This window comes from Thamnophis sirtalis, unplaced genomic scaffold (genome assembly GCF_051295495.1).
Source record: "Thamnophis sirtalis isolate CommonGarterSnake01/CBP01778 unplaced genomic scaffold, rThaSir2_p1.2 scaffold_9, whole genome shotgun sequence".
In the NCBI taxonomy this organism is placed as follows: Eukaryota; Metazoa; Chordata; class Lepidosauria; order Squamata; family Natricidae; genus Thamnophis; species Thamnophis sirtalis.
The window spans coordinates 48370237-48514415 of record NW_028261389.1 but is presented as its reverse complement, the minus strand read 5'-3'; the positions used below and the strand labels follow the sequence as shown (position 1 = coordinate 48514415).

The following is a 144179-nucleotide window of genomic DNA, read 5'->3' as shown; positions in this document are numbered from 1 at the left end:
TGGGATGATGCACAGATAATGAAAATAGTCCTCTCCTTGTTTTGGCAATAACTTCTCAGGGCCAAATATATTAGAACTACTTGATCTTAGACATATACTATTTCGGTTCCTTCTGGTACTGCTGCTGTTGCAATGGGATTGAAAAAAAAGGTTCTTTGAGGCACTTTTGTATTCTCTTCATAATTCCAGAAGATATCTGAGAGATAAGGGAGGGAGGCAGTGCCTGATCAGAGCCTCAGAACAGCATCTGTCTTTTTTCATTGCCTGTCTCTAAGATGCTCCAGAACCATTTTGGGATGAAGAGAAGAAAAGTAGTTCAATCAATCAATAGTGGGCCAGGCTCTTGTTCTTTGGCTTCCATGGCTCTTAATATTTAACAGGTAGAATTGACTGAGTAACTTGAGGGATTGTTAAATACATATAATGGAATAATATTATGTACATCCTTTTGAAAGAGACAATAATATGTTCTCTCCAAAGGCTGAAATTTTAAATAAATACTGAGTTAATAGCCACTCTCTGGCTAGGTCTTCCAAAGAAGGCAGGGATAACAGATAAAGTGTCATTTGGGTATATCTTCACCTATCAGCTTTTTAAAAAAATGCATATGTGTCAAAAAAGGTAGAAAATAAATGTGGTTGATTAATTGCTAGATTTAAATCCATGTTCATAGCAATTGACACTTAGGCTTATCTACCATCCTATTGTGCTTTACAGCATTCTCTGGGTAGTTTACAATGTCAGCAAATTGCCCCACCAATCTGAGTTTTCATTTTACTGGCCTCAGAAGGATGGAAGTCTGAGTCATCCTTGAGCCTGTCAGGATCGAACTCCAGGCTATGGGCACAGTAACCTGCAATACTGCATTTCTAACCAGTGGTGGGTTTCCATTTTTTTTTACTCGGTTTGCTCGGGCACGGTTTGCGCAGAAGCATCAGGGCGGGTGGGTGGAGCCTCCTGCCACTGCTACTACTGGTTTGCCTGATCCGGGCTGAACTAGGAACAGCCCACCTCTGATTCTAACCACTGCGCCACCAGGATTCATATACTAGAATGGTCCAATGTCTTGTTCCATGCTTCTTTATATTCTTAAAATGTTTTAGCTTATTCTAACAATCCAGGTTATTTATCTACCTTGTCACTAGAAACAATTATGAAGTCTTGCTATGAAGTTTCATTGTTTCTCTCTTTGTATATTAAATGTAGTGACTGTTGTCTAGAGATTTGGTGTATGATGCTAGCCATATTGTCATAATGTTCATGTTTCTTTGTGCTTTCTGAATTAGAAGATATGCAAGGGTCATACATATGCCTGGAAGTGATTGTGGGAAGGTGGATCTCCATTCTTTAATTAATAAAAAAATGTTTGGAATATAAATTTTGGAATACAATTTATAGATTTCCTTGCTATCCCCAAAAGCAGAAGAAACTATTAGCTTGAATTATTGGTGAAAATATTGCAGATTTCAATCACTATACTCTAATAAAATGACAAATGTATTACTGCAAAGAATACTGTGTTTTGAATATTTATGCACAGTAAAGAAAATGTAAGTATTACTCTGGTTACCTGTAAGTCCCAAAATTGTACTATATACACAATACTGAGTAACTATGGTCTTAATATTTCCTTGTACTTTCCCTAGATAATCTGTCTGAATAGCCCTTTAAGAACTAGAGGCAGGACTGTCTCCCTAGGAAGTCCTGCCAGCCTCACACTGGAAGGTTGTAAGCAAACCTTTGGTATTTGAAAGAGAACCTAGCCTTGAGAATTTGTTGCATGGAGTTTATAGCTACAATATAATGCATGCTCTTAGTTTATATTTGGGTGTTTCATTACTTTTATTTTATTTATGTGTCAAATGTCTAAGGCTGCTCAACTCCATAATGACTTTAGGTGATACACAATATTCAAAACAGTTGAAAACTTTATAGCAAAGGAACAATAGAAGTAATAACTGTTTAGGTGGTGTAGCTACATAATTTTTTTTAATGTGTTGTATACTACTTTATGTTTGCTTGGAAGGAAGGATGGTATTACTCTCTACAAGGATTTTAAGGATGTTATCTTGTAATAATGTGATGAAAACAAAACACATGTTAATAAGTGCATTGACTTTGGGAGGAGACAATCACCTTTCTGCAGGATTGCCTGTAGATGAAAACTTGTGTCTTCCTCTACTTATCCAGAAGAATGACCTATTGACAGCTGATTTACTGATTCAAGGGAAGTTGAGCTTGGCTCCATGTAAACTTTTTAAATGTCTTAAGAATAGCTTGGCACTTGCCCATTTAATTGTTAATGTTTTATGAAAAGGTCTAATAGGTTATGTTACAGCAGAGTTTATAGAACTAACACTTCCTGATAATGCTCCATTTTACATTGCATTTTGTTTCCTTTACCATTCAGGCTACAATGTTAACAAATAGAAAATAGAAACCTACTGCTACAATTAACCATGTAAATCTCCATCCAGTATGTAATTTTGTGGGAAGTTATCATCCAGCCCTCTCCCAGAAAAATGAAATATCCTAGGAAATATTGAAAAGGCGGAATATTTCTCTGGATGTGAAAAGATACATGTTTTAAAAGACAGAATAGTTGCCTCTAGCTTTCTGCCCATCCCCAGTTAATGGGCCATTGAGATGGCCAGGCTAGCCCACTTTACATAATAAAGACTTCACCAGAAGCTACAGAAAGGCATGATAATATACTCAACTGACCACAAGGCATCTGAGAACTCATCACAGCCTAGAGAGTAGCTCCCTGCATGGCACCATGGAAGTCTGACAACCAGTCAGAATACATTTCTTACACAGGAACAGGAAACAGAGAGGTGGGACTAAACAGGGTATAAAAAGCCTAGCAAGCCCCTTCCTCAGCCCTTCTCTCTTCTTCTCCACCTACATTGAAACATGTGATCACCTTTTCTGGTCAGGGCTCAAGCCATGTGGCCCTGTCCAACAATAAACCATCTTTCCAAGCAGCCTCCATGTCTCCAGTGTCTTCTTCCCCACTTGGAGCTGAACCCAGAAGGACATTTCTTTCAACAATTTAAAACTGCAAACCTATCTCAACTTTCCTAGGAATGCTTCTGAGTAACAATATACAGGATAACATTGTCTTTAATTGTAAAGTTGAGATTATAATAATAACCACAGGGCAGAAAAAAACCCTGTTGTTATCGCAACATGCTTGGAGTAGTATATTGGGTGGGAAAAAACAAAACTCAAAGGGCTGGAGCCATCATTTTCCTTCTTGCACTCTGTTCTTCTCTCTTCCTGCTCACTCACCTTCTCTCCTGCCTTCTTCCTTCCTGCTCGGAGGCCTGTCAAGAGAGAAAGAAATCTCTCCTTTAAAAACATTGATTCAACCACATATACAAGCACTCTCAAAAAATAGAATGAGAGTCCCACAATATTTATTTATTTACTTACTTACTTACTTTCATTATTAAATTATTATATTTCCCATATTCCCTGCAAAGTGACTCTGGACCAGCTCATGGTAAGTGTCCATTCCCTCATGGAGATTGAAGCATAAGATATGAATATTTATCTGCAATGTTTAAAAATATAAATAGCTGTTTATAGTGCTGTAAAGAAAAGCATTAGTTTCCGGCAAGACGTGTTTGGACAATAATCACTGACAAGCAATAGGTATTTATTTTAACACAGCTTGGTTTTAAATCCTGAACATTAAACTTATTTTAATACTTATGTTTAGGCCAGTGGTGGGTTTCAATTTTTTTAGAACCTATTCTGTAGGTGTGGTCTGTTTTGTGGGAGTGGCTTGGCAGTCATGTGACCGGGTGGGCATGACCAACTTGGAAAATGTGTGGTGAAACTCACTTAACAACGCTCTTGCTTAGCAACCAAAATTTTGGGCTCAATTCTTTCTTTTTTCTTTTTTTTCCTTCCTTCCTTTTGTCTCTCTCTCCCTCCCTCTTTCTTTCTTTCTTTCTTTCTTTCTTTCTCTTTCTTGCTTCCTCTTTCTCTTTCTCTTTCTATCTTTGTCTTTCTCTTTTCTCTCACTCTCCCTCCATTCCTTCCTTCCTTGTATGTATCTCTCCTCCTTCCTTCCTTTCCTTCCTTCCTTTCTCTCTCTCTCTCTCTCTCTCTCTCTCTCTCTCTTTCTTTTTTTCTTTCTCTCTCTCTCCCCCCTCCTTCACACACACACACATCCCTTCCAATTATTTTCGTAGATATATTCTATGAACTAAAACTGGTGCCCAATAAATCCTATGATCACGGCATTCTGTGTCCTACAAGCCAATTCACAGAGCTCCCAATTCAGCCTCTTTCTGCTCTGGGGGTTAACCAAATATGGTTAGTTGTCCTGTTATCTCTTGGCCTTGGTTCCTGCCTTTTTAGCAGAGCAGCAGAGAGGGCTAATTTCAAACGGCTTTTTTTCCTTTTGCCGAAGCCAGATTTCTCTACTGCTCGGTGGGTGACCTGGTGGGTGTCTGAAGGTGTTGGGCATGCCACAGAAGACATGCATGTCACAGGCACACACACACACACACACACACACAGAGAGAAAGACACAGCACTTGCCACAATGCAAAGTGCATGTGTATGGGGGACTGGATCAGCTGGGAGGCCGGCAAAAAAGAAGCCTCTGTTTCTCTGCTGCTGTGGCTCGCAGAAAAAGGAGGCAGGGATGATGGTCACTGCCATCACTGTGGCCCACCAGCTGCAGCCCTGCCTGCCTTGCTTGGCTGGCTGGCTGGCTGGAAAAGCAGCAAGGGGGCAAGTGCCAGCCATCATCCCTGCTTCCTTCCTCTGTGAGCCGTGGCAGTGGAGAAACAGAGGCTTATTTTTTGCCAGCCTCCCAGCAGATCCAGTCCCCCTTACATATGTGGTGTGTGTGTGTGTGTGTGTGTGTGTGTGTGTGTGTGTGTGAGACAGCTGCCTCATTTCTAATGGGGGGAATCCATGCAGAGGGAGGAAAATTGGAAACGAGGTGGCTGTCAAAGAGAAGAGAGCACTGCATGCCACGTGGGCTTGTCCAACAGCCGAATCCTTGCCTCCTGTTCCTTCTTCGGCTGTTGGACAAGCCCATGTGGCATGCAGTGCTCCCTTCTCTTTGACAGCCACCTCATTTCCAATGGGAAGGGGGAATCCATGCAGAGGGAGGAAAAATGCATGGATTTCTTTCCCACCCCCACTGGAGACCAGGCAGCTGTCAAAGAGAAGAGAGGGTGCAGCACGTGGGCTTCTCCCAATCCTCCACTCTGACAAAGGAAGTGTGTGGTCGTGGCAAGCCTGGTGCGAACAGGCGGGGCGAGCGAGCGTCAACTGGGTGGGTGGGCAGGGGGAGCGAGTGGGGGGGCAGGCCCGAAGAGGGAGCATTCTGGTACGGGGCCTCTGGAAGATCAGGTACGGGAAGGCACACTAAATTTCACTAACCAGTATGCCCATACCGGTGCGTACCGGTTGAAACCCACCACTGGTTTAGGCTATGGCTGTTGCCCATTGTTTGCTCCATCATTTAATTCTAAAATACTGTGATGCCACAGAATGTCTCACTGACTACAGCCCTGGTCAACCTACCCTTTTCACTGAAACCCAAGGAAATTATAAAGCAGGAAAATAGAAACAAGATGAATAGAATAGAATAGAATAGAATAGAATAGAATAGAAGTAATCCCCGGGTTAGAAACATTCCCTTAGCGAATATTTGACGTTATGGGAGAAATGCCCCCTAGAGTTTGCGAACTTAAATGAGGAATATTGCAGCACCACAGCAGTTGTTCATCATTACGAACAACTGCAGAGGCTCTGCAATATTCATCCTGAATGTTGGAGAGCTTCTGAGAGGTAGATCTGCCCTTCTGACGGTTCATCCAGGCCTCCAGAGGCCTCTACTGGCACGTTGCAGGCTGAAATGGAGCTTCTGAGGGGCAGATTCCCCCCACAAACCTCCATTTGGGCCTCATGCTCCCCACAATCCCCCCAACCTGTCGCACTGGGTCATTTCCCGACCGGGGGAAGCCCCGAACTTGGATTTTCGGTGGGCTGTTGTGCCGGAGAGGGGGTGGCTGATCTCGGGTGGCACTGAGGGGACCTGGCGGTTGGCTTTGCTTGCCTTGCCTGCCGCCGCTGTGTTCCACCCGGAGCCCCTCCCCCATCGCCTTATCAGCTGGCGACGATTTGGATACCTCCTGGCCTTTTCCTGGCCTTTTCCAAGCATTTGGTTTTGCTTTCCACAACCGAGAGGAGCCCGAAGGAGCCCCTGGATTTCTTACCAGCTTGTCTGTGCCCGGCAGTGTTAACGAGGCCGGTGTCTTATAACTTTATCCCTTGGGTGAGAGACCAAATAGCCCCTTTATGGATTGAACTGAACTGGGAACTGAATTGGGAATTGTCGTGTCAGGGAGGGGGTAGCTGCCTTGGATGCCATCAGAGGGGATCGTTTGGCAGGCCTTGGTGTCGCTGTTACCCCCCCCCCCAGGCGCCCACCCCTCCCTTATACTACTCTAACGACTATGGAGATTATTTCCCTTTTTTTTGCCATCTTTACCATCTGTCTCTCCCCTGGTGCTCCTTCGCCTGATACCTGGCACCCCCCTATTGTGGTACTTTATCATCTGGCCTCCTTCAACCGCGGCCTTTGGACTTTTTGGCCTGCTGACACAGCCCCACCTGACATTGACTGCTACTACCATCACTATCCGTCATTGCCTTTGGGGCTTTATTTGGGACAGCACTTATGAAAGAAGGCCCCCGGCTGCTTCCAACTGTCCCGGACTTCTCAGGCCTGCAAGAGGAGGATACGATTCACTCCCCTGTACACCCCGCCCGGACCATAGCTGGACTTCAGTCACCCTGAATGTTAAGAACCATTTGGCCTTGCCTGATTTCGCACTTTAATATCTGCGCAATTTTTCTTTCTATTCTTTTTTCTCTTCTTGTCTTCTTTCTTCCTTTTGTATGGGATATGTATGGGATACGTGTGTGATTGTGTGAATGTGCCCACTTTTATTGCCCTATTTTGCTGTATTTTTATGTGTTTTTAACTATCACGTGGGGATTGTCTGAGTGAACGAATGAGTGTGTTTGATTCGGAGGGCCTGCCGGGGAATGCGGGAGCTATAGGTGTGGTTGGGGGGACCACGGACACGGGAGTGGGCCGGAGCATTACGGTCGTAATGGGGAGGGGCAGATATGGCGGGGACTTTAGGGCTGGCCATTACCGGGGAAGGAGGGCTCGCTACGTCACAGAGATCCCTCCTTCCGGCCCTATGAGTCCCACTCCGAGGCCAGATGGCGCGAGTAATCAGGACCCTGGTCTCCGGCTGTTGTCGCTAAATGCCAGGTCTATAGTTCACAAGGCTCCCCTCGTCCGGGACTTAATTTTAGACGAGGGGGCAGACCTGGCATGTATTACTGAAACCTGGCTGGGCCCGGAGGGAGGAGTCCCCCTCGTAGGGATGTGCCCAGAAGGATTTCAGGTGCTTCATCAGCCGAGAGCTCAGCGAAGGGGTGGGGGTGTGGCTATTGTTATCCGGGAGTCTTTAGCACCTCGTAGGATCCCTGCTCCGGAGCTTGTCGGGTGTGAGTCCCTGCTGGTGAAGTTGGACCTCAAGGGTCAAGTGGGTTTGCTGTTAACGTACCTGCCTCCCAACAGCGTTGCAGCAGCCCTCCCCTCGCTCCTCGAGTCGGTAGCCGAGCTAGCAATTGAGTTCCCCAGGCTTATGGTCCTGGGGGATTTCAATTTGCCTTCCCTCGGTGAACACTCTGATGGAGCGCAGGAGTTCATGGCTTCCATGACAGCCATGGGCTTGACCCAGGTAATTCGGGGCCCAACCCACTCTACGGGTCACATGCTCGACCTCGTATTCCTCTCGGAGCAGTGGACTTGTGATCTTGGTCTGAGGGGTAACGAGATCATACCCCTGTCGTGGTCAGACCACTGCCTACTGAGGCTTGACTTCCGGAGATAGGGAGGAGGAACCGACCAGGTGGTTCCGCCCCAGGCGACTTATGGACCCCTTGAGGTTCCAGACGGAGCTTGGGGTTATTCCTGATACTCTCGCCCACAGTCCGGTGGAGACTCTGGTTGCTGCCTGGCACTTGACAGCATCGGAGTCCCTTGACCGGATTGCGCCACTACGGCCACTCCAAGGTGGCAGATCCCGGAGGCCTCCTTGGTTCACCGAGGAGCTCCGGGAGAGGAAGTGCCAGAGGAGACGCCTAGAGCACCTATGGAGGTCCGATAAATCCGAATCGAACCGAGCACTCTTAACAACTTGCACCAAGGAGTACATCAGGGCACTTAGGACAGCAAAAAGATCGTATATTGCCACCTTGGTTGCGTCCGCTGAGTCTCGCCCAGCCGCCCTGTTTAGGATAACCCGTTCCCTCCTAAATAGGAGGGATACGGGGGACCCCTTGCAGGGTAGGGCTGAAGACTATGTCCAGTTCTTAGCAGACAAAGTTGCTCGGTTTCGGTCGGATTTGGACTCCACCTTTGCAGATCCAGCCGAGGCACAGGCGGATAATTTGGCAGACCATCGCTGGGTTGAGTTTCAGGATGTTGCCCCCGGGGACGTGGACAAGGCCATGAGAGCTGTGAGTGCCTCCACTTGTGTACTGGACCCGTGTCCCTCCTGGCTGGTTGCCAACAGCGGAGAGGTGACACGGGGCTGGATCCAGGCGGTTATTACCGCCTCCCTTCGGGAGGGGCACTTCCCCGCCGCACTTAAAGCGGCGGTGGTGAGACCCCTCCTGAAGAAACCATCTTTGGATCCAGCCGTCCTTAACAATTACCGTCCAGTCTCCAACCTCCCCTTTGTTGGGAAGGTTGTTGAGAAGGTGGTGGCCTCCCAGCTTCAGCGGTCCTTGGAGGAAGCCAGTTACCTTGACCCATTCCAGTCCGGCTTCAGGCCTGGTTACAGCACAGAAACCGCTTTGGTCGCATTGACCGATGATCTCTGGAGAGCCAGGGATGGAGGCCATGCCTCCATCTTGGTTCTCCTTGACCTCTCGGCGGCTTTCGATACCATCGACCATGGTATCCTTCTGCGACGACTGCGGGAGGTGGGAGTGGGAGGCACTGTTCTGCAGTGGTTCTCCTCCTACCTCTCGGACAGGTCGCAGTCGGTGTTGGTTGGGGGGCAGAGATCGACCCCTAGGCCCCTAACATATGGGGTGCCGCAGGGGTCGGTCCTGTCCCCCCTACTATTTAACATCTACATGAAACCGCTGGGCGAGATCATTCGGAGGCATGGGATAAGATACCACCAATACAGGACTTTTCCGGGGGAGGAGTCTGCCGTCGCCGGTGGCTCAAAGGAGCTGCCCTCAGAGTTCTGGTCTGTATATCTAAAAAATCTATAGATATCTCCCCTTTCAGGCAAGAAAGGGGCAGGGAGGAGGAACTCAGTCGTTAGAATCTCTTTGTAGTTCACAGCCTTTTGTTTTTCGCTGTGAACGGAAAAGAGGTTCAACAAAAGCTGGGTTGTTTTTTTTACTCCAGCCAGATCTTCTCAGCTGTTTTTTCAGCTCTAGGCAGGTTTTCCTCCCCCCTCAGGACAAATCTAAGCTATTTAAAATCAATTCGAGCAGCGACCATTCCTGAGAACCTTTTTTTTATTATTACTCAAAATACCAGCTTCAATTTTATAAAAAACTCCGTTGTCTAATTGCTTTTCAAAATGGCGATTTTACAGCATTTGATATATGATATATTTAACTAGCCCCATTTTCCTGAAGACTTCTTTTTACTAATTGCCAAAAGTTTATTGAAAGTATTTTATCTTAAATCAAGGTGAACAGAGACTTTGTTTGTTTTCTTTTTTTTTCTTTTACAATGGCGCCTAAATTAAAGCAACCCAAACGTCTTTTCAATAATACATCCCAAGCAATCGCCATAAAGCCGCAGCCTTTGCCTTCTACGCCCTCTACTGGAGATTTGTTAACGAAAGAATTTCGTTTTGAAACTCTAAAAGAATTTAGAGCAGAAATGAAGCAACTTGTTTCGGAATTATGTGATAAGCTTGATGCCAAGATTGCTCAAACAAAGGAGAATACGATCGAGGTTATAACTGTAATGACAGATTATATTGCAGGAATGGAAAATAAACTGGAACTTTTGGAAAAAGCTAATTCTAATCTGACATCTAAAATTGAAATGTTACAACAGGAAGTTGATAATGCAGAAAGACAACTTGTTATGACAAATTATAAAAAGACTGCGTTTGCAATAAGAGTTAGGGGATTGCGTGAAAATGAACAGGAGAATTTGAAACAGACCTTTTTTGAGGCTTTCAGTCGTTTGGTGGGAAGTCCGGGACTCAACTTTGATTGGCAGATCCAAAAAATTTACCGCCATAATTCATGGACAGCAAAAAAGAGACAGCTTCCGAGAGATATAGTTATATATTTTGCTACAAAAGAATCCAGAAACGTGATACTACAAGAGTTTTACAATAACAGGCTGCGAATTGATGGACAGGATCTGATCGTCTTCAAAGAAATACCACCCCAAATGTTAAGATCCAGGAGAGACTATGCTTTTCTAACTAAAGAACTCAGAAATAATCAAATAGAGTACAGATGGGAGGTGCCATTTGGTATTACGGTTACATTTGATGACCAGAAACATCGCCTTAACTCTGTTTGGGAAGCCCGAGATTTTTACTACAAGATCCTGAAGGCGGGACGTCCTGAATCAGCCGGACACGGAGAGAGACAAGGAGAAGTAGAAGAGAAACAACCAAACACACAACTACAAGGCGGGAGGTATCGTTTTCCCCCTCCGGAAGGGCAGAAGAGCAGAGAACAAGGATTTAGTTATGCTTCCAAAACATTTGCTTAATTTTAAGTTGAATAATACTTTGTGACTTCTGTCTTATATAAAATGGTATAGTGGTATACCGATGAAGAGACATTAAGGCTGAAAGAAATCCTGTTGATTTTCTCGGAAAATATACTGTATGGGACTTTAAAAAAAAAGAGACTTGAAGGATAACTTTGAATTTTTATATAAATTGTTTATGATTTATTCTCTAGGGTGAGGAGGGCGGAGATTGTGATGTTTCTGGATTGTGGCTTAGGTTGAATGGAGTTGGGAAGTGTGGTGCAGACGGGAGGGTAGTGAAGGTTCAATTAGAGCTTATTTTGAGCCAGAAAGTAAGTTGATTTTTATAGAAATTGCCATTGCTATTTGAATATAATGTTTGGAAGGATATATTCAGGGAGTTCGAAGGAAGGCGGAGCAAACATGAGAGGAGTACGGATGATAATAAAATATATATATGGACACGGGTAGAGGCAGGATGAGAGGAGTTAGAAAGGAAACCGTGAGAAATATTTGAGGTGTTTAAATTGCTTTATAGAAAAGGAGGTAAAAGAGAAAAATTAAAGTTTTGGAAATGGACACATATTTAGATAAAGAGATAAGGCCCCTAGCTACAGTAGAAGTTTATTTGATTAACTCATCTGGTTTCAACATAGTTTGAAATCCTGCAAGTAATAAATTAACTGAGATTAGGAATGATGCACATTGCTTAAGTTTTAATAATGATGGGAAGCTGAGCTTAATGTAGAGAGTTTATTGATTTTTCCCTTTTTTTTCTTTTTTTCTTTTTTTTTCTTTATTATTTCTTTCCTTGTTTCTTTATTTTTTATCTTTTAATTCTTAATCTATTTGGTTTTAATATACTCCAGACTGTGCTTGATAAAGAGTTATGCCGGGAATGGGATCTGGGAAGTCGGAAGGGGGCTAGGGAGGGGGGTTTATGGGGGGGAGGGTGGGAGGGTGGAGATATAGTTTCAATTTTCAAAACAATAAGAATGCACTTGTATACTGTTGCTCTTTTTTCTTCTTTTTTTTCTTTTTCTTTTATTTTCCCTTTTTTTTTCTTTTCTTATAATTTTAGTGTAAGATACCACCAATACGCGGACGATACGCAGTTGTATCTGTCCGCCCCGTGCCAACTCAATGAAGCGGTGGACGTGATGAACCGGGGTCTCGAAGCCGTTAGGGACTGGATGAGGGCTAACAAGCTTGTACTCAACCCGGAAAAGACCGAGTGGCTGTTGTGTTTTCCTCCCAATAATTTGGCCAGTGTTCCATCACTCAGGCTGGGGGGCCAAATATTATACCCCTCAGACAGGGTTCGCAACTTGGGAGTCCTTCTGGACCCACAGCTGACCTTTGATTACCATCTGTCAGCTGTGACCAGGGGGGCATTTGCCCAGGTTCGCCTGGTGCGCCAGTTGCAACCCTACCTGAACCGGGAGTTCCCCATTTATTTCCTCATCCAGATCATTGATGAAGATGTTGAAGAGTACTGGGCCTAAAACAGAGCCTTGGGGTACCCCACTGCATATTTCCCTCTATGTAGATGCAGTTCCATTGAAGATTACACGTTGAGTGCGGTTGGTCAGCCAGTTATGAATCCATCTGGTAGTGATGCTGTCTAACCCACATTTTTCTACTTTATCTAGTAGTAGGTTATGATCTACTTTATTAAATGCCTTGCTGAAGTCCAAGTAAATTATATTAACCGCATTCCTCTGATCCACTAATTTTGTCACTTTGTCGAAGAATGCAATAAGATTAGTCTGGTATGATCTGTTTTTGACAAACCCATATTGACTTTTGGTTATTAATTTGTTTACTTCTAGGTGTTCGCTAATTCATTGCTTGATTATCTTTTCCAGAATCTTCCCTGGTATTGAGGTCAGGCTGATAGGTCTGTAGTTTCCTGGATCTATTTTTTTTTTCCTTTTTTGAAGATGGGAACCACATCAGCTCTTTTCCTGTCCTCTGGCAGTTCCCGGCCCTGAAAGTTATAGTTCAGTGGTTCTGAGATCTCATCTGCCAGTTCCTTAAGAACCCTGGGGTGTAATCCACCGGTCCTGGTGATTTGAACTCGTCTAGGGTAGATAGGTGCTCACTTACCATTTTCTTCCCTATTTTAACTTGTGTTCCTAATCTATTTTTTGTGGTGCTGTTTTTGATAGGTTGGACTGTTTTTTCCCCTTTGTGTAAAGACAGATGCAAAAAATGAGTTAAATAGTTCTGCTTTCTCCCTGTTGCTTGTCACCTTCTTGCCACTTTCTCCTAGCAATGTACCAATTGTTTTCTTAACCTTTTTCTTGTTTTTAACATGTTGGAAGAGGGTTATATAAATGTAACCCTCCAAAAAACAAAACAAGATTTGATAGATGAATATGGTAAACATTTATTGTTGCATAGAAGTTCTGCAAACAATGTTTGCTTCCTCCTGCACATTTCTGGATTTACTATTTTCCAAATCCCACAAGAGGAAAATGTGTTTTTGGCAATAGCTGTTTAGTACGTTTTGGCAGTAGGTTTGTTGTATCTACTTCCAGCAATTATTTCTATCCCTGACATTCATGCCTTGTCTGCCTTCCTTCATTCTGACTGTTTGGCCTCATTAAATTTAAAAGTGCTGAGCTGGCCAGGGCAGAATCTTTTCATAATAATTGAATCCTTATATAGAAGTTCCATTTGAAGAAAAAAAGGGAAACAAACACCTCTGTCCTTTTGAGCTATTTCAAAATGTATGTGTCTGCTGTGTATACAGACATATCATTTGCTGAAGATGTAAAACATTAATGGAAGAAATGTTTCCTTGAAAAGTACATAAATATATGCCAAAAAGACAGATGCTGTAAGGTTTAAGATAAAAATTGCATGTATCACAGCAGGCACTAAAATGCACAACATTACAAAAATTGCTTTGTAATTTATATAATATCTGTATTAATATGTTAATAATTACTTTGTGACTGATATCTTGCAACCCAGGTTATAATAATCAGGGTTAGAGCAATCTTTTTGGTTAGTGGAAGCATCTGGATTTTTGAGAACATACAGTATTGTCAAATTTTCCCAAAATATAACTATGTGGCCTAGTTTTGAAAATGTTTAACAAGACAACTGTTCTCCGTTGCCTCATCTGCCAGTCCACACATAATTTCTCCATCATCTCACCTCAATTTTTTCTTTTATGGAGTGGTCATCCATTATTTCACTACTTTTTTTCTGTAGGATCTTTAAGATGAAATCAGAGATCCTTGGCATTGCACCATGCCCACTTCCTATTTATTTTTCTTAAAATTATCAGATAAATAAAATCAGGAGGAAAAGCTAATCTAACAATTTAACTTGGTAAACTGCCCAGAGTGGACTTGTGGCAAGATGGGTAGCAAATAAAATTATTAATAACAATTTAAAAAACAAATAGGAAAAGAACTATCTGAAAACATACTGGTATCCTGGGGCTTCATATTTTCTATGCCTGTGAACTATTAAAAGCTCATGAAGAAAGCAACTGTTGAACTGTCTTTAGGACTAATGTCATCCTGTAATTACACTGAACCAGCAACATCTGCAAAATTAGAAGTGTCTGTCCAAGTATTAAAATATATCTGTAAATGCTCTGTTCCTCCATTGGAACTGTACATTTCATGGAGCAAGGCATTAGCCATAAATATTTGCATTAGCCCTATTAAATGCCAAATTAAGATTTTTCATTCTCAAAAAGTTATTTTAAGTGTTTTATTGAATGCAGACTTCTTTGACAGTTAATACAATTGTCTCTAGTAAAGTAGGACGTAAAGTGAGATTTGGACATTAAGTGTGAAACCTACTGGGTCAGGCTGGACAGCCTCTTGGGGCCCCTTTACTTCTATATTAAAAAGCCACATAGGCAGAGTTGCAGCTTGCAAAAGAACAGGAAGCAAGTGCCTAACCGCAGAGTTCAATAGTCTCACAAGATCACAAGGGTCAGCTAAAGTTCGCTTAGAGACACGTACTCAGTACCTATGACAAAAGGAGAAGTAAGACCCCATCTCCTTATAAGGCTTTCTCCTCAAGGTAACCACTAAGAAATGAGTTAAGTATTTCCATGTTACGCTGCCTTTGAGAATGTATAAGAACGCCTGCTTCGATAATGAAGATTGTTCAGAACTTGCAATGCTAAGCCATGGGTAGCTTTCTGAACCTGGCTGCCAAATAAACTTTTCCTGTATCCTGAGAAGTCTAAAGCCTGTCATTTTCTGCAACACTAGTAAGAATGGTTACACTGAATTGTGGCTCTTTCTATTTAAGATGGTTTTGTTGAATTATTTTTAATAGCATATTTCAAGATCAATTAATATAATATTAGTTAGAAATTCTGTAATAAATAATTTTTGACATTATTTGTTGGGTAACAAAAGACAACCTTTGACCGAATAAACAAAATTTAGTTATAGAAGAAGCGGTGTTTCCTAGTTTTTAGGGTTTTAGGTGAATGCAAAAAGCTAATGATTAGTCAATGATGATTCTACTAGATAACGATCAGAAGGTTTTTTTTGCATGATATTTATTTATTAATTAAATAAATTTATATTGCTGTCCACTCAAACATAGTGCAAGTTATCTTTGTTAGAGTGAAAATTCAAAAAACCTTTTAACAGTTCTCCACTTCTGTTCTACTTGCTGTGACTGAAGTCCAGTATACCTGGGTGGTTTCAGTAGACTCTTTATTCTTTTTGTTTCAATATCTATTCTCCTTTATTCTTTTCATCATTTTAATATTCATCTTGGTAGAAATACAAAATATTACAAATATAGGAAAGAAATATATTTTGATCAGGAAGTTGTTAAACATGCTGGGAAGACTGTCTTCCAAATTGGCAAGGCATAACTACAGTATATTAAAATTGCTTTGGTGGTTTTACAAAACCCTGAGAGTAGGAATGTACGTACGATTGAGATTTCTGTCTTGTGCCAATGTACAAATCTTGTGTCTGTTCATTAATATTAAGTTCTTAATAAGGATTAAGTGCAAATACATGAGAGCAGATGTGAGGAAGGGCATTAGGTATGGAAAAATAACTGAGGACTGAATTTTCTACATCATGTAAAAGTTGCCAGTCTGATTTTATGATAGGCACCCTCTTCAAGTTACATTTTCATGACAGATGCTGAGAATCATATTGCATTTGCAGCACATTGAAAGCTTGAAATTCTTCTAGAACTTATAAACCGGCTAAGTTTCCACAGTTGGAAGCTATATTTAAAGTCTCTCTGTTTCATTATTGCAAATCTTCCTCTATACTATCAGCAAGTAATGGAAAGAATAAAAAGTGGTATTCAAAGTTCTACAAAAAACGCCATTTGTTTAGACCAGTGTTTTTCAACCTTTTTTGTGCAAAGGCACACTTTTTTCATGAAAAAAATCACGAGGCACACCACCATTAGAAAATGTTAAAAAAAATTAACTCTGTGCCTATATTGACTATATATAAAGTAATTCTAGGCCCTAGAAGACAGAAAGGAGGACCCAAGCAGTGGGGGGGGAGGGGAAGGTCCCCTGCCCGGTCAGCTTGGAAGGATCTTTCCCTGCCCAGTGAAGGTTGAAGGGGCTGCAGGAAGGGCCAAAGTGACATCCATGAAGCTGATCACTCCAATCAGGGAAGGGGAGCGGCACCTTTGTCCCATCCTGAGAAAGCCCCTGGCAGCCCGGGCTGCCTCTGGGTTCCCCTCCTCCAGGGAAGGGAGCATTGGTGACGGGCAGGCGGCTGCCCGGGGCAGTCTTGGAGAGCGAAGGTGAGGACCTCCTTTGTCCAAATGGGGATCTCTCTTCCGCTACCCACACCGCCAGTGGTCAGCCTCTACCCCCCCCAGCCCGCTTCCCTCCCTTTCTTCGGGTCGGGCCGTTGGAAGGGGCGGGTTGGGCTGAGCCGGGTGGCGGATGAGACTCCTTTCTCAGCCGCGCAGGGCTCCTGGCGGACCCTGGCCCTGCGGGACTGCAGCCCCCTTGGACGTTTGAGGACGAGAGGGGCGCTTTGGCCCTGGTAGTGGTCCTTCGTTTATTCCCTGGAGCCGTCGGCCGGGCTGGGCATCTTTGGCTTGAAGCCAGCGAGAGGGTCCCTGTGCCCCAGCGGAGGGCGGGCGGGCTGTGGGCTCCCGGTCCCCACATCAGTTTGCCTCAGTTGGCGCGGCTCCAGGGTCGCTGCCCGTCAAGCGGGACATCAGGTCGCGCGCCGCCCCTTTTGCTCCAATTCGGGGCATCCTGTTCTGTCGAGGCTCGCAGCGAGGCGGCGCTCGAAACCTGCCACCGGCCCCGAACGGAATGCGCTGCGCGAAATGTCTCCCCCGCAGCTCTGGCTGTCCAGGAGGGCGGCCGGTCGGACCCAGCGCGGGCTCACGTACGGCGCGGCAGCGGGAGCGAGCAGGCGGGCGGCGACGCCGGGTGGGGGGGTCTCCAGCCCCAGAGGCGCTCGCGGGGCAGAGCGGCATCCCAGGCACGCCGCACGCCCCGCCCGAGCCACACGGTAGTTGGCCGGCGTGGAGGAGAGAGCCAGCGGGGCGAGGAGACAGGAATCTTTCTGCTCGGCCTCCTCCTGCGACTCCGCGGGCGAGGAAGAGGTCGGTGGCTGCTCCCTGGGGAGGCGCTTTCGGGGCCAGCCAGTCAGACCCACCGCTATGGGCACACGCATGGGACGTCAGTGATGTCCCTGCGTGCGCTACCTCCCGGCGGTCCCCGCGTTTTTAAAGTAAACGCGGGGCCGCAGGGACTTAATAGAGGCATCCCTGTGTCCCGAAAGCAACTTTCGGGATACAGAGATGTCCCGAGGCAAAAACACCCGGCGGGTGTTTTTCCCACGGCACACCTTACACTATGTCACGGCACACTAGTGTGCCGCGGCACAGTGGTTGAAAAACACTGGTTTAGACAAATGCATTATATGAAATAAAAAAATATGGAAGCAATTTTCAGCTCAAGATTGTTGCCCTTGCAGCTGCTAGTACTGAAATTAATATGCAAGTTAATTACTTTAGTATATATCAGGGAATATGAATATTTTCTTCATCATAGTATCATTATAATTTTACTATTTTCATATTTTACTAACTTTAATTGGGATACCTGGGTGAATAAGGGCATTATAGAAAGGAAATGAAACAGAAGGATCAGAGATAAATAAATGGAGGAGTTGCTATCTTTTACAGCAGTGGTGGGTTTCAATTTTTTTTAAGAACCTATTCTGTAGGTGTGGCCTGTTTTATGGGAGTGGCTTGGCAGTCATGTGACTAGGTGGGAGTGGCCAACTTGATATCACTCACCAGGAGATGTCATGGATTGGGTAAAATGTGGTGAAGCCCACTTAACAATGCTCTTGCTTAGCAACCAAATTTTGGGGCTCAATTGTAGTCATAAGTCAAGAACTATCTCTGCCTTCCCCTGCATGGCAGCCTTGTCCTAGTAAACTCCTTCTCCTTCAATTTTCCTCTCTGTTAGAGGCACCAAAATAATCCATACAATATAAGGCTTCCTGCTGCAGCAGGGGATTGAACTAGATGACCTCCCAGTCCTAAATTGCTGTGCTGTTTTTTTTTCTGCCCATATTGTACAAACCCCAAAACTTCAAAAACATAAAATCATACAACATATAACCATATAACCAATGTGTTGTTCCCTGCACTTTTTCAATTTAAAGTTATAAGCATTAAGACTTGTGGACTTCAACTCACAGAATTGCACTGCCAGGCATGCTCAGTTCTGATTTAAAGTGACCATAGATGTCACTTTCTTTTTCTTTTTCTTCTCTCTTCCCCTCCTTCCTCCCTCTCTCCTTCTCTTCCCCCTCTCTCTCACACACAAACAGAAGTTGGATTGGATTATCTCCCCTATCCCTTTCTCACTCTCTCTCAAATACACACACATGCAAAAGCTGGATTTCAAGCCAATGGCTTGAAAGTAGCTCCTGTGCCATTCCCCCCTTTTCCTGCTGCCTTCCCCAAACACCTCCCCCATTGCAAATGCAGGTGGGAAATGACTGGAACTCAATAAAGCCCACCCATTCACCTCCTGCTGGTAGGCTGGGGTGAGAGATGAGGCAGAGAAACCGGAGGGGAGCTGATCCGAGCCTTCTGAAAGAATGGGGCTGGGGTAAAGTGTGTGTGCTACAGCATGGCCCTTTGCCTGGCTTCCTGCCTCCTTCTGTGGTCTCCTCAGTGCTTACTCGTGCTCTCCCTCCCCAAGCGTAGTTTGTTTGCAGGTGGAGCCACATTTCCTTTTCAAACCTGTAATCAGTGAAGCTGGGCTGAATTTTTACATAGCTTTATCCAGCTGTGTGTGTGTGAGAGAGAGAGAAATGGATGGGGGCCTGGGGAGGAAGTCATTCTCCCCTCCCCTGACAGCTGGCTAAAGCTATGTAAAAATCCAGCCCAGCTTCACTGATTACAGATTTGAAAAGGCAACGTGGCTCCGCTTGCAATCAAACAACACTTGCGGAGGGAGAGCATGAGCGAGCCAGGGTCCTTCCCTCCAACCTTTGCCCAAAGCCCTGCACCACACTAGGAGGATGAAGTTTGAATTACTCCCCCCAACCCACGTGTACCTTTTCCAGATGCTTCAGAGAGGGCTTCAATGCTGCTCTTGCCTTGAGTCCTCTGAAGAAGCTCGTCCTTGCTTCCTTCTCTTTGAGAAGCACCTTGCAAACAGGGGCAGGGCAGGGCAGCGTACTGGTATGGGGTCGTGGCCACACCGCTGTGGAATGGGTAAGCAAAAGTACAGCAAATTTCTGTCACCAGTACGTCCGTAGAGGTCCGTACCAGCCGGAACCCACCTCTGCTCTATAGATAGCAAATAGGGCTTTTCAGTGCTATGTTTTTATCTCTGTGCACATCAAAACGTATTTTCTGGAACTGAATCTGAAGTGCTGTATAGGCTTCATATTTACCTCTTCACATCTTCTATTTTGTTTTTCTCTATTTTCTCTTTTCTATTTTCCACTATTTAATTCCTAGCCTATAGGTGGTATATATGCATGCGTGTATCTCTTCTTTTCCAAGGTAAGAGTGCATTTTAGGAACTAGTCTTGCAGATTGCTATAGTATATTTGCTTTTCTAAAATGCCATTGGATTATTTACTATTTTTTTTGTTAGCAGACTAAGACTGCTGGAAGCAATTCTGGAAACAGAGGATTGTCACAAATGCCGGAATGCTCCCAGGTTGAACAAAGGCATTGCCTTTCAGCAAGGATAAGTGACAGATGGAGCAGAGTCAGCAGGTGCTGTAATATAGTCACATGGCCAAAGGAAGATGATGTTTATCTGAGACAGCCAGCTGCTCTAACTAGGAGTTAAGACACTGTAAGCATAACTTAAGAATGGATTTCCTTTCATGTCCCATATTTATTTTATTTTATTATCAAATTTCTATACTGCCCATAGTCACCTAAGTGACTCCAGCCAGTTTATAATAAAATGATAAAAAACATAATTAAAAAGAATATTAAAACAAAATTTTAAAAAGTTAATATCAGGTAATGAAGATTTAATAGCTGTTAGCTGATGAAAGCTTGTAAGCTGTAATCAGTTAGCTGATGCAATGTGGCTGATTCATTACATCTATGGTATAACCCTTTTAAACCTCTGATGGGAGGTCAAGTCAATGTATATAGGTGGTCATTAGAGGGCATTTATCTCTCTCGTCATGTATTTCATTCTCTCCTTGTGTCCAAGCTGTATGGTAAGGGATTTTTATCTACTGTAGGAAGTTAGCACCCACCCCTCTCCTAGAAAAGTGAAATATCCTAGGAAATATTGAAGAGGCAGATTATTATATTTCCCTGGATGTGAAAAGGGAGAAACATGTTTTTAAAGACAGAGTAGTTTCCTGCAGTTTTCTGCCCACTCACCCCCCTTTGTCAATGAGTCATTGGGGCCTGAGCTAGTGTACTTTAAATAATAAAGGGAGGATTGCTTTCCAGAGAAACTCACCACATGGCATCTGGAAACTCAAACTTGGCCCCACATGAGTCTGACAACCAATCAGAATACATTTCTTACGCAGGAGCAGGAAACAGAGAGGTGGGGCCAAACAGAGAGTATAAAGCCAGGAACTTTCAGCCCTTCCTTCACTCTTCTCTTCTTCTTCACCCAACATTGAAGCATGTGATCACCTTTTCTGTTCCAGGCTCAAGCCATGTGGTCCTGTCCACCATTAAAGCATCTTTCCAAGCAGCCTCCATGTCTCCAGTGTCTTTTTCCCCACTTGGAGCTGAACCCAGATGGACATTTCTTCTAACACTACTATGTATATGTCTGTATATATTTGTATACTAACTGTACCCAGCAATGTGTTGCTGTGGCCCAGTCTGGGCGTAGTGGGGTGGCAGCTGGGTGCTGCCGTTGGTCAGGACTTGGGGCTGCTGGGCCGGGTGAGGCTGGTTGGGGGAGACAGCACCGGGGCCGTTGGCCTCATGGAAGTTGTTGAGCATCTCCTTGGAGGCGCTGCGCACGGGTTCCCCCAAGTCGGTGGCCCGGAAGAGTGAGACATCCAGGATCTTGGAGGAGAAGTCCTCGGTGTGCCACCTCACGGGGCACCCAGGGGCCGCCCCAGCCCTGCTGAACCTCAGGCTGACACCACCGTCGCCGCCCCATCGAAGCCGCCTTGGCGAGGCCGTAGCTGGCTCACTGTGAAGGGTATGTGGAGAGCACGCGTTGGCGGCCAGGCTGAAGAGACGCTCCGCCTCCACCTCCTCTGGAGCTCTGCTGGGCTGGCTGGGGGTAGGCCGGCTTAAGGGCGGGGTGAGGCAGCCGAGGGATGGCGCAGGTGGCGCCCCTCTGCAGACAGCAAAGGCCCGGTGGATGGGGAGGGGAGAGAGGGGAGGGGGAGGCCGAAGGGCTTCGGCTCCCCTTGGCAGAAATGGCCAAAGCTCGTCAGAGGAGGGGCGGAAAGAGGAAAGGGTGTGGCCGCAGCCCAGCCACACATATAAAGGGTCCGTCAGGACGAAGCTGCTGAGAGGCTGAACTGTTCCGAATATACTATACTCACTAAATGAACGCTATGGTAAATGACATAGCTCAATTCCAACACAATGTCACATTAAATAATTAAATCAAAATCAAAATAAATCGAAATCTATGAAAATTCAATATACTGTATATACTCAAGTATAAGCCTAGTTTTTCAGCCCACTTTTTGAGCTGAAAAAAGCCGCCTCGGCTTATACTCGAGTCAGTGAAAAATTTGCCCGAAATGGAGGAGAAAAAGGGGCGGGGCCATGCCGCTGGGTGACGCTCGTGAATGGCCCAGCGCCCCTGAGTTTCCCCTCCCTCTGTGTCAGTTTGCCGCGCAGCGTGCACCGCACCATCCCCCCTCCTCACGTTCTAATGTAATGCAGGGCTATCTTACGATTCCCCTTCCTCCCCCTCCTGCTGCTCTGCAACGATGTCCCACCTCCTCCTTATTATGGCAAGCAGCCACATAGCGATGTCCCACCTCCTCTGGTACAGTGATCCAATGATAGGAATCACTGTGCCGTGTGTCATAGGAGGCGGGACATCATCATCACAGCGGGACATCAGCATCATGAGGTGAGTGAAGTATTTCATTGAATACACCGGTATTGTGTGATAATAATTTGTTATGCAGAGCAAATTTTTACAATGGCTACTGTATATTTAATGGGCACAGGCAGGCTGTATATGTTATTCAATGGGCAATGGCATTATTGGTATCTATTTTTATTTTTGAAATTTATCAGTAGCTGCTGCATTTCCCACCCTAGGCTTATACTCGAGTCAATAACGTTTCCAGTTTTTTGTGGTAAAATTAGGTGCCTCAGCTTATATTCGGGTCAGCCTATACTCGAGTATATACGGTAACAATGCAATCGGAAACATTGAAATGGAATCATGAAATATTTAGTATAGCGTGTGTTGCTTTTACGTCCACCAGATGGTGCTGGTTTTCAAAAAAGCATGTTTTTACAAAAAATCATGTTTTTACCTGTCACAGGTGTGACATCTATATAATATACGTATATAAAAACATTCGCGTATTCGAATGCAACGTTGTGTCAAAATTTCAAAGCAATCGGTGAAGAACTTTCGGAGATTAGCGATTTTGAACAAACAACCATTACATTTTTATTTATATAGAATAAACCACTGTTAATTGTCTTAAGGCTCTGTGTGCTGTGCTATTGCTCCTGGGGTTTATCTCATAATACTAGTCACGCTGCCAAAACTCTGACAGTTAAGTATTACAAAAGTTACCCCTAGGATTGCATACCACTCTTATACCTCCATGTTAGATGCAAAACCATGTGTTTACACTCTTCCCAAAAGAGTGGGGAGGGTTACCTCACCACTGGAGGCGAGATGTTCTACAGGGCAAGAAAAAGAGCAGAGAAGGCTGTCTTCCTAGACCCTACCAGTGGAAATTCTGTAACTGATGGGGTTTGTACCAACAATTCCCTGCTTGATTAGATGGGACAGGTTGATGATAGTTCCTCATATGTTTATCTTTCAGATATTAGGCATTTGGGTTTTATAAGCAATTAAAAATGGTGCGAGATCGAATTTGAGTCACTGGTACTGGAGATTTACTCTTCTGAGCTTTTGGACTCGTCAGGACTGCTTAGAGCCCATCCAAGGAATTTCTCTCTACTGGAATACATGGTTTGGGTTGTTCAAGGAAAAATACTCTATAATTACATATCTTCATTTGGTCACTTTCTACATAGAAACATTAGCATTTATTATCTATGGAGAGAGGCAACTGGACTTTCTGGTTTTTCTTTGAAGATGTTTCGTTTCTCATCCATGAAGCTTCTTCAGCTCTGGCTGGATGATGGGGAATGAAAGTTAACATTGAAGTTTACAGAAAACCGACACAAAGATCAGTATTTACATTTTGATTCTCACCACCTACTGGAGCACAAAATGGGAGCCATCAGAACCCTATACCACCGAGCTGAAGACCTGCCTACCAGCAAAGATGGAAAAGAAAAAGAACTAAAACACATCGCACACAGGAAGCTCTCAGAACGTGTGACTATCCCAAGTGGGCCTTCACCAAATCTCAAAAAAATATCTTACAGGAGCTCCTCCATAACAGACAACGAAGAGAACAATAAATGAAGCAACATTATCATTCCATATGTTGCAGGAATATTGGAAAAGGCCACTGTTTTGAAGACAGCAGAGTCTACATTTTGGACAGAGAGGACTGCTGGCTTGAAAGAGGGGTCAAAATTGAATAGTCCTCTCTCAACAGAGGAGGAAGAATATGACATCATCTAGCTCCAGTCCTTCCAACAGTTCCAAGAAGGCTCCACATCCATTTGCACTACTCGAGTGGCCCTGGCAACACAGATAAACCTCCAGTTGGCCTCAACATCTTTCTGAAAGAATGCAATTGACCAGCTGTCTGCAAGGAGTATAAATCCTTCCATTCCCCACCATCCAGCCAGAGCTGAATGCTGCCTAAATATGAAATATTTTCCCAAAAATGTTTCTCTGTTCTTTCATCCTTTAGATGGACTTTTAATAATGTGTCATTCTGGCAGGTGTTTTAATGAAAATATATTATTTATTTCTAATTTATTTACTACAGTATGTAACACCATTTACACAAGCGACTAGGTGACTCAACCATTAAAAAAATACCTAATTCAATAATCAAGTATGCAATAATCCATTTGAACAGTGAAGGTGAATTATTGCATGAGTATACTGTAGCAAGTGTAGCAAACCTATCACATAAGAGTCAACATTATACTAGTGTAGAAAGTCAGCAACCCTCCCCCAGAACAATGAAATATTTTGGGAAATATTAAAAGGCAGAATATTATATTTCCCTAAAGGAGAAATATGCTCTTGGAGACAGAAAGCAGCCCCAAAGTCTTTCTTAATAGCCCCCAGCAGATATTTTGTGCCCATTAAGAAAGATTGGGACAGCCTATTTAGAAACCAGCCCGTTTTCCTGCCCCAAGCAGAAACTAGGATTTTCATTTTATCTTCTGCATATAGAGCCAGCTATGACCTCTACATAACCCCTACATGGCCCCATTAGAATCTGACAACAGCCAATAGAATATTAAAAGAACATGTTCTTGTCCAGGAATAGAAAGCTCAAATACAAAGCCCAAAACACCTAATCTCAACTCTATTTTGTCAGCTGTCCAAAACCACAAACCTATGTGGTTCTGCTTCATCATTAAACCATCTTTCCAAACAGCCTCCATCTTTCCAGTGTCTTTCTCCCAGCTTGGAAATGAACCAGATGGATATTTCTTCCCACACTAGATAATACACTGAAGCACCTTTAATGAACTCCTGGAAGACTTTATCCTCAGAGTGATGTTGGAATAAATGTCCTTCTGGGTTCAGTTCCAAGTGGGGAAAAAGGCACTGGAGACATGGAGGCTGCTTGGAAAGATGGTTTAATGGTGGACAGAACCACATGGCTTGAGAAAGGGGGGCGGGGCGGTCACATGCTTCCAGATGTGAAGAAGAGAAGAGAAAGAAGAGCTGAAAGTTCCTAGCTTTATACTCTCTGTTTCCTGTTCCTGTCTAAGAAATATATTCTGATTGGTTGTCAGACTCCCATGGGGCCATGCAGGGGCAACTCATTAGGTTGTGCTTTAAGTCAAGTTTGGTTGAGCATTGCTTTTTCCTAGGTGCCCTGAGGTGAGATGGGTAAAGGGCTATCATGCCTTAATCCCATTACCCTGGAGCCGAAGGGGAAACTCTTTGTTATGTAGAATAGACTGGCTCAGGCATTTTAATGGCCCATTAAGGAAAGTGGGGGCTATTAAGAGGGAGTCTGTTTCCTGCCTAAAAACATGTTTCTCCAATTCTGATCCAGAGAAATATAATATTCTGCCTTTTCAATATTTCTTAGGATATTTCATTTTTCTAGGAGAGGGGTGGATTTTAACTTCCTACAGTGAAAATGAAATTCAGGAATCAAAAAGATTAGAGCCAACATAGAAATTCTCCTCCACTTCCTTAAAATACAGAGCACCTAGCATTAAATTCTAATATATGGAAGAGGAGACACCATCAAGCTTCTAAAAAATGCAGATGGGTTCACAGATCTTAGACAAAATATTTACCTAACCATTTTCAGTTTACAACATACCAGATCTGTAATGATGTCATTATGTTAGCTTTGAACCTTGCTCTGTGTTGTGAAATCATCACTAGGTTTCTGTTGTACTGACCCATGGATTGAGTTTAACATTTGGATTCTTACTATTTTGCTTCTGCTTGATCTTTTGCCTTCCATTGAAATTTATGGACATTTAGAATTTAGAATTTCTGTGTCTTTCCACATTCTGTGTTAGCTATCAGTTGTATTATCTATGGCTGGAAATTGCTTCACATTATAGCAAAAATGCCTTGTGCTTGGGTGCTCTAAGAGCTATAATCACACAAATAATTGGAATCAAGAACATGCATCTGCTGAAATTTGATGAGAGAAATAGATTGCTGTTAAAAAGAGCCACTGAATTCAGGCAATTAACTCTGCAAACTGTTACAATAAGCACAGGAACAATAAAGCACTAACACAAATCATAAGCAAAGGAATAATTATTTAAGGTAATATTATCTACTTTGCAGAACTGCAAACTGTGCCAGAATTTGTAAACTACCAGAGAATGTGTAGGTAAATGGCAATTAAAGTCAATAGGGATATGGGAAAATGACCCCCGAAGTGTCTGCCTCCATTCTGAGCTAAGATACAATTGCCCTGAAGGGCTTGGCACCTTTGGATAAACTGGTACCAAGAAAAAATCTTTTGTGCATAGGAAAGAGGAAAATGGTTGTTTTTTCAGGCACGGTAGGAGAAAAAGAATATATCATATGTCCTTGGAAGCTGGAACCTCTTATTATCTGATTGTGAAACTATCATTATAATTCAACTCCTATTGTTGGAGTGCCATTACACAAGTTATACAAAAAATATAGCATGAAGTTTTGGCATGCTGCTCCTGCATGGGCATCATATCTGTCCCCTGTGATCACAAGCCATCATTCTCTTGGAGATTGGACAGCAGAGATAGTTTATTTCAGGGGGGACAGGGAGAAGTCAGCTGTGGCACAACTGAAAGCGCAGACCGTCGTTTCTGATACGGTAGTGGAGCTCCATGAGGTTTGTGGTTGTTTCATTTTTCCATTTATTCTTTTGAACCTTTGCCTTTTCCTGCCCTTTGTTATCTGTCCTTGGAGCTTTCCCCAAGGCAGCATATCTATGATTGATATCTTACAGTTGGAAAAGGCCATTTGGCCATCACATTAAACCCCTATTTATTGCTGGCCAACCCTTTGCTCTTAATCCTAGTCAGTTTCACAATCCCTATGAACAGTCAAAATTGATTTATTCTGAAGAAACAGTCTTCAGGCACAATTCTCTTTCCTAGCCCCCTTCTCAACCCAGATACTTTATGCTGGAACTTACAACCATGGTCTGGCTGCATAACTACCGTGTGATGTTGTAATCATGGATTACAGTAGTATTCAAAATATGGGAAGAATTAAGCTTGATTTTTTGGGGGAACAAAATGCACAGGGATACTGAAAACATATGGAATGATTATAGCTTGCAGGGCACCATAAATGATTTTTACATTTGTTTGTAAGTTGGCTAGAAAGAAAACATTGAGGAACTCATGATACTTCCTGTCTTTTGTCTGTGTTCCACTGTGAGGAGTGATAAAGACAATGGCCAATCAGACTTGGAAATGAAAAATCTGAAAAATAAATGATAGGAAAATGCCTGGATGATTCATACTAATGGAATTAATTAAGAGATTTAAGAGACTCTGCTTAATAATAAAAAGGGACTGTATAAATCATTCTGTACTGATAAGCAGGTTATTTTCTCATTATTCCCAATCGCAATAACATAGAGGGGAAAGATAGCTTTAGAGCATAAAAGAGATAAACCAGGGATCTTAAAACCTCTCTAAACTCAATGCTAATAGTCTTAATGGCTAGGCTTATAAAGGCTGAAGTCCAAAATATCTTGAGATGCAGATTACAAAAAGCTGAATTAGGGAACAGCTGCTAAACTGAAGGTGGACGCTTCAAAGTTCATCTCATTAATTGCTGTTGTAAACTCATCACTTGAAATTTAAAGGCTACAAATAAATGTTTCCATGAGGACACATAGAGGAAACTGTAGACATCAAACTGGTTTGCCACTTGCATTGTTTCATATTTATCTTGAATAAACTAATAACATTTTATTACAAACTAAAATATAATCTACAGAAGAGTCCAGTGAAACATAACCAATTTCGTATGGTCTCTAAGATTGTGAACTTTTAGACACTTTATTAGATTATAATCATAATGACTGTCACTATACTAAACATCCTAAAATAAACTAAATAACCTAAAATAATCTAAAATAAACTAAATAAATTTAAGCACACATCTTAAAATATACAATCTAAATATCCAATATTAGCAATAGCAGTTAGACTTGCTTGTATATACTATTTCACAGTGCTCTATAGCCCTCTCTAAGCGGTTTACAGAGTCAGCATATTGCCCCCAACAATCTGGGCCCTCATTTTACAGGAAGGATAAAAGGCTGAATCAATCTTGAGCTGGGATCAAACTGCTGGCAGTTGGCAGAATTAGCTTCCAATACTGTATTCTAACCACTGTACCACTACGGCTTTTAATATATAAAAAAAATACAGAATATTTCTATATTGAATAACTATTATTTTCCTTTTTAAATAGAAAATGATAAGTGGAGGATTTTATTTAGACATTTTTTCATATTTTCAAGCAAGCCCTAAGCTTTTTTTTTTCTATAGTAATTGTTCATTCTCCCCCTCTCTGAACCCACATGATCTACCTTTAGTTGAAAAATTAGCTCATCGTTTAGTAACTAAAATATAGGACTATTTTGCCCTTTTTGGGGAATATGACAAACAACAAATGAGTGTTTTGCAGAGGAAGTTGTAATATTGCTCCTACAGATTTCAGGAAACATAACTTTTCTGATTCAGTGTATGCGTCATACTAACCAGTGGTATAAACTGCTGTAGATAAGTTTATGGATGATGATGATATATTGAGTACAGTTATCTATTAAGACTGTCAATTTGTTGGTCCTTGAAAAGCACTACAATATTTTGCATTTTTGTCTAGCCTCATAACAACAGATGTTGTGATCAGTCATTTTTACTAGACAGAATTACCTTTCTGCTTCCTCCCATCCAACATTCATTATATCAAGCAATACCTTTACAATATTTACAGTTTAGAATACTTGACCTGAACTAAATTCAGTTTGTTAAAATTGGTATGGTGATGTTTTAAATTGTCTCCTTTACTAAAAGGGGTGTCATTTGATGCAAAAACACAAGTGTGAGCAAACCCCAGGAGATAGTGGAGCAGAGGTGGGTTTCAGCCAGTCCTGTCCAGTATGCGCGTACTGGTTGAAAGAATTTAGTGTGCCTTCCTGTACCGGGGCTTCCATGGAGTTCCATGCAGGGCTTTTCAAACAGCTGAACTCCTCTCCTGTTCCTTCTTTTGCTGTTTGTACATGCCACGCAGGTCGCGCTGCCTTGTCTTTCACAGCTGCCTCGTTTCCAATTGGGGCGGGGATCCATGGAGAGGGACGGAAAAGATGGATTTCCACGGTTGGTTGCGGATGGGCTCCAGAGTTGCTCCATGCCGTGGAAAACATAGGTGCGCATGCACACACTGCACAATTACAGCCCTGGAGACTCTCAGAGGGAAGCCAGAGGCAGTGGGGCAGCCGGGTCCCTCGCCCTCAGAGGGAGGAAGGGCCAGTTGAGAGAGGGGCTTTGGTCCTGCTGCCTCTGGCGGATGGAGCTTTGCTGTCCCGTGGCGAAGATTCCATCTCTCATCCCGGAGCCTTCGTAATGGCGGGAACTTGTTTTCATTCACCAGGGCTTGTGCAGAGACTTCCCTCTCCGGGACTGTAATTGTGCGGGGCATGTGCGCACCTATCTTTTCCATGGCGTGGGGTCGTGGCCGGAAGACGAGGAATGCGAGGGGGCCAGTGGGGCCTCGTCCTTCTGAAGAGGATCTATCCTTGAAGAGGGCAGATGTGGTGGCATCAGTCTTGGGATGTTCTGCAGAACCCCCCAGGGAAAAACGCCAGGTTCTTTTAACTATATATTTTTGTCCTATGACAGCAGAATGCTGCAAAAAACCATAAATACAGGCCAGTTGTTGAGTGTTTCAAATGTGATTGGAATACTCAACAAGGTAACCACAGTATATGTGTGTGTGTGTATGAATGAGAAAGACAGAGACAGACAGACAGACATACACACACCCACACAGAGAGTGAGAGACAGACAGACACACACACACAAACAGAGGGAGGGAGGAGATACAGAGAGTTTGAGTTTGAGTTTGAGTTTAATAAAATTTGTATGCTGCCCACTCCCATTGGGACTCTGGGCGGCTCACAACAAAATAAAAGCATTTAAAAAATTTAAAAATACAATATTTAAAATTAATACATCATTCATTCAGTCAAGTGGGGCTGGATATTAATCAACAGCCCCAGGCCTGCCAGAACAGCCAGGTCTTAATCGCTTTGCGGAAGGCCGGGAGAGTGGTAAGGGTCTGGATCTCTGCGGGTAGATCATTCCACAGGGCCGGTGCAGCTACAGAGAAGGCCCTCCCTCAGGGAGCCACCAGCTGGCATTGTCCGGTTGACGGCACCCGGAGGAGGCCCAACCTGTGCGATCTTATTGGTCATTGGGAGGTGAATGGCAGGAGGCGGTCTCTCAGGTAGCCAGGTCCAATACCATGTAGGGCTTTAAAAGTAACGACTAGCACCTTGAAGCGGGTCTGGAGACCAATGGGGAGCCAGTGCAGTTCATGGAGGATAGGTGTAACATGGGTGTATCTAGGTACACCCATTATCACTCGCGCGGCTGCATTCTGGACCAACTATAGTCTTCGAACACTCTTCAGGGGCAGCCCCATGTAGAGCGTGTTACAGTAATCCAGTCTTGAGGTGACGAGGGCATGAGTGACCATTCGAAGAGCCTCACGGTCCAGGTAGGGCCGCAACTGGTGCACCAGGCGAACCTGGGCAAAGGCCCCCCTGGTCATAGCTGACAGATGGTGTTCTAAAGTCAGCTGTGGGTCCAGGAGGACACCCAAATTGTGGGTCCTCTCCGAGGGGTGTATAACTTCACCCCCCAGGCTAAGAGGTGGAATGTCTGGATCATTCTTGGGAGGCAGCATCAATAGCCACTCGGTCTTGTCTGGATTGAGTGCAAGCTTGTTTGCTCCCATCCAGACCCTGACAGCCTCCAGGCACTGGCACATCACTTCAACTGCTTCACTGAGTTGGCACGGGGCGGACAGATACAATTGAGTATCATCCGCATATTGATGATATTTAATCCCGTGCCGGCGTATGATCTCACCCAGCGGCTTCATGTAGATATTAAATAGGAGGGGGGACAGGACCGAACCCTGCGGCACCCCATATTTGAGGGTCCTAGGGGTCGATCTCTGTCCCCCAATCAACACCGACTGCGACCTGTCCGAGAGGTAGGAGGAGAACCACCTTAAGACGTTGCCTCTCACTCCCACCTCCCGTAACCGTCGCAGAAGGATACCATGGTCGATGGTATTGAAGGCCGCTGAGAGGTCAAGAAGCACTAGGATAGAGGAATGTCCTCTATCCCTGGCTCGCCAGAGATCATCGATCAGCGCGACCAAAGCAGTTTCGGTGCCGTAACCAGGCCTGAAACCTGACTGAAAGGGATCCCGTATTGTCACTAGATAAGTCCTAATGAAGGCTCTTAATTGTGTTCGGTCGGATTCAGAGTTACTAGCCCTCCAGCGTCACTCTAGGCATCTTTTTTGGCGCTTCATCTCCCGGAGTTCCTCGGTGAACCAAGGAACCCTCCTGGATCCACTGCCGCGGAGAGGCCGTAAAGGCGCAATCTGGTTTAGAGCCTCCGCCGCCGCTGTATTCCAAGCAGCGACCAAGGACTCGGCTGGACTGTGGGCCAGAGAGTCAGGTATCTCACCAAGTGGCGTCTGAAATCCCATAGGGTCCATCAGGCGCCTGGGGTGGAACCACCTAATCAGCTCCACCTCCCTACAGTGGGGGATTGGTTTCCGAAAGTCGAGCCTCAGTAGGAAGTGATCTGACCATGACAAGGGCAAGATCTTAATGTCCTTCAAATCTAGATCACGTCTCCACTGCTCCGAGAGAAACACGAGGTCGAGTGTGTGACCTGCTGCATGAGTCGGATCCTGAATTACCTGGGTCAAGTCCATGGCTGTCATGGAAGCCATGAACTCCTGTGCTCCATCAGAGCATTCGCCGAGCGACAGCAGGTTGAAATCCCCCAGTACTATAAGTCTGGGGAACTCAACCGCCAGCTCGGCTACTGACTCGAGGAGCACAGGCAGGGCTGTTGTAACGCAGTTGGGAGGTAGGTATGTTAGAAACAAACCCACTTGACCCTCAAGGTCCAACTTCACCAGAAGGGACTCACACCCAACAATCTCCGGAGCAGGGATCCTACGAGGAACTAGTGACTCTCGGATGATGACTGCCACTCCCCCACCCCTTTACTGGTGTCGCGACTGGTGGAGCACCCGAAACCCTTCTGGGCACATTTCAGTGAGGGGGACTCCTCCCTCATGGCCCAACCAATATTAGGTCCCGGACGAGGGGAGCTTTGTGAATCACAGACCTAGCATTTAGCAGCAGCAGCCTGAGACCAGGGCCCTGATAACTCTCGCCATCTGGTCCTGGAGTGGAGCTAATAGGGCCGGAAGGGGGGATTGCTGTAACGTACCGAACCCTCCTTCCTCGGTAATGGCTAGCCCTAAAACTCCCGTCAAACCTGCCTCTCCCAACTATGACCGGGATGCACCGGCCCATCCCCGTACCCATAGGCCCCACTTCCCCTCCCATGGCCTCCGTTCTCCCTGGCAGGCCATTCATACCACACATTCTGGGACGAGAGGCGGATCCGGGCCTCCATCCACTTCTGCTTCTGCACTCAGTGGAGGGGGCACCAGGCCGCACTCTCAATCCCCTCATACATGCTGGCCAGGCATTCTCCACATGCATACCCCACTAATATTAAAAATATACAGAGATACAATAAAATAGATTACGATAAATTAATCACATACATTCCACATACAAAGTTTGCGCAGTGGCTGGTATTGCGCAGCGTCTATAAACGGGTTCGTAAAGAGTTCGTAAGGAGTTCAGGTAGATGGAATTTTAACGGTGATATAGAGAGGGGTAGTTCGACTACTCTCCTTCCTGTAGAGTAGGATGGTATGGCAGGGGGGTAGAAAATCCAAAGTGGCCTCCTAAGCATCGACGGGCGGCAGTGGTCGCACCAATTTGGCAGGTCGTAAGTCCAAAGTCCAGGTCGTAAATCTAAGTGAATCCAAAGTCCAGCAACCGTGAGCAGGAGGAGCCCGCTGATAAGAAGGAAATAACCCCGTAATCTTGAGGACAGACATGAGAGAGGTCGCACCGCAGGGAAGGCCAAATCCAATGGAACGGGGGGGGGGCGCCCAAAAGGCCATGGCAGCGATAACGTAGCCAGCTGCCTGCTCTTATCCAGCGCCATGTCCGGCTGACCACCCCCTCTCTGGAACAGTCTGATAAAGTCCGAGGGTCACAGAAACAAGAGCAGAAGATGTCCACAAGAATGTTAAAGAAGATGTTGAAGATGCCGGGGACGTTGCATGTTACAAACCGACGGAAACAGAGGGGGGGCGCCCAGGGAGGACGCGGCAGCGGCAAACAGACCAGCTGCCCAACCTCATCCAGCGCCGCTCTACACCATCCACCCCCACTCTGTCAGCAGTAACGCTCCAGCAGTCCAATATGTTCCAGGGCCCCTCCCGGTCAGAAGGAGAAACAGGGCCTGGACTGCAAAAGGCCGCCGGAGATGGCGCCGCCAGCGCAGTGTTGCCACTCTCGCTCCTCTCACCGCCGAACGCCACGGAAGTTATTATGGGCGTCCGCGTGGACTGGGAGCCACCCGATAGCAGCGACCCCCCAGAAAGGCACCTGCCTGGGTCCACCAAACCTCGCTCCACCGGTAAGACCCTTTTCCGCATAATCTCCGAACTAATTTACCCGTTTTTTTATGTATTTTTCGCTCTCCCGGCCGGCGTAGACAAAGTTGCCGGCCATTACGCTTCGCACATGCACATGAATATGAGAGAGACAGACAGACAGATAGACACAGAGAATGACAGAGAGAGAGAGACAGAGGGAGGGAGAGACAAAAAGCCAGAGAGAGAGGGAGAGACAGACAGACACACACAGAGAGACAAAGAGAAAGGAAAAAAGAAAAAAGAAAGAAAAAGAAAGTGGGAGGGAGAGATGAAAGAAAGAAAGAAAGAAAGAAAGAAATAGGGAACTTATGACCACAATTGAGCCCAAAATTTTGGTTGATAAGCAAGAGCGTTATTAAGTGAGCTTCACCACATTTTCCAAGTTGGCCACACCCACCTGGTCACATGACTGCTGAGCCACTCCCACAAAACAGGTCACACCTACAGAATAGGTTCTAAAGATTTTTGAAACCCACCACTGTAGTGGAGGACAGGGGCTCTAGCATGCTGAAGTCCATGGGGGTCGCGAAGAGTAGGACACAATTTAGTGACTGAACAACTTAGTGACTGAACAACAAAAAAATGTCTTCTGATAATTATTGACTTGCACAAAGAAATAAAACAGAGCTTTGTAGCAGCCAAAAATCCTGCCCATTATGGATTCCCCCCCTCCCAAGGTTTGAATCCTAGGCCTCTTCTTCTCATCTTTTTAAGTTGGTGACTATTTGGCTGTTCCATGTCCCTGCCTTGAAGATTTATGTCATCTATGCCTTTTGTCTGCAAAATGGCATGAGTCACAGATTGCCACCTCACATTTCTATCAGTTGCAATAAACTTTTTTAGAAGTAGCAGTTGGCTGACTTGTGTAGTTTCAGAAAGAAAGTTTGCTAAGAAATAGCAAACCACTTAATTTCTGAAGGCAGACAAGTCTGCCAACTATTACTGTCTGTTGGACAGCAAATCATGGCTGACCAAAAAAATAAGTAAGTCAGATGTAGTTAATGCTTGGAAGGGAGACTAAGAAAAATCAGAGATATACACTCCTGGAAAGTTGTAAAAAAGGTCTTGGAAGATGGCAGTGTCAAACCATTTCTTTATTGTTCTAAAAAAAGAAAACTCACACAGGTGTGCCTGAGGTCACTGAGAATAAAACCCAAATTGAATGACATTTTATTGCCTTCTGTTATGGTTGCCATGCCATGTAAAAGGTACTATTTCTTAAAATATTATCTGTGCCTCACATACATATACAGATAGTCCTCGATTACAATCATTTGTTTAGTGACTATTCAAAGTTATAATGATGCTGAAAAAAGTGATTTATGGCCATTTTTCACACTTACAAACATTGCAAGCATCCCCATACTCATGTGAACCGAATTCAACGCTTGGCAACTGGTATGTATTTATGATATGTGATCATCTTTTACAAACTTCTGACAAGCAAAGTTGATGGCGAAGCAGATTTACCTAACAACTATGTTTAGGGTGACCAGACGTCCCGCATTTGGCGGGACAGCCACGCTTTTTCATGAATTTTCCCGCGTCCCGCACGGTTCCTTAAAAAACACGCTTTTTTTGGCGCTCGCAGCTCCCTCGCTCCCCTGCCCATCAGCTGCTAGCTCGCTGGGCTGGCTCATCGTTCCGTTCTATCCTACAAATTTAAGCCAGCCCAGCCTGCCGCTCACTGATTGGATTGGCCTGGACTCCAGCCAATCAGTGAGCTGGCTGGGATGGGAAATTTTCAGCACGCCACCTGCTGAAAATTTTCCATCCCAACCAGCTCACTGATTGGCTGGACTCTGTTAGCTGAGCACGCCTGCGCGAGTCTCCATTTCATTTCATCTTTTGGGGTTGCAGCTGCGCTTAATCACTGGTGAGTAATCATGTTATGAATTGGTACGGGTGGGAATCGGGAGGTGCTGGGGGGAGGAGACAGCCCTCCTCTCCTCCTTCTCCCCCTTTGCGGAGTTCATTTCACCTCCTCGCGTCACAGCCAGCTCCTGTGCTGCTCTCCTGCCGCGGCTTCTGTTTCAGTCTGTGCCGCCCGGGAAGAGAGGGAAAAAGAGGAGGTGTGGGACAGATCGTGGGATCGCTGTTTTCTGAGCTTGATGGGCAAGGATTCTCCACCCCACCACCTCTTAGGGAAAGAGGAGGTGTGGGACAGATCGTGGGATCGCTTGTTTCTGAGCTTGATGGGCAAGGATTCCCCACCCCACCACCTCTTAGGGAAAGAGGAGGTTTGGCAAGGATTCCCCACCCCACCATCTCTTAGGGAAAGAGGAGGTGTGGGACAGATCGTGGGATCGCTGTTTTCTGAGCTTCATGGGCAAAGATCCCCCACCCCACCACCTCTTAGGGAAAGAGGAGGTGTGGGACAGATCGTGGGATCACTGGTTTCTGAGCTTGGTTGGAAAGGATTCCCCACCCCACCACCTCTTAGGGAAAGAGGAGGTGTGGGACAGATCGTGGGATCTCTGTTTTCTGAGCTTGGTTGGCAAGGATCCCCCACCCCACCACCTCTTAGGGAAAGAGGAGGTGTCAGGCAGATCGTGGGATCACTGTTTTCTGAGCTTGATGGGCAAGGATTCTCCACCCCACCACCTCTTAGGGAAAGAGGAGGTGTGGGACAGATCGTGGGATCGCTGTTTTCTGAGCTTGATGGGCAAAGATACCCCACCCCACCACCTCTTAGGGAAAGAGGAGGTTTGGCAAGGATTCCCCACCCCACCACCTCTTAGGGAAAGAGGAGGTGTGGGACAGATCGTGGGATCACTGGTTTCTGAGCTTGGTTGGCAAGGATTCCCCACCCCACCACCTCTTAGGGAAAGAGGAGGTGTGGGACAGATCGTGGGATCGCTGTTTTCTGAGCTTGATGGGCAAGGATTCTCCACCCCACCACCTCTTAGGGAAAGAGGAGGTGTGGGACAGATCGTGGGATCGCTGTTTTCTGAGCTTGATGGGCAAAGATACCCCACCCCACCACCTCTTAGGGAAAGAGGAGGTTTGGCAAGGATTCCCCACCCCACCACCTCTTAGGGAAAGAGGAGGTGTGGGACAGATCGTGGGATCACTGGTTTCTGAGCTTGGTTGGCAAGGATCCCCCACCCCACCACCTCTTAGGGAAAGAGGAGGTGTGGGACAGATCGTGGGATCGCTGTTTTCTGAGCTTGATGGGCAAGGATTCTCCACCCCACCACCTCTTAGGGAAAGAGGAGGTGTGGGACAGATCGTGGGATCGCTGTTTTCTGAGCTTGATGGGCAAAGATCCCCCACCCCACCACCTCTTAGGGAAAGAGGAGGTTTGGCAAGGATTCCCCACCCCACCACCTCTTAGGGAAAGAGGAGGTGTGGGACAGATCGTGGGATCACTGTTTTCTGAGCTTGGTTGGCAAGGATCCCCCACCCCACCACCTCTTAGGGAAAGAGGAGGTGTGGGACAGATCGTGGGATTGCTGTTTTCTGAGCTTGATGGGCAAGGATTCTCCACCCCACCACCTCTTAGGGAAAGAGGAGGTGTGGGACAGATCGTGGGATCGCTGGTTTCTGAGCTTGATGGGCAAAGATCCCCCACCCCACCACCTCTTAGGGAAAGAGGAGGTGTGGGACAGATCGTGGGATCGCTGTTTTCTGAGCTTGATGGGCAAAGATCCCCCACCCCACCACCTCTTAGGGAAAGAGGAGGTGTGGGACAGATCGTGGGATCGCTGTTTTCTGAGCTTGATGGGCAAAGATCCCCCACCCCACCACCTCTTAGGGAAAGAGGAGGTGTGGGACAGATCGTGGGATCGCTGTTTTCTGAGCTTGGCTGTCAAGGATCCCCCACCCCACCACCTCTTAGGGAAAGAGGAGGTGTCAGGCAGATCGTGGGATCGCTGTTTTCTGAGCTTGGTGAGCAAGGATCCCACTATCTTACTATTTTATTTTTCTTTATGTACACTGAGAGCATATTCACCAAAGACAAATTCCTTGTGTGTCCAATCACACTTGGCTAATAAACTATTCTATTCTATTTTACTCTACTCTATTCGTTTCTATTTCAATTCTAACAAGGAGTTTAGCTTCTCTCTCTTGAAAATGTAAGCCAGCATAAGGCATTATAATGCAAGCTAGCCTTAACTTTCAAACAGTTCATTTAGTGACCAAAGTTACAATGGCATTGAAAAAAGTGTCTGATTACCATTTTCACACTTAGCGACCATTTTCACACTTAGCGACCGTTGCAGCATCCTCATGGTCACGTGATCAAAATTTTGATGTTTGCCAAGTTACAATTTATATTTGTAAATTGTAATGTTGAAATAAAAAAATATTACAATACTATTTTTGCGTTGTATGAAAATTTTTGTTGCTCCGTATAAATTTTTTAATCAAGCCCCCCCCCCCCCCCCCGGTCAAGGGTGTCCCTCTTTACCAATTTGAAAATCTGGTCACCTTAACTATGTTACTAATTTAACAACTGCAGTGATTCACTTAATAACTGTGGCAAGAAAGATTGTAAAATGGGCAAAACTCATTTAACAACTGTCTTGCTTAGAATGGAAATTTTGGGTTCAATTGTGGTCATACATTGACGACTACCTGTAATATTATCTTGCAGTCCATCTTCTTCAATTGAGTCTATAGATAGAAAACACATTGCTAAATCTGTAATGGCAGGAAAAAAGATGTAAACCAGCTTGACTATTTTTAACCTCAATGTAATGAACTTCAGCACTATTTAGAAGACATCAGATCACATATTCTCCAGTTTAATATTTGATAGTAAGTTACCACAACAGATTGTTTCCATAGGATCTCTCCTCCCCTGCTGATCAAATAGTACTTTAGTACTACTATGTATACAAGTGGAAATCCTATAATAAAATAAGGTAAATGTTTCCAGACATCTCAGTATGCTCTTAGTTATTACAAACCAGATACCAGTGTTCACATACTGATTTTATTCCTCTGGCTCAGAGTAATTAAATATCTAAAGCTTTTGCACATTGATTATGGAGAACATACTTCTTCCTTGAGTTTTGTTCTATCTGAAATTAAAGTCTAAATCTATTAAAACCCCTTAAGCTGCTTGGAATACAATTCCTTAGTATTATATAAAAATGTAAGTCTTAAAAAAAAAACTGGATTTCATACATTAGACTTTATTTACTGAAGGCTACGGGAAATAGAATGTAAATAGCTGGCTGAGGTGTGTTTCAGAATAAATATCTTGAATGGATAATTAGGTTGCTTTTCGGTAAGTTCAACTATTTAGTAGTACTTTGAGTTGAAATTCGTGGTTGGGGTTTCTGTTTGCAGATCTTTGCAGAGACAAGAATATTTATAAAATCTTATAAAAAAATGAGTTCTTTTTAAAGTCAAAAGCTGAGTTGTATTACCTAATAATGTTATCTCCTTTTCTCAAGGAGCTGGGATGATCTGACATTAGGAAATAAAACTGGAGAATGCATCCGTCATCTGCCTCAAGGGTTTTGCATTGCATTCAAACGTATCACCCCAAATGAGGCTTCCAGTAAGTCTCTGACAAACTCCGCTAAGTAGCCTTAAGCTAAAGTGGTTTTCAAGGGGCATGAAATAGCTGCATGGAAACGAAATCCCGCTTAGGTCACCTGCTGGGGGGGGGGGCAGGGGAAGACCGCCCGTCGGTCCAGTTCAACAGGGGAAGAGGAAGCGAGCGAGGAGGCGCGCCAGCCGCGCACACAGGTGGCCGAGAGCAGCTCCGGGACCGCCTCCCCTCGCCCGCTCGGGGAGGGCTAAACGGTGCCGCCTCCGACAGGGCGGGCCCACTCGCACTCGTAGGCTGGAGGGCGAAGTGGCCGCAGGGCGTCGCGGGAGGAACCGCCGCCTCCGAGCCTCGCACCGGCGGATCCCCATGTGGCGGCGGGGACGCCTTGGGGGCCCTGCAGAGACGGCGACGGGGGGGCGCCCATGACTTGGACGAGCAGCATGAGTAGCGGCTACAGCAGCTGGGAAGAATCGGAGTCCGAGGAGTTTTTCTTCACGGCTCGCACCTCTTTCTTCAGGAAGCCCTTCGGCCAAGCCAAGCCCAGCCTGCAAGTAAGCGACCGTCGGGCTCCCTCGAGGGAGCTTCCGGAGTGCCAGCGGGGCGGGAATCTCCGGGCCGAGGTCCAGACCGAGCGCCCTTCCCTGGTCTGACCCATTGCAGGCCGCGCCTTCTTCGGCAGCCCCACGTGCTCTTTCCAGCTCCGGGGCTAGCGCTTCTCCGGAGCTCCCTCTGGGATCCTCGCACGGTTCCCTTCCTCCCTTTATAAATTCTACAAGTTCCCCTGTGAATTCCACGGGAGTCTCGGGGGGAACGTAATGGGTTTTTTTTTGCTTTTGCTCAATAGCTGCAGTCTCGCTCCCTCTGGAGCTCAGCCCTTGAAACGGCTCAAAAATCGAGATTGATCTGGCTCTCCAGGCGTGCCAAAAATAGATCTCAGCGGATCCACTTCCTTGTGAGGCTTCTCGGAACGAGCCCTGGATAAGCCTTCTCCCCGAGGGGTGTCAAAAGGGGGTCCTATGGAACCTCCTGGTCTTGTAGCCGTGACCCTCGTGTACGGTAGTTTCAGCGGGGTTTCTTTAAGTGGGTAGTGTATGCCCCCCAGAATCCCTGGGTTGCTATGCAGACATGGTAAATACAAGTGTATAAAGGCGTGTAACAGAAGTAACTTGAGTCGCTTATGTTTACGTGTCCGCCATGTATTTCTTTTCGATATGAGTTCCGTATCGTCGTTTTAAGAAAGGAATCGAAAAAACATGGTTGTGCCGTTTATGCAAATCTCTGCTATTTGGAATATTGTGTATACAATTGTGGCTACCATGTTTTGGAATAAGATGTCATAGAGTAGGGAAAGTGCGTAAGAGGCAACTAAAATTATTAGAGTGAAGGCTCTGATTTACTTTTCAAAGTAGAACATTTGCGACTTAAAAAGGCCTGGGAAAGGATCTCTATTGAAGTGGAAACAATGCTGTTATAATATGGAAAAAGTGGACGTGGAGATGTTTTCCTGTTTCAGAACAGAAATTATCCAGTGATGCTGATATGAAGCAGATTTAAAACACACAAAAAAGTACAGCCGATAATTAACCAGTAGAATTCATTATCCTAAGACACGATAATACAGGTTTTCTTTTTATTAAAGTTATAATAAAAATAATGACAAAACACAGTTTTTATAAGTATTGTAATTTTCATTAAAGTTTTCAATATTAAATTTGTACGTGCGTGTGAGTGGCATGTATCCCTTGAAATCAGTGTTGGTGCCTGGCAGTTTTCTTGGTAAGATTTTTGGAAGAGGCTTGCTATTGTCTGTATCTTAGGGCTGAAAGAGTTTTACTCGCTGAAAGTCATCCAGCTACTCTTCTACTCATCAGTTTAAGGGGGCTTCCTCATGATCAGCTGTTTCAGGCTGTAGGGATAGCTGCAGCCTTTGCTGCAAGGAGGTAAATTGCTGGGAGGCAGAGGCCAAAGGGTGGGGCCCTGTGGGTGGGCGGGGCTACATTCAGTGTATAAGAAGCACCCAAATTTTCACCCTCTTTTAGGGGAGAAACGGGTGTGTTTATACTCCGAAAAATATGGTAATTTTTGGATGTAGTACAAGCTCATATATATATATATATATATATATATATATATATATATATATATATATATATATATATATATATATATATATATATATATATATATATATATATATATATATATATATATATATATATATATATATATATATATATATATATATATATATATATATATATATATATATATATATATATATATATGTGTGTGTTTTTATTTGTGCTGATAAATAAATAAAGGAAGACTAGTATAGATCTATTTCAAGCTATTTAGCTCTCATCAGCTAGCCATATCCTTACTGGGATTCGAACCTGTGCTCTATTGCCTCCCAGGCAGGGAGTTAACCATTTGAGCTACAGAGAACGACTCCTTTTATCAGCCAGCCAGGGTGGGAGGTATATACTTAAAGTCACAACCCCTGGTATGCCCAAGTGTGGGAGGAAGGTCACACTTCCACTCTCTGTCATTAGGCTCGTCACAAGAGTCCATCCAGACAGAAACCCAATATTTTTACTGTTGCCTTTGTTATATTTGTGTTTTTATTTGTGCTGATAAATAAATAAAGGAAGACTAGTATAGATCTATTTCAAGCTATTTAGCTCTCATCAGCTAGCCATATCCTTACTGGGATTCGAACCTGTGCTCTATTGCCTCCCAGGCAGGGAGTTAACCATTTGAGCTACAGAGAACGACTCCTTTTATCAGCCAGCCAGGGTGGGAGGTATATACTTAAAGTCACAACCCCTGGTATGCCCAAGTGTGGGAGGAAGGTCACACTTCCACTCTCTGTCATTAGGCTCGTCACAAGAGTCCATCCAGTATATATATAATTTTAATGAATGACTTTCAAAGGTTATTGGATACATTCATAAAAAACCAATCTATCAAGAGTAATACATCTCGAAGATTCAATGTAGGTGGTATGTTAAGTGACCATTCAAAATTACAACGACATTGAAAAAAGTTACTTAGGACCGTTTTTTCCACACTTAGGACCATTGCAGCAGCCCCATGGTCATGTGATTTACATTCAGATGCTTGGCAATTGATTCCTATTTATGACAATTGCAGTGTCCCAAGGCCATGTGGCCTTTTGCAACCTTGACAAGCAAAATCAATGGGGAAGCAAGATTCACTTAGCAAACATTGGACTAACTCAACAACTGTTGTGATTCATTTAACAACTGTGACAAGAAATTGGATAAAACTCATTTAACAAATGTCTTATTTAGCAACAGAAATTTTGAGCTCAATTGTGGTCTTAAGTCAAGGATTACATGTATAGTTTCCAGTTGATGTAGCATAACCACCACATATTTGTTGCACTTGTGAACTATGGAAAGAAAAATGTGTCATATCCTGATGGGTGGTCTCTAGAGGTATCTTGTGAATTGTGATGAACTTTGATTGTTTCAAGAGGTTTCTATTTTCTAAAGAAAACAATGTATTGTTTTTGTGTTTTACCAACTTATCTTTTAAGAATATTAAACTTAAATTAACCTATAATAAATGATCAAGCTACATCAGTTGCAAAAGAGCTCGTTTGGCATAATGGTTAAAGGCATCAGTTAGAAACGTTGAGATTATAAGTTCTGTTCCATTCTTGTGCACAAATTTAGCTCTAGGAAGCAGGCAATGGCAAACCACTTCCAAAATCTTTCCAAGAAAACTGCAGGGATTCTCTCCAGGAGTGAAAAGTGACCTGAAGGTGATACCGGTAGAAAGAAAAAGGAAGGGGAGGGATAGGGAGGGGAGGGAAGGCAGGAAGGAACAGTGTAAGTTATGAATTAAAAGAAAGAAAAGTAAACAACTTGTATTATATATATTCTAAACAACCCAACTTGAAGATCCTGGAAAAGATAATTGAAAAAAAAAACAGATCTGCGAACAACTAGAACCAAATAAAGTTATAGCTACCGCGTTTTCCCAAAAATAAGACCCGGACTTATTTTCTTTTGACCTCCAAAATAAGCTCTGGCCTTATTTTCGAGGAAGTCTTATTCCCCCCTCCCCATGTATCAGTATGAGGCGGCGGGGTTGGAGCGAGTAGTTCCTCACATTTCAACGCCAGCTTCCCCAAGGGCCATCCTACCATCCACGAAACAGCTGCTTCATGGGTGCCACTCAGGCTGCTGCCTCCAGCAAGTCTTGTGGCTTTTTGCCGCTAATTGTGGCTGCAAAGGCAGCAGGAGGCCAAGCAACGTGCTCTCCCCCCCCAACTGCAGATTACTTTCTGAAAGAGACCTCCACAGGTAATTTCAGAAATGTTAATTTTTAGCACTGTGCTCACAGGAAACCCAACCCAACCCTCCATCACAGTTTGATTAAGCTTGAGATGCTGGAGAGGGAGAGAGAGAGGAAACGGGCATGGTGAGGAAAACTCTTTCAGAAAGTAGGGGGTTTGGGCAGGGAAGACAGGGTTTTGGGGTACAAAGGAGGAAAGGTGATCTCTCCCTCCCTCCTCTGTCCCCCTGCAGGGCTTCCACAGAGCTTGCACAGGATAGTGTGATAACTGGCGAAGGGGGCCCTGGCCAAATTGCCCCATGTCAGGCAGGATCAGCCCAGCGGGGCTGCTGAGAGTAGTGCGGCCAGGAGGGCGATGAGGCTCCGTGAGGCCAGCAACAACAGGCTCAGCAGCCAGAGAAAGGGGAGGAGCTGATTCCGACTTGCCACATAGTTTTCTGCCTTATTGTAGCAGCAATGTGAGCAAGACCCAAGCTCTAGGCCTGACAGTGCCTGACTGTGGTCGCCCCCTGCTCCAGACCCACAAGGTGAGCTGCAGAAAAGAGGGGCTCTCATCTGCAAGGTTGCCTGGCGCTGTGGGCAGGGCTGGGACTGGCAAGAGTTTGCTGGAAACATCTCCAGCTGCCCGGAGAGACAGAACGAGAGGCAGGCACAAAAAAGAGGGCGTCAAATTATTCTCCAAAACACCAGAGGGCAGGACAAGAAACAATAGTTGGAAACTAATCAAAAAGAGAAGCAACCTGGAATTAAGGATAAACTTCCTAACAGTGAGGGCAATTAACCAGTGGAACAGCTTGCTTGCAGAAATTGTGGGTGCTCCATCACTGGATGTTTTTAAGAAGAGTCTAGAGCCAGAATGGTGAACCTATGGCGCGTGGGCCACAGGTGGCACGTGGAGCCATTTGTCAGGGCATGCGAGGCCTTGCCCTGTCAGCTGAGTTCAGCCTTTTTTAAAGCCATTTGTCGCCCTCCCCAGGCTCCAGAGCCTTTATAGGAGCCTGGGGAGGACAAAAAGAGCCTCTCTCACCCCCGGAGGCCCTCCAGAGGCTTCAGAAGCTTCCCTGAAGCCTCCAGAGCACAAAAAAACAGCCCTATGGGCAAACCGGAAGTTCAGGAACGGACTTCCGATTTGCTCTTAGGGTCGGTTTAAGCCCCTCAGAGGCTTCAGGGACCTTCAGGAGGGTTCCCTGAAGCCTCCAGAGAGCTTAAACTGACCCTACGAGCAAACTGAAATGGGTACCCGAAACCTCCGGAGGGCTTAAACCGACCCTACGAGCAAACCGGAAGTGACTTCTTGTTTGCTCGTAGTGTTGTTTTATGCCATCCGGAGGCTTCAGGGAAGCCTCCTGAAGGTCCCTGAAGCCTCTGGAGGGTCTCTGGAGGGCGGGGGAGGCTGTTTTCACCCTTCCCAGGCTCCTATAAAGCCTCTGGAGCAGGGGGAGGGCGAAAAAAGCATGCAAAAAATGGGGGGGGGGAGTCACGCCTCTCATGCACGCATGTGCACTGGGAGGGTTGCGTGTTGCATTATGGGTGCAGCACGTCCACGCACGACCTCCCTGTGCTCCCCCTCTTATGGCACGTGAGCCAAAAAAGGTTCGCCATCGCTGGTCTAGAGTGTAATTTATCTAAAATGGTGTAGGTTCTCCTGCTTGAGCAGGGGGCTGAACTAGAAGACCTCCAAGATCCCTTCTAGTTCATTCTATTCTATGTGCTGTAAGAAAGTGTTAGGCATGAAATAAGTTCATTTAGCAAGGGAGAATCCTGCAGAATTTGAATGTCTTGTGGGATTATTCGCAGGTTTAATTGACTTTGATTTGTCTGCACAAATCCATTGTACTTTGTTGTATTGGCTGCGTTAACAGAATTTTGCAAGTCTGCAAGTACATATGTTCGTATTGCCTTTATAGCCTAAGAAACGATGGAAGGTGCCTTCTGACGTTTGCCTGGTCCACATTCTTTATGCAGGCTAAGTGTCCATTCCCCTGGCTGAAACTCTTTTTCCTGTCTCCCAAGGTTATTTCCATATACCCGTGATGGTGAACCTATGGCACAGGTGCCGGAAGTGGCACAACAGAGCCGTCGCCCGTTGCTCTTTTGGGTTTTGGCACACCAGCCTGCTGGTCTTCACAGGCGCGGGAGTGCCGGAAATCAGAAGAGCAGGTGGCTGGTGCACATGTGTGCACCGGAAACGGGAAGATCATCTTCCCTGTGCGTGCTCTTGTTTCAGCATTGATGCCGAAAAGGTTTGCCAACACTGGCATATACTATTACAGTATGCTGGTTTGGATAAACTTGAATTCACAACCTGATGCTTGTAGACAGTAATGTGTCACTTGACCCTTACTTTGGTAATTGTTAAGTTACATATTTATGTAATTAATTTTAGATTTTTAAAATGTAAGTTGGGGCAGCTCAGAATTCTGCTTAGTTTCTGGTAGGTTTGTGTAAAACACACTAATGTGAATTAAAGATTCTGAAGAACTCTAACCCAATTCATGCTTGTGGACTATCTGAACTTACTTAGATCAACGGCTCTCAATCTTTTGCACACCAGGGACTAGTTCTGTTGAGAGAGGTTTTTCTGTGGACTGGAGGAAAGTGGTTTCGCATGCTGCCAGCATCCCACGGACTCAGCTTCGCTTGTTTGAGCGCCCTGATTTCTGGCATGCTAGAGTCTAGTGCTCATCCGTGGACCAGGGGTTGGGGACCCTGGTCTAGATCATATGATTCCAAAGATAGTTCACCGATTTTCTGGAAGTAAATCTTATGAACTGGAAATAGTTATAGATATCCTAAGGTAATATGCCCCAGAATGGTCCTGCTTTATTTGGTATATCATGTTCTAAACATCTAAAACTGCTTTAATACCGGAAGAGCATCATCTGTAGCTCAAGAATAAACAGACCATTATTGAATTCTCTGTAATGTTTTATCCTCAAAGAAGATTTTTGCATGCATTTGTATGTATTTATAATAGCTGTTAGGTCAACATTCCAAAATTGTCTACCAACCAAAATATTTGGAGGTCCCTGTGTTAGTCTGAACTGGACTGATCTGGAATGAATTATGCACTTGCATGATCTGAAAATGTGTAATAGCATCTTTTTTTCCAGATTAGCCACATTGTGGCTTACAATGACATAAGAACTTGCTCTGTGTCTACTCAGGACAAGAGTTTTGGGTACCATAAATAGTAGTTTGGGAAAAGCAGATGTCAGATATGGAGGCGTATCACAGAGATATATCAGAGACAGACAAGGCATAGCATTAAGGAGCATCAACATTTAAGTCTTAAATGATTTAAGAACAAAAAGTTTATGGAACTATTATTAATGCACAAAATTCTGGCAAAATTATATAGCTGAACCACATGTTCCTCCATAGTGAGGGGGAGGAGTATCCAGGATGGGTTGACTTTATCCTCTCGTTGCACTGAGTCATCAGAACTCTTGGTATAAGCCTCTGGTCCACCAGGCTCCACCCAGTTTTTAGACTCAGTCCACTCAAATGGACGGTTGACCATCCTGGATCTCCGACAGGTCGAAGATATTCAAGAAAGGGAAGGAAGGAAAATTCCAGTGTCTCCCTCCTACAGCATCCGAGGCGAGTTGGCAACTCCCTGGACTGTAAGGATCGGCCAAAAGCCCCCCAGGGGGCGGCCCGCCGCCCAGGCTTCTGAGTGAGACAAGCAACACTCAGAAAGGGATTTGCCGGGCGAGCAGGAGACGGAGGGCAGAAGCCTCTGGCAGGCACGCCCTGCTGCAAGGACGCCAGCGGCAATTCTGGATCTGAAGCGGCGGGACCGCTTCAATCGTTACAGGAGGTTCAAAATGTGTTCCCTCCACTCCATCTTGGAGGGAATCAGACAGGGAGACTTCCTCACTTTTATAGACCTCACAGAGGCCTATTTACACATTCCTATCATTAGGGATCACAGGAGGTTTCTCAGGTTCTGCTACCTGGGGCAGCACTTCCACAACCAGGCCTTGCCCTTTGGCCGGTATTCCTCCCTGCGAGAATTCACCAAGGTAATGGCTGCTTTAGCAGCGAGCCAGAGGCAGATTCCAGTTAGGATTCTAGGCCACCTAGATGACATGCTCATACAGTCAGCCTTCTTTGAAGGGGTATTAGGGGATCTAGATATCACCTTGCCATTCCTGAGGGAGCACGGGTTCTCGGGGAATCTGGTTAAAAGCCAACTCTACCCTTCCACTAGGCTCATTCACCTAGGGGCTCTGATAGACTCAGTGGCAGGTAAGGTATTCCTGTCACCCGAAAGACAGTGCTCGCTAAGACGACTAGTCATCCAGGTAATCAAGGGAAACATGGTGCCTTTAGCTACGTGGTCTAGATGGTTAGGCACCATGGTCTCAGCCATTGGCATTATTCCTTGGGCCCGTCTCTCATCAGAGACCTACAATGGTTCCCTTGCCGTTCCAGTGAAGGCACGGGAGCTGCTCCCAGGCCAGGGTTCCCCTCCCGGCAGAAGTACCACGCTCACTGATCTGGTGGACGTCCCCGGCGATAACCAAGGGCGAATTCCTCAGAACACCAGACCGGGTGACGGTAGCCACGGGTGCCAGCTTGTTCGGGGGGGGGGGGGGCGCCCACCTACAAGACCAGATAGCGCAGGGACAGTGGAGCCAGACAGAACTGACTCACAATATCAACTGGTTGGAACGCAGGGCAGTTCGCTTGACCCTAGAAAAACTTCACCACTCTGTCAAGGACAGACACATTCCAGCCACCCCCAGACAATATTGCATTCAATGCCCACTTAAACAGACAGGGGGGGACCAAGTCAAAGGCCCTCATGCGGGAGGCCAAAAGGCCGGGTCAGTGGGCCGAAAGGAATGTTCTCTCCTTAAGGGCGGAACATATAGTGGGGGTGGACAACATCAGAACCAGTTGGCTCAGCCGGGCAGAAGTGGACAACCCGGAGTGGAGATTGCACCCAGCGATCTTCAGAGAGGTGATGGACCACTTCGGCCACCTGGAAGTCGAGCTATTTGCCACCCCCCACAACACCCAGCTCCCAAGGTTTACGCCAGGTACCAAAGCCAGGGGTCAGAAGGGGTGGTTGCCCTCCTAGGCCCCTGGCCTTGGGGACTGCTCTACGCTTACTCACCCTCACCCCTGATTCCCAGGGTCATCCAAAAATTCTTTGGGAGGGGGCGGAGGTGGTACTGGTTGCCCCCTATTGGCCCAGGAGGCCATGGTTGGCAGACCTTCAGTCGCTATTGGGGGACAGAGCGCGGAGGATTCCTCAGGATAGGATCTCCCTCAGGCAGGGGTCACTGGAACACTCGGAACCCCAATGGCTCCAATTGACCACTTGGCGGTTGAGCGGAGCATCCTGAAGGAGGAAAGACTTTCCATCAAGGGGATAGAGCCCTTAGTACTCAGATTTCTTCAGGCAGGCCTGGACAAGGGGTTAGACCCTAACACGTTTAGGAGACAAGTCTCGGCCATTTCCTCAGTGCTTCTATGCGGTAGAGCCCAGGCACTCAGTCAACAACCTTTGGCAAGGCAATTTCTGAAGGGGGCGTCCAACCTCACACCACCCATGATACACAGGTGCCCTTTCTGGGTCTTGCATAAAGTGCTGGAAGCATTAAGGGGGCTCCATTTGAACCATTGTGAACAATGTCTCTAAAGTTTTTAACCCTTAAGGTGGTGTTCCTAGTGGCCATCAAATCTGCCAGGCGGACATCACAGCTGCAGGCTCTGTCCGTGGAGGACGACCTCTGCATCTTTCACCAGGACAGCTGGACCCTTCCTTCATACTTAAGGTGGGTTCATGTTTCCACAAATTACAGGACCTGGGTCTGCCCAATTTCTGTCCGGACCCTGCTCACCCCCTAGAGAGGAAGTGGCACACCCTAGACAGAACCTGACCAAAGAGAAAGTCCGAGGTCCTGTTGGTCTCCTACCAACCGGGGTCTCTGGGTAAAAAGGTCTTCCACCACAATAGGCAGGTGGTGAGGATCTGCATTGCTACAGCTACTATCCCAGGGCATGCAGGCACCAAGCCCCATCACAGCTGGATAGTAGTTGGTTTTTGGTTCAATAATAAATGGCTAAGTAATTCTTTTATGTTCTTTTAGAATTGGCATGAAATTCAGAATAAAATAATTATGTATTAAGTTTAATTAAAATATGTCAATTTTAATCAAAACATTTAGATATGTCAATGAATATCTGAAAAGTGGAAGTTTTCAGTTTTGTACACTTTTAATTAAGTTCTGAAATACCTTCATTCTAATTTGTTTTTAATGGAATACTGTTCAAGTTATAATCATCTTTCTGACCTATAAGCATTTGGCCTGGAAAAAAATTAAAGCTCATTGCAGAAGCTAAAATGGCCATAGGAAGTTGTAGGACAAAATGATTGATTCTATTGACATTTTAAACTGTTTTTAAACTTTGTAACTCTTAAATTTTTAACTCTGTTTTTAATACATTTTTTTCACGGTTTTCATAAACCATCCAGTGAAACTTAGATGAGATGAGTAGTGTTATAGGGAGTGTTATATGTATACAGGTTGGTTTAAATATTCAGAATCAATCTTATATTATCCTTGGCATTAATACGGATGGTCTCTTTGTTCAGGATACGAACCTGAGAGATTGTTGCATTGTTCCATAGAAAGGGGTTAACTGTGACTTTTAATTTGAAAATTGTTCTTATAAATATTTTCTTTATTTAAAGAAATAATTTTGCTGACAGGTTAACAGCTGCTCGTGAATGCTATTTGTTTCCTCCATTACTACAGATAGTGTTTGACTTTTGACAGGTTGCTTAGTGACCATTTAAATTATGATGGACCCTTCCTGGTTTTAAAGTTCTGATGGTCGTGCATCCTTATAAGTCACATGAATGCATTTTGGGAACTCAGCAACTGACCTGCATTTATGGCTATTCTATCAATCTATCCTAAACATTTCTTTCAAATTGACATTATAATTCAGTTTGTGGATTGTTGTTGTAGTGCCTTCTATTGAAAAGCAAATTATTTCTATGTTTTTAAGGTACCTGGTAAACTCAGGGTTTGGCATAGACTAGTGTATTTTATTCATGTTAACCATTATGTCTGCTTGCATATTCCCTTTTAAGAGGAAAGGGGCATTTTAATGCTTGATTTCAGAGGAAGCAGCAAATATAAATCAGTTGGTAGCAGTCTTCCAGTATATCTTTACCTGTGTGGACATAACACCACAATGGTTGGAGTTGGGTTTTTGGTTTTTTTTTGCTTATTTCATAGGGCTGTGAAAAACTCATCAGAGAAAAAAGCAACATTCCATCCTTCCACTGGACCATCTAGTTGGGAGTGACGGAGTGTTCTTTGGCAATTTCCAGACATAAATCCTCTAGGCCACAACAGGATGGCCCAGAGGAGATACAGAACGTTCTGTTTCATAGTTGAAACATATATAACTTGTTTGGGCACATCCAGAACTTTGAAAGCTGAAACATGTATGGTAATTCATTAAGAAAGCATGATATTGCTAGTTATTTTTCGGATATGATAGAAAAAAATAATCTTAGTTTAAGTAGGCAATAATGACTGTGTTCATGTATATTCTATTTCCTGTCATTAAGTGTGTAGTGTGTTAACTGTGTAAGTAGCATCATAGAATTATGTGGATCATGATCAGAAATGACGGTATGATAAACAAAGTTTTTGTTAAATTAAAATTGTACTTATTTTTGTGTGATAATTCTGGTTAGAATGTAATGTTATATTGTGATCTCTTCCATTTTTGGCTGATACATCAGCTCAAAAACTTGCAAGGTAGATTAATACTATCTGCAGGCTTAAGAAAATGAAAGAAAGAGTAGGGAGTAGTAGAAAAGCAAATGTCTGTATCAGTTCTTAAACCTGCATAATTATTTGCTTAGTTATTCTTGCAGTTATTTTTTTTTTTGGAATAGTAAGCAATTCAAGGAAAGGATGAACACAGTACTGTAGAGATAGTCTTTAAGCAGGTTCGATTTGGTTGTGATTTAGGAACTTAAATATGTCATATTTTATTGGAGAATTAATATTAACTAAATTATATATTCTTTGATTAATGGCAGATGTTGACAAATTCTGCAGGGAGGGGATATTTCATATAAGACTGTATGTACACACAATCACATTTTCAGGATTTAAGAAACTCATGAAAAATATGGATTATGTGAGTTCTTATAACAACTACATTATTTTATTAGAAACAATAAAAATCATACTACAGAAGAAAAACAAGCTTTTGAGTTTTTCATTGTGCTTGTAGGAACACCTTATGTGCATTTAAATATACTATCTTCATTTCTAAATTGCATCATAAATACTTGATTATTTTTGCAATTTTTCACTAATTACTGATAATGAAATGTCAGCCAGAGAATTCTCATATAAATGTACTTCATGTCAAACTAAATTAATAAACAGGTGTCTCTGAAGTTGTTTGAATAATAGATTCAGGCTATAATCCTGTGCATACCAAAAAGTGTGATTTTATAACACCTTTCTAAATTGCACTATAAATAATTGGTTATTTTTATAATTTTTCACTAATTACAGATTGTGATTAACAATTTTTTTAAAAAACAACCTGGAAATTACTTTCCTGATACCCTATTTTTCCTAACATGCTACTGATTTCTTACAATAGTAAAAAAAATTGCAAACTTAAAAGAAAAAAAGACATACAGTATATGGAGAGAAAATGTACAATGCTTGGGAATGATTTGCAATCATTATATGATTTTTGAAACTAGATTTCAGAGATATTTACTATTTTTGTAATACAATTGTTCAATAAGATGGAAATAGAGTAAAACAACATATAGCCAAATGAACATTTGTCTTCTCCAAATAAAATGAGAATATTAAATGACAAAATTCCCCTTAGCCATGGGTTGTAGGACTGGAAAGTAAATGAAGCCATATGTTAAGAATCTGAGCATTATAATCCTGTAAAAGTAAGAAAATATTATCGCTGGAACACATAACTTTCTTTTGTGTTTTAATTGTTTATATGTAACTATTCAATTCAGTTTAATTCAAAATAATGTTTGTTATTGCAATAATAGTAGAAAAAACTGAAAAAAGTACACATTTATTATTAAGCTTCTGTTAGGAAGCCTGTTACCATTCTCAATTATTGAACATAATACTTAAAAATAATCTTCTAAAGTTTCTTACTTGGTAAGTAGCTGTGTTATAGAAACAGCATTTTTTTCAGTCAAAAATCATGACAGGTTGTGTGTTTTGACACAATAGTGAAGTTTGTAACGAGCAACCATTCCTATTTTTTTCTTGACGGAAGGGTGGAGCAACAGCATTTCCTTGTGATGTATTTCCTCAGCATGCAAATAAGGAAATTGGAGTTTAAAGAAGATGAAAGCCTTTTAACCTGGAATTGGGGGAAAAAACCCAGCAATTATTATTCCACATACTCTTAAGAACAAGTTCTGCCTGCTGTGTTTCCTGATAGCCTTTTTCTGGAGTTAGTAAAATAATTTGCTCACTTACCGTTTACATACAAAGGAAGCCTCTTGTGTGTGTGAGAGAGAGAGGGAGGGGGGAAGAAAGATATTAAAATGAATAATCTCTAGTTCAATATATATTTTAAGAGAGATTCTGATGTTAATTCTTATCAGATATTTTATATAGATAGAAAACCTGTTGAAGAAAATGAAGAAAATTTTTATGGCAAGGAAAGGATCTTTTCATAATCTTGGAATAATAATTTATTTGGAGAGTTTGTGTTTGTGAAACCTGTCTAAAGTGGTGGCAGGACCTAAGCTATAATAAATGTTTCAGACATAAACATGGAATAAACAAGAGGATTTGTTTTCCTAGTCTTGAAACATGGTAGACATATGTAAACATTAATAGGTTGGGGGTTAAATTTGAATCTAAAATTGCCTTAGAAGGTGACCTTGTATTAACCTCAGTTTGAAAATGGGAGTAAAATATCTTACTGGAAAGATATTATTACTGGGCCAGGCAAGAGATTAATATATTGAATCTGCTACTTCCTAACAGCTATTTTAAAACTTTCGAGAAACTATGCTTTGGATATATTTTAATTGAATCAGTTGCTTCACAGTAAATGCAATTAAATCATACTGATAAAACAATATGCCTTGATGAATTTCAGAAGTACACAACATACTTAAAAGTTTATGCAGTGTTATTTTTAAGTAATATCAACAACCCAATTCTATGGAGAACTTTTTAAAACTTGAAGATTAATGTAGGTAAGTTACAGGGAATCAGACACTGAAGATTAATGGATCCAGGTATTACACAGTATGATCTAGAAATGAAGTTATTCATCAGAAAATCTTTTCCTATGTTTATTGAACTCCTCAAATGATGTTTTCAAAAAGTTGGAAATCTGTAAAAAAATTGATAGAATCAATGCCTTTATCCAAATCCACTCTGTAGCCATTCTTGAAATAATACTCTCAGATGTGATCAGTGACTTTGAAAGGTATACAGAAAAGGAAACAAAAGTAATTGCTGAAAGATTTTAACTTTATCTTAAGAGGAACATTTAAAAGATTTAGAATTTTTCAGGTTTTAAAATAATAGAGAAATATAAATTTTTGCATATGGTGAAAATTATATATACATAATGAATAAATAATGAAGAACATGTATGAAATGAAATCTCAACAGGTAACTTTAATGAAATAGACTTTTGATACAATGGATGAAATTTCTATTTTTATTTTTCATAATGACATCATAAAACTACACAATTTATACTATTTATATAATGTGGCCCCAGATTTAGTGGATAAACGGTATCTCCTATTTCCCCAGTTGCTCCATTAAATTGAGGTTTCATTCTACAGTCTCGTCCAGTAGAGTTGAGGGAGGGGTTACGCGAGCGTTTTGTCACAGCCTGATTAGTCCATTAGAGTCAAGTGGTCCCCAACCTTTTTATCGCCGCGGACCAGTCAGCCTTTGATAATTTTACCATGGCCCGCTGAGCGCGTCGATGACCAGCACTAGTAGCGTAGCCTTGCGCAGGTGCAGTTCAGTATGGCTAGCATAGATAGTGTAGCACAAACTGCGCCTACGCAAGGCTACGCTACTAGCGCTGTCTACGCTAGCCCTACGTAGCTGCGCAGGCGCTCTTAGGTTTTTTTCAGGAATCGGCCGGCCGCTGCAGCGATCATGGCCCCCGGCCACTGCAGCGATCATGGCCCCCGGCCGCTGCGCGGCCCGGTGCCAGGTACTCCACAGCCCGGCACCGGTCCGCAGACCGGGGGTTGGGGATCACTGCATTAGACTGAGAGAAATTCTTTATCCTTCTTCCTTTCCCATTGGCCCCCAGTTTCCTCTCAGTCTTTTGGTCCAAGCACTGTATTTTTGGCTCTTAGGTAGGAAATATTTTAAAAAATTCAACTTTGATTGTGAAATTTGATCAATTGGATATTATAAATTCTAAATTATATAGGCTGCGGCCCAAAAGGACAGCCCCCTGTCTTGCGCGGTTTGGGAGAGCCCCGTGGGGCATTTTTCCTCCCCCTCTGCGGGCCAGGAGCCCTGCTCATATCCTCAGGCCAGCGGGGGTGACAGGCTCCGAGACGCAGCCCTGGGAGCTTGCCGAGCCCAAGTAAACATGCCTGTGAGGAAGGCAGAAGCGCGCAAAGACCATTTTCAGATACTGAGGAAGATGGGGTAGTGGAGGAACAACTCATAGAGCTTCAAAATGACATTGAGCTGAAGCCAAAGTTTAAAAAATCGTACCAAGAGTTTTGGTTACAGAAATAAATTTCTGATCGCTATCCTTCACTATAGATAGTGGTTAAGAAGCTCCTTGTTGCATTTCCAACATCATATTTGGTGGAACGTTGCTTCAGTGTGGTCATCCAACTTCTCTCCAAGCAAAGAAATCGACTCCAGATTACTGAATGTGGTGATTTAAGACTCCTGCTAAATGACTTAAAACCAGACATTGGGAAACTGGTATTCCTTCATCAAGCCCATCCATCACATTAAGAATTTACTGAACAGTGAAGTAGTTTACTGAGTTTGCTAAGTTACTAGTTACTATGGTTCTTGATAAATGACTATCAGACTTTGAAAACCTGGTACCACTGGATCATGTTCAATAATTTTGTTGAATTAACATTAACTAAAAAGGTTTTTAAATTGGATTTTGAATAAATGTGCAATTAATTGTTACAGTTTTGAATTTTACTGTTACTATCTTCCTTCCATCCTGCAAACCACCCAGTCACATGACCCCCCCAGCTACACCCACCAAGCCACACCCACAGAACCAGTAATAAAAAAAAATTGAATTCCACCACTGGGTGGGGAGCACTGAGGATCAGTTTGTAGCACCAAGTGGGGGGGGTGGACTGAAAAAGTTTTGGAACCACTGTGCTAGATGATTAAATAAGGCTTTCTCCAACTTCCCTATGTGCCTTCTTGTCAAAAGAAAAGCTACAAAACTAGACTTTCAGGCTCCTTGGCCATTGGTCAAAGCAAAAAATTGTAACCTTCAATGCAAAATATACAGGACAACAGTCAGAAAGGTGTGTGACAAAACTTAGATATTAAATTTTATTCTATTTTGATCATATTAAAATCTGTTAGAATCAGATAAAAAAGTTGCACTACAGAAAAATTGTATTCTTATTTTATTGAGCAGGATAGGTAACCTAGTGTTCCTCATGTTGTAAATCTTCTTAGGTAGGTTGCATTCTTGCAATTTAGCCTTCAAAGTTTAAACAACCAACTCTATTTAGAAATGAGTTACATGCCAACAGTTAAAGCACTGCCATATAGGGTATGGCAAAACCAGTGGTTTTGGAATGAGATCATGATAAAACTTGTTCAGCTTTACTATCACAAGTACATATTAAGTTTTCTCTCATTCACTTATATTCAAACACAAACACAATTATTTTGTATTTTTGATTTTCTTTTACATTTTAGTTTTCTGAAGCAGAAACCTCCATTATAGTTTGCAAAAGAAAGAACAGTCACAGTCTATTGTAGAACTAGTTTACCCAAAAACAAAGGTGATTGCTGGTAAGGGTTATGTGTGCTTTGATATGAATATTATATATGTTTGTGTGGTTTTCAAAATTTTAAGTTCATTCCTCTTCAAGGCCAGTAGATTTCAAAATTATTTTACTAAACCCAGATACAGTTACTAAATCAATTGATATCTATAGCCTTGTGATAAGGAACGTGGTGGCTCAATGGCTAAGACACGAGCTTGTCGATCAGAAGGTCGACAGTTCAGCAGTTTGAATCCTTATTGCCGCATAACGGAGTGAGCTCTTGTTACTTGTTCCAGCTTCTGTCAACCTAGCAGTTCGAAAGCATGTAAAAATGCAAGTAGAACAAATAGGGACCACTTTGGTAGGAAGGTAACAGCACTCCGTGCGCCTTTGGTGTTTAGTTATGCTGACCACGTGACCAAGGAGATGTCTTCGGACAGCGCTGGCTCTTCGGCTTTGAAACGGAGATGAGCACTGCCCCCTAGAGCTGGAAACAACTAGCATGTATGTGCGGGGGAAGCTTTACCTTTACTTTTAACCTTGTGAATGTACTTCCCTCTTGTTCACTAATTTTAACTTATGGCTAGAGGTTTGGTATCCTAGAAATTCTATGTACCAATCACTTAATACCCTGAATCTTGCTAATGAATCAGTATGTTCTATAACAGTTCTGAATTTTCAATGCTATTAGTTATATCATTGATTCCTAAATTTTAAATGATTCTAAGAGAGACATAAATGCATGTTCAGACCTTAAGTAGCTTTGATGAGATATTTGATAAAAATATTTATTGGGTTAATTTTGCATACATATCAGCAAAATGTCTTGAATGTATTCTTTTTATGAGTTGGATTCCTGTAATATTAGAATGTATTGATTGGGAATATTTGAGCCAAACAAGTTTTGAAACCATGAGTAGAACTTTTCTGCCTTGTCTTCATACCCAGATATTCATTTTTTCCCATCCAAAGTCACATTTTTGTGTGTTTTAGACAGCATATATATGTAACTTCCTTTTCTTTTTTGTCAAAAGCCATTAAAAAAAGAGAGGCTAATTTCATAATAAATGTTTGCAGGATGTAATGCTATCATTTTATTATGCAGTTTTCAATCAATCTTATTTTTTAAAAATGTTGTTGTGCTCTACCCGATCCCCTGTATAGATCCCAAGTTCATAGTTTTACTTTTTAATTGTAGTAGAATTAATATTTTACTATCTTTTTGTTCTAGGATGTTCAGAAGGAGAGAGAAATTCATAATTACCTCACCAAGGAAGCAATCAAGGAAAAAGTCCAAATATACAATTCAGATGTTACTGACAAGCTAAAGATGACATTGGTAAGCTTTTTATGTATGGTATTTATTATGATTAGGTAGCATGTCTGCTTGGGACAGAAGTGTTAATCTTGTGTCCCTAAAGTCAGCACTTGATGTGATTAAAAATGTGATAAATGATGGCATGTGTACTCTCCTGTGTGCTGCTTGGAGAACCCAAGCATGGGTTAAACTTCAGTTTGTCTGCCCGGTGACTGAGTTAATTTAGAGTCTTTGGCCACGCCTCCCAGGCTTGACTACCTTAGTTTTATCCTCAGTCAAGCCCATTAGATGTGACTTTGATTCTCTCCTCGATTACTGAGCAGAGTAAACTGAATTTGAATTTCTCTGCTTGATTCTGGAGCAGCAAACAGCTAGAGAAGATTTTTAGTTAATTTTTCCTTTCAGCTGTCAAATTGCTCAACACGCGGACTACTGCAGCTGCTTCATGGCTGTCATAGCAGCTGTCAAAGCACTCTGTGCCCGCCGAGCATTTTGCTGAAGAAATGACTGTTTCAGGTATCTGGCGGGGCGAGCGGCCATTGGCCAAACTGATTGCGGGGTGAGTTTCGGCTCCTAAGGATTTTTTCCCTGTTTGGCCAACGCCACGGTATTGGTTTTTGTGCTGGCTGCCATCTTGGGAGACTGCCATGGCGCATTTCCTTGCTTTCGTGCTGGCAGTTCTCGAACCAATTTAAAACATTTCACAACCAATTTAAAAGACTTTACGGCTAGGGGCAAGAGCCAGGAGGACGTTGCAGGGCCAGTGCAGGATGCGCCACTGCCCTCCGTCCTCTCGCAAGGAAACAGACACATGAATAGGGCAGCGCCCACTTTGGTGCGATCCAGGCAGCTGCCATTTTTTTTGATCTTGGCAAGCCAGATTTACGAGTTTTCCTGTTGGCTGCCTTTCATTGTCTCCAAAGCAAAGAACAATGCGATGACTGCCAAGTCACCCTGAACAGCCAAGCCACCTTCCTTACCAGGCTGCCCTCATTGCTGGCCTATGCCAGTGCCCTTGAACGAGGCTGCCTGGGTGCAGATACTACCCAGCCCCTGGGGCCTCCCTGTCCGAGTACTCGGTCACATCCTGGCATGGCTGAGGTCCGTCACCATCTTTGCAGCTCCTGGCAGCGCACTGAAGAGGTGCAGTTCCTGACATCGTACTAAGGAAGTAATAAGAGGGGCGGTCTGGTATCAGCATGTCTGACCGCAGTACAGAGCTGGAGGAACCTCGCCCAGGCCCTTCCTCCTTAGCTCAATCTCCACCAAGAGCAAACGGGACCAAGTCAACCTCTAAAGGGCCTTCCAAATCCGGGAAGTCCAAAGCTTCGTCCCACAATTCCTCTTCTGCCTCTTATAGAGATGCCATCAGATGCCTTAAGGCATTAGAGAAACAATTTGCCAAGGTGCAGAAGGCACTACAGGACGCACAGCCTCCTTTGAGGAGTCCGTTGACAATATTCCTATGGGGACAGAGGCGCAGGATTGGCCACCTGACAATATTTCCGAGTCACAGGCCTTTTAGGCAGCTTGCTTGAGGAGGCTTTTTCTCCCTTTCAAGGCCTTCAAATACCAGGAGAGCATCTGCCAGTAAGCATAAGGGTGGCTGAACTTTCGACTATGGCTACTTCTGCAGAGGTAGGCCTTCACCCACCCGAGGTCCCAGGCCTAACCCAGGAACTTCAGGTTTACATATCTGAAGCGATTCTATAGGGGGTAGAGCTAGCTTTCCACGGGTAGCCAGACCCAAAGACAGGAGAACCCCTTCCAAACTCAGGCTCCTTCCTCGCCCAAACCATCAGTGCGCAGTGAGGACTCACTGACGCTGGGAGGAAGCCACAGAGAAGGTTCTATTGGATGATGAGGACCTGACCCGGACAAGCCAGCCTTTACAGGGCTCTTTAAGCCTGCACTATTTAAATCTTTACTTCACAAGGCCAGATCAGTAACTAGTCAGACTTGAATTGCCCAAGGCACTGTTGGCTCAGAAAACCGGCTTGTTCTCGGAACCTTCCTCTGAACACGAGGTGGTACCTGCACCCCAGCTATTTGTGGACATCATCCAATGCCAATGGGTCCAGCCTGCCACCATTCCAGCCCCCAGTAGGTGCAACAAGAGACTATTTTCTGTAGGTCCTGAGTTAAAAACTTAGGTTTAGGTTTAGGTTTAGGTTTATTGGGATTTATATGCCGCCCTTTTCCCTGAGGGGACTCAGGGCGGCTTACAACCACAGGGGAGGGGAAGTGCAAGGTCAAAACAAAACACTTTGTGAACAAAAGAAAAATAATAAAACACAACTTTCATTCAGCAATCAAACACTCGGGCGGGTAATTGGAAGCCTATCCCCAGGCCTGCTGGGAGAGCCAGGTCTTGAGGGCTGCGCGGAAGGTCTGGATCGTGGTGAGGGTGCGGATCTCCATGGGGAGCTCGTTCCATAGGGTCGGGGCAGCAACAGAAAAGGCTCTCCTCCGTGTGGTCGCCAGTCGACATTGACTGGCAGATGGAATTCGGAGGAGGCCCAGTCTGTGCGATCTGATTGGTCGATTTAGGGAGGTAATCGGCAGAAGGCGGTCTCTCAAGTACCCAGATCCACTACCATGGAGTGATTTAAAGATGGTCATCAATATCCTGAAGCGCACCCGGAGACCAACAGGCAGCCAGTGCAGCTCGCGGAGGACAGGTGTAACGTGGGCGAACCGAGGTGCGCCCATTATCACTCGCGCGGCTGCATTTTGGACTAGCTGTAGTCGCCGGATGCACTTCAGGGGCAACCCCATGTAGAGCCCATTGCAGTATTCCAGTCTAGAGATCACAAGGGCTCGAGTGACTGTTGTGAGAGCCCCCCGATCTAGGTAGGGCCGCAACTGGCGGACCAGGCGAACCTGGGCAAATGCCCCCCTGGTCACAGCTGACAACTGGTGGTCAAAAGTCAGCTGTGGATCCAGGAGGACTCCTAAGTTGCGGACCCTATCTGAGGGGTATAAAATTTGACCCCCCAGCCTAAGCGTTGGTGTATTAGCCAAATTATTGGGGGGGAAACACAACAGCCACTCGGTCTTATCCGGGTTGAGCACCAGTTTGTTTGCACTCATCCAGTTCTTAACGGCCTCCAGACCCTGGTTCATCACGTCCACCGCTTCATTGAGTTGGCACGGGGCGGACAGATACAATTGCGTATCGTCCGCATATTGATGGTATTTTATCCCGTGCCTCCGAATGATCTCGCCCAGCGGTTTCATGTATATGTTAAATAGTAGGGGGGATAAGACCGAACCCTGAGGTACTCCACATGTTAGGGGCCTCAGGGACGATCTCTGCCCCCCGACTAACACCGACTGCGACCTGTCCGAGAGGTAGGAGGAGAACCACCGCAGAACAGTGCCTCCCACTCCCACCTCCCGCAGTCGTCGCAGAAGGATACCATGGTCGATGGTATCGAAAGCCGCTGAGAGGTCAAGGAGAACCAGGATGGACGCATAGCCTCCATCTCTGGCCCTCCAGAGATCATCGGTCAATGCGACCAAAGCGGTTTCTGTGCTGTAACCAGGTCTGAAGCCGGACTGGAAGGGGTCAAGATAGCTAGCTTCCTCCAAGGCCCGTCGAAGCTGAAAGGCCACCACCTTCTCAACAACCTTCCCGATAAAGGGAAGGTTGGAGACAGGACGAAAGTTGTTTAAGATGGCTGGATCTAACGATGGTTTCTTTAGGAGGGGTCTCACCACCGCCGTTTTGAGTACGGCGGGGAAGTGCCCCTCCCGAAGGGAGGCGGTGACAACCGCCTGGATCCAGCCATGTGTCACCTCCCTGCTGTTGGCCACCAGCCAGGAGGGACACGGGTCCAGAATACAAGTGGAGGCACTTACAGCTCGGATGGCCTTGTCCACATCCCCAGAGGCAACTTCCTGGAACTCAACCCAGAGCTGATGTGGCAAATGATCCTCCTGTGTCTCAGCTGGATCTACTGCGGTGGAGTCCAAGTCCGATCGAAACCGAGCTACTTTGTCCGCCAAGAATTGAGCATAATCCTCAGCCCTACCCTGCAAGGGGTCTCCCGCATCCCTCCTATTAAGGAGGGAGCGGGTTATCCTGAACAGGGCGGCTGGGCGTGACTCGGCGGACGCAACCAAGGAAGAAATATATGATCTTTTTGCGGTTCTTAATGCTCGGACATAGTCCTTGGTGCAGGTAGTTAAGAGTGCTCGGTTTGCCTCGGACCTATCGGACCTCCACTGGTGCTCTAGGCATCTCCTCCGGCGTTTCTTCTCCCGGAGTTCCTCGGTAAACCAGGGAACTCTCCGGGATCCACTGACCCGGAGGGGCCGTAGTGGCGCAATCCGGTCGAGAGACTCCGATGCCGCCGAGTACCAGGCGGCAGCCAGAGTCTCCGCCGAACTGTGGGCGAGGGTATCAGGAATAACCCCAAGCTCCGTCTGGAACCTCAAAGGGTCCATAAGTCGCCTGGGGCGGAACCACCTGGTCGGTTCCTCCTCCCTACGGTGGGGGTTTGGCCTCCGGAAGTCAAGCCTCAGTAGGCAATGGTCTGACCACGACAGGGGTATGATCTCATTACCCCTCAGACCAAGATCACACATCCACTGCTCCGAGAGAAATACGAGGTCGAGCATGTGACCCGCTGCATGGGTTGGGCCCCGAATTACTTGGGTCAAGCCCATGGCTGTCATGGAAGCCATGAACTCCTGCGCCCCATCAGAGCGTTCACCGAGCGATGGCAAGTTGAAATCCCCCAGGACTATAAGCCTGGGGAACTCAACTGCCAGCTCGGCTACTGACTCGAGGAGCGAGGGGAGGGATGCTGCAACGCAGTTGGGAGGCAGGTACGTTAGCAGCAAACCCACTTGACCCTTGAGGTCCAACTTTATCAGCAGAGACTCACACCCGACAAGCTCCGGAGCAGGGACCCCACGAGGTAACAGAGACTCCCGGATTACAATAGCCACACCGCCACCCCTTCCCTGGGCTCTCGGCTGATGAAGCACCTGAAATCCCTCTGGGCACATCTCTACAAGGGGGACTCCTCCTTCTGTGCCCAGCCAGGTTTCAGTAATACATGCCAGGTCTGCCCTCTCGTCAACAATTAAGTCCCGGACGAGGGGAGCTTTGTGAACAACAGACCTGGCATTTAGCGACAACAGCCTGAGACCAGGGTCCTGACTACTCGCGCCATCTGGTCTTGGAGTGGGACTCCTAGGGCCGGAAGGAGGGATCTCTGTAATGTAGCGAACCCTCCTTCCCCGGTAATGGCCAGCCCTAAGGTCCCCGCCGTATCTGCCTCTCCCTGTCACGACCGCTATGCTCCGACCCACTCCCATGTCCATGGTCCCCCCAACCACCCCGGTTCCTCCCGCCTTCCCCAGCAGGTCCTCCGAGTCAAGCATTCTCATTTATGCACTCTAACAAATCCCACGTGAAAATTTAAAACATATAAAATACAAAGGTAACAATTACTAAAAGTGGGCCATTCATTCAATTCCAAGCAACTCCCATACACTCAACATTCTATTTAAAATTGCGCAGTTATAATATACAATAGTACGGAAACAGTGGAGGAAGCGGTGGTCTGCTCCTCTCCCTTCTTGTGTCCTGGGGAGATGTCCTTTGCCACCAAGTCAAAAGTACGTAGTATATAAGGTGGCTGTAGACAAACAAGATTGAGTATAAAGCTCCAGCGTTCGTAAACGACTCCCATATAGTCTTGCCCCACTGGTGGAGGTTAGCGGGCTGTATATTCGAAAGCCTCTTTCTCGAAGATATATAAGGGCCCCAATATAGGAGGCCAGAGTTCGAGGCTAACTTGCACCGCTCTTGCAAATGGAAGGAAAATTGCTGGTATTTTCGGGGTTCAGTCCTTGTCCCTGCTGTCGCCATCCTCTATTGCTCCTTGCCAGTTGGCCACAGTCCTACTCCTCTTAATAGTTAAGTGAGCAGGGAGCAAGGTCCGGAGGGGGCTACAACGATGATAAATAGCAAAACAGCAGATGATAAATAATAAAATAGGTAACAGGTAGTAAAGTGAGCAGAGATAGATCCGAGGGGGGGGGGGCGTCTAGGGTAGTAGCAAGCACGACCATTCAATCTGTAGATTCAGTGCAGCCTCCAACAGCTTCCGACAGCCCCCCTTCTTTAAAGTAAACTAAGTTAAAAAGTTCGCCCCTCTTAGCTCACTAGTCACTAAGACTCACAGACACAGTCACCACCACTCAGCTCCAGCGTAGTCAGCAAGCTGGCCGGAGAGGAGGATGTAAGAGTGTAATGTTGTGAGTCAGCTGTTTAGCGCCGCCATTTCCTCCATGCTTTCCTCCACGCTTTTCTTCTAAGCTCAGCAGCCGCTGTTCCGCTGCTCTGGGATGACTGATAGGACCAGGGGCCAGCAGGTAATCGGCCAGGGGGGCTCACCAGCAGCACTAGGGGCTTCCGAAAAAGACCAGAGGTGGTAAGGTGGTAGGGGAGGCTCCGAACGCCCGCGCGCCGCTCTCACCGCCGCGCGCCGCCGTCGCCGCCGTCCTCGCACAGCTGGGTAGCCCGGGCTGCCGCTATAGTAAAAATGCGAGCCTCCGGATTTCAGCAGGTCCTATAGATTCCGGGGCTCTTGAGCTCTCCCAGGAACTGCTTCCAGCTGTTTTTGCGGTCCGTTTGGAGGCTTCTCGGTGCTTTTTCGCCAGGATTAATGTCGAGCGAAAAAGCCCGGTCGCCATTCCAAACGCCGCGCATGCGCATCCCCGCCAATGGCCTAAAGTAGACCCCCTGGTAGCCTTTCTCATGTCTTCGACACTCATTCCTTCCAACCCCATGGAAGGGCTGAAAGCAGGATAAGAAAGTGGAAACCTCGTTCCTCAAGGTATACCAGGTCTCAGCCTGGGCCATTCGGTCAACCACCTCAGCCTCATTCTTCAATAGGGCCACCTTAATGTGGTTGTGCCAACTTTTGGATTAGATTCCCCAGAAGGATGCCAGGCTCCACCAGGATCTAAACAAACTGACAACGGCCACAGAATATTTGGTGGATACCACGCTTAACGTGGCAAAATTTGCATCCAGAGCCTTAGTCGCCAATGTCACCTCTAGAAGAATGGCGCGGCTCCACCACTGGCTGGCAGACATGCTCTCAAAATGTCGTCCAGCCTTGGCCCCCTTTAAAGGGGATAAGCTCTTTGACGAAAGAGCTCTTGATCCAGTATTAGTGGAGACTAAAGATAAAAAGAAGGCCCTACTAATAGCTCATAAACGAGCTGATAACAGACCTTCCCCATACTACTGCAGGCAGACCTTTCGCCAGGCTGAATCTGGATCACCTGCCAAGAGCCAAGGTGGCGCAGTGGTTAAATGCAGCACTGCAGGCTACTGCTAGATCAGCAGGTCAGCGGTTCAAATCTCACCGGCTCAGGGTTGACTCAGCCTTCCATCCTTCCGAGGTGGGTAAAATGAGGACCCAGATTGTTGGGGGCAATATGCTGACTCTCTGTAAACCGCTTAGAGAGGCCTGAAAGGCCTATGAAGCGGTATATAAGTCTACTGCTATTGCTGCTATTGCTCCTCAGTTTCAGTGACCATACTCTCAGGGAGCCAATAGGTAGCAGGACAGACAGTCCTTTAGGGACAGGGGCAGGCAATAGCCCTAGGGCAGACTACCCTTCTGTGGGGCTAATATCAAGCCCTTCAGAGGGCAAAGTGACTCCCATCTCACTCTGCCGATTGGAGGTGTCTCCAGGCCTTCCTACTCAGTGGCAGGAGACGACCACAGATTCCTGGGTATTACAGACGGTGAGGCTGGGTCTTACCATAGAATTCCTCCCCCCCGTCACTTCCTCAGCTGCCCCGCCTCCAGGAATCCCTCCAAGAGGGCTCTCATGGACACCAAGATTCATCACCTTCTAGACATCAGGGCAATCGAACTGGTTCCACTGAGCCAGGAGGGTCTAGGATTCTATTTGATACTAATCCTAGTCCCCAAGAGCTCGTGTGTGTGCAGAGCCATCCTAGATCTAAAATGGCTCAACTCCCACATAATGTACAAATGCTTCAAAATGCAGTCCCTAAACTCCATCCTGGGCAGCATTCGGGAGGGGGATATGCTGACATCATTCAATCTCAGTACCCATCTACCCATCCCATCGAAGGTTCCTTAGGTTCCATTATGTAGGGCACCACTTCCAATATTGGGCCCTGTCATTCAGCCTGTTATCGACCCCCAGAACCTTCACAAAACTATTAGCCGCAATAGCAGTGCACCTACGCTCTTGATTGATGCGTGTGCAGTGTTACCTGGACAACATTCTCATCTAGTCATCGTCCGTCTGGCAGTCGCAGTGGGATCTGCGCACCACGATGCTTGTCCTACAGAACCATGGGATTTTTCGTGAACATGGAAAAAGTCATCTCAATCCAACCACCAGACTCATGACTTGGGGGCTGTGATCGACACTATATCCTGCAGAGTCACGCTGTCCCCAGAACGGCAATCCAGCCTATGATCGATGATCACATCTATCCGATTGCAACAACAGATGCCACTGATAATACTTTCCCACTTACTCGGGAAAATGATCTCTTGCTTTTCGGTCATTCCCTGGGCAAGACTGCACACTTGTCTATTATAGTGGCTTCTACTGCTGCACCAACGAGCCAAGAGAAGCAACTCCAGCATCAAGGTGTGGATTCCTCCTTCAGTTCGCAACTCGCTTCTTTGGTGGACTTCCCCAGCTGTCAGGAAAGAATGCCTCTTCAAGGAGCCCTTCAAGTGACTGTAACATCAGATGCCACTCTGTTTGGTTGGGACGCACACATCCAGTCCCAAATGTCACAGGGGCGCTGGTTACAGGAGGAGCTGGAGAACAGCATCAATTGGCTGGAGCTCAGGGCCGTTCAACTGGCTCTACGACATTTCGAAGATTGAATGATCGGCCAACATGTCCTGCTCACAGACACTGTGGCCACCAAAGCCCACGTGAACCTCCAGGGGACATGCATTCCAAGGCCTTGATGCAGGAGGCGGAGACCCACCTACTATCCATCCGAGCTGAGCACATCGGGAACAACCAACACAGGCGGATTGGCTCAGCAGGTCCACCATCGACCACATGGAATGGTGCTTCCATGGCTCTCTACAACCGTCCGACAGATTCGGCCGTCCACAAGTGGATCTGTTCACCCGACCGGAGAATGCTCAGCTGCTGAGATATTACTCCAAGTTTCTGATACCAGGAGCGGAAGGGACAGATGCCCTTCACAGCCATTGGCCACTGTGCCTTCTATATGCCTTTCCCCCACTTGCCCTCATTCCCCGAGTGGTCAGGAAGATACTCACAGAGGGGGTGGATGTGCTGTTGGTCAGTCCATACTGGCCCAGGTGTCCATTGTTCGTGGACTTAGTCAGCTTGTCTGTCTCCCGTCCATGGAGGATACCCCAGGAGAGGATCTCTCTCAGCCAGGGGGCGCTTGACCACCCAGACCCTCAGTGACTCCAGTTAACTGTCTGGCACTTGAGAGGGACCTCCTGAGACAGAGGAAATCCAGACCATACAGGCTTCCAGACATGATTTTATGAACCGTAGTCTGCTTCCTGGGCTACTTTCTGCAGGTGGTGCTCCGCCAATTTCATCGAGCCCACCTCAGCCACACACACCCCAGATGTTGGAATTTCTACAACACGGACTAGACAAGGGGCTCGCCCCAAACACTCCTTAAAGGCACGTCTCAGCCTTGCCGATGATTCTACAATCAGGTTCCGAGTGCATTCTCTCCAGACATCCACAGGTGTCCAGCTTTCTTCGGGGTGCAGTGAATCTGCGAGCACCAGTAATTCACTGGTATCCTACATGGGATCTTACCCTGGTCTTGCGGGGTCTCATCAATTCACCGTTTGAACCACTGAAGACTTCTAGCCTTTGTCACCTGACACTTAAAGTCGTCTACCTTGTGGCAATCACTTCCGCGAGGCGTATCTCAGAGCTGGCAGCTCTATCTGTCTGAGAGAACCTGTGCATCATGCGGCCTGATAGGGCCATCCTCAGATTGGATCCCTCATTCATGCCTAAAGTGAACTCTCATTTTCACAGGTCTCAAGAGATTATTTTACCTGACTTTGCCCCAATGCCACTCATCCCACTGAAAAACTGTGGCATAAATTGGACGTCAGAAGGGCAATTTGATGCTACATTAAGAGAATGGCATCCTTCCGACGAATGGAGCCATTATTTGTATCCTTTCAGTCCTCTTCGATGGGCAAGAAAGTGTCCTCATCTATTATTGGCAGGTGGTTGAGGGCCTGTATAACCTATCCTATGAACACCAATCCAAACAGCCACCTGGTCATTTCATGGCTCACTCCACTTGCAGCGCAGCCATTATAGCCGCCTGGGTTACGCAAGCGTCAGTGGAGAAAATATGTAGGGCAGCCACGTGGGCCTCTCCATCGCCGTTCATCAAAAATTATAAACTTGACTCGTTTGCCTCGGCTGACGCATCGTTTGGACAGAGGATCCTACAGGCGATCCACAATGCTGACAAGGCCCTGGACAATCTGTCCTTTTGCCCCTAGGACATTAAGCTTGGGTATATCCCATGCTTGGATTCTCCAAGCAGTGCACAGGAGAAGGACCGTTGTCTTGCCCTCTGAGGTAGGTTGGGTTGAGAGAGTGTCTGACCCAGAGTCACCCATCTGGCTTTCATGTCTAAGGAAGTATTAGAACTCTCAGTCCCTGTTTGTGTTAACCAGACTTATTCCACATCCTGCGTAAGATAATTCAATTTGGTAATGGTACCATTAACTGCAGGTTTTAAAGTCAGTTTTCTGGCATACATTATGCAACAGCCTAATGCTAGCTGTTGATTTTGATTTGCTTGCATTGATTCTTTTTTTATATTTTTATTTTTGAATAAACACAAACAAAACACACACACACAAAAGCACAAAACCATCTTCCGTTACAAATTGTAGAAAGTGTGTTGATTGGTTACAAAAAATTCCATGCATCCCTTCCACATTTATCACCTACAATTGATATCAAATCATATATTTTAAATCATGTATATTTATATATATTATTATCATCATACCTCAACCTTCATTTGACTATAATAGTTTTTACGTCCATTTATATAAAATATTCCAGATTTAAAGCAAAACCACGTAATGGCATTCCATTAGCTCTTCCCAATATCATCCAGTAACATTACATCTTTATAACATGTTCTAAATAAAAATTTGTTATATTTAATAACAGAGTTTCTAAACCTCCTTTCGTAGTCACCATTTGCAATTTATATCAAATTTCCTCTTATCAAACCAATACATATATATGCATTATTATGATTATCAATTATTTAACTGTATCCGTTATAATTTCATTTTATACATAATGCTCTAAATTTAACTAAATTTGACTTAATTCTTTATTATAAGCTTTCATTATATCAACCTGTGTCTTTCCAGTAATAGTGCAGTCTTATGTCTCTTGCCATTTGTGGCATTAGTATTCTGGTGATTTCCTTAGTAAGTTTTGTATGGACTTCTCTTCACAACCTATTGCTTATTGCATATCTTGTATAAGTTCAAAACCCTCCATCTGCTTCTTCGATCAGCTTACCTTTGGTAATTACTAGTGCTTCTGACAAAATTTCTCTCCTTAGTTCTATCAATTCTTCTCTCTTTTCTTCTTCTATACTTTGAAATCTGGGGTAGAGCTCCAGTCCATCTATCTCCTCTTTCCATATTCCACTCTTTCCATTTCCAACCACGCTCAGTTCACTGTCAGTATCAACAATTTTCTTGTCTCTTTGTTTATTTTTTCCTTCAGTTTTTAGAACTCTGACCTCCACTTTCTTCATTTGATGAACATCCTCAATTTTTCCATCAAATTTTACTGTTCTACGATCTATGTTCTCCAATCTCTTCTCAATTTTCTCTGTTACTTCTAATAATTTTTGAATTTCAAACATCATCTTTTGCAATGTTAAGGTTTCTTTTTCATGTTGCGCCATTCTTCCAACTTGTAAACACTGCCACTGGCATTCAAAACTTTTTATTAAATTTAAAACAAGTTCATTTATAATCTTTCAAGACAAGGCTTTGTTTTCACTCCACTCCACTCCACTCCAGCTGCCAATAAAGCTCCCGAAGAGCACCTGTATAAACAACCCATGCCCTTCTCACTATCACTCTCTGTAAACAAGCTGAGGAACCTTGAAATGCAAAGTCAAATGATCAAAGAGAAAAAAGAAAAGACAATATTTCCAAGCCTCCAGCCTCCAAGTGGCAGTGTTACTTCCTTTCCCTCTGTTATTACAGCCCTCTTTGTATTCCTTTTATATCTTCTTTATATTCCAGGCTTAAAGAAAACAGAATTCTTAAATGGAGCAAAAAAACCTCATCCAATCCAGCATTATAAAAATAAGGAAAAAGATTTTAATCCATAGGTATAAAAAAAGAATATAAAAAGTAGAAGAAGAAAAACTAATCCGTTCAATTTAAAGAATAGGAAACATTTGCAAAAGTTCCATCCGTAAAAGAATTTTTTTAAAAAAGGATAACACACTGTCTAGTGTAGCTTAATTTTGCCGCTTGTTCTCTTCTGTTTTCAAATTTAATTTGGCTTTAATTTTTTGGGGGGAAGTCTCTTTTATAATAATAAGATTTCCTCACCAGATGGACACACTTTCTCTTTCCGTTTTCCTCCCGTTCTGGAGCTGTCCCAACTTCAGCAGCTTCAATGGCTGCGCTTCTGTCGCCGGCAGAAAGAGATTCTCCTGGATCAATCAGAGACTTTGCGTTGTCCCTGAGATCAGCAGGACATACTCTTCCCTGACACCATCTCTTTGGGACGGTTCGGGTCCAGCGGCAAAAGTATCAACTGTGATCTTGGAGCTCCAAGATTTCACATCATGTCGTTGTGACGTCAGCTCCTCCTTCCGCATTGATTATTCTTTTTCACCTCTGGTTAGCTTAGCTATTTAGTCAACTTTATGCATGGTGCACAGAGACCTCAACATAAATTCAGGTTGCTTATTTGTAATCTCTGGACTTTGAGTCTTTGTCTATTCATATTATTCTCCCTACATTTCTTATGCAGACACTTAGAGGCTTATCTCTGTGTGATCATGGTTGCTATGTGCAGCGGGAAGGACTCTTAAGGGCCTATGAAAATGCAGAACAAATTTAGAATGTTCTGATGATATCTTCTCATAAATCTCATGTGTAAATGCCCCGATAACATAGATAGATACAGATTAAAAGAGTTGGAAGGGACCTGGAAAGTCATCTAGTCCAATCCTCCGTCCAAGAAGACCCTACACCATTTTTGACAGATGACAGTCCAGTCTCTTCTTGAAAGCTTCCAATGATGAAGCTCTCACAACTTTTGAATGCAAGCTGTTCCATTGTTTGATTGCTCTCATTTTCAGAAAATTTCTCCTTATTTCCAAGTTGAATCTCTCCCTGTTCAGTTTCCATCCATTATTCCTTGTCTGGCCTTCAAGTGATTTGTAAAATAGCTTGATCCTCTCCTCTCTGTGGCAACCCTTCAAATATTGGAACACTGCCATCATGTCTCCCCTGGTCCTTCTCTTCACTAGACTAGCCATGCCAAGTACTTGCAACCATTCATCATGTTTTAGCCTCCAGTTCCCTAATCATCTTGGTTGCTCTTCTCTGCACTCTTTCTAGAGTCTCAATATCTTTTTTATAGTAGGGTGACCAAAACTGGATGCAGAACTCTAGGTGTGGTCTTACTAAGGCTTTATAGAGTGTTATTCTCCCTTGATCTTGATTGTATCCCTAAGTTAATGTAATTTAGGATTGCATTGGCTTTTTGGCTGCTGCTACACACTGTTGGCTCATATTTAATTGATTGTTCACTAAGACTCCAAGATCCCTCTCACAGTTACTGCTATTAAGCCTGGTTTCATCCAGTCTATATGTGTACTTTTGGTTTTTCTTGTCTAAGTGTAAGACTTTACTTTTCTCTACATTGAATTTCATTTTGTTAGATATGGCTGTTTTCCAGTCTGTCAAAATCCATCTGAATCTTGAGCCTATCATTTAGGGTATTGGCTATTCCTGCCAACTTAGTATCATCCACAAATTTGGTAAGTTCTCCTTCTATTCCCTCATCTAAATCATTTATGAAGGTACTGAAGAGTACTGGGTCTAGGACAGAACTGTGTGGTACCCAACTACTTCCCTCCATGTAAATATAGTACCATTAAGGACTACTCGTTGAGTATGGTTTGTCAGCCAGTTACAAATCCATCTGATGTTGATGCTATCTATCCCACTTTTTTCTAGCTTACCAAGAAGTAGGTTGTGGTCTACTTTGTCTAATGCTTTGCTGAAGTCTTAAGTATATTATGTCCACAGTATTTCGCTGGTCTACTAATTTAGTCATTATATTGAAGAATGAAATAAGATTGATTTGGCATGATCTGTTTTTTTAAAAAAACATGCTGGCTTCTAGTTATTACTTTACTCATTTCTAGACGTTGGCAGATCTGTTTTTTAAATTATCTTTTTCAGTATCTTTCCAGGTATTGATGTTAGGCTGATTGGTCTGTAGTTTCCTGGTTCTTTTTTTTTTCATTTTTTGAAGTCACATCAGCTTTTTTCCAGTCCTCTGGTGGTACTCCAGGATTTTTGAAATATGTGGTACAGTGGTTCTAAGGTGACATCTGTCAGCTCCTTTAGAACTCTGGGATGTAATCCATCAGTTCATGGTGATTTGTATTCATCAAGATCAGACAGGTGTTCTCTTACCATTTTTTTGCTTGTTTTAACTTTTATTTCTAGTCTGCCTTTACAGTTATGTTTTGGGTAGATTGGACTACTGTTTCTTTTTGCATGAAGACAGATGCAAAGAATGAGTTATGTCACTCTGCTTTCTCTCTGCTGTCTGTTACTTCTTTGTAGTCTTCTCTCTTTAGTGGACTGACTATTTCCTTAATTTTTTTCTTGTTATTTAGTGTTGGAAGAAACTTTTTAAAAAATTATCTTTGACTTTTGTTGTAAGTCTTTGTTCATTCTGAGCCTTTGCTTTCCTGACTTCCTCTTTGCAGATTCTGGCTATCTGCTGATATTCTGCCTTAGTTATGTATCCTTCTTTCCATTTTTTTTGTACATGTCCTTTTTGTCTTTCAATTTGTCAGAGAGATCTTTGTGCAGCCATGCTGGTTTCTTCTTGTTCTGTTCAATCACAATTACAATGGTCTTTGGCTGTTCAGCAACTTTTCAACTTATGACAGCACTGAATGAGTGGTACTGCTTAGAGAGGGGCTATAAAGCACTATGAAGCGGTATATAAGTCTTAAGTGCTATTAATGCTAAGTGGTACTAATGGCCAGTCATCAAACTGGCTATCATAGTATCTCTACACATCCTGGATTCTCAGTGCCCATCTTGCAATTATGTTGTTGCAACATCCTGCAGTCATTTGATCACCATGTACAATCCTCACTGCCAGCTTCTGACAAGCAAGTCAACGAGGAAGTCAGCAGTAAATCACAAACTATAGTTACAAGTAATTGTGCTTAATGATAGTGCTTAACAGTGGCAACTGGAAGTGCCAGAATTTCTATTGCTAAACAACATGATAGTAAAGCACAATGTCATGTGACTGCACTGCTTTGCAATTGAAATTCTGGCACTTCCAGTTGCTCCTGTTAACTAAGCATTGCCTGTACTGGTAAGCAATCTGTACTTACCCGTATCAGGGGGAATATCAATCTGATTATTTGCTGTTTTTTTCTTTTTCTTCCCCTGTGTCATCTAAAGCACGTACATGAAAATGTATCTGTTCTCCATTTTGTTATAGAACAAACAAATATGATTTCATTGTTATATGCATATGTGTTTTTATTTATAGAACGCAAGTGGAATATACACTGGCTTCATCAAAGTTCAGATAGAACTTTGCAGACCTATCACGATACAGACCTCTGTGAATGGAGGGAAGCATCTCAACAGCAATGAGACAACTTTTTATTTGCCTAATGGCTATATGAACACTCTTCATATCAGCAGTACCAACACAGTCCGTGAAGTTATTGAGGCTTTGCTCAAAAAATTTCTGGTGCCTGATAATCCTGCCAAGTTTGCTCTTTATAAACAATGTCACAAGGAAGATCAAGGTATGCAAATAGATTTTTCTGAGTTATAAGTGGATTAAAGAAAAAGATTTTGATGCTAATTTTGTTCTTTTATGACTTAGATGTAGTAGAATTATTTCTGAGACATTGTGTGTTGGGAAATAGATTTATTTGACAAACTGATATTTCTAATAAAACAAACTATTAAAATGGCAGAAATTAAATTTCCCTTTTTGACCTGTTTCATGCACATGTATGATTAATTTCAGCTGAATAGAATCTTTGAATAACTTCAATGTTTTATTTGGTTCTACAGCCAGCAGAATCTTATATGCTTGTGTGAACCAGGAAATTAGGAGTATGGATACCATAATGAATTGAATTTTGGCTTTTTTCTAAAAACTATTAATAGTTGGTTGAATTAAGTGATTCAATCTAATGTTTCCTAGTTCAAGGGTGACTTTTCTAAGAGTAATCTTGATTGCTGTCAGTCTTTTGAAGGAGACCAGATAAGGAAAAATATATACTTTATTGTTCAAGGACATAGCAAATACTTTCTCTCCTCCTTCTTACATGAAAGAAAATTAGGGCCTTCTTGAGTTCTCTCTTCCGAGGCTAAGCTGATATTTATTTAACAGCTGTTGAATTCCTTCTTCAAGGCTATTTTGATATTCTTTTACAGTTATTGCCTCAGTCACTTGGAGTTCTTTCACCTCCAGTAAGTTTTAACCTCATAAAAGAGAAACAATGAAGTATGGAGAGAAGAAAAAGCTAAGGAAATAGGAATCTTTCTCCCTCCTTGCTCTTCTTCCCTTTCACAATACATTTCACAATAAACCTTGTGTTTTATTCTATTTATTTCCATTATTGCATATACATTTTAGAGAATATATCTTGAGTTTTTTGAATGTAAAGTGTTTATTTACTTAGAACTGTTCATTAAGTATACTGTGTGACTATAAACTTTCACAAATTATAATAAAGAGAGCAGTGAAATAGAAAGGCAGGATATTCATCACCAGTCAAAGTTTGTAATAGTTCTAGTGCACCATTCATTATTATTTTTTGCTCACCGTTCTCCATTTATAAAATATAGTACTGAGATTCCTCTATTTGTGTGTTTATAAAGCTGTGGGTCTGATAATCAGCAGAAATCTAAGTATGTATTCTTTATTCTATATTATTTGCAGTTTATATGTGCAAGCTCTCAGAAACAGAACATCCTCTCTATTTGCGGTTGGTGGCTGGCCCAAGAACAGATATGCTTAGCTTTGTTTTGCGTGAGCATGAATCTGGGGAGCTTTTGGTAAGTTATACTTGTCTTGTGTACTTGGAAATCTTGGAGTCCAGCTAGTTCATTGCTAGGATTTCTAACTAGTGGTGTACAATTTCCAGTTCAATCCTATTGAATTTATTCATGTTTATAGAGAAAAGCAAGCAAGTAGCCAAAGTACAGGTGGTCCTCAACTTACAACCACAAGTGAACCCCAGCTTTTTTTGTTGCTAAGTGAGAAATTTGTTAAGTGAGATTTGTTCCTATGACCTTTTCTGCCACAGTTCTTAATTGAATCACTGCATTAAATTGATTCATGGTTATTACGTTAATCTGGCTTCCCCATTGACTTTGCTTGTCAGATGTTTGCAAAAGGTAGATTACATAACCCTGGGACAAAGCAACCATCATCAATATGAGTCAGTTGCCAAGTGTCAGAATTTTGCTCACATGACACGGGATGCTGCAACAGTCGTAAATATGAAAAGCTCTCATAACTCACTTTTTAGTGCCTTTGTAACCTTGAACAGTCACTAAATGAATTGTTTGAAGACTACATATAGTGTAGATTATAAGAGTTTTATAGAATCTTATATTGGAAAGGATGTTTAAAACCTTTTGGATTCAGTGCCATGCCTTTCTTGGTATAAAAATCTGATCTAAAGTATTCCTATCAGATGAAAATGTCTGGGTTGGTGCATTTTGAACCAATCGGAGCTTCTGAATAGGGCAGCGACGTGAATAGCACATTGCAATAGTCAGGACGGAAGGTAACTAGGGTGTGAGTGACAGTGAGCAGAAAATGTTGGTCCAGGAAAGGGTGTAAGTGGTGAATAACCCGCACTTGTGCAAAGGTCCTCATGTCCATGACTGCCACCTGCTCCTCAAGCAGGAGTCGTGAGTGCAGAATAACCCCAGATTACACACTGGTAATCTGCCAGAGGCAGTGCTACTTCATCTAAGATCAGTTCTCCAATGGACCAAAGAACCCTAAAATCCAGAGCCATTCTGTTTTGCCAAAGTTCAATTTCAGCCCGTTTTTCCCCATCCATCCTTAATAGCTTCCAAACATTGCAAAACCTATCACTTTGATCACTTTATCTTTACTTTCAATTACCTTGCTTTTGATATAGGTCTGATTTAGCCAATTGTTGTTTTTGACTGAAGTTATATACTACTTGGAGCTCCTTGTGATTGTGATAGGTTATAAGTATTGTTAAATGCATATTCAGTATCCTTAACATAGATGCAGTAGGAAAAAGGTCTAGTCTTTTTTTGGCATGACATGCTTTCCGATACTTCAGTGCTATTATCACCCATGAGGATTCTCTCCCCCCCCCCCCCAATTCATGGTAAACATTGCCAGTTCTTTCCATTTGTCTTTATTAGATTTGGTTTACAATCCTTTAATGGTAAAGTAATCCTTCTTGCCCTTCTTTGAACTTGTTCTATTTTATCTAAATACTTTCTAAAATAATGTGTACAGGACAGGATAAAATATGTGAAGTTGGGTCTGATCTATGCAGAATAAAATGGATCAATTGTTTTTCCTGATTAAGAAACTATTTCAGTTGCTGTAGCCTAAAATTGCATTTATTTCCTAGCCACGTAGTAATTGTTATCTCAGTTAGTTCGCCTGTGCGCTACTTGGAGAATCCAAGATGGGTTATCTTTTGTAAATTTGGCCAGAGGCTGGGAAGTAAAAACCTTGGCCACTCCTCTTCCTCTCAGCTGAGCCTAGTTTTTCTTCTCAGTCTGGCTAGAGAGACAAGTGAATTTGATTCTCCATGCTTGGATTTTTCTAAACAGCTTAAAAACTTTTAAAAAAGGCAGACTTCGTTGCGGCAGGGGTCCTTTCATCCCCCTGCCTGGGCAATGTTCGTTGTTCGACTGCTGTGGCTGGCATGCAGTCAGTCTGCATTCTGGTGGCTCGGCGGGAGCTCTGATGACGATTTTCGCACCGCAGAGGAGCGGCAAAGTGCTGGCAAGCTGCTTAAGGCTTTTTGGGCTATTTTAGTGGTGCATCCAGCCTCCTTAGCTGCAGGCTCTTCCACACCTCAAGGCTGCTATTCCAGGATCAAGACTTTGTTTCCTGCTTCTATTTTGGCTACTGATTTTGTGTTTGCAAACCGTGTTGTTGGTTTCGCGCTATTTCTTCTGGTTGGCAGTCATCTGCAATGAGTTATTGCACTTTCTCTCAGATCTTTGAAGATCAGAGTAATATTTCTGATCCATCAGCCAGCATTGTATTGAGGGGGGTTCTCAGGCTTGGGATTTGCCCAAATTTGAATTACAGCTAGAGCATGAAAATCAAGTAGCACTAATGGTCAGACCATTTTCAAAATGGGGGACTGCCCTTTGCCTGCAAGCAGCCTGACTGAACTTTTCCTCAGGCAGCAATGGTCGTCTTCAAGGGAGCTTTCACACAAGTCCCAGGCCCCGGATTCAAGGAGAGCTTCATCAGCCTCTGAGAAAAATGCAAAGCAGAGGCAAAGGGCCTTAGAAAGTACTTCTCGAACACCCAGAAGGAAATAAGGCTCCCAGAATTCCAGTGAGCAAGCCTGAGGTTTCCCGCTCTTTGGAGACAGAACTGCCCTCGCAGATTCTGGAAGATAGCCAACTGAATTGGTCACCTATGATAATAATGAGATTCATCCTTTTCAAGCAGCTTATGAGGAGGATTTTGCTCCTCTCTCCTGCCTGGCATCTGCAGGATTGGAGCTCACTTTGGCTACTAGGCCTTCTGCCCCAGCAGCTACCTTTACTTCCACAGCAATGGGGTTCCGCTCTGGGGAGGAACAGGGCCCTGGTCTCTCTTAGGAATTGTACAACATTATTGCTGAGACCATATCACAGGGCATAGAATCAGCACTGTTCCAGAGAGGCTTTCTGTGCCACCTGGGCTCCCTTGATTATCAGGCCTGCAATCCCAGACTCAAACTGGTCTGACTTACATGGAGGATCCCCATTCTCCACCCCCTTCCCTCTGTAGTGAGGTTTTGATCATGGGGGATGATGATCCAGGGGACCAAGACCTATTTGAGAATGAAGGTCTCATCCCAGACAAGCCTTCGTTCACAGGGCTGTTTCGTCCCACCCTATTCAAGACCTTACTCTTTAAGGCCAAAACAACAGCCAATGTGGGGTGGCAAACAAATCCTAATGATCTATTGTTCACAGAGCCAGTGATGGAACAAGAGGTCATTCCTTTCCCAAAACTATTTGTAGATGTCATTCAGTAACAATGGCACCAACCTGGCTCCATCGCTGTCCCTAGTGGGATAGATAGGAAGGTGTATGGGGTGAATCAGGACCTTGAGGAGCTCCTTAAAGTACCAACTGTGGATGCCCCTCTTGCCACTCTGGCTTCTTCAGCCATTCTCCCTTCCAACATAGTGGAGGGTCTAAAAACAGGATAGGTAGGCAGCGCCTGGGTGATTAGATCAACCACAGCAATCTACTCCTTTAATAGGGCATCCTTGCTCTGGCTTCATCAGATGTGGGCCTGGTCCTCACCTGGGGACACCAGGCTGCAGCAGGATATTAACAAACTGATAGCAGCCGCTGAGTATTCAGCAGACACAACCTTCAATGTGGCCATGTTCATTTCCAGGGCCATGGTGTCCAATGTCACCTCGTCACCTCCTGTGGCTACGCCATTGGCAGGCAGATATGAAATCAAAGTGGAGGTTAGCCTCAGTCCCTTTTAAGGGTAGCAGCCTTTTTGGGGAGGCACTGGATCCTATGCTAGTCTAGGATAATAATAAGAGGAAGGCTCTTCCTCTCATGTACAGGACGGCAAAGACCACCCGCTACTATTGCCAGCAGATCTTTTGGGCCCCGGAGACCAGGTTCAACACCTTTTCTTATCAGAGGTCAAACCCCATAAGCATTGACTGCCCTCAGGACAGGTCATCCTTTCAAGATAGGGTCAGACAACCTCAGACCAGGCGGCCCTTTCATGTGCCTTTCAATCTGGTCATCCCATTAGCAGTCAATTAGCTCTATTCGCCAGCCAATGGCAAGAGACAACAACAGATGCTTAGGATCTGCAGACAGTGAGGTGAGGCTTCACTCTAGAATTCTGCTCCATTCCCCCGAGACACTTCATCTGGTGCTCCATTCCCAGGAACAATGTCAAAAGGGCTCTGATAGAAACCATGATCCAGCACTTGCTGGACACAGAGCAGCAGGTACTAGGATTTTATTCAATCCTCTTCCTGGTCCCGAAGGTCTTGGGGGCGATGGAGAGCTATTCTAGATCTAAAATAGCTCAACATCTATTTAGTGTACAGATATTTCAAGATGCAAACTCTTCAATCCATCCTGGATTGCATTAGACAGGGAAATCTCTTAACTTCTATAGATCTCAAGGAAGCTTACCTCCACGTCCCTATTAGGCTCTCCCACAGACAGTTCCTCAGGTTCTCTTACGCAGGGCTCCACTTCCAATACTGAGCCCTTTGGCCTTTCATCAGCTCCCAGAACCTTCACCAAGCTATTAGTGGTGGCGGCTCACCTTCGAGAGAAGCCTGTAAGGATACAATGTTACATGGATGACAACCTCATCCAGTCATTCTCCCCACTTCAGGCAAGTCAAGATCTCCAGCTCACTGTCCAAACCCTCCAGAAATATGGATTTTCCGTAAACCTGGAAAAAAAGTCACATTATACCCACCACCAGTATTCTCCATCTGGGAGTGGTGATAAACACAGAGACCTGCGAAGTTTATCTCTCCCGGGAACATTGTGCCAGCATACGGTCTATCATGGACCGAATCAGAACACTGTGCAAGTGCTTCTTCTTTCCCAATTGTTGGGAAAGATGATCTCATGTATAGCAATCATTCCCTGGGCACACTTACACGCTCGGGCCTTTCAATGGTTCCTGCTACTGCATCAGAGGTCCGGGAACAGCAGCTCCAATGCCAAGGTCTGGGTCCCTCTGATAGTGATTTGTTCCCTGGAGTGGACATCAACAGCCATGGAAAGAGGATGCCTGTTCAAGGAACCCAGCTATGTGAGCATAACGTTGGACACCAATCTCTTTGGCTGGGGAGCTCATCTGCAATCCTCAGTAACTCAAGGTTGGTGGTCTCCAGAGGATTTGCAACACAACATCCATTGGCTGGAACTGAGAGCAGCGCATCTGGCACTCCATCATTTCCAGGGACAGATATCCGGTTGACATGTTGTGTTACTAACAGACAATGTGGCGGCAAAAGTGTATGTAAAGCGGCAAGGGGACACCCATTCCAGAGCGCTCACGTAGGAAGCAGAGCAAATGGGTCTGTGGGTGGAGAAGCACATCCTCTCTTTATGGGTGGAACACATCTCAGGAGCCTCCAACATACAGGCGGACTGGTTGAGCAGAATCACAATTGACCAGTCTAAATGGCGCCTGTATCTGGACCTCTTCCAACAGGTGTCAGAAAGGTTCGGTCGCCCCACCATGGACCTGTTTGCCAGTCCAGAGAACACCCACCTGCCGAGGTTCTTCTCCCAGTTCATCGGGGGGGGGGGTGTCGAAGGAACCAACTCTCTCCACTGACCATGGCCTCCTGGCCTCTTGTACGCCTTCTCTCTACTTCCCCTCATTCTGAAGGTTATCAGGAAGGTGCTGGCAGAGTGGGCGGAGGTTCTTCTTGTGGCTACCCACTGGCCCAGGAGACCGTAGTTCACTGATCTGACAGGACTGTCCATATCTCGTCCCTGGAGGATACCCAAGGACAGGATCTCCCTCAGCCTTGGTGCACCCGAACCCTCAGGAGCTCCAGTTGACCGTATGGCACTTGAGAGGGAGATCCTGAGGAGAGATCACCTTTCCAGCATGGTTTCAAACTATACAAGTCTCTAGACTGCCTTCTACGAACCGCATCTATAGCGTGATCTGGTCCGTATTCTGCTGATGGTGCACAAAGGGGAAGATAGTTCCCTCCTCAGCATCGGTCCCACAGATTCTGGACTTCCTTCAGGAGGGACTCGACAGGGGACTATCTCCCAACACTCTCTGCAGGCAGATGGCCACCTTATCCACAATTTTGAAGTATGACGAATTACAGTCCCTTGCCCACCATCTGAGGGTTTGCAGTTTTTTGACATGAGCGACTAATTTTAAGCCCCCTGCGGTACATAGATATCTTGGGACCTTTCGCTGGTTCTACAGACTCTCACTTCTCCTCCATTCGAGCCATTGAGGTCCACCAGTCTCCGGCTGCTAACATTCAAGGTCACCTTCCTCATGGCTATCACCTCTGCCAGGAGGATTTCGGAACTGGCAGCCCTCTTAGTGAGGGAGGATCTTTGTATTTTCCACCCAAACAGAGTCATCTTTCAGTATGATTTTGTTTCTATTATATTTTTAATTATGTTTGTAGTTTGTATTATTCTTTTTTCATTGTTTGAAATTAGATGAAATAAATTTTTTCACTGAAATAAATTTTTTATGCACTAGTGAACATTTATTTCTATCCCATTCTCACCCTATGTTAATAAATCACATCGCCAAATTTTGGCTGTAAAATATTTGGCTTAAGATGAAATATAATATACTTACATGCGCAAACTGGACTCCTAACAATTATGATTACTCATCATGCCTCTTGGCCATTGCATATAAATTGGTATGCATTAAAAAAACTAGATAGATATAATATTAGCGTTTTGGTCTTTTATCTTCCTGCTTCTGAACTAAAAATTTCAAGAATGTATATTCTCTTTTTGTGCATGCTTTTGAAATTTGTGAGAATTTAATGGATTTAATCATGGACAGTTTTATCTATAGGCTTATGTATTTCTATATTTTAGCATAGTAGCTCCTGAAGGAAAATAAATTTATTGGTTTCTACCTGAGTAGCACAATAAAATGAAAATTACTAACCAAATTGTCAATTGTTCTTAGATGCTATGGATAAATCCACAATTTTATTTTTTGCAGTGGGAAGCCTTTAGCCTTCCTGAACTACAGAACTTCCTGCGTATTCTGGACAAAGAAGAAGATGAGCAACTACAAACCTTAAAAAAACGCTATGCAGTATACAGGAAAAAACTTGAAGAAGCTCTTGATGGAGTTTGGATTCCAAGTTAAAAGGGGGTCAAAGAATACTCAGGGAAGACATATGTTGCTCAATTTTATGTAACTTGCCAGATCCAGTATCTTTAGCAAAATGAGTTTCAGAAAGAATAATTTGTTTCCTAAAGGCAGTTTTATAGATTGATATAATTATATTTTGCATGTAGGAGCATACAGAAATTGCAATATTTGCAAGCTTTTGTTTATGCTATGTCTTGATTTTTCCCTCTAGTTGCAATTGTCAGAGAAGTCTGTTTTCAAAGGCAGTAAGAAATGAAGATTTTCTGTTTTAATGTTAAAACGATGGGTGTGTGTGTGTAAATTTTGATATCTTACTCAAACTCAGTTTATAATAAGAATTAGTAAACTGTTTGATAGCAGAAATGATTTTGACTGCCTGTTTTCAAGTATTTCTTTATAATTTTGCAAATTAAATTATTTTTATACATTGAAGAGAAATAATGCTCAAAATGTTAAGTTAAGGTTGTTCAAGCAAATGGAGCTATAGAAGATATAATGGAAGTTGAAAAGAAGGTAAGAGTTGGAGAAAAGAAATGTTGAAATAATGTTGAAAAGAGATTGTTTTGCAGTTGGTTAACCGTAATGAGTAAGAAAGTTGAAGGATTTTGTTGTTCATTACTGAAATTAATATATTCAGTGCTATTATTGAAGAGGGTTTATTAAATATAGTAGAGAGTAAACCATGTGATATGGTCACAAACCTATATGAAGTTTGGGATATGCTCAAATATTGTAGAGATTTTTATGAATCTAAAATCAACATTAAACTGTTAATGTGGAATTCTTATAATTTATTAAATGTCCAAATGTCTATTTGAATTCCTTTGAATATACAGTTTATCTCTTGGGAAAGAGATAAAAATTATTTTTATGATGTTATTTTAATATAAAATTTCCTCCATTTGAAACAGAGTGTTATTTTTACTTATACTCATTGCACTGTGAATAATGACAATCTATAATTTTTAATTTCTATTCTGAAAAGTCATCTAAAAGTTGACTAGGATTCTAGGTGCAAGATATTTGTGAAAAGGGAAAATTTGCAGTTAATTAGCAGTATTTTTTCCTCAAAAAATAGTTTATCTAAGGTATTTATAACAAAACCAAAGAAATGGATGTGCAATAAAAACATTTAGATAAATGTATAACAGAAGTTGTTGTGCACAGTATTTGCAGCCATCAATCAGAATATATTCACTTGGGATAAATTTAATTTCCATAATTTAAAATAATCACTTTGGCCAATCTTTTTTAAAATGTAATCATTTGGACATTTACTTTAAAAATTTTGAGGAACATCCTTAGAAATGGTGACATCTAGTGGATATTGCAGGCAACACTAATTTATTATTAAAAAGTGCCTTCATGTCACTCTTTGGTTGCTTTTCTTGTCAAAATAAGATTATAATTTTCAAAGTGCAGAGACAATCTTTACTACAATAGAATATTAATACTATTTTGAAATTTGTGGTTAATATATAACGACATACCTTGTTTTGTTTTCTGTTCACACTTCACTGTACTACTCTGTATTTGTCTTATATTTCATTGGAAATAGAATCAAAATTACATAGAATAGTGGTGCTTGACTGCAACAATGTTTTTTTCCCCTGAAGATACTAAGTCAGGCCAATGGATCACTTTGGATATTATTAATCATCTAATGAAGCAGTGACATATTAATGCTGTTTTACTTTATATTTTATCTTATAGTATGCATCCTGGGTTCCACTATAGTTTGTTTCTAATATAAAGTGCACATAAATGACCAGTATGCAGACATTACTCCTGATTACTCCTGCATAAAGCATCACTGAAAAAAGGGCATTAATTGAGAGCAGTGTAAAAAGTCTGAGGTAAAACAAAGAATGCTTGGGGAGATTGTTTCCCATTCCATATTCTGTCCTTGCCACTGAATATTTGTTCACTTGCTCCATGTTCAAGATATAATTTCTTTCCCTACCTTATCTTGCTAGGAAATATCAGTTCCTTGTTCACTCTTTAGCGTAAATCCAAAGCCACATAAGAAAGCAATGTTGTTTGTCTAAAAGAGCACACCGTATAAAAGTAGTATTACATATTATGTTAGAACTGGTGAAAAATAAATATCACTGTAGTAAATCAAATCAGAAGTTATTTTTCTGTGTATGTGGATGCAGGTATGATTTCAGAATGGTGATTTGAGAGTTTTCCAATTTGACTCTTTTTCCTTAACTTGCTTATTGAAGCAGTTAAGCTGTAAACCAGAGTCATTTAACTGTATTAAGATAAAGCATTTAATGTTCTAGTTTTTTTAAAACATCTGATCCTAAGTTTGAAATATTGTTTTTGAATATTGAATGACAATTTACAAATATGTGAATTATAATTTTAACTTGAACTTTGTTTTCTTACTCTTTTTTGATGTGTTTTATGTACTACAGGTTGGAGTAAGAAAAACAGTTTGTATTAATCCAGACATTCTTTTTCTTGGGTTACTGCTATTATTATTTTTAATTATAAAGAGACTCAGTGATTATTTTAATGTAGGATTCAATTTTTATTTTAGTGTAACATTCCTAATCTTCAAAGATGTTAAGGATGTTGTGTTTTGATTATGTTAATGAAGAATAGGTTGGAGAGGACATGGAAAACACTTTTTGAGAAACATTATTTATTATTTTTGAGTTTTTTTATACAGAAATCCAATTCCCTTTGATGTAAAGAAAATACTGTAAGTTTTCCATAAATAAAGCTGAAGTTGGCTGTATGGTTATTTCTTTGACTAACTTATTGGCTTCCTTTAAATGTTTAATATAGCATTAATTAGATTTTTCACATATTCGCTTCTGTTTATTCAAGCATATGATCAATTATTATGTGCAACATACTTCAAAATTGATCAAGTATTTTATTCATTAAACAGATTTATATGACTTGTCAATTCACACAGAGGTAACTCCAGGAGGCTCTTACTACATTCAAAACTCACATCTTACCCATATTCAGAATCCACAACATAAAAACCACGTGTGCGCACACACGCACACACACACACACACAGCAGCAGCACAATTAAACCATTTGATCAGTGCCATCTTTATTTGCAGTCACTGGGCCCTCTGACAAAAGCATATCTTCAGGGCCTTTCGGAAACCAACAAGGGTTGGGCCGAATGTCTCTGGTGGGACAATGTTCTATTGCTTTCTCCCACCCAGTATGAAATTATATGGTTGTCATTAACACTGTGGTGATCATCCACCTCTGCTATATATCCAATTGATAAGGCCTGCCTACTTACTCAGCTGCCATTCATGCCTTGAATGGCACTTCCAATTTTCTTTGCTCATCCTTCCCAGGAGCAAGTCGCCACCTCTATGAAGCTGCATAGCAGAAATTGGGGACATTTACATTTCCTAGAAAATGGACAATTCCCTTAAAAAATAAATCGGTACCCTGCTGTTTGAGTTTGAATATGTGTTGACTATGTGGATTTAGTTGCTTGGTGATGCCAGACCTTGCTGATCTAGTAAACAGCAATAGGCTTATTGGGATTGGAGCTGCTAAATTCTACAAGTAGTGTATTATCTATTTTTTATGTTTAAAGGTCATTGTACAGGGCTTGCTTGAATGTAAAATTGTATTTAAGTGTTATAGGTCCTTAAAAAATATTTTTAAACTGGTATGGAATTATCTTTGAAGCTTATTCATTTTTTAAATGCCCAAAGCCAATGTTGGAATAATACAGTAATCCTAAAAAATGATTTTCTGTGGATAGTTAATCTAAAAAGAAATTATCTTTAAAAAAAATAAATGTTTTTTTGTTTCTTTTATATCTTTCCTTTAAATCTATACAAAGATCTAATCTTTCTTTGTATTTTATTCTTGAATTACCAACTTGGGAATTTTCTACAATGGGAACCTAGAAAGATTTACTGTAACATTAGTTTTTTTTTACCTCACCATTGCTATATAATCAGCTCCATTAAATATATATACTAAGATAGTATTTTATCTGTACTCTGATCAAGATAACATGCTTATAAAACATACACACCAAAGCCACTACCACAGAACTGAACTCACATTATGATATAGGACTCTGTGTGTGTGTGTGTCCGTCCTATACCATAATGCGAGTTCAGTTCTGGTAGCGGCTTTGGCGTGTATGTTTTATATAAACATGCTGTCTTGATCAGAGTACAGGTAAAATACTATTTTACTGTATATTTAATGGAGCTGATTATTTAAGAAAAAGTTGTGTGGATTGAAGCTCACCTTTGGGAAAAAAATAATTGTATTCCAGCTTCATTTTTTTTTTGCTTTTGAGAACTCAAGAAATACTTAGAAACATTGCATTCTAAGCATCCGATTTCCATTTGTTATTAAATTCCAGCAATGTAGGTATTTATTTAACAAACAATAAATGTATTTAAGTGAATCATCCCATTTAAAGAGTCATTTCTTAACTGGCTGCATATGTATGTTGACAAGAGTATTAAATGGAAATACAAGTAGTCCTTGGCTTGTTACCCCAATTGGGTCCAGAATTTCTGTTGCTAAGCAAGGCAGTTGTTCAATCATGTCTGAATTTACAACTTTGACAAGTTGTTAAGCAAATCATTGCAGACGTTAAGTGAATCATGCAGTGTTAAGCAAACCCAGCTTCCCTTGTAAAAACCTTGCTTGTCAGAAGTTGACGGAGAAGGTTGCAGATGGAGATCATTTCACCCTGGGGATGTAATTCATGGCTGCTGGCAAATGTTTGAATTTCAGTGCTGGTTGTAACTTTGAATGATGGCTAAATGAATGGTTCCAAGTCAAGGACTATTTCTAGTACCAGTGATTTTTTTTAAAGAAAAAGATCATTACATAAGCCTAACTTACATTACCTTTTCACATAAAGTGAAAGCTAAAACATACAATATTCACTTCATTTATTTTTAAAATGGTTCAACATGCTAAAGAAACTAAACTTTCTATGAAATATTTATAAGTAGTTATACAAAATTGGGGGAGGGGGCATAGAGTTCTACAGACCTATAGGATAAATGTAAAAGCAATAAGAACTTTTGACAATGGATATTTAACACTGTCTTCCAGGCTGTCTGTGCTTCAAAGTAATATAGTCTGCACCATGTTTTATAGCAGTTCCCAGTGTTTGTTTCTAATCAACTAGGCCCAAGTATCAAAAAGCTGAATAGCTGAGCAGTTATTAGATATGTATAGTAGCATGCGGATTAGTACATTGATTTTAAATGCTTACTTTATTATAGACAAATTTAATCACTGAAATTGTGTGCAGCAATATACAGGGTCCTTAAAATGGCATTTTGTTAAAAATACTGAACATATGTACAATTCCCATATTGCACGGACACATTAATGACATGATAAAGAAACCCGTGTGATGGTTGAAATGGCTTCAAGCAGCTTTGCAAATAGCTAATTTTTGACAATCAATGTAGAAACAGTGCCATAAAAGCACCTGGAAACCTGACATTGCATAAAAGTTCATGCAGTGATTCTTAGCATATCAGGTAGAACATCTCCAAGAGTGATTTGTCATTTAAAGGATTTGCCGTGGGGCGATTGTTTTTAAAAAGAGGAACAGCTGTTATTATGGGAAAGCATTACTTAGCCCTTCTAGTTGAATTAATAACATTAATTTGCATTTGTTCCGGTAAAATGTTTGCATAAACACAGCAAAATCCGATTTAGCAGTCACATCAATTCAGGATGTTTATGAAACATGGCAATGGTTTCATGTTTTCAAACAATTGTGTTATAATACCAGTTTGCCAGACAAAAAAAATCTCCAAAGAATGGCTTTTTGTCATGTATTTCCCCAGCTCCCTTTTATGTAGGAATGTTATGCCCATTTTAGTACCCAACAGCAGCATAGTAATTTTACAATAAGGCATGGATAGACAACTGCCAAAACAATGCACTCTGTTATAATTTTTGCTTTTTGTTAAAATGATTAAATCAAGGGCACAGGAAGATAAATGTTGAGTAGCTATTACAGGGAAATAATGCTATTTCTCATTCAAGCTCAAAACATTTGAGTGCAAATTGATCAGTGTTGTAAGGTAAAACCATTTAATAGGAAAGCAAAACTATACATATTTCTCAGTATGTTAATTCTATGCCTAACTCCTGTTTTCTGCTTACACTACTAATTTAGAAGTAGTTTATGGGCGCATTAACCAAATGTAAAAAATATACAGGTGAATAATAGTTGTACATAAGAAAAACAAGACTAATGTAAGGAACAGTTCAATACTGAATTTCTGTCTGTTCTGCACTGATTTTACATGATTAGTAGTATAGTATGAAGGGAAGACATAATATTACAACTATGTTCTGACCCAGGCATAAAAATAATCTTAAATATTTTGCTAGGCATAAGTCAGAAGTACTTCAAGTGTATGTTAGGTATCAGTCACATGAGAAATTAAATCATTTTCTTGAGAATATTAAAAGCTGTTGAAACTTTAAAAGCATTAATTGTAATATGATTTCAGAACCATTCAGCCGTTAGGTCCAGACCTAGTCATAGTTGACACTTCTACATGATGAAATAACCTGGGGACAGGTTGTATATGAGTAATGCTACCTTCGTTTTTAGTTATTATATCTTAAGGCATAAAATTGGATATAACATCAGGTCTGCTTCCCATATATTGTTTGATTTAGATCCTTAACGAGCTCTAAACTGATGAAAGATATAATTTCAAAAGCTTGAACATGTTCAGCTGCAATAAATCAAATCACAAGATTCACCCCAAAATAAGCATGGAGATAAATGGCACTTAGAGGAGGAGCTGCACTTCTGATCAAATGTTCCATAGTCTATTTCAGAATCATTTGCTGTTATCTTGCTATTTGCTTACTCCCTTCAGACAGAAGCTATCATAACAGCTTTCATAAGTTATATAATGAAGCTATCTTATTTCAAATTATCTATCCACTTTTTTAATATATTGTCATAAAGATGCAAGTTTTCTTTTGAGAAACAGCTAGCCTTTGACTCTGCTTTGCCCAGGATAGGTTCCATGTGATTTGCAAGAATTCTATTCAGAAAGCTCTTATTCTTACGCAGTGACTAGCTTTTGTGGAGGCATTTTCTTAAGAACTACCCAGTGCAATTGTAATACATTGCATTACAAGTGTAGAATACAAATGTGCATGTAATAGCCATCCTGCTGAGATTTAGATGCAAATGCATCAGTGAAAAAACCTGTCCTAAAAGGAATTTCTGCATTGATGTAATGCAATTTTCATTTTAGTTATTACCTCTAAGGATACCTGTTCTTCAAACTGTTGGCCCAAGTTCTAGTTTAAATATTCAGAATGGTATGCCTTATACTAGTAACTTTATTGTAGGACTTCTACTATTTTAGTGTACATGTCAAGCAGAAAACACAGTTGGGGAAGGGAGGTTTCTCATTTTAATGGGTTGATTCTGACTTAAAATATTGAGCGGATTCTGTAGGTAAGAACAAACATATAATATCAGACACATGGATTGTAGCCAGTGATCCAAGTGAACCCTGAAAAACAGGAAAGAAAACAAATGGCAACTAACCTTAATTTAATTCATCAGATTCAGAACGGAAGCAGTAGTGAGACGCACACTGTATCTTTTAAAAAGCTGTTAGGTAGTGGTTGTACATAGGAGACAGCAGTCCTATCCTCTGTGTATATAAGACCAAACAAGGACATTCAGATTCAAATCCCAAATTAATATTTAACTTCAGATGAAACATTTGTGTGGCAATCAGATTTGAGTAGACAGGGCAGATCACGTCACTAACACATGGCAAGAGATTGTTTAACCAGCAAGATCAGCTGATCTAATATCTCGACATCAGAAAGGACTAAATAGTTTTCTGCAGTCATTTCAAAGAAGTTGAGTTGGCAACAAACAAGCTAGCAAGTTCAGCTACAGGGATGGTACAAGAAGTCTGCGAGTCTGAAGCTCTTGGTTGCCAAACATCAGGTGTGGGTTGAATTTATACCTAAAGGGAAAAAAAGAGAAACAAATGTAAGAAAAGGTCTCACACATGTTAAAAAAATCTCAGTAGTGAAATGTGGATTATCAAATCTCTTGAATTCTGAATTCAAATGTTGTAATTACAAATACTGGGCTTAGAAATTGGAAGACCATAAATCCTAGTCTTGCCTTAGGCATAAAGCCAGTGGGGTGAGCTTGGTACAGTCACTCTTTCTTAGCCATCAGAAGGAGGCAATGGCAAACTACTGAAAATATTGCAAAGAAAACTGCAGGTATTATGTCAGGCAATCACCAAAACTCAAGAAAAACTTAAGAGAGGGGGCGGGGGAAAACATGCATTATAGAAAGTGTAGTACAGTATTACCCCCCCACCTTAAAATTAACAGAAGATGCTACACATAGCAGAATGTGGTCCATTAAATGAAGGATTCATTTAATGCTAAAAATAACCAGATGCCCCATTTACAGGGCTTTTGATCTTTAAATGTTTATAGTTGCATGCAACAAGAGAGGCAAAGTATGTTTATTTAATGAAATGTATAAAGCCACCCAATTCATATATCTCTGGACAGCTTACAATATACGGAGCCATTACAAAATCCCCATTAGGAGAGCAAGAGAAGAAAAAAAGCCAAAAGCCGAAGCAAATCAGGCCCCCAATAATAAAAAGGCATGAAAACACTTTTATCATCCCAAGTTTGCTTGGATCAAGAGCCAAGGCTTGATTAAAGGCAGTAGGGCCAGAACAACATGAAGCTTTGCAGGGATGATGGCATCCCTGCCGTCATAGAGGGCAGATGGTACAATAGAGAAGACATGCTTCCTGCAACCATCAGGTGACATTGTATCAAAAACAAACCCCACAACTTGTCAACCCTGTTGGAACATTTAAGACAGGAACAATGCGAGAAAGCAACCAGACTATGGGTTTTATAGGTCACATCCAACACCATGAATCTCACTTGGAAGAACATTGGTAACTAGTGCACTCATGCAGCAGGTGTGTCTATCAAGGCACACCATAATTGCTTGTACACTCACATTTTGGATCAATTGCAGCTTCTGAGTACTTTTCAAGGAAAACTCACAGAAAATGTAATAGGTCAAGTGTTTGATCATTTAAGACATGACTGACTGAGGATCAAGTCCTAGTCTGGGAAAGATTGAAATAGGTGTACCTGCTGAATCTGGCAAAGACTTCCTGGCCACAATCTGTTCCAAGTAGAAGCAGATAATCCAGGAAAACCTCCAAAATGCACAGCAGTTTTATTTACAGAAGTCCCCTCATATCCAGAACTAAAAATGTCAAATCCGTCATACCAGAGCCCAAGTGATTCTGCCTTATCAGGGTTGAATTTCAATCTGTTCCTCCCCCATTTTCATAGCCTCCATGCATTGGAACATGAACTTAGCAGGAGTACTTGGTGGGCCTATAGTTTATATGTACAACAGAGCATCAGCAGCATATTGATGATATTGAACATAATAACTGAAGCAGTATATTTACCCTGGATCAAAAACTCCTGGTGTGCGACACGTTGCTCCAGCACAGGACTGTAGCATCATTAGCCGATAATTCATTTTTTCTAAAATTTCTTGATCTATTGTTTTTGCAATATTAGTAATCTGGTGTGGGTCTGCAGTCAGGTTGTAAACTTCAACAAACACCTTCATGAAAGCAAAAGCAATGCTATTAGAAATATGCACTTAATTCATCTGACAAATCATTGTGAGTTTCTTCCGAGTTCTAATATATTAATGAAGTTGTTCATTCAACTCAACCAGATTTTTTTTCATGGATGAATGGAAAGCCTAGCCTTGGATCTGATTAGAAGTTAAAAATCATCCAAATGTTAATTTATTCATTAAAAGTATTCATTCACTCAAAGGTATTAAACACACAGAAGACCCAAAAAAGTTAGGTTCAAAATGCTTTTCCCGAATAATTTTTAAAGCACATACAGCCGTAATAAATAAATATGCTATACTTAGGATACCAAAATAATACACATCAGTTCTGTCAAAACAATGAATTCATGTAAGATTGAAACCATGTTGTGGATACAATAAGGGTGGCTGACGCAGTTGTTCTCCTACCCACAGGGTAGCAATTCCAGGCCCTCTGAAAATGCTAAGCAGAGCTTTGAAACTGCATCTCTTCAGGCTGAAATTTAATTTTTCATCTTAAATTTATCACTTATTGCCATAAATATGCTTTCTCCATTGTTGATAACATCCACAGTAAGATTATAATGGAAGCTGCCTATGTAGATTTCACATACTAATCTCAGTCTTCCCTTAGCTATAAAGAATCTAGCTAACTCAGAACAATCATCTCCAAAAGTGTTTGCTGCTAATGTTGGTAATCATTTCAAGATTTCAAAATTATGATGTGGGAAATGTATAGTCTGTTACCTATGCTATCTAAAATACATGACAACATAATAGAATACTGCAGCAATATAATGTATTACTAACATTTAAATCTATGATAAATATTAGAATGATACGTGGCTGCAAGTAAATTTTTGTAAGAGGGAATTGGATATAAAGTGCATTAGGAATATAAATATAGAATTATTTGCTAGAAGAGAATTAGGATGACAATTCTCTCTGCTCATAAAATTCTGGTATATCTTTAGGTTCAGCTTGTGAAAGCAAATCATTGCATTTTATTAACTTGAGACAAAATGTTGACATTATTTTTGAAACAGAACAAACTTTTTCAATGGATGATAACGGTTACTGAACTTTGGTCTTTTTAAAAAAAATAGAGCTTAAAAACTTCTGGAATATATAGTATTTTTTTAGAAATGGCTACTGCTACTTCACAGTATTAAAATCAATAGCTATTATAAATCCAAAGGAGGCTTAGGAATCTTTGCAGCTGCTTTATTGTAGTAAGCTTCAAAATGCATCTGATGATAACATACATAAATGCATACATAAGATATTTTATAGAAACATCCTGATTTTTTTTCTGCATGTGTTTTAGCAGTTTTAAAAGGCTTAATTCAAATCATTGTTAATTATAGAAGGATTATATTTTCATAAGGACTTCGATTAACATGGAATTACAAAACAAAGATAAACTTACCTCATGGTCATCAAATTCACAGTATTGCAGATTCCATTTAGTTGATAGTGTCCGTACACATGCGTAAGTATTGTTATATGCATCCTCACAAACACAGTCTGGAAAACAGTGCTATAAAAATAGCTAAGTGTTAGAATAATTTTAATGTCATTCAAATGATATAGAACACTGAAACATATATACCTTTAAGTCTGTCCCAGAGACCTCTAATAATAACATCCAAAGTTAATTTTACTATTCCCTGTATTCAGCCAACATTTGACTACTAAGTATTTCCACATACAGCCATCTCCCCCTAAGTTTAGAATATGAAGGATTCTAAAGAGAATGCAACATTTTCAACATTACGTACAGTAACACCAGGCCCAAGGGCAGGACAAGTAGGATCACTGCTGTTATGTCCTTCTCCTTGGTATTCAACCAAAACATCTGATCTCCAGGTCCTGTTTATTTCTCCTCTCTGTAACAAAGAAAGGATTAACCAAACTGGGGATTATTGCTTTTTACAGGCTCAGAGACTGTCTAAACCTCTGTAACCAATCTAGTTCTAATCAATAAAACAATCTTAGAATAGAAATGAACAACTGTCTTTTTCCAATATGTAGCGTCATCAAAAACACAACTAGCGAAAAATACATTTATTTTCAGATGATCTCATACCGCTTCACTGTGAACAGGAAGAGGAGGCATTTTGTTCATTTTAACCAGGTTTTTCAAACTCACAGTGCTCATCTTAGTTTTCCAAGATCTCATAGAAAGCTGTTTTGCATTATCTCAAACCTGCTCAGTTTAAACAGAAATTATCCTTTCTGTATCAGAAGCATACTGCTTCAAGCTGTAAAGCAATTCATTCCTACTAGTATTGACAGAAAAGTGTTTGTGAAAATAAGGGATTTATTGTTATAATCCGGTGACAGTTACACTAAGGAACCCTTGCAGCAATTTCCAAAATAAATACCTAATTTGTGCACTTACCAACAATGGTAACAATGACATTCCATCCATCTGGGTTTTATTGAGATCATAGCCTGCAATATCTAATATAGTAGGACCTAAATCAATGTTCACCACAAGCATCTAGAAGGAAATAACAACATTACAGATTTTCCAACTGAAACAATTAGTGTGTTATAGATTTACAGAATGTCATAAAAGATGCTTTGCGAGATTTGTGGTTTCTGACCATAATCTCTTAAATTTCAGTGAGAATGCCAATATTCTCTAAATTTTATTTAACTCTTGAGAATCTCCATTTAGAAAATGTTGCTGTGGTCCTAAAAATATTGCATGATTTCTGGATTATGGGTATGCCTTGCCAATTTTTGATAACATAATGAAGAAGGTGGCTTAAAGCCATTCATTCAGAATGTGAACATTCCATTTCACAATAAACAGAATAGTTATGTAGTAATTCAACTATTAGTCTAACCTTTTTCCACTCTTAATCATAAAATTACATGTAAGGATTTAGAAAGGAGATTCATTCCAGTGTACACAAAATATATAAGAAGGAAGAGTGAGAGAAAGAAAAGGAGGTAAAGAAATCAGTCCCATGATATATCAGTATGTGCATTTCTTATCCAACCCCAACCTCAATAAAATGATTACTTTTATTAATGAGTGGTGTTCAACATTTTTTTAGGGGGTTGCAGCCTTGCAAAGACTTCTTTGCTCATACCAGTCATCTCTTATAGCAATACAATGTTTAATCTTGGCTTGCAAAGAGAAAATTGATCTAGCCACCCATGTGAGTAATAAATGCTTCCAAAGACTAGATTTATAACAATTTTTAAAAATATCTCAGATATTAAAATAATGTAACTTCTTTTTATCAAGCAGATTCAGAAACAAATGCTATTCGATCGCTTTACCTACACATGTACATACAGTTTTATTGCATATCTCTTCTTACACAGCCTATTTCTATTCAAAATATCTTGCATTCTTATTAATTATACTCAACATATGATTCATACTATAAATGTTATGATATCATACAGTGTTGTCCTCAAGGGAAAATATACCTTGTTTGTCTGGTTGGGTTTTATTCCTGGGCCTCGAACAAGCAATGGAACTTTAATATCAAATTCATACAGCTGCCGTTTGTCAATAGGCAAAGAAAACTGGCCTATAAATATAAAGAGCAGAAATTCTATCACTCACAATTTTCAAGAAATTCTGAAGCAGAATATTTATTTCTTCAGAGATTGGTTTGCAAACTACTATTCTAAATGAGAATTTCTGAAGAGCATATATGAACATCTAAGTTGAAATAAATGATATCCAATGAGTCTGTATTATTTCTCTCCCCAGAATTATCACATTTTTTCTAAAAATTTTCAAATTTATACCTGGAACTCTTTAATTAATTCTTTTCATACAGGTAATATATATATTACCTGTATGAAATCCATTGTCTGATGTGTAAAAAATATATGTATTATCCAGCTCTCTCTGAAACTGCAGCTTCTTCACAAGTTTTTCTATTAGATCATCCACTGACAGAAGTGTTTGCCATCTGCATAAGAGATAGGATTTTCAGGTCAAAATACAAAAACTTTTAACAGCATTTTACATCTCACAGAAGACATTCATTTCACACATTCTACAAAGCCCTGATTTATTTAGGTCAAGTAAACACTGTCACCTTAGCTCGGCAAAGATTGCTTTAAGTTTTGTTTCCTTTTTTAATTACTTCATTTGCTCAATTGTAAGAGCACTCATGTGAAACTTACAATAATTTTTTACTTATTGCTAAAGAGCAACATACTAGCACATGCTGCCATTTTTCACTATTCTTCCATCAATAGAAGTAAGCAAATCATTATAATTATTTTGCAAAGTTAGGGTGGATGAGCTGTGGTGGTCCAGTGGTTAGAATGCAGTATTGCAGGCTACTTCTGCTGACTGCCAGCAATTAAATTCTTACCGGTTGAAGGTTGACTCGGCCTTCCATCCTTCCAAGGTTGGTAAAATGAGGACCCAGATTGTTGGGGGACAGATGCTGACTCTAAACTGCTTAGAGAGGGCTGTAAAGCACTGTGAAGCGGTATATAGCTGGTCCTCAACTTGCAACAGTTCATTTAGTGAGTGTTCAAAGTTGCAACAGCACTGAATAAAGTGACGTATGACAATTTTTCACACTTATGACCGTTGCAGCATCGCCATGTCACCTGATTTACATGCGGATGCTTGACAACTGACTCACATTTATGATGGTTGCTGTGTCCTGGGATCATGTGATCCTTTTTTGCAACTTTCTGTCAAGCAAAGTCAACGGGGAAGTCATATTCACTTAACAACTATGTTACTAATTTAACAACGGCAACGATTCACTTAACAAATGTAGTAAGAAAAGTCGCAAAATGGGGCAAAACTCACTTAACAAATTTTTCACTTAGCAAGATAAATTTTGGGCTCAATTGTGGTTGTAAGTCAAGGACTATCTATATAGGTCTAAGTGCTATTGCTATTGCTATGACAGATTGTTTTTGTAAAATACTATAAGCTTTAAACTTTCTAAACCTAATTTCTATATCAAAGCAACAAATTGAAGCATGCATTATGATATAAGCTTTTCTTCAATTTTACAAAAACAAATTCCTATAAAATTTGTTTCCTACCTTTTCCTAAAAGCATCATCTAGAAATTGTATTGATGAATTAGTCATTGGAGTCTTTGCTTGTCTGATAAGCCAATGTTTGTCCTGTAAAAGCATTGTTTAAAAAAATGAGAAAAAATGTATTTAATGTTTAATCAACATTATACAACTCTAGTTGAAAATGACGTGCAAAGTTTATAAGTCTACTCAGAAATAAATGGCACAGAATTCAGTGTGGCTTGCTCTCAGTAATCAGGTATAGAAGAGGTACCCTTATCCAGCTCTCCTATTTATTTAATGCAATCATTAATTTCAGGCATCTTTTCCCAAATAAAAAACCGGCTGCCACATTTTGGCATTTGATCAATTTCAATAGTGACCATTGCTTAAATAACCTCATACTTCAAAAGACCAAAGGAAAATTGAGCACCAGAATTTTCCATAAAGGTAAAGTGTATTTTGCCAGTTGCTGCTGCACTGTTTCTTCTACAAAGAAACCTAAACTCGAACATTACTATTTCTAAATATTCTTATTTTTTTTCATTAATAAAATAATATTGTCTGAGTGCAAGATCTTACTAGGCAGGAAGTAACGAAAACACCAAACGTTGCAAAAGCACAACACCTTGAATAGAGGAATAAGAAAAAAGAAAACACTAGCCAATATAAAATGAAGAGATATCATTATGCTTATATCATGAAACATCTTACGCCACTCGTTTTAATCTAGAAACAGAACAGAAGGCACCAGTCTAATCTGGAGTTGACATTTTAACAAAACAAAATGTGGGTTTCTGTTTGCTAACTATATACAACCCATTTTATTGCAAAGTCCACACAAATCAGCATGTTTGAAAGAGAAATATATCCAAACACAACTGAACAATAAATATAATTTCAGTACAGTTAGTATCTTCTTAATAAATGCCAATCTTATTTCATATTCTTCAAAGATTATGCATTTATTTACAATGGAATCTTATATATACTGAAATAGGACCTTGGGTTTAATTATCTATATTGTCAAATAAACAGCCCAAAAAACATCAGCAACAGAGTCAGATTTTTAAAACAAACAATTTAAAAGCAACTATCCTTACAGTTTGCCTTAGAAATGAGAAAACTGAATCATGCTTTGGATACAGATTAACAACTTGTGTCAGAATGCTAGGTAACAGGATGTTGGCAAAGCTGTTAAAACTAAATTAATCAAAAGAACAAAGTATATAGAAAGTCATATGCATTAGGTGGCAAAAAATGAAATGAAGAAGTGACAAAAGCATGTAATATTCTACTAGGAGAATATCAAAACCTAAGAATTTAAAAAAATGCTACTACATATATTTACTGCTACATATATTCAGAGGTCATGAAATTAAAGCAGGGATTCATTAAGAATATTTAAGTAAATAGTAACAGTAGAGTATCTATAAAAGATCTAGAATCAATACCTTTCCATGGATATTGAAGTTGTTATTTCTTGGAGCACTGACATTCTCAAAACTCTTCTTATACTGCGGAGCAGCTATCCAAGGTGAGTGTGGTGCTGGAGTTGCTATCATCATGAAAAATGGCTCAAAGCTGGATTTATACTCCAGAAAATCCAAGGACATATTAGCCTGAAAGCAGATGCTTATTAGTTTATTTACTCATTATCATATTGAATCAGAACCAGGTGTCAGAGAATACTTCAAAATCACAAACCATTACATTTATTTTAAATGTCTTGTTTAGCCTTCAAACTAAGAAATGAAGAAAAAAATTGCAAGGCAAAAGGGATAAACTGCTGATCTTCAGATATAGCAATTCAAGGATTAAATTGTATAAAGAAGAGAAACAGTCCCTAAGGATTTTGGATATAAAACTGCAATAAAGTATGAGAGTGATGAGGATAACCTTGGGAAGGTTCAGGAATGCCTTGATATCAAAATAATAATATTATAGAAAGCCCTGACTGCTCTTTAGAAGGCCAGATCCTGAAAAGGAAACTCAAATGCTATGGTCACCTAATGAGAAGGAAGGACTCACTGGAGAAGAGCCTAGTGCTGGGAAAGATGGAGGGCAAAAGAAGAAGGGGACGACAGAGAATGAGGTGGCTGGATGGAGTCACTGAAGCAGTCAGTGTGAGCTTAAAAGGACTCTGGGGGATGGTAGAGGACAGGAAGGCCTGGAGGAACATTGTCCATGGGGTCGTGATGGGTCAGACACAACTTCACAATTAACAACAATTATAGAAAACTAGGAACTACAAAGAGATGTGCAGAAAATTTGTACCCTAAATAATTTCATAAGTACAATGAGACATACACTTAAAAGTTAAGAATCTACTCTCAGAATTTCATTCTTCTCATCATACTGTGAACAATTTGAGCAATATGCTATTTCCAGACAGATAGCCATATTAGGACTGTATAGCAAAACAATGTTCTATGTCATTTTTACATAGATAACTATATTATGGCTAACATTAGAGGGACTGTAGTCTAATCAACTACTCTGAAGTCTGTGAATAACAAATTGGTTACCATTTTATGCACATTCAGTATACTAATAGAACAAATAAACAGGCTAAAGTTAGTTGAAAAATTCTTACCAGTACATCTGTCAGATAATCCATGCTGTAGTTTGCACCATGCCTATGCGCTTTTCCATTTACTGAAAGTGTGTAGTTATAATATTTGGAGTTTTTTTCCTAGCATAAGAAAATAAAAATAAAATGTTTATGCCCGGGAAATAGAACAAAACCAATTTCCTTTAGAATTTTGGCTTATTGAGCCAGATTCTGATATATGCCTTTCAATTGGCTTCCAATTTGTCTGTCATAATTATGTCTGAATTATGAACCTAGGGTTGTTTCTCCTAATCGTCTAAAATCTTACCAACCTAAAATATTCTATCCTGGCTTTGAGCAAATCAAACTAAGGCTATTAATTCAGGGATAACACTAAAAGAACTTTCAGGAAGAAGTTTTCTGGTTTAACAATTAATCAGGAAGCATCTTCCATTATATTTAATCTGAATAAATCACAATTCTTATAATCTTGCCTGAATTTGTCACACAAGACTATTGTTGACATAATTTCTTTAGGTTACAAAGAAATAACTTTAAGTCATAGCAGATATAAATGTTAAATACAGTGTTTTCCTGAAAATACGACCTATACTGAAAACAAGCCCTCAACCAATTTTCATGCCTGCCTATAAGCCCCACCCCTAAAATAAGCCCTGGTTAAACCCTGCCCACTGTCTGCTTGAATAAGGTGGAGTGAGGCACAGACATACAAATGCTAGGGTGGGGGTGGGGATTGGAGCTGCCCTACGCACCCACTTGCCTTAGGACTGCCACAGCCAGGCCTCCTATCCATGACACCTGTTGTGCTGCTGCCTAACTTCTTCTGCAGCCACTTGTGGCTGCTCGTGGCCTGATGCCACATGAGGCATCACGCTGGTGCCACAACTTGCAGAATGCCCCAAGGCTCATGCCGGTGCAGCAGCTCGGGAGGCAACAGCACAATGTTCCATGTAGCCTCCTGCCGCAAGTGCAACACCGTACCAATGAGCCGCATGGCATTCTACAGCTGCAGATGTCGGGCAGTGGGATAACAGATGTCAGGGTGTAGGAGGCGTGTCTGCGGCGGTCCTAACCTAAGCATCCATCCCCTGAAAATAAGACCGGGTCTTATTTTCAGGGAAACCATGGGGTATTCAATATATACACATTTATTTATAACATAATTGTGCAATAAACACATAGGTATTATTCCATTCTTAATACACAACTTTTTGAGGCATAATTAAGGGATGCCAGAGAAAATTAAATCTGTTTAAAACTACATACACATATAAAAGACATGAAACTATTTAATGTAAAAACAACAGACAATGAAGAATACTGGACATTTCACTAATAAACTGAAGTGCATTGAACTTTGCAGGACCATAAGAAAAAGTATCCAAGAAGAAACACATCAGTTTAATGTGAAGCTTGTGAAAAAGGCAATTGAAAAAAAAACAAGGGGATTAATAGAGCAAAATGCAAGCTTATAAATACAAGTAAATGTGTTTGCATTAAATATGAAGAATGCTGTGTGCAGAACAAGACAAGATATATTAGAAATAATTGGAAAATTCTATCTAGAGCTATACAAAGATCAAGATTATTCAAAAGTAACAACATCCACAAAAGAGGAAATTCCAGATATCCTAATAGAGGAAATATTGTGCCATAAAATCAATGAAAAATGGCAAAGTTTCAGGAAATTACTGTTACACTTGAAAAGCTGAAAGCTGGTGGTCAAAGTTTAGACAAGATACTAACAAAACTATATTCGAGATGCCTGAGAGAATAAAAAATACATTCTTATACACAAGAAAAGGGCTCAAGATGTAAATCATCTAACTATCATCCAATAAGCCTTCTTTCAATCATCTGCAAGGTTTTCACCAAGATAATAGCAAAAAGAATATTGAGAATATTATATGATGCCCAGCCAAAGGAGCAAGCAGGGTTCAGAAGCATATTGGATCATGTCCAAGTTGTTCAGCAATTCATTGAAAGGCACGACTACACTATGCCTCTGTGCATGGCTTTTATCGAGTATGGAAAGGTTTGATTCAGTATTCCAGCAAACAATAATTAATGCATTGCTCAATCAAGGCAATATCAGCCTGCCTTGAAGACGTATTTCATAAACTAGCTGGGCAAAAGATGGATTAAAAATCAATGGTACCTATTTAAATAACTTAAGATTTATAGGTGATGTGGGTCTCTTTTCAAAAGACCCAGAAGAGCTACAAAGACACATACAAGAGCTGCTCGAAGCAGGAGAACAATTTACTTAAAAATACACTTGAAAAAGAGCCAGTTTATGTTTAATAAATTCACAAAAGAAAGAAAATTATATCTGGAGAAGAACTAGATGTAGTAGATGTAGTAGACCACTACATATACCTTGCTCAACAGATCTCAGTGGAAGGTGATATAATCAAGGAAATTAAATGTGTTCATTGTAGTTGGCATGCATTCAGCAAGCTAAGCATACTTTTCAAGAACAATCTCCCCCTAAGCCTGAAGAGAAAAGTTTCAATCAGCATGTGCTATCTTGCTCTAACATATGTCGGTGAAACATACACATTAATTTCACAATCTACACAAAAGCTACAAGGGGTGCAAAGAACCATGGAAAGATACATGTTCAGCATTACAAGACAAGATAGAAAGACATCCTGCACATGGATTAGAGAACAAACAAAAGTATATACAATATCATCAAGAGAATAAAAGAATTGAAATGGAAATGGGCTGGCCACAAAGCAAGAAGAACTGATAGAAGCTGGACCAAGGGAGTCATTTGAATGGATCCTATTTGATAAAAAAGTGTCCACGAAAGAGGACTAAAACAAGATGAATCGACAACTGGTGGGTTCCTACCAGTTCGGCCAAACCGGTAGTGGTTTGCCAGCCTGGGTCACCAGAACGGACACACCTCCGAACCAATTCCCCGGTCGGCACGGCATGTTTTCCCCCCCATTTTTTAATGTTCTGCGCATGCGCAGACCTATTTATGGGCAACTGTGCACACGTGCAGAGCAAAATTGCACGCACACTGAACCAGCAGGAGTGCTGGCAGCAACTCACCCCTGATCAGCAAAAGAAAATGCCCAACTGGCAAAAGAAAATTCGGAAGTGTATTGGTTGGAAACATGCAGAAGAGGCCTTCATCCTGCAGTGAAAAGACAACAACTAGGATGATGATGAAAAAAAGACATACATATATCCTTCTTTAATACTTACCAAGGCATACCAAAAACTCCATCCAGGAGGAACATGGCCAAGTCCTCCTGCATCCTCTGCTCCATACTGGAAAATGAAAAATCTATTATTAAAGGAAGTTATTTCCTCATTTTCTCAGCAAAAATCTTAAGATTATCCAAAACAGCCCCTAGAAGAGGTTTGAAGAGTATAATATAGCTATTTGATCTAAAAATATAAAGCTTTAAGCAAAAGTAAATGCCATGTTTTTTCATGTAGATTTTTTTTCAATTGTAAGAGGCAATCCATGTTGTAAATATTGAGAGTTTGCATATAATTGCCTAATCCCTTATAGGTTTATAGGTTCTATAAGCATCAAATGACAATCAAGAGCTTCACTATTAAAAGTAGTGCTCTTGGGGAGAGGTAGCTTCTGAAGCTCACCTTCCATTCTTTCAATTATTACCAAGCTCCTAAGAACAAGCAGCTGATCATTCTCCACTGAATGCCACAAAATGTACCAGACAAACTCTCTCACAATATTTAGATAACATATAATTGTTCAGATTTTAAAATAAGGCAATTCAACTAACTCCCATTGTATTTAAGTACTGTATAAATTCTTGATATTACATTAATACATAATCTTAATCTTATATCTTAATTTTCAGGAGCATGATTTCCTCCCTTTATATATATTTAGATTAATCCAAACAGATTCTATTCTCCTTGTTCAATCAGTGATTTTATACAAGTAAAAATCTTTTAAAATGGGTATTTCAAACAAAATATAAAATATATAAACATACCTCATTCAAATATTTTCCAGCAAAAAATGTTTGATAGCCACATTCAGACCTGAGTAGAGCTGGAAAGGTATATGGCTCCTGAATCTTCTGCCAGGATTTGCTGCTGCAATTTCCTTCCAAAGTATTATTTACAACATGATGATTATGTGGATATTTTCCTGTCAAGATGCTGGCTCTACTAGGACAACACAGTGCACTGGGTACATACTACATGAAAAAAATGATTATAGAAATCAGTACAGCAATTTTCTGCATTCCTACATTTCAGTCTATAACTTTTACAAGCAAATTAACATACATAGATTGGTAATTGTAGGCCTTACTGTTTGGGGATTTAGTAATTTCCATCAGTTTTTAAAAACTATTCTACATACAATATCCAAATATATTTTAAAATATTTGATGACATAATATCCAGATATCTCAAATGTGGAAAGGGCTGGGCAGAACTTTTGTCTTAAAGTTCCAATACTGTGCCTTAGTTGTCATTTAGCTTGCTTGTAAAATACACATATGATTTTTTTTTCATTTGAAAAGGATATTACAGAGCCATAGAAACTCTAGAAAATATAATGAAGTCACTATGGTGCAGAATTGCCATCTCTTGGAAAAATCTTATTTTTTAGCTAAGCAATACCAGAGAACTATTTATTACTTTTTGCTTGATATTATAATCTAGTAATTATTTTAATTTTACTTTTAAAGAAAGAATAGAATTAGTGATAATTGCAGTTCCATCAATACTGAAATGAACAAGATGTTTATTGCAAAAATATTTTATAACACACGAAATAAGAATAAAATGTGTCACATTTTAAAGGAATATTTTAGCATTTTTACTGCCAAATTTTAACTGGCTTCTGGAAAAGCATCTTTCATAAAGGCAATGGAACAGAGCACTTCAAATACTACTGCTAAACCAAAATACTGTCTAAATTGCAAACTCTTCAAAAAATATTGAAATATTCTGAAGTGCTCTAGTTAATCTCAGAAGAGATTATATATATATATATATATATATATATATATATATATATATATATATATATATATATATATATATATATATATATATATATATATATACACACACACACATACATACACATACACATACATATACATACATACATACATACATATACTTTAATCATTGGAATAATGTTCTCCACTTGATTTAAACAACCTCATTTACAATAACACTTGTACTCCACATCCCCTAAAAATCTCTCCCAGTAGTTTGAGATGATGACCAGCGGGAAAGATATTCAGTATTGAGAGATAGCATAAGCCAAACAATAAGAAACCCTCCTAAATTGCCTCTCCCGACCTCCTCATTATCTTTGTGACTAAATTTCTAGGAAGAACAAAAATAATTTCCACCATTCATGCCAAAAGTATTTGAAGGCAATGTATATCTCCAACCAACATAAAAAGGGAAAATGAATTCCTATCAGTCTTTGTTAACAACTTAAGTGCCACCCAGATGATTATACTATAAACAAGCTGAAAGTCTATAATTAAGGAAAAATTACCAAGTAAACTTTAATTTTGATAGAAATCAGAGAATCTAATTAAGGCAATGCCCAAACCTAACAAATAGCTCAGAGTTTTCTGACGTTGCCTGGCTAGAAAATTAAGATTTTCCCAATAGTTTACATCAGCAAATGATTAGAGATGACAATTCTACACCACAATGATTTCATTATATTTTCTAGAGGTTCTATGGCTCTATAAATATCCTTTTCAAATGAAATAAATCATAACTGTATTTACAAGCTAGCTAACTGACTACTAGGACACACAATTAGAACGTTAAAAGTTCTGCCCAGCTTTTTCCTTGACTTTAATTATTCATGCCTTGAGTCAGTTGCCTTTTGTCTTATGCAATTCACTTTTGCAAAACCCACCACAAACTATGTACTTACTGCATTTGAGAAAGTTAGGCCCATTTCTGCAATAAGAGCATTGGTCTTTTTCAAAGGTGTCTGAAATAAAGGGAATATATAAAGAACTGTACATTGTAAAAAGGAAGATGTCACGACTACAATCTTTACAAAATAAATAAATAACACTACATGCGCTAGAATTTTTCCCAACTGCACATTTTGAGGAGCTGTGTATACAGTATTCCAGCTAATCCAGAACTGTTTGATGTTGCATGCTTTAATCTTCAACAATAAATGTTATAATTGCAGAGTCAATATTCTTTTGGTACTGAAATCTCAAAATTGGAAGGGAATTATTCCATTATTACAGTATATTAAATTCTTGCATGGAAAATCATCTGATTTCTGCTCAGATGTCCTTCTTTAGGAACAAGCATGCTACAATAGTGGAATTATATATTAAATAGAAAATACCTTTAATTGAAATATTATTTTAATGTGAAACCCTCATGCTTCACCCAATCATTAGTAATGAGAATAGTATGTAGTAAACAATTTTTTTAGAAAATGTATTTTAGGCAAATGTCATTCACAGCCAATTCTGATGGGTAATTCAATAAATATTCTGAATTTTTTGTCTTTCAAGTTTCCATGGAATCTAGTTTAAAATATTCAAAGATTGCTTCAGGACTCGGCTAGTATCTTAAATAGCATGAGCCCCAAACCTGAAGCACAAACCAGATATTATTCACACCCCAAAGAATGTAATAACAAACCTTGAGGCAGAAAATCCCACAAGCATTTCTGCTAAGGAATAAGAGCACAACCCATAAATTAAGCAATTTCCTTCCTTTTAGATTACTCAAAATCAACTGCTACAAATGGGCTTCTTAATTCTAGAGCAAAACACCAACAGATGCAACTCTGTCCCAAGCCTTTGCACACTTCACTACTGTCTCAACACTTATTTTGATGGGTTCCACTACAGGTGCATGCAGGATTGGGTGCATTTCGTCTACACGCCACTATGGCTGCAACTGTTTTTAAAAGTATAGTAAGAGGCTCTTTTGAATCCCTTTTTTAATTCATGGAATGGGGAAACAATCAGACCCCAAGCCCAATCGGTGTGTGTGTGTTGCTTCCTTGATGACTTCAATCCTCAATATCCCCGCCTAACAAGCGGTAACTTCTTCTATTCAAGAAGTTCCAGGTGGTTTCAGTTCTCTCCCCCGTTTCCCTTATTCATGCAGTTAGGTTGCATGGTGCCCTCCCTCCCCTGCAAGCTGCAGGGATGCAAAGGTAGCACAGACGTATCATGAGAACTCTCCATCCCGGGTTCTGTGGGCACCGAGGTCGTTCCAGGGGGCTTTTCTGCGCATCCTTCACTACCGCATCCGAAACTCTCCGACCCACCCGCGTTCCTTTCTCCTGCTCCCCCCCCCTTCCCAGCCACACGGCGCATGGAGCAAGAGGACTGTTACCATCCCCCCCAGGGAGACGTCCTGGTCATCTGTCAGAACCAGCACCACGTTGGGCTTCCGCTCCCCGTTGAGACCGGCCGCCCCTGCTGTAGCGCCGGCCCAAGCCGAGGAAGCGAGGAGCAACAGGAAGGCCAAAGGCCGAGCGGGAACCAGGCGGGCTCGAACCATCGTCCTCGCACCCGAGAGAGCGGCTCAAGCACCGGACCGCGCGAGGACAGTCGCGAGACGAGGAGACGCGGCGCGCTTCCTTGTTTCCTTTCCTCCTCTCCCCTCTGATAGGCCGGCGGGCGGAGCCGAACCAGGGTCACATGACCCGGGGGCCTCCGGCAGCTTCCGCGAAGGCCGTCAAGAGACGCTCCCGGGTCCTCCGCCCACTCGCTGTGCGTCGTTGCCGCGCCCCGGTTGTGATTGGCTGCGGTCGCTTCGGCCGTCGGTTTCCTCGAGGGAAGGTTGCCAAAGGGCGGCGTCAGGGTTTCATAGGTGTTAAGACGCTGAGTCCCTATCGCCTGTTTAGTGGCTGGATGTTTGTCAGAACCATATAAATCAGGGGTCTCCAACCTTGGCCACTTGAAGACTAGTGGACTTCAATTCCCAGAATTCCTCAGCCAACAAAGCTGATGTATTATGGTATAATCCTTTACCAAACCATGGAACAAAATATTGTTTAAAAAACACAAATAAACAACAGTCCTGTCAATTTAGTTATCTCGTAGCTAATTTGCATCCAACAATGGTGGGCTTTACAGCATTTCATATCTATCTGATCACACGGTTACAATTTCCACATTTAGCTGTAGGTGCATGTATGCTTTTAACTTATGATAATGGATGCAGGGGCCCAAAATATACATAAATTCATTCGTTATTAAAACCCCAGACTAATTTTTTTCTGTTGCAACAAGACAACATTATTGGTTTGTGAATTCTTTAGGAATTCTATTTGTGAATCCAGCCTTAAACTGAGCATGAAGTAGAAATTGCATGAAAAGTGAGGTGTTATGTTGCCATGAAACAAATAAAATTATGATTCAGATTTTAAGTGATACTTGTTTTTAATTTTGTATAACATTTTGAATTTTTTTTCTTTAAAAGGCCTATACAGGTATTTTTATATGAGATGCTTTATCCACACATTAACCAAGTATTAGTCACTTTATTATCCAGTATGTCACACAATTTTTAAATGTTGGGTTGAGATACTGTGTTTAAATTAAGTATGGGTTAATTCTTATGTAACCAAATAATTCCTATTCCAATTATGTTTTAAAAATGAAATGTCACAGGCAGAAATAATCTTTGTGCACATATTAAAATGTTTTAGCTGGTATGGTTATGTTTAGCTGGCATGAAACTTGCTTATGTTTATGGTTTAGTTTATGGCAGTGGCTGTGCTTTTACCATGTGCTTATCCTTTATTAATTTACTCAGGATAAACTTGAAAATCTGAGTTTAGACAACACATCAAACTAAACCAGTGGTAGTCAACCTGGTCCCTACAGCCCACTAGTGGGCATTCCAGCTTTCATGGTGGGCGGTAGGGGTTTGCTGTAACTCTGCTTTATAAATTTTATAAAGTAAAGTTACTTCCCTACTTTATAAATTACCATTACTGTGGAACCGGTGGGTGGTTATAAAATTTTACTAGTAAGAGATATAAAAGTGGGCAGTATATACCTACCCCTGAACTAAACTATCACACTGGCTGGATTTATACAATAAATTGCATTATAATTTGGCCAACCACAGAACCAGTTTGGTCTAGTGGTTAAGACATCAGACTATAAACTGGGAGACTGAATTCTAGTCCTGCCTTAGGTATGAAAATCAGCTGGGTGACTTTAGGCCAATCAAATTTAACCTAATTTGCTGCATGTATTCAGAGACGTTGCATTCATTATGTAAATAATTGTTAAATTAACCTTGGCTTATGTTGTGTGAGAAAAGCAAAAGGAAAGTTTTGCTGTCCATTCACTTTTTAATGGTGTATGGTTTTCCTTTGCAAAATGCAAAATTAAGCAGGTCAGCCACAGCTCTTAGCTGAAATATAATCATTTGTTTTTGCTACCTATACCAGTTTCAGTGTGAAACCTGTATCACTTGTTCTAGAATAGATAAAGTCCAAAGTGGTTAGTGCAAAACCGGACGACCCCATCTACTGCAGCGGGAGGTTCCCTTGGAAAGTAGCAAAGGACCGGTGATTCCAAGTGAGCTGATTGGTCACGGCAACAGGTGCAGAGCGGGGATTGCCTGGAAGCCACTCCCTGTTAGAGGGGTGAGGAATGCGAGCCGACTGCTCGCCGACAGCAAACAGTCGAAGAGAGGCTGGAAGGGACGTGACGCTCTGCCGGCGCAGGTCCTCGCTCGAGCAGGCGGCTTTCCCTTCCTCTTCCACCTCCGTTTCGTGGAGAATGGGACAAACCCGGAACTCTGGCCCGAGAACTCTTCAGGCGGCGAAAGCGTCGCTCACCCCCCTCTCATAGCGGCGGCGCTCCGCAGCCGCTGCGCCCGAGGCGCGGAGAAGCAGCCCAATGGAGCTCACGGAGGTGGACTTGGGCGACGACAGGGAGGGCGCTGGAGCAGAACCTGGCAGAGGTGTCGCGGAACCGTCTGCTCGGAGCAGAGTAAGCAGCCACGCGGGCAGCCTGGTGGAGGACAAAGAGGCGGAGCAGGAGCCCGGCCGGAGCAGAAGGGCCAGCCGCGCCTCCGCTCTGGTGAACGGGCTGCTGACCGAGCTCTACAGCGCGGCGCGCGTTCGCCACCGCGACAGCGTCGACAGTTCCACGGAGGCGTCCGCCGGCTCCGACGTCTTCCCCGGGGGCAGAGGCAGCAGCGCCGAATCCCGCGTCCTGCAGGAGCTGCTGCTGAACTCGGGTCAACGGCACCAGAGGAAGTACCTGGCTCAGAAAGGTAAAGCCTTTGGACCGAGGATGCCTCCAGGGTTTCCTCTCCCCTGGGCCCCGTGTCGTCCTGTCGGTGCGAAGGTAGTTACCAACAGGGGACTGGCTTCTCGGTCTGAGAGACGAGCCGGGCTCGGTCTGCGCTGGGTGGTCTTTCTGGGAGTTAAAAGCAGGAGAAGCAAAGCAGGTGACCCATCTGGAGTTGGCAGAGAAAAACTAAAAAAAGAAGCGATCGTGATTATGATAAACAGAGCTCTATTAAAAGATAGGTCAATGCCCGGTCCTGGTTGTGAATTTATGGCAGGGCTGTAGGAATTCAGTTTGAGATAAAAGATAATGAAAAGCAGTGTCTAATGTCTTGAGGATTGCAAAAATGAAAACCCTTTAAACCTTGATTCTGCTTCTTTATTTGTCCTGATCCTCTTATTTGAAGGAAGTGTTTCAGTTAATTGAGACATGTGTCAGTCAAAGCAAGATTCTCTTTGTTTCTTATGGGATTTTATTTTGTTAGTTACCTTATACATTATTCTTGTGCCCCAATTTATTTCAGTTAAGCAGAGATTGCCCTCCCTGCCCACCCCAAAGGGTGGGATGAAAAAAGACCTCACAGGGACTAAGAAGAATTGAATTGAATTGAATTGAATAGGTTTATTTATAGGCCGCCCTTTTCCCTGAGGGGACTCAGGGCGGTTAACAACTCATAGGAAGGGGGATACAGACAATAACATATAACATTACATATAATTAAAAAGTAAACAACATTCATCCAACATTCGGGTGGGGGCAGATCAATCTCTACCCCCAGGCCTGGCAGGATAGCCAGTTCTTGAGGGCTGCGCGGAAGGTCTGAAGGGTGGTGAGGGTACGGATCCCCATGGTCGATGGTATCGAAAGCCGCTGAGAGGTCAAGAAGAACCAAGATGGAGGGATGACCTCCATCCCTGGCTCTCCAGAGATCATCGGTCAATGCGACCAAAGCGGTTTCTGTGCTGTAACCAGGTCTGAAGCCGGACTGGAAGGGGTCCAGATAATCGGCTTCCTCCAAGGACCGCTGAAGCTGGTAGGCCACCACCTTCTCAACAACCTTCCCAATAAAGGGGAGGTTGGAGACTGGACGATAGTTGTTAAGTACAGCTGGATCCAGAGATGGTTTCTTCAGGAGGGGTCTCACCACCGCCGTTTTAAGTGCGGCGGGGAAGTGCCCCTCCCGAAGCGAGGCGGTAATAACCGCTTGGATCCAGCTCCGTGTCACCTCCCTGCTGTTAGCTACCAGCCAGGAGGGACACGGGTCCAGTACACAGGTGGAGGCACTCACAGCCCTCATGGCCTTGTCCACGTCTCCGGGGGTAACGTCCTGAAACTCAACCCAGCGCTGGTCTACCAAGTCGTCCACTCGTGCCTCGGCTGGGTCTGCAAGGGTGGAGTCCAGATCCGACCGAAACCGAGCAACTTTGTCCGCCAAGAACTGGGCATAGTCTTCAGCCCTACCCTGCAAGGGGTCCCCCGTATCCCTCTTATTTAAGAGGGAACGGGTTATCCTAAACAGGGCGGCTGGACGGGACTCGGCGGACGCAACCAAGGAGGCAATGTATGCTCTTTTTGTTGTCCTAAGTGCCCTGATGTATTCCTTGGTGCAGGTTGTTAAAAGTGCTCGGTTCGATTCGGATCTATCGGACCTCCACAGGTGCTCTAGGCGTCTCCTTCGGCGTTTCCTCTCCCGGAGCTCCTCGGTGAACCAAGGAGGCCTCCCAAATCCACCACCTCGGAGTGGCCGTAGTGGCGCAATCCGGTCAAGGGACTCCGATGCTGCCGAGTGCCAGGCAGCAACCAGAGTTTCTACCGGATTGTGGGCGAGAGTGTCAGGAATAACCCCAAGCTCCGTCTGGAACCTCAAGGGGTCCATAAGTCGCTTGGGGCGGAACCACTTGGTCGGTTCCTCCTCCCTACAGTGGGGGTTTGGTCTCCGGAAGTCAAGCCTCAGTAGGCAGTGGTCTGACCACGACAGGGGTATGATCTCATTACCCCTCAGACCAAGATCACAACTCCACTGCTCCGAGAGAAATACGAGGTCGAGCGTGTGACCCGCTGAGTGGGTAGGGCCCCGAATTATCTGGGTCAAGCCCATGGCTGTCATGGAAGCCATGAACTCCCGCGCCCCATCAGAGTGTTCACCGAGCGTAGGCAAGTTGAAGTCCCCCAGGACCATAAGCCTGGGGAACTCAACTGCCAGTTCGGCTACCGACTCGAGGAGCGAGGGGAGGGCTGCTGCAACACAGTTGGGAGGCAGGTACGTTAACAGCAGGCCCACTTGACCCTTGAGGTCCAACTTCAGCAGCAGGGACTCACACCCGACAAGCTCCGGAGCAGGGATCCTACGAGGAACAAAAGACTCCCGAATAACAATAGCCACACCCCCACCCCTTCTCTGAGCTCTCGGCTGATGAAGCACCTGAAATCCTTCTGGGCACATTTCTACGAGGGGGACTCCTCCCTCCGGGCCCAGCCAGGTTTCAGTAATACACGCCAGGTCTGCCCCCTCGTCTAAAATTAAGTCCCGGACGAGGGGAGCTTTGTGGACAAGAAAAGTTTTCCCTATATCTCTGCACCTCCCATCAGCCAAGTTGCTTTCTTGAAGGCTGGTTATTTTCTTTTGCAAAAGCATTATTATCCTGCACATATAAGTAATTAATGCAATCATAATATACATATTTCCCCTAAGCTTAGCTTTAAGGATGTTGCCTGAATTTTCTTCTCTTCTCTTTTCTCTCTCTCTCTTAATTATTGCTTCCTTTGTGCTGTTGTTGCTTTAAATGATAACCTCTGGGCAGGTTGCTTTTTACTACTGGAAAGTCTTTTTAAATGAAGATGATTCAAATATTCTAAAGTATTAAGCAAGAAGCTGTTCCCTATTCTGTCTGCAATAGTAATATGGTGACCTAACAAGAAGTTTACAAGGATCACCAAGATGGCCCATGTGAAAGCTGAAAAGATACTTTATAAAGGATAAGAACTATCACCTGATAGAAGTCTGTGTGATCACTCATATTTGAACTGAAATTTTCTCTGATGTTAATTCCAATTGCATAGAAAGCTGTCTAAAAGTAGTGCTCTGCTGTTAGCCTCTTGTTATTTAACATATTCCATTAGTGTATAACTCAGTACTGAACCTGTAAAGCATATTTACAGTAAAGTTTGTGCTATAATTTTTGTTAGGTGAAGAAAATATCCCCCCCCCCCCCCGTAGATTTTTGCTGTGTCTGTTGCTATTGATTTTTTAAAAAATATAGTGTTGGATTTTGTTAATTAATGAATGACTGTTTGATACCTGATTTAGTATGTCTATTATCTACCGTTACTTATTAGTGATAAAACCGCTCATTTGTTTTAATTATGTAATTTCATGAACAGTCACCAACTGCTAATTTAAAAAAAATCAGTTTGATGTCTGCTTTTGTCCACTAAAGGGTGCTTTGTGAGTGCATGGAAGATTTTTAAAAAAGATTTTGAGTACAACCTTATTTAAGTAGAATTCTGTAAAGAGCATCACAGTGTTTTATTGTGTTTTGTTACATATAGCATCTAAATCTTATGGCAAATTAAGATTGCTACAAATTATTTTGATTCCATATGATGTCACTACATAGAAAAAACTTAAATTAGAATTTTATATTTGAAAATTTCAAATTCAGTCTATAGTAAAATCAAATAGACCCAATAAATTAAGGTTCAATTCTATTCATACCTACTTTGGAGTAAAAGTATTTGAAATCCATGCAGTTGTTCTAAAATTGTAAACATTTTAATTAAATAATTATTGGTAAAATTCAGATCCTCAAAAATATATTGAATGCCAATAATAAATAAGTTTATTCATTTCCTGTGGCTTCAGTTAAACTCAGCAAATAGTTTAGTATTCCTATAGTTTCCTTCTTAGTAATATTTCAGTAATGAACCATGCATGTCCCAAGTTAAAGAATACATTCAAAGTTATATGGAGAATTTGGATGTGGTTTTAATTAATGATTGCCTTGCATTTTTCACAAGAGTGATTCTAAATAATAAAATTGATGTCTAACATTTTCCTACAGTATTCTTTTATAAGACTTTGTAATATACATTACCTTATAATCATGCTAAGAATTTTACCAAGGGAATCTATAGGGATAAGACCCTTTTGAAGAAAGCCATACTGATTATCAAAGAGGAAAATAGATTTTAAAGTTGCAGATTGCATCCTTTGGCCCTTTTTTCTTTTCTTGACAGATTTTAGTGAATTGACAACAGTAATACAGGAGTTGAATTATAGAATTTGTGTTCAGTCAGCCAAACTGCTTCGCCTTCTGAAACAAAAGGACAGACTTTTACATAAAGTCCAGAGGAATTGTGATATTGTAACAGCCTGTTTACAGGCAGTTTCCCCCAAACGACGTAAGTGCTATTTATGTTAATCCAGAAATATTATAATTGTATTCCAAATGTTATGCTACTGTTGTATTTTCAAAATGCTTTTCAGGATAAGAAAAATATATTTCTATAAACTTTCTGTAGCAATGTGAATAGAAATTGGTAAAGGTTTTTATATAGTAGTATTTCAGAACTGAAAGCTCTGATTGTAACAATATATTTGTGGAGAAACTTTAAATGGATAAAGTCCTGATTTTTATATAACAAAAGTTTAAGGCTCCATGCAGAACATATTTTCCAAGTAGTAAATCCACTGAATGTCAGTGTGAAGGCCAGTTTCCTTTAGTTTCAAGAAAGCAGAATTCAATTATAATTTCTTCAAGTTTAGAAACACTTATGAACCATTTATTGGAAAATATATCTAATCATGAAAATACTACTAGAGTAATGTGTCATGGTCATTGAGTCATTGATAATAGTCATGGAAACACAAGTTATTCTCATAAATGTTTTAAAGCTAACTGTCTTGTGTTTTTTTTCATTAACATGCAGCATGGCAATGTGCTATCTACAGGTACAGTACATAAAGTAGTTTGAAGACTGCACTAAAATGAACTGGTGCATGCAAACTATCCATGTTAAATGTAGAATTTTTAATGATGATCTAGTTCTGATCTTGAGGAGTACCAGATTAGAAGTTTCTACTATTTGATTTTAGTAACTGGTTAGAATTTTGTATAACATAATCCTAGAACATGGTTCCTTGGAAGTAAGATCCAAGCTTATTCTAGGAAACATGCATAGGTTCCAGGCTACACCACAGATTCTTTAAATATAAGTTTGTATCATACGTCAGAGATTTAGACTAAGCATAGCTAGCTCTTGTTTTTACCTTGGCAAAATAACTAACCTGAAAATAAAAATCAACTAGCATGGCAATGATACTTTTGCATGATTTCCTGTGATGTTTTGCATTACAGATAGCAAACTGCAGTATCAGTTTTGAACATCATATAAATGCAACATTTTGCTTAAAGCAGGAAATAAATTGTGCAAACAAAACTGCAAAATTCAGCTATTTATAAACCTGAATGTCTGCCAAAATTTATTAACACATACACACATTTGTGAATGTGAAAGTAATAATTAAACTCACCTCAACATTATTTTTAATATCACTGCAAGAAGGCATTATTCCTCAGGGGACACATATTTAATTATTAGAATGGGAGAGAGGAGTGCCAGGTTCAAGACCTTATAGTGGGACCTCGGGTGCCGACTGCAATCCATTCCAAGACTTTGGTCAGCACCCGATTTGGTCATGAACAAAAGCAAGCCAAACTGTGCACACACACACACACACACACACACAAAGTGACACGGAAGAGGAAATTGCTGTGGCTGTGTTTATTTGGCACCCACAGATGTGTTCGTGATGTGAGTGAAACATTTAGCAGATTTTTCATTCGGCACCTGAGCCATTTGGGACCCGAGGTCTCACTGTATTTGGCCATTGAGCAAACTTGGTGATCTGAGGACAGATTGTCACGCTGAGCCCAAAGGACAAACAGTAGACAATCTCAACTCTCTTCTTCCTAAAGTCTCCTGAATTTTATGCACCGTAGCCTTGCCTACTTGCCCTGATATGTAGCTTGGTAATTATCATTATTGTTGTTGCCACCACTTATCTTCTAGAGAGATACCTTTACTTGGCACCCTGTCCTTTGAACTCAGCATGTGTATAGCTAAGGATCCCACAGCTTTTATCCTTACTGTCCAAGAATAGAAAAAAATGATAAAAAGTATCATTTAAATTAGGGACATCTGCAGCAAGCCAAGATTTCCTCAAAGTGATGTCATATGGGCTAAAACATCACAATGCAAACACTGCCTCTTATACATTGGCACTTGCAGGCAACATCAGAATAGAAGTATTAAAGGGCAAAGTTTACATTGGGATATTGTGCTGAACCCTCTTGTTTAGGTTCAGCATTGTCAAAAGAAGTTGGCTAGTTTATTTAAACTTTCCTTGATAGGCTACGGTCTAAGGGAGTGTATCACATTTGAAAAGATAGGGTTAATATGTGGGTCTTAGTACCTATGTAAGATGGAGATAAACAAAATCGGCATGTCTACACTCTTTGCAGCAAAGAACAATGAATTGCTACAGTAGTCTCTGGGTAACAGTGGTAATTGGGACCAGGAATTCCATTGCTAAAACAACATGACCACAAAGCATGATGTGACATGATCAAACAGACTTATAATAGCAGTTCCAGCAGTTCCAGTTGCAGTCATTAAAGTCAGGTGATTGCCATTTGTGACATCTGACAGGCTTCCCAAGTGACTTAGCTTGTTAGAAGCCTGCAGTGAAGGTTGTAAAGGAATGGTAATGTTGTAATTGCAAGCTGGCTGCCAAACACTTGAATCATCACATGATTGCAGGGGCACAGGGGCACCCACAAATGCAAGGATCATTCATAAATCTCCTTGTTGAATGCTGTGATAATTGAATGATTATTGAATGAATGGTCACTGAACAAGAACTACATGTATTAGAATTTAAAATTGTGGTAGCAAGAATCAAAGACTGGGTTCACTATTATACTATTACCTTCGAGACTGCCTGCTGACGCATACCTCCCAGTGACTAGTAAGATCCCATAGATTGGGCCTCCTTCGGGTGCCGTCGGCCACACAATGTCGGCTGGCGGGCCCTCGGAGGAGAGCCTTCTCGGTGGCTGCTCCGACTCTTTGGAACCAGCTCCCCCTGGAAATCCGGACCATACCCTGATGGCCTTCAGGAAAGCCATAAAAACTTGGCTGTTCTGGCAGGCCTGGGGCTGTTGACCTCACTACTGAGGTCCGGTCCCGACTAGAATGAATTTGATGGATGATGGTTGTTTTAAATTGTATTGTTTTTATGTTTTTTTATATTTTGTTTGTAAGCCGCCCGGAGTCCTTTGGGATTGGGCGGCATATAAAAGTTTTAAATAAATAAATAAATAAATTCAAAGCCATAATGTAACTCATTCGGTCTCAGATCTGTTTTCCATATGAACCATTGGGTATGCAAAGTACTCAGAAAACAGAAATCAAATATCCATGCCTAATCTGGGGAGTATTTGGTCTAATATTTAGAATTATCATAGTGTTGACTAATACTCATCTGTTCACAGTAAGAGGCACATTTGAATGGGTGTATTAAATTTGATTTGACATGAAACTTGTTGCATTATGGAATGGAAACTTGTTGCATTATATTGTTTTTAATAAGAACCAATATTGTACTTTCCTCCTTTGTGTCTGCTATAGTCTTAAGATCTGCCAAAGGTGCTTGTGTGTTTTCCATTTCTGAAACTTGTATACTCAAATGGATTACACAACTTGGTTGTAAAAAGATTGAGCTAAACTTTGGTGATGCTATCTTGATTGTGGAATGTTTTGGTACAAATGTTGGCATAACAGTTGGTATCAGTTTAAGATTTAGATTTTACTAAATAGATTTTACCTTATTTTTTCAATTGTAAATTTAGGATAATTGGGATATAAACATTCCTTGGTAAATAAAATGCTTTGCTACAATAACACATATCTTTGATTCAGCATTGCCTTAAACTGAGTGGTTTTCCTCAGTTCTACCTCAATGGGCTAATAATGTAATCTGTAGTCTTTATCACTGGATCATGTTTCATTACCTTAAGCTTCCTTGGAGTTGTCTTATATTTACAAATAATTTACATTTGTGAATTTCTTAATACTATGTGTGGTAGTATTAACCAATTCAAGGATAAAATTATTCTGAACTCTTTGAACCTAGGAGACTTTTCTTTTGTAGGTAGATTACAGCACTGCTTCTTTTGTTAGGCCTAAGTATTATATATCTTTCCATTTGACAGTTCTGCAGGGACTGATTCAGTTGGCCACCAAGGTTTTAAAATGCAGTTAGCCATCAACTGCTAAGCATACCTATGTGACTGAAAAAAGTCACATAGGGCATGATATACACTGCATATGTGTTAAAGCTAACTAGGTAGTCCTTGATGTATGACCACAATTGGGACAGAATTTCCATTGCTAAATAAAGCAGTTGTGCTGATTTTATGACCTTTTTTCCATGGTTGTTAGGAAAATCACTATAGTTAAGTGAATCATGTGGTTTCTAAGGGAATCCAGCTCTCCTCCTTTGACTTTGCTATTGGAAGCTGACTGGGAAGATCTTCAATGGTGATCACATGACCCCAGGATGCTGCAACCATAAAATACATGTTAGTTTCAGAGTGCCTGAATTTTGATCAAGTGACCCTGGGGATGCACAACAGTTGTAAGCGCAAGGACAGTTGTAAACCACTTTTTTCAGTGCGGTTGTAACTTTGAATGGTCATGTTTGGTAGCCACAATAACTCTTGTATTGCACGTTGTCCCAGAAAGTCTTTGAGAAATATAGACTAACTGCATAGTAAATTATGCTACAAGGTATTAAACACTCCTTGTTCAAACACACAAGGCACTGAGAGCACCCGTCTACTGGTAGAAAGTTATTGCTGCACTTGTATACCTTCTATTTTCCCCACAAAAACAACCTTGTGAGGTGGGTTGAGCTGAGAGAGAATGACTGGTTCAAAGTCACCCAGCTGGCTTTCATGACTAGAGCAGGATTAGAACTCATCATCTCCTGGTTTCTCTTTCTCTAATAAATAGAAAATTACAAATTTCAAAGAAAAAGGATTATAAAGAAATGATTTCAGATTATCTTTTGCAGCAGTTATAAATATAAGCTAAATTTCTACTCTATGCTACAGCATGGTTCACATTTTCTCTATAATCTATTTTCTATATTGTGTGGGAGCAATACAGAAAACTTCTACAAGCTTCTTCATTGCCTACATGCTATCAGATATGATCCTGTTTTTTATTTTGAAAAGAAAAATATTTCAAGAAGAATACTATGTTGAGAGCCATTTGCTGAGTGGCTGAAACAAGCAAGATCAGGCTGCAGTCAGAAGTCATTGGAGACAGCCATTCATTTTTTAATCTTTTTGTCATTCAACTGTTTCTTTAAAACAGCCAGAAACTGAAATAATTATGATCCAAATAGCAAAATTATCTTGTTCAATGAATTGCTTGAAACTTGCCTAAGTGTGGTTTTTTTTTTACTATTTCCAAAAAAGTTTTCTAAATTTTCATACTTGGAAGTAATCTAATATAAAACTAGGAGACCTGCATAACTACATCATGTATATTGCTGGTATAATTCTTATTATATCAAGTTGCAATATTTGTGTGTTTCAAACCATCATCTGAAATCTAGAAAACCTAAGTCATATCAATTCTTGTATCTGATGCATACAAATTAAGATCTTGAATCCTTTTGCTATAATATCTTCCATAAATAAGGACTGCATAGTTTAATCTTTGTGAACTCTGTTGCCTATTTGGGTGGTGGTGGTGGTGGTGAAAAACCCAGTTTACTAAGAGTTTATAGAAAAGTTTTTAAAAAGACTGATAAATGGGAATTACATATAGACAGACGAATGCATATCAAATTGATCTGCAAAGTAGCTGTCAAGCATATATTGTGTTGCATAAAATAATATAAATAAGATTTTTGATGCAATACTATAGATGTCACTATTTTCTAAATTCTTAAGAGCATAAATGATACACAGAAAGGGATTTTTGTTTTACTTTTCTGAAGATTTGACTTGTAACTAGGAGCCTCCTTCAGCCTCCTTCTGGAGATTGGTATTTAGTATTGGTCTAAAATCCAAGTCGGTTGATTCCCTCTTCCCTCCTTTTGTCTTTACTAAAGAGTGCGACTTCCCCACGTAAAACAGATGCGCAAAAGACATGCTGGTTTCCGACTGTCGTGGTTATAGCTTTCTGATCAATTTTATGGGTTAATTCCCGGGAAAGCAAGTCGGGAGAGCAACTTCAGACTCGGCGCCTTGCAGTTGAAATTTAAACCGAGTCGGTTTATTTGTAACGGGAGCGTCGCCTGCTGGCAGGCGGTGGCAGAGAAGCGAGACGTGCCTGGCTCTTCTGCCAATGATGCTGTGACGGTGGGCGGGAACGGCCTTTTTCCTCCTTTGCCGGGTTGCGGCGCGCCTCGACTCGCCTTTCTTTTCTCTGCACTGCGGAGGGAGGCTCAGTCTAGCTAAGAGGCCGCCGGCTCCAAAGTCGCCTTCCCTCTGCTCTAATCCTTTCCGCTCTCAACAGCTCCCGCAGCGACCGTTCATCCGCTTCCGTCCCACAGCCCGAACCTCGCTGAATTAGAAACGCCGCAGGTCCGGATTGCGTCACTGGTCGCGAGCGCCGGCCCTGGAAGCCCAGTGGACGGTGCGCTTGGCCCCTGCTTGTGGTCCCCCATGAGGCAAGACAGACTGACCCTGAGGCGAGGGGGAAGGTCTTTAAAGCGGCAAAGCGCCGGCGGCGGCGGCGTCAGCACCATCCTGAGCAGCGTCTTGAAAAAAAGGAGCTGCATCTCCCGAACTGCGCCTCGCCTTCTCTGTACTTTGGAGCCGGGTAAGGGCAGGTGCCGCGGGCCGTCTGGGCCCCGCTCTTGCCTTTGCCTGCCTTTCTCGGGCCGGCGGGAGGGATGTTGGGTTTTTCTTGAAGGTTTAAACGCATCGCGATTGAACTGCTTGCGCTTGGCGAGGAGAGGAAAGGAAAGGACCCAGAGTGGCTGCGCTTCTAACTGATCTCCGGGGATCGGGCAGGCCGAATGCGGGGAATAGTTTAGGAACCCTGCGCGGGCTTGGCCAGGTGGTGGTGGAGGAGGACCGTCTTGAGGGTCGCTGAGGCCGTAAACAGCGGAAAGGCCACTTTATTGCGCCTCGGTCAGGGAACGGCGAGCGATTTCTAGACATGGCGGCCGGGCTTCAGAATTTCCCAAGGGCTGTATGCGGAAAGGAGCAGCCTTCCCATCAATCTGTATTGTTTGAATCGCTCCGAGAATATCATTCAGTATCAAAACTCTACAATATTGTCTAGTATAGCATTTGGAAAGTAGCTTAGATATACAAGATCAAGGACCCTTGGCAAAGAGATATTAGAAAACATTCGTATAGTAAGTCAACAGTAGAACAAATCCATTGGCTTACTGAAAATATTTGTGAAAAGTAGAAAGCATGGAAAGCAAGATGAAAACTAATGCATCAAATACAAGCAAACTGATTTTCAGTAATCACTTCAGCATGTTCTACTCTAGAGAGACTATTTACATGCTCAGTTTTATTTTATATTTTATTGAGGTGATTGAGAGGTTGGAGTTAATTGGTTTTCTTGTATCTAGTTGAATTACATAGCAAATCAAGTTGATAATTAAAGGACATCATTGATGTATGTATTTGTGTATCTTTTCATTTGCTAGTAGAGATCTTATAATAGTAGTTAATTCTATATTGGCAAAACTTGTAACCAATTATATCATTATCTTTAATCTAGGCTAATCTAATTTGGAATCTCTTAGCAAAATAATGTATGATATTCATATTTTGTTGCATGTAGCAATTGTTAAAATCTTTTTTTAATTGACATTAAGGATGTATAGTAAGAACTATAGATTCTATTAATTGCTTTTATATGCTGCAAATAAACTTTTAAGAAAATTAATAATAATCTAATTTTAACAATACACTTCTGGGGAAATTTGGCATGCTACTCAATTTAAATGTTTAATTAATTAAATGGAGAATCTGATATTGTGAATGCAAACATCTCAAAATTGGGATGCATGGTAATCAAAACAGCTTAAATTTAATACATTTATTATGAAATGCAATTTAAGTGCTAAGATTTTATTGTGAGTAATATCAAACTTTTATTATAAGACAGTTATATTAAGGCACGAACCTAGAGACCAGAGACAGAGAGTTCTAGGCCTGACTTAGTCATGAAAACTGAATGAGTAACTTTGAGCCAGTAACTTTCAGCCCATCCCTCCTCACAGGGTGGCTGTTGTGGGGGAAAAGGAAGAAGTATTGGGTATGTTTGCTGCTTTGCATTGACTTTTTTTTTTTTAAAAGGAGGGACAAAAATATGCTGTAATAATTTTGTAACGAGTGTCGGATGATATTTCAGCACCATTTGCTTGGACAGCGACATTCTATAACTGAGGCATCTTCCTTGGTTAATGTGGTCAAATGCACTAAAGGCAAACTTCTTTTTTTTAATGAGCATTTTAAAAAAACAAACTTTTACAGATATTTAGTTCCCTCCCCCCAAACCCCCCCAACCTTCCCCCCCCCCGACTTCCCAGAACCAATACAGGGTATAAATCTTTAACAAAAACAATCAAGGTACACTTTAAAAAAACCCCCAAAAAGATAGTTAATAATGTCTTTCAATTGAGCTTTAGCTCCTCCTTGCTGGACTAGCTCTAGACAATTTATAATTCCTGGTCTATAATCATAAGATATCTGGAATTTCTTAGTCCCATATTTATTTTGAGTATAGTCAATCCAACTTTTCCACTCCAGTTTGTATCTCTCGTTTGAATGGTCCTTAAGATATGCAGATATTTTGGCCATCTCGGCTAGGCTTGTTACTTTCAATGTCCATTCTTGAATAGTAGGCAAATCTTCCTTCTTCCAGTATTGCGCCACCAACAATCTAGCTGCAGTTATTAAGTGCAAAATCAGATTAGTCTCTACAACTGTACAATCAGTAATTATAGATCTATTGCAATATATCTTCCATGGGAGTCTGCTTCAATTAATTCAGCTTTCATATCCTTTCTTAAGTAGATAACTATACCATTTTTCTTCTCTGTGGCAGAAGCTATAAAGTGTTGTCCAAGTCTTGTATTAATCAAGTATTTTTGATCAGTTGATCTAATATGAGTCTCTTGCAAGCAAATTATGTCATTCTTGAATTGTTTAAGATAGTGGTTTATTTTCTTTCTTTTCTGTGGGGAATTTAAGCCATTAACGTTCCAAGTTAGGAACTTAGTTGTCATCTTTAGTTCCCTGAAGCTTTTTAAGAGCCATGTGAACATCTTGAAGTTTAATCTTCGGCCTGGCTCCTCCCACTGCTTCTAGACTAAGACCTGTAGCTTCTTGAGCGGTGGCATATGTTTGTTGTGATTGTTGCTTTTTTAATTCTTGTTCCATTCGCCTGGTAATCACACGGGTTTATCTTTGTTCCTTGGCTTCTTGTACCTCTGAGAGAGGAAGTTGATCCAACCTTGTTGAAACTTGAGTGATTTGCTGTCTATCCTGTCCTTCTTGTTCTCTTGCTCTGGGTCCAGGAGGAGCGGGGGGATGTCCAGCCTTCAATATGTTATTGTAGAAATCTTAGGCCTTCCATACTGAATTAAGACGGTATCTTTGTCCCTGATAGGTGAATGCAAGGCCGGCTGGCGCTTCCCATCTAAACTGTATCTGACCATTTTTAAGCTCTTTGACTAAAAAAGCATAGTCTTTTCTAGATCTCAACATTTTAGGGTGTATCTCCTTCAAAACAGTCACCTCCTGACCCCCAATTTGAAGCTTAGTTTTGTAAGGCTCCTGCAGTATCGTATTCCTCATATCTCTAGTAGCAAAGTGCACCACAATATCTCTTGGTAGTTGCTTTTGTCTTGCAAGCCAGGAGTTGACACAATAAGCCTTTTCAATTTGCCATACGTAATTCCCTCCTGGCCTTCCCATCAGTTGGTCAAAGGCTTCAGAGAGAATCTGCTTCAGATTTTCTTGACTTTTCTCTGGAAGGCCCCTTATCCTTAAAGCAAATTCCATTTGTCTATACTGTAACATTATAATTTCATTTTCTGCATTGCTAACCTTTTGTTGAACCATATCCATCTTTGTTGCCAGATTACTATTAGAGTCACTAAAGTCTTCTAATCTGTCTTCTTCCCGATACGTAGCCAAAGAGGCAATTAAAAGCCACCAGGAAATCATCTCTAATCCCTTGATTGCGGGTCATAAGCTCTTCGGACAGTTCTTTGTGAGCAGCAGATATCTCTTCCTTAATTTTAACTTCCATCGCAGCTGCATGGTTTTTTAAAGCTTCAACTAATTCTTTCTGCAAAATTTCTCTGGTCAGAGGCTCCCCTGCAGAAATAGTGGGGGGAGTAATGACTGTAATTTAGTAGTGGGAGCTGGTGAGGTGCCAGCGCTTTTTGACGTATTGGGGGGGGGACTTTTGCTTAGAAGCCATTCCAGGTTTAATCTTCTTTAGCCAATTAGTAAATCCAGGCAAGCCAATTATACAGCAATTGCTATTTAGTTTGATAATAAATCACTTCCTGATCTTTAAATGTTCTTAGCTCCGTAAGAATGTCATCAAAGCCCAACCCCTCCTACAAAGCTGCTCGGTGCCATTTTGTGTATCTTTCAGCAAGTGATTGTCAGAAGGAATTCTTTACAAATGAAGCTAAGGATTTATACATACAATTAGGAGTTCACAAGTATTAGTTCAGCTCGTCTTGGAGTCAGCAATAAATTAGTTTTTGTACTGAGGATGAGCGGAGGCCTTCGTTCTGTAGCAAAAGGCAGAAGAAATTCTTGACGCGGAGGTACTATGCTACCGGGTGCCCCCCCTTCCTTCCCAGATTTATAGTCTGGGAGGGTTAGTTGGAGTGCTGCCCAAGCATAGTTTCTCGCCTTCTCCTTCTAAGCCCGAAGAAGAGGTAAACAAACTGCTAAACAGTTGATGAATGCTGTTTAGACAGTTTAATGCAGCCAAGATTCCGGAGTTGTTAAAAACAACAACAACTGTCAGACCCTGCCCATCGGAAGTCAAAAGGCAAACTTCTTCAAGCTTAACTCCTGGTGACTTGACTTCAAGTTTCTACCTTTGCAGCTGTTTGTATTAATTTATGTAATGTTGATTACATTATAAAATATTAATATTTAAAAGCATGGGTAAAAATTTTAAATACTTTAGGGACATATACACAAATGAGAGGGATGTGGTGGCTCAGTGGCTAAGACGCTGAGCTTGTTGATCAGAAAGATTGGCAGTTTGGTGGTTCAAATCCCTAGCACTGCGTAATGGAGTGAGCTCCCATTATTTATCCTAGCTTCTGCCAATCTAGCAGTTCGAAAGCAATGCAAGTAAAAATGCAAGTAGAAAAATAGGGACCCCTTTGGTGGGAAGGTAACAGTGTTTTGTGTGCCTTCAGCATTTAGTCATGCCAGCCACATGACCACGGAGATGTCTTAATAGCAATAGCAATAGCAGTTAGACTTATATACCGCTTCATAGGGCTTTCAGCCCTCTCTAAGCGGTTTACAGAGTCAAATTGTGCTGATAAATAAATAAAGGGAGACCACAAATAAGAAAAACACAAATATAACAAAGGCAACAGTAAAAATATTGGGTTTCTGTCGTGATGGACTCTTGTGACGAGCCGATTGACAGATGATGAAAGCAGTTAGCTTCCTCCCATAATTGGGGCTTACCAGGGGTTGTAAAAATCTAATATATAATATATATATACACATACACACACATACACACACACCTTTAGATACCTTTCACCCTGGCTTGGCTGATAAGGAGTCGAACTCTGTGGCTTAGTGGTTAACACATCTGCCTAAGATGCAATACAGCACAGGCTCGATTCCCAGTAAGGGTATGGCTAGCTGATGAGAGCTAAATAGCTTGAAATAGATCTATACTAGTCTCCCTTTATTTATTTATCAGCATATATATATATATATATATATATAGATAGATAGATAGATAGATAGATAGATAGATAGATAGATAGATAGATAGATATAGATATAGATATAGATATAGATATAGATATAGATATAGATATAGATATAGATGATATAGATATAGATATAGATGATATATATATATATATATATATATATATATATAGATATATATATATATATAGATATAGATATAGATATAGATGATATATATATATATATATATATATATATATATATATATATATATATATATATATATATATATATATATATATATATATATATATATATATATATATATATATATATATATCTTCCTCCCATATTTGGGCATACCAGGGGTTGTAAGAAAAAATCTTATATATATATATATATATATATATATATATGTATGTATGTATGTATGTATGTATGTATGTATGTATGTATATATATTATATATATATATATATATATATATGAATGAGATTCAGGGTTCATGTACACGTTAAACGAAAAATCAATCAAACCTGAATGTATTAGTACTTTTGCATTTACAACAATTCTGTGCAAACTTAAGCACAATGTTCACGCATATGTAAAAAGAGACATTTTTAACATTAGCTTCAATGATCCACTTATTTTAGTTGAATGCCATAGACAGTAGCAAAAGTCCAGTTTTTCACAGGAATTGTTAATATAAACAACAGTTTAGCTTCTAGGAAAGCAGTGGTATGTATGACCAGTGGAAAACAAGAGTATTTTTCATTTGTCTAAGCCAGGGATGGCTAACCTTTTTGTCATCACGTTCCGAAAGCACGCCCACACCCTCACCCACAATGCAACATGCATTTGACCCCCCCCATGCACGCCACCCTGTGCATGCGTGTGCAACCCCCCATGCTCCTCCGTGCATGTGTGTGTGAGACCTCCCCTTGTGCCCTATTTTGGGCCTAGTAGGGAGCAAAAGCAGGCTGCGGGGGGCACCTCTGCACTCCCCCCCCGCCCCCATGCATGTGCCACTTTCACATGTGTTCCATGCGTGGCAGAGACCCGAAAATCAGCTGACCAATAATAGGTGCACCTGCATGCACCATGAAGCTGAGCTGGGTGACGGCTCACGTGCCCGCAGAGAGGGCTCTGCGTGCCCCTTGTGGCACACATGTCATAGGTTCATCATCACTAAGCTATGACGGTCAGTTGTAATTACATCAGTGCTATATGTGCTTGTATGTGCTTGTATGCTATGAGTGAACATGTTCTCAGAGCTAGCATTTGTTTGAGCCACATGCATGAAGACAGATGAGCCATGAAAGACAGTGAGACATTTCAGAGATAGTAGATAAATCCCATGGTATCTCAGATAGTGCAGGAGCCACATAAAGCCGTCTAGCGTATCTTCTAGAATCAACTCAGTGCTATTGTTCAGAGATTGAAAGGATCAGCTGGTGAGCCATATACATCTCATCCATTGGGCTTCTCTGAGAGACTTGCTTCAGTGATGTGCTCAGAGTGTGAATGTGATCCAGATGAGTTAATATCTTGGAGAGAGCATCACTACTTACCAGAACTACATACAGGCAGGCACAGGCTGCTGCCAGTGGTATGTGAAAAGAGGTAAGGGTCTAATTATCAGTCTCCCATCAGATGACAAGTCTTGGAAGTCTAGCAAGGGGAGATTTCACTTGGATAAATTGTTCCAACCAATTATCCTCCAGGCTTCAACAATGGAATGTCATCATGTGACATTATTTTATTTCATGTGTAATATATTGTGTTTATGCAGTTTATGCAGAAACAGATGATCATATTCTGTAATTTAAATATTTTTTTCTTCATATTTGTTTTTAGTTTAGAATATTATTTACTTAATGTTAGTTGTCATATTAATAATAATATAACTCACTATGAAAAGTTGCATTATTTTGTATAGTAATATTTATATTTTAGGTTATTTTATCCATGCATTAATTTTGCATATCAAGTTTATACTGTGCTATCTATATGTGATACAGTTTTGATCCATAAATGAGGATATTAGTAATTGTTTTCTATTTGTGTTGCATAGGAGTGGACACAAAGTTGAAGTTCACACTTGAGCCGTCATTAGGTCAGAATGGTTTTCAACAGGTAACTGATATTTATTCATTGGAATAAATAGTCTTACAAAAAACCTTATTTTTCCAAACATGTGGACAAATAATAATTTAAAAACTGCATTAATTAATTAAAGCTGGATTAATTTTATTATTTGAAAGAGCTAAAGTATTGTTCCATTTGTTCTATTTTATTTTGATTTTTTTCTTTCTTAGTGGGAATTATTATTATTTTCAATAGAAAGAAGCTCAAAGTATTAAAATCAATTGTATATTTTTGTGGTTCTTGTGTAAATGAATTAATATGTTTTTCTTGTCTGTTTTGCAATTGTATTTAAATATTTTATGGGCAAATCGTTTAATGAAACATATTGCTTCTATAACATTGAAATACATGTAGTCCTCAACTTACAACCACAATTGTGACCCGAATTTCCACTGTTAAACAAGGCAATTAAGTGAAGCACACCCAATTTTACAATGAGTTTTCCCCTGGTTGTTAAGCAAATCTGCCTTTTTTCATTTACTTTCCTTGTGGGAAGCTGACTGGGAAAATCGCAAATAGTTATCATGTGATCCTGCGACATTGCCATAAATACCGGCCAATTGCCAAGGGCCCAAATTTTGATCACATAACTGTAGGGATGCAGGGATGGATAAATAAGAGTACCAGTTGTAAGTCATTTTTTCCAGTGTTGTTATAACTTCAAATGGTCACTAAATGAATGGTTATAAAGCGAGGATAACCTGCACTGTATGTTGAATTGTGTTTCAAATTGGAATAATTTCACATTGTTGGGATGGTTGCTTTTAGTGGCATGATGCTCTCAAAGCAGTGGCAAGGCTGTCTACAGGAATCCCAAAGGAGTGGAGAAGAAAGGTAAGTAAACTCCCATCCCTCATAAAATGCATAGTGATCAACATTATGTGAAGCTCTGGACTGAAGATAAATAGTTACTGTTTATTCCAGCAATGAAAACGTCCATGTATTTAATGCTCTAGGCTAGGCACCAGTAAAAGTTTCTAATTAAGCAAGATCCTTCTTAGAAAAATACTGAAATTAGGAATAACAAATAGATAAGAAAAGGTGTTTCCCTTACCTTGTAGCAATAGAAAGGTAATTAAGAAAGTCAAATTAAATTAAGAAATGTACAAATATTGAAATAAACACCTGCTAATAGACAGACAGAATTTTATTTTTGTCATTGATCAATAAAAATACAATCAATAGAATGAACAACATAAAACTATCCTTTAAGAACAGGAATTATTAGCAAAGCTTACACATAATGTAGCAAAATTTTGCTATTTTTAGAGAAATAAATTTATCTTTATTATTTAATAGACAGTACAGGTAAAAGCTAATAGTGTGTCCCAGAAATTTAAATAAAAGAGAGGGGGTCAATCGGTGGTGAATGTCCCGTTAGAACTAGCAAGGACAACATAGGCTGTGTTTTCTATGGCACCCATATCGCAGAGCAGTATAGGGTTTCATATGGGGTTTTCCTGTATTTCCATTCCAGAGCAGCTGTGGGGAAAACATTCAATCAAATGAAATATAATGCTCTTCTGAATTTGGGAAGTGTGATATGATATAAACATGAGTCTGGTTTAGGCACTAAAACGTGGTTATTTCTAATTATATTACATGAGAAAGCAACAATTTTTGTTTGGTTTTGTTTGGTTTTCTTTGACTTAACATTGATCTAACTCTGAGGTTAAGATGTTATCACTGGAGATACCATAGGGGCTCAGTTTCTTTTGGATCAGTCTTCTCAAGAAATATGTCAAAATTAGACGGGTCAGTCTGCTAGAGTTGTGATTGTAATTTCAACGAGTAGGCAAAGATATTTATCCACAGATTAAATTCATGTTTACTGCTTTCTTCTGAAATACTGCATTTTGAACACACTGGGTAACCTAGAAAATACTTCTAAGAAATTTTGCTTGAATCCTTTCTAAGGTAATCATACTGTTATATGGCTAATATATTTCACTATAAATGTACACATTTCCCTATATATAGGCATTTCATAGCTATGAACTATATAACTTACTTTAATTTAGCATATGGTTTTTAATTTGCCATGATTGTAAACTTTATTGCAAAATAAGCAGAATAAAGAAGTAGATTTAGAAAACAGAATCACTTAAAAAGTTGTAGGACTATATATTTCTGTCTGGGATATCTACATGAAGCCGCTGGGTGAGATCATACGGCAGCACGGGATAAAGTACCATCAAAATGCAGATGATACTCAATTGTATCTATCTGCCCCGTGCCAGCTCAGTGTAGCGGTGGACGTGATATGCCGATGCCTGGAAGCTGTCAGGATCTGGATGGGGATGAACAAATTGGTACTCAATCCCGACAAGACCGAGTGGGTTTGGATGTTGCCCCCGAGGGACAGTTCAGACAGTCCGTCCTTGATCCTGGGGGGTGAAAATTTACACCCCTCAGAGAGGGCTCGCAATTTGGGGGTCCTCCTGGATTCGCAGCTGACACTTGAATACCATCTGTCAGCTGTGACCAGGAGGGCCTTTGCCCAGGTTTGCCTGGTACACCAATTGCGGCCCTACTTGGACAGGGGGGCACTTCAGACGGTCACTCAGGCCCTTGTCACCTCAAGGCTCGATTATTGCAATGCGCTCTACATGGGGCTACCCTTGAAAAGCGTTCGGAGACTACAGCTAGTCCAGAATGCAGCCGCGCGAGCGATATTGGGTGTACCGAGATACACCCATATTACACCTGTCCTCCGCGAGCTGCACTGGCTACCAATTGGTCTCCAGACGCAATTCAAGGTTTTGGTTATTACCTTTAAAGCTCTACATGGCTTAGGACCAGCCTATCTGCGAGACCGCCTACTGCCATACACCTCCCAACGGCTGACCCTCAGCTACCCCCACAGGTCCGGACCTTACCCACTCTCATGACCTTCAGGAAAGCCATTAAAACCTGGCTGTTCCGGCAGGCCTGGGGCTGTTGACCTTAGTGTTAAGGTCCAGCCCCGATTAGAACGTATGCGTGGTGTGTATTTTAAACTATTTGGGGCTGTTGACCTTAGTGTTAAGGTCCAGCCCCGATTAGAACGTAGGTGTGTTGTGTATTTTAAACTATTTTTTTTTACTTATTTTGTTTTTCTTTTTTTCTTCTTTCATTGTAAGCAGCCCGGAGTCCTCTGGGATTGGGCGGCCTATAAATTTAATAAATGAAATGAAATGAAATATGTATCAAAGTTTCCTAGTTAGCTTGCTTGGAATAATGTAAACAAATAATTTCCATCCATATACCTAGGTTTTTCTGGTAGAAATGTTATTAGTATGAGGGAAGTCCCAGATCATAGTCAGGTGGTTAGGTGAGCCAGCTTCCAAAGAAAGTCATGTTCTAATCATTGTTCCAATAACTCCAGCTCAGTTTAGCTCATTGTCAATATGAAAAGGCTAAAGCTGGGTAGGTACAGCAAAGGGACATGATTCATCTATAATGTGACCATCTAATTTAGGTTCCTACCCCTTCAATACTGTGCACAGAAAACACAAAGTGTAAAGTGAGAAAGATGCTGTATATTTTCAGAATTCCTGGTCTCATTCTGGTGGGGCATGGAATGTTCTGCCTCTTCCTTAATTTTAGAATAAGCAAGTGAACACATTTATGCTTCTGTGCTATATATAATTGATGGCAACATATTAAATATGCAGAATTTTTTGAATAGTTGTAAAAGCAAAGCTAAGATTGTTTGTGGTATATCTTTTAAGGTTTGGCTCACTTTGGCAGATCACTATTTAAAGAGTATAGCGATTGATTGGGATAAAACTATGCGTTTCACTTTCAACGACCGCAGTAATCCTGATGATGATTCCATGGGAATACAAATTGTGAAGGTATTTAAAAGCTTATTAATTTGCTTATTAAAGTCTTTACATTCATAGCACAATGATGCTTATGTGCCAAGTGTTCTTATTATATTTTATAGTAATCAATTAATAAATTATAATTTCTCACTTGTCTCAGTTTGATTACAGTTTTCCTGCTTCCTTTTTTTGTACTGCTAATGGCACATTTACTTTTTCATTTTATATTGGTTTTGTAGAATAATCTCCATATCAAACAAATAATCATCAGATTTGCTTCAGAATTGCAAAACAAATAAAGCAGTAAACAGAGCAACAATAGATTATCACTTCGAGAATAGATTCAATTCTTATGAAATGTATTAAGAGAACTTCCAAAATAACAAAAATTAAATTCTGTTAATGCCCAGATTTAAAAAGTACAATATTTTTCAGTATATAAGACGCACCCCCCCCTAAAAGAGGGTGAAAATTTGGGTGTGTCTTATATACTGCATGTAGCCCCACCGGCCCCAACCCTTTGGCCTCTGCGTCTCAGCAATTTACCTCCTTGCAGCAAATGGAGAAAATGGAGCTTGCAGAGGCAGCAATAGGCTATGGCAATCCCTACAGCTTGAAACAGCTGATGATCGGGAGGTCCATGCTGAAATTGAAAGTGAAACTTGCTGTTTGCATCAGGAGGCAAATTGCTGGGAGGCAGAGGCAGATTTTTTTTCTTGTGCTAATCAGGCTGTTTGCTGCAAGGAGGTAAGTAAATAACTATAAATGCCTATAGAATGTTCAAATTATTAGACTTATTTTTTTAAAGACTGCTTTATTATTGTTCTAGACAACTTAACAAAATGAAGAAGCTTTTTAAAATAAATGCTTGATCTGAAGAGGCCCAGTGCTATTGTATCTTCTTTTAAATAGTAGAGAATAACTATATTTCCAGAAAGCCACATCAATTTTAACAGCATCTGTACAACATGAAATGTAACACCACAAACAGTGTATATCGTCTGTCCTGTTTGCTGCAAAGAGAAAAAATTGCTGGGAGGCAGAGGCAGATTCCCCCTTTGTTTTCCTCCCCAAAAGTTAGGTGCATCTTATACTTCAGATCATCTTATACTCTGAAAAATACAGAGCTGAATAAAGGAAAAATGCCATATTTGTTCTCTCATCATTAACATGTCTCCTTAAAAACTTACATTTCTGTGCTACATTTCTGAGTTTCTGAATGTTGTCTTCCTTCCTTGATATATTCTAGATGATTAGTTGGGGAAAATAGTAAATTCAGTGCATTATTTACCAGACAAGTAGCCCAAGAACAAATTAATTTTCCCTTCATATTCTGAAAAATTCTAATTTGGGCTAGTATAGCTAGTTGAATGTTTGGAAAAAAGGTATAAAATCTAGTCGTATATTTCTTAAATTCTGTGTATATTCTACTTTCTATAGAATTGAAGAGTTGCTCAACAAAAATAATATTTTATGTGACAGTTTCTACATTGTTGTCAATGCATATTGATTGGGTGTAATTACTTCTTGAAATGCTGATTATTTGCTGCTCAAACATTCTAGTGCTGTTTGATGGATGTTTTCAAACCCTTAGATTCCAGAGCACAATATATGATCAGTTGACTTCACAAAGTAAAAATACAGAGGGATAATTTATACTTGTATTTAAAGAAATGTGAAATATTTCATTATTTTTCTTCCATTTCCACTTAGGATCTTCATCGAACTGGATGCAGTTCTTATTGTGGCCAAGAGGCAGAACAAGACAGAGTGGTATTGAAAAGAGTTTTATTGGCTTATGCCAGGTGGAATAAATCTGTGGGATATTGTCAAGGCTTTAATATCCTTGCTGCTCTCATCCTGGAAGTAGTAGAAGGCAATGAGGGAGATGCATTAAAAGTAAGTATATCTGTTGACCACATTTTTATTCATATTGTATTCTGTTGGTTATTAAAAATACCATAGTATAGGAACAAGGCCCTCTAAAGACTAAAGGAAGACTCTGTTACTATTCAATTCATAACTTATGTTTATACAAAGAGACTGCTGCTTGGATGATAAAGATTTATCTTTTATCTTTATCCTGTTTTTCTGCTTGATTTTCAGATAATGATTTACTTAATTGATAAAGTGCTACCTGATAGCTATTTTGTTAATAATCTGAAAGCACTGTCTGTTGACATGGCAGTGTTCCGAGATCTTCTGAGAATGAAACTTCCTGAGTTGTCTCAGCATTTGGATACTCTCCAAAGAATTGCCAACAAGGAAAGTGGAGGTATGCAACGGCCATGCAAATATTTCTTCCTTTCTTTGCTTCTTTATCTCTTAGAAATAAAGTTCATTACTTCTCCTGTGTGCTGCTCTGGAAATCCAATCATGGGTTAACTTTGTCCATTAGCCTAGAGACTGAGTATGTAAATTTTGACCATACCTCCTCTGACTGGACCGGGTCAGTTTTTTTACTCAGTCCAGCCTAACGAGACGCATCTCAATTTTCTCTCTAAACTCATCGACAAATTTAATCATCTAATTGGATTCAACAGTTGCACATTGCAATTTGAAGTGTTTTACTCCATACAGAGGTGGAGGCGGCAGTTCGCTGCAGCCCAGACCCTCCCAGCCGTCGGTTACCTTGCCGGAGATTGGAGACTGCTTGGTCCGTTGGCTTGTAAGCCGGGACAGCGGGGGCGTTCCATGAGCGGGATTCAGAGCCCCTTTTTTCCCCTCGCTGGCTGTTGGGCACGTCCTGGGCTGGTGCACCGCCCTGCGCCATTCTTTCGCGCCGGGAGCAACCCGCTTAGGCAGCACGGTTCACCCAGGCTTCATTCCCTTGCTCTGCCTCATTTCCCTTGGAGGATCTGCTACCAGCTGCGCCAAGGGGCTCGCGGCTTGCAGGATCCTGGGCGATCGATTGGTTCTTTGTGGATTTGAAATTCACGCCCTCCAGGACGGTCGCCATTTTGGACCGGGCTCTGCGCACGGGCAGCAATCGCCTGGGGGAGGCGGGGCCGCCCAGGCATCGGCGCCACCCCGATGGCCTCCTCTTTCCCTCACTTGCGACTTGCTGAGTCAGTGAGGAGGTTGTTTTTTGTGCAGTCTCACGTGGCGCCTTGTACGGTGGAGCAGTTTTTTCGGCATTCATTCTATACACGAGGTTGAGCCTTTCCAAATATCTCTTCTATTTACAATGGCAGATCAATCGGTGCCCAGAGGTACTGTAGAGCCCATTTCTGAGCCCCATTCCCCTGGCGAGGGGGGGGGCTAGCACAAGGCCCAGCAGGGCCGCTACTAGGGCTTCCAGCCATAGGCCTCGGGCCTCCTCCGCTGTTAGGGATAAATCCCATAAGCGCAAGGACAAAACTAAGGCGCCAGTTAAGGCATCTGGAGCGCCCAGTAATTCTCCCCCGGTGCTGATTCCGCAGTGTGTTTCCCCAGCGCGGCCTACAGTGCAGGGTTGGTCTCCTGACGTGCAATTGCCCAGGGCGTCCATTACCACGGAGGGGGGTTTGAGGGCCCAATCCCCTCCTCCCTTTTTGGAGCTAGGTGTGGCTTCAGCCCGTTCGCCTCCGCGTGCAGGGCCTTCTGCTACTTTTACCCCTACTGCTGCAGGCCTCAGGCCTATGGAAGGCCAGGATTTGGGCCTTCCTCCCGATTTATACCACATGATCTCTGCAGCTATTTCTAGGGGGGGTGGATGCGGAGCTGCTTCGTAGAGCCCAGCGCCCTAGAGCCACTGCAGCCCAGGCAGGGCCTGATCCCCAGCCAGGGCAGGGGGATTCCTCTGTTCTCCAGACAGACCCACCTTCGCCTTTACCCTCCGTCTATAGCGAGGAGTCGGCATTAGTGGAGGAAGGTGAAGTTATCGACAGGGAATTTTCTGATGATGAGGGCTTGCCCCTGGACCAGCCTACTGCCCCTGGTTTATTTCGTCATTCTCTCTTTAAATCATTGCTGTATAAGGCTAAAACCATCACCCACATGGGGGAGGCAGCCTCTAAGGACAGGTTAGATGCTACTGAGCGACTGTTCGCTGAACAAGTGGCCTTGCAGGATGTTATTCCCTCACCCAAGCTGTTTCTAGATCTGATTCAAAAGCAGTGGGATCAACCGACTGCGGTTAACCCACCTAGCAATGGGGATAGGAAAGTGTACACCTCTACTCCTGAATTGGAAGCTCTTCTCCAGTTTCCCACAGTTGATGCTCCTATTGCTGCCCTCACCTCTCCAGCGTTAATTCCATCCGAAATTTTGGAGGGTCTGAAGGCAGAGGACCGTAAGGCCGAGACAGTTATTCGCAAGACTCATCAGGCTGCGGCCTGGGCCTTATGCTCGGCTACAGCAGCGTCCTTCTTTAATAGGACTTCCTTGGTCTGGCTTAAGCAATTGCAGAGTAGGCTTGCGCCAGAGGAAGCGCGCCTTCACCAGGATATTACCAAATTGATGACAGCCTTGGAGTTTTCTGCAGATGCCATCCTTGGTGCAGCCAACTTTGCCTCTCGGGCCGTAGTCTCTAATGTGGCATCCCGGTGTTTGCTGTGGCTCCGCCATTGGCAGACTAATGTCAAGTCCAAGTGGCGCCTTGCATCCACACCCTTCAAGGGCGGTGCCTTGTTTGGGTCGGTGTTGGATCCAATCCTCATTGAGACCAGGGATAAGCGTAAGGTTCTTCCTTCCACTGGGGGCCAGGCCCATAGGAGGCAACAGCCTTACAATAGACGACAGCCCTTTCGGGCTGGGGATTCCGGATTTGCCCCTGCTCCCTATTCCCCCATTACAACAGGGGTTTCTCCCAGTCACAGGATCGCGGCCAGGATCGCGCGGCCGCCAGGGATAGGGGTCGCCAGCAGAATCAGGCGCAGTCCCAGACTAGGAGGCCATTTCGTGGAGCCGGAAACTGGTCCTTTCGGAGGTACCGGTGACTCGCAGGGGGGGGGGGGGCGTCTCCTGGCCTTCGCCCACCAGTGGGCAGAGATCACATCCGACGCCAGGGCCCTTCAGGTCATGAAGCTGGGCCTCACTCTAGAATTTCTCTCCATTCCCCCGAAGCGGTTCATCAAGTGCCCCGTACCCAGGTGCCCGGCAAAACGGCGCCTCATGGACGCCAAAATACATCACCTTCTCACCATCATAGATTTGAAAAGGCTCAATCGGTACATCAAGTACCAAAAATTTAAAATGCAATCTCTCAAAAGCATACTGGCCTCATCCGCCAAGGCGACATGATGACATCAGTCGATATCAAGGAGGCGTACCTCCACGTGCCCATACATCCGGCACATCGGCGCTTCCTACGCTTCCAGTTCAATGGCCGTCACTTTCAATACCGAGCCTTGCCCTTTGGCCTATCATCGGCCCCGGGCACGTGCACGAAACTCCTGGCAGTCGTAGCGGCATCACTTCACTCGGTTCCAATGCGGGTGAATTGTTATTTGGACGACATCTTGGTCCTGTCCTCATCCCGGAACCAGGCCCTATGAGATCTGCAGATCATGATGGACTCGCTGCGCAGTCACGGGTTCGTTCTCAACCTTCCCAAGAGCCACCTGCAGCCAACCACATCGCTACTTCACCTGGGGACCATCATCGATTCGGTGTCTTGCGAAGTCTCTCTCTCTCCGGAGAGGCAGCACAGCATCCAGCGCCTGGCAAATCAAGTTCTGTCTCAGAGGCTTTTGCCGTTAGCAACGCTGTCCAAGTTACTGGGAAAAATGATCTCTTGCATCAAAGTGGTTCCCTGGGCCAGGTTCCATGCACGCCCACTTCAGTGGTTTCTGCTCCCCTTCCAGAGGGCACACACCAGCCATTCCCAGACCAAGGTTCGGCTCCCACAAGCCTCTCATATCCCTTCATTGGTGGACGTCCTCCAAGCTCCTGCAGGGGTGCCCTTTCAAGGAGCCGGACCGCATCCAAATTACAACGGATGCCAGCCTATTTGGATGGGGGGCCCACACTTTGGACCGTGTAGCTCAGGGACACTGGTCGAATCAGGAACTGTTGAACAGCATAAATTGGCTAGAACTGTGGGCCATCCGCCTAGCACTCCTGGAGTTTCGGGACATTGTATCACACAACCACGTGTTGGTCTTAACTGACAACGTGGCCTCCAAGGCCCATGTCAACCGCCAAGGGGGCACCCACTCCAGGGCCCTGATGCTGGAGGCGGAGAAGTTACATCACTGGGCGGAGGCCAAGCTTTTGTCAATCCGGGCGGAGCACATCTCGGGTGTGACCAACACTCAGGCAGATTGGCTGAGCAGAGCCACAGTGGATCAAGCGGAGTGGCAACTCCACCCCAACCTCTTCTGGAAACTCTCTCGCCGGTTCGGCCGTCCTGAGGTGGACCTGTTTGCGCAACCACACAACACACAACTCCCAAGGTTTTACGCCAGATACCAGGCTCCCGGAGCGGAGAGGGTGGATGCTCTACGCAGTCCTTGGCCGGCCGGCCTCCTTTATGCCTTTCCCCCTCTCCCGATTCTTCCGTCGGTCATCCAGAAGATCCTGACAGAGCAGGCGGAGGTGCTGTTGGTTGCCCCGATGTGGTCCAGACGTCCCTGGTACGCAGACCTCGTGCACCTGTCGGTCTCACAGCCGTGGAGGATTCCGGACGACCAGATCCAACTCAACCAGGGGGCTCTCATCCATCCGAACCCACAGCTCCTGCAGTTAGCCGTGTGGCACGTGAGCGGGCTATTCTGACTGACCTTCACTATTCAAGTCAAGTGATCGACACTATCCAGGCGGCCCGACATCCATCCACTACATGTATTTTCGAGGCCACCTGGCAGGCCTTCTGTAGGTGGTGCCGCCGAACCGGAGCTGACCCCATTAAGGAATCGGTGCCACAGGTCTTGGACTTCTTACAATCAGGACTTAATAAGGGCCTCGCGCCCAACACGCTCCGTCGGCAAGTCACAGCATTATCCACGGTGATGGGAGGCGGTCAAGGCGTTCCTTGTCCCAGCACTTGCGGGTCAAGGCTTTCCTGAAGGGTGCAAACTTGAGGCCTCCGACAATCCACTGTTATCCTACCTGGGATTTGACCTTGGTGCTCAGGGCACTCACTTCTGCACCGTTCGAGCCTATCCAATCCATCAGCCTTCGGCTACTGACGCTTAAGACCGTGTTCCTGGTGGCCATTACATCGGCCAGGAGGGTTTCAGAATTGGCTGCGCTCTCTGTGTGGGCTGACCTCTGCATTTTCCATCGTAACAGAGTAATCCTCCGTTTGGATCCTTCCTTCCTTCCGAAGGTCAACTTGTTGTTCCACAGGGCTCAGGAGCTCATCCTTCCGGACTTTTGCCCGCATCCTTCCCATTCCCAAGAGCGCCAGTGGCACCATTTGGATGTTCGTAGAACCCTCAGACGTTATGTTAAGCACATGGCTTCGTTCAGAAGATCGGAGGCGCTATTTGTTTCCTTCCAGCCATCGTCCATGGGGCAGAAGGTGTCCTCCCACACCATCGGCTGATGGTTGAAGGCGTGCATCGCTCTGGCGTACAACAGTCACACCGGTTCCCAGACGTATCACTCCTCATTCTACCAGAAGTGCGGCTACCACAGCGGCCTGGGCTACACAAGCCTCGGTGGAGGAGATCTGCAGGGCGGCTACTTGGTCGTCGCCCTCACCTTTTATTAGACACTACAAGGTTGACGTATACGCCTCGGCTGAGGCCTCCTTTGGGCGGAGAGTGTTGCAAAGGGTCCTTTCTTCTGCGGAGGATCCTGACCAGCCTAGCTCCCGCCCTGGGACTTAATTGCTTTGGCATGTCCCATGATTGGATTCCCAGAGCAGCACACAGGAGAACGACCGTTGACTTACCTGAACGGTCTTTCTATGTGTGCTGCGAGGGGAATCCAAACCCGCCTGCAGTTTCAGCTGGCCAGGGTTCCACCTTGACTATGACTCTGTGACTAACCTTGCATTTTCCCCTGACTGGACATTTCTGGACGTGACTTTGAGTTCTTGTTTGGCCAAGGCCATGAGTGACATTGACATACATCTTCTCGGCTGACTTCGTGCAAAACTGACCCGGTCCAGTCAGAGGAGGCGTGGTCAAAATTTACATACTTAGGCTAATGGACAAAGTTAACCCATGATTGGATTCCCCTCGCAGCACACATAGAAGGACCATTCAGGTAAGTCATAATTCTAATTTAAAATAAAAATGTAAAATTCTGGGTTGAAACCATAAGTGCTATTTAAAATTCGAAGGTGTTTAAGATAATATCATTAAATAGGAATCTATGAGACCAGATTGACCATATCGGAAATCTTAGCTAAAAACCTTGATTTGATGCATGTGTATACAAGTTAGAAATAGTAGATTGTAGACACTTTTACTTCTCGGTAAGGTCTAACAATGTGTCAAAAACAGTTATAAATGAGGTGGTAGACAAAAAAAAATTCTAATATAGCAATTACAGATTTGAAGGATTGTGCTATTTAAGTATTACCCAGGAAAGTTTTGAGATTTTCTGCATCAAGTGAAGTTTTTACATTTTTAAATATTAAAGAGCAAAGTAGAGCCTGTAAATATTTGACAAGATTGTTTTTATGGGGCTTCAAAAATATTTTAACATGCTTTAGTTTTATCTTGTGATCTCAGTTGGCTTCCTATTCAAGTAAGAGTAAGATCTCACCCAGTTTAGCTTTTCTGAGATCACATGTTCAGCTTGATCACATGCTAAATTGGTTAAGAGGGAGTCAATATATTATAAATTAAAAAATGGCATTCCATGAATATGATTATCTACAACATTAATGATTACTTTTAGCTTTTTGAATTCGTAAGAAGCTGAAATTGAACACAATGATATACCGTATTTTTTAGAGTGCATAAGATGCATCGGAGTATAAGACGCAGCAAGGTTTTGAAGAGGAAATTTTTTTTAAAGAGTTTTTGCACTCTGCAAACCTCCCAAAAACGAGAGGTTTGCAGAGTGAAAATGGACCCATTTTTTTTTTCAAATGGGAGGTTTGCAGTATGAAAACAGGCCCATTTTTTTCACAAAAAGGCATGAATAGCCCTTAGGAGGCTTGTAGAGTGCTCCTGGGGGGGGAGGGGGGAGCAAAAACAAGCAAAAAATGGCCTGTTTTTTTGTGAAAATGTGTCTGTTTTTTGTCAAAAAAAAAAGGTCATGAATAGCCTTTAGGAAGCTTATAGAGCTGCCGGGGGCTGGGGGGGGCAAAAATGGGCTGTTTTTTGCTCATTTCTGCCCTCCCCAGCTCCCAGGAACTCTCTGAAAGCCTTCTAAAAGCTATGCATGGCCATTTTGGTGAAGGGGCGGAGTTTCGGGAGGCAAAAATTGCTGTATTCGGTGTATAAGACACACCCAAATTTTCAGCCTTTTTTTTTTTTTGAGGGAAAAAGGTCCATCTTATACTTCGAAAAATACGGTAGCTTGGTATCATACTACAGTTCGGTACTCGATCCATTTTTGTGTTAGGATATGCAGAAGAGACAGATGGTGGTTATTTTCCTTTTTTTCTGTTTCAGGTGGGTATGAACCCCCACTTACAAATGTCTTCACTATGCAGTGGTTCCTGACCCTGTTTGCTACATGCCTTCCTAACCATACAGTTTTAAAAATTTGGGATTCTGTATTCTTTGAGGGTTCAGAAATTATACTAAGAGTAGCATTGGCTATTTGGGCAAAACTCGAAGAGTAAGTATATTTCCACTTTATGTCTAAAAATAAGCTTGATAAATTTTGTAGAAAAGCTCTTTGAAATGTTATACGTTAAGTACTGAAAGTTATTGTTATGCACCTTCATTTCCCCCTTGTAGCATAAGATTTTGTTTTGTTTTGAATTTCTCTGTTTCACCATATCGATACATTTTCCCTCTTTCAATGAGGCTATGTTCACTTGCTCATGGAAAAGGCAATTGTTGGGTTGGAATCTAAAACCTTTGCCTTAAATTGAATTATTCTGTTCAGTGATGCTTTACTAGGTACATGAGAAACTGTGGGGTCTACATTATTAAAATGATGGCGATGATTTGTTTTTATATGCTGCCTCTTTTACCAGAATCAAAATTGAGGACATACCCTGTTTCCCTAAAATAAGACCTAGCATGTTTTTATGCCTGTGCCTAATATCAGCCCTAGCCTCAAAACAAGCTCTACTTAAGAGCTTGTGCAGCCACCCGCCCATTCTGCCATGAGGCAAGGGGTGGTGGAGCTGCCCTACATGCCCTGCGTTGGCTTACCTCAGGGCCTCCACAGCCAGGCCTTCTGTGCTCCCGACACCTACATCGCGGCAGCAGTACCAGCAACCATGCGCAGAAGGACCCCAAATAGCTGCCGACCCACTTCTTCTGCTTGCTTGCAGATTCCGCAGAGCAAGAGGCTGAATAGTATGCTGGTGCTGTGGCCACAAGGTGAGTCATGTGTCGGGGTATGGATGGCCTGACTATGGGAGACTTGAGGTAAGCTGGTGTAGGCACATAGATTAGCTCCACCCCTTGCCTTAGCTTGTAGCTGCAGCAGACACGCGTTGCTTGGCCTTTTGCTCAGTTGCAGCTGCGAGCAAGCAGAAGTGGGCTGGCAGTCGTGCAGGCTCCTGCTAGACATGGTTGGAGCCACTGCTGTGAGGCAAAACAAGTGTCACGGCATGAATGGCCTGGCTGTGGGAACCCTGAGGTAAGCCATTGCAGGGCAAATGGGGCAGCTCCACTCCCACGCCACGGTGGCACTGGCATGCTGCACAGCCGCCTGCCCTGCCACGAGTAAGCAGAAGAAATAGGTCTAATGTATATGGAAAAAAATAAGATCCCCCCCTAAAAATAAGTCCTAGTGCTTATTTTGGGGCCCAAAACAAAATAAGACCAGTCTTAGTTTTGGGGAAACACAGGTAGTCCAATTTATACATACAGGCCAGCCTTAAATGTAATCCTAAAAAAGCAAGAAAAACATCTTAATAAAGCAAACAATGTACAATATAGGATTACAATATGTATAGTGACAGAAATATTTTTGTTGTGATGCAGGCAGGTCAATTCTTGTGAAACTGCAGATGACTTCTATGGCACCATGGGAAAATTAACGCAGGAGATGCTGGAAGATAAACTCATTGATAGCAATGAGCTCATGCAGGTTAGTAAGGAAATATGAAATTAGATTGGACTTAAACCAACGTAATATATCCTGTTAAAAATATTAAAAGTTAATTAAGTCACAGAGTCAAAGACTCAATCACTGACTTTTCTAAGTAAAACTGAGAAAGATTGCTTCAATCCCAGTGGAACTACTGTCATATCAGTCAGTGAGAAAATTGGGCTAATGATTGACATGAAATCCAACTTGCTATATATGTAACTGTTAAAGCTCTAGTAAAATTCTTAATCACTCTCTCTTAATAGCATATTGTTAATAACAGGATTCATTAAGGTAATATTTGCTTTCTATCAAACTTTGGCAAGTATATTAAAGCAAAAAATCTTATGAAAAATACAATATGTTTTTTTTTAAATATAAAATGGTTGTCCATGTAAGTCTATCTATTCTCAATAATGTTTTAGATGTTAGTTTGTATAGCCATTTTTTTGGCTAAGGAATCCTGAGAACAAATAGTAAAATAACTAGGGCTGAGAATCACTGCTATAATGAGAAATACGTGGCAAATGTCAGCTTAAACTGCTCTCCAATCAGTTATGGTCTCCATTTTAGTGGTTTTGACTGATGTGCAAAATTACAATATACAGTCTTTTATGGCTAATAGTCAAGACTTCAAAAAATACACTGAATAGACAAATCTGGATTGTTTGCAGTCCAGATTTCTTAGCCCCCTAACATTTGTCAGAACAAAATTAATCTAATACCGTTAAGATAGTGACTCCTTATCCTCTTCTCTCAACAGCTAAGTCTTTATTATTTTGAAGATATTGCTGAGGAAGTGAAAATTATGTATTTCATTTCAGAAGAATAATATGTTATGGCTAGAAATGAAAACTCTCTCGCTGTGTGTTTGTGTGTGTGTGTGTGATTAAAAAACCCACTCACTGTCCAGAGATCAACAACACTAATGAAATGATATAGTCATTGTTTTATTTATGGAACAGATCATAAGAAAAAGGTTGCTATTGAAATAAATAATTTCTAGA

General features: G+C 42.0%; 3 protein-coding genes and 1 long non-coding RNA gene across 9 annotated transcripts in view; 3 read left to right on the top strand and 1 right to left on the bottom strand.

The window, feature by feature from the left end:
* LOC148044114 (uncharacterized) overlaps nucleotides 1-610 on the top strand; it is a 46172-nt gene extending 45562 nt beyond the window's left edge. The window contains exon 3 of the long non-coding RNA XR_015697752.1: nucleotides 1-610. This exon is cut by the window's left edge and continues 1010 nt beyond it. This is a non-coding gene — a long non-coding RNA (uncharacterized LOC148044114).
* Nucleotides 611-39683: 39073 nt separating this feature from the next.
* On the top strand, nucleotides 39684-85293 carry RASSF3 (Ras association domain family member 3). The gene is made up of 5 exons (XM_087723493.1): nucleotides 39684-39959; nucleotides 57993-58100; nucleotides 73950-74214; nucleotides 75363-75478; nucleotides 82383-85293. The coding sequence occupies exons 1-5, from the start codon at nucleotides 39831-39833 to the stop codon at nucleotides 82530-82532; spliced, it is 768 nt and encodes a 255-aa protein (XP_087579619.1). The 5' UTR covers nucleotides 39684-39830; the 3' UTR covers nucleotides 82533-85293.
* A 4660-nt stretch (nucleotides 85294-89953) lies between these two features.
* Nucleotides 89954-107436, bottom strand: GNS (glucosamine (N-acetyl)-6-sulfatase). The gene is made up of 14 exons (XM_014074510.2): nucleotides 107167-107436; nucleotides 105725-105784; nucleotides 103797-104003; nucleotides 103030-103095; nucleotides 99829-99927; nucleotides 98687-98854; nucleotides 97258-97340; nucleotides 96034-96152; nucleotides 95659-95762; nucleotides 94610-94711; nucleotides 93987-94094; nucleotides 93635-93745; nucleotides 92045-92205; nucleotides 89954-90541 (listed from the first exon to the last, which is right to left on the bottom strand). The coding sequence occupies exons 1-14, from the start codon at nucleotides 107332-107334 to the stop codon at nucleotides 90466-90468; spliced, it is 1632 nt and encodes a 543-aa protein (XP_013929985.2). The 5' UTR covers nucleotides 107335-107436; the 3' UTR covers nucleotides 89954-90465.
* Nucleotides 107437-109557: 2121 nt separating this feature from the next.
* Nucleotides 109558-144179, top strand: part of TBC1D30 (TBC1 domain family member 30) — a 40100-nt gene continuing 5478 nt past the window's right edge. The window contains exons 1-9 of one of the 6 annotated variants that reach the window (XM_014074473.2): nucleotides 109558-110073; nucleotides 114327-114491; nucleotides 128190-128251; nucleotides 129032-129097; nucleotides 131977-132102; nucleotides 133786-133971; nucleotides 134179-134347; nucleotides 141573-141741; nucleotides 143067-143172. In XM_014074473.2, coding sequence (XP_013929948.2) covers nucleotides 109695-110073; nucleotides 114327-114491; nucleotides 128190-128251; nucleotides 129032-129097; nucleotides 131977-132102; nucleotides 133786-133971; nucleotides 134179-134347; nucleotides 141573-141741; nucleotides 143067-143172 — 1428 coding nt within the window. In that variant the 5' untranslated portion in view covers nucleotides 109558-109694. Of the gene's footprint in view, nucleotides 110074-110109; nucleotides 110251-114326; nucleotides 114492-120692; nucleotides 120993-128189; nucleotides 128252-129031; nucleotides 129098-131976; nucleotides 132103-133785; nucleotides 133972-134178; nucleotides 134348-141572; nucleotides 141742-143066; nucleotides 143173-144179 lie in introns of those variants that run through there. The other 5 variants (XM_014074476.2, XM_087723492.1, XM_014074484.2 and 2 more) reach the window with 5 other exon arrangements.

Coding starts and splice junctions, on each gene's coding strand:
- RASSF3 (XM_087723493.1), top strand. CDS start 39,831: ATGACTTGGACGAGCAGCATGAGTAGCGGCTACAGCAGCTGGGAAGAA. Junction 39,960..57,992: donor AAGCCAAGCCCAGCCTGCAA/GTAAGCGACCGT, acceptor TTTTTGTTCTAG/GATGTTCAGAAGGAGAGAGA. Junction 75,479..82,382: donor ATGAATCTGGGGAGCTTTTG/GTAAGTTATACT, acceptor TATTTTTTGCAG/TGGGAAGCCTTTAGCCTTCC.
- GNS (XM_014074510.2), bottom strand. CDS start 107,334: ATGGTTCGAGCCCGCCTGGTTCCCGCTCGGCCTTTGGCCTTCCTGTTG. Junction 105,785..107,166: donor ACGTCTCCCTGGGGGGGATG/GTAACAGTCCTC, acceptor CCTTTATTTCAG/ACACCTTTGAAAAAGACCAA. Junction 94,712..95,658: donor AACCCAACCAGACAAACAAG/GTATATTTTCCC, acceptor ATTTCCTTCTAG/ATGCTTGTGGTGAACATTGA.